The sequence below is a fragment of the Apostichopus japonicus genome, chromosome 4 (assembly GCF_037975245.1).
Source record: "Apostichopus japonicus isolate 1M-3 chromosome 4, ASM3797524v1, whole genome shotgun sequence".
Taxonomy (NCBI): domain Eukaryota; kingdom Metazoa; phylum Echinodermata; class Holothuroidea; order Aspidochirotida; family Stichopodidae; genus Apostichopus; species Apostichopus japonicus.
The window spans coordinates 27,775,939-27,877,623 of NC_092564.1; the positions used below are offsets into that span (position 1 = coordinate 27,775,939).

Here is a 101,685-nt window from a genome sequence, read left to right on the forward strand (position 1 = left end):
TGTAAAGTCTTGTCGGGGCAAGGATCCATCCAGCCTTTCACGTAGATTCATGATTGTGCTGCGTGTTGATCAGGAAGGAATTTCTAGTGTCTGACTTCTGAATACACATAAAATGATGATGACTAGGGGTCAAAGATCATTTGAGGTCAACAGAGGTCAAAGTTTCAAAAGTGGTATCTGCAAAAGTAAGCTTTGAGCGAACTTTACACTGGACATGTTGACCCACGTTATAAAGTACAAAAACTTTCTTTTTTGTTGAGGTCAAGGTCAATTTAGATCACCAGAATTGATGTTTGGAAGCCTTGTTAATAGAGGTTTAAGTCTGAATAAAAATGATAAACTTGAGAGGTATTGCTTGGATGAACTTAACCTTGCCCCCTTCGCCCGCCCTAACACACACACCACAATGAGAGCTGGCTACACGCCTGCACCCCATCATCAAACTTTCCAATCTCTGTGACCGTTTCTAGCTAACGAGTTTTATGTTAATTAAAACGAACATATTTTTTTGGCGTACAATAAATGAAATGCACTGTTGCAATATTTCTTCTTCTGTTGAAGGGGGGTAGTGAAATATTGTGTTTGTGGATTATGGTTACATCATTAACAGAACAATATAGTAGGCCTATAGTGCATTGTTTCAAGACAAAATGCAATTATATGCAAGTTGAACTCCTCTAACCCCACTGTACTTGCCTATCTCAACCCTCTTCTATTCAACCTCCCCACCCCCTCCCCCTCCCCCTCCCCCTCCCCCTTCGGAATGGTAGACAGAATATTACAAAATTCATAGTGTATATAACATAAATATGTCACATGTATACATGCGGTACAACTTAAACAGTTTCGCAAAGTTGCAAGCTGGCTGTGCTAATGCGTTTGAATGAATATGTTTGACTAACGTACAAAATCCAGTGTATATTCATAACGGCTAATTGATGGCTTCAACGCCCATTGAGAGCGCAACATCCCGTTGGTTTTCGAAACAGTTGCACTACAATGGCATACATGCAGCATTGACCGTTAGCAGCGCATCGTGTATACAAAAAGTCACAGTAACCACCAATTTTGTAGCATACTCAAAAACAAACGATTCGGTGTCGGCCTCGGCCTCGGGTACAAGGATGTAGTGGTCTTGACCTAAAATGGTGAAAAGGAAAAGATTTGCTAAGCGATCAACCTCACCCACCAGAATATCCCTTTAACACAAGAGGAACTGCGAACAAAGGGGGCCGGGGGGGTGGGGAGGGGGAGGTACACGAGTAGTTAGTGAGCACTACAACATTGCAAGTATAACACTGTTGTCTCAACTTGGACTCGGACCAAGTAAGGAATCCATCTTGGTCTCGAATCTCAAATTGGTTTCAGACTCAGGCCCGGATGTAATGGACTTGACTACAACACTGCTGAATACCACATCTATTACAAACACCACACTCATATGTAGTAATTATTCTACGTCAATCGCTACATATTTTGGGGGAACAAATACCTTGTTATGTTGTTTTCTTTTGGGCGTGATTTTACCTAGAACGTTCACAGTCCAATGATATGCATTGTTGGACTATTCGTAGTCACTACACGATCGAAAGCCCAAATATAATTCGTGAACCTTTTGAACAAAGCTACTCACTGAAGCAATAAATACACAGAACTATAAAGGTTAACTAAAATCGGGTTTGTTTGGTGCTGCTGTGTGAGTAATTGTTAGGCCGTTATATGATATTCCTATATAGGAATCCACACACAAAGTAAAATACCATAGACCTATACCAAGCCTCATAGTTTATATCAGAACGTATTAATGACTATTTCACGCCTGTTGTATAGGACTTAAAGGATCTGCGTGTTATTGGATTCACTCGTAACCGATATCATATCGGTTTATGAAACTACTTTTATGAACAAATCTTGGATATAATATACCACCTTCAAAGATGTCATTATTACCACTGATTTCCGTCCTTTCTATATTTCTATGGTTTCAATGTAAGTATTATAGACTTTCTACTATCTTCTTCAATTTTCATGATTTTGTAACCAAATCAACTCAATTTAGCTCTAGCCTATAGAGTGAAGAGAGAAGAACTTGAGGGGACGCGCAAGCGAATAATTAGGAGTTGCGTAGTGATAATTAACTTCAAATCAGATGTTCATTTAAAGTTATAATCAGATTTTTAATCATTTGACTACCATGTTATGATAAGTGTATGTAAAACACACCTATATCGATACATGTCCATGCACTGATGTTGATGATTCTACATACTACTTTAGTTTAGTACTGGGGAACCATTAAGTGATCAATCATGAGCAATTACGTTTCTTATTTAGGCCGCTATATTTGAATGGCAGTCTGCATGTCAGAAACGAAACCAAAATAAGGCACATGTGTATAATCTATATATCAGTGTTTCGTAGTAGTATTGTTAAAGATCATCAGTATTGGCTCCAAATTTCAGGATGAGAAGACTTGTTGGAAGTTTTCCAAAGTTCTTTCCTAGATCTATAGGCTCTGATCCTTGAAATTATTGCCAGCTATTGAGGAGTATTTACATCGACAAGTAAATATCTCCGTGCGCATATACCTACTTTTTAGAGGAGCAGTAAAAATGATTTCCATATGTGGAGCATAACCGGTGACTATAAATGAACCTTTAAGCATATCTGGGGGTGGGGGGGGGGGGGGTGCAGATAATCTGCATATTAAATGTAATGGTATAATTGAATCAATAACTAGTACGGTATCAAACTTTGTGTTTAAGAGCCGAATGCTACTTCTATTTCGGTGCACATATATATATATCATATATTTCATGCTGGTATATATATATATATATATATATATATTAAACACATTGAAATTTTCTCATTCCTTCAGACATATTTGGTTTGTTTACCTGAGACAGACCATGAGACCAATGTTTACAACATTTCAATTGCAGGGTTCACGTGTATCTATTAAGACTAAATGCTCATTTGTGAAAACGGCTGAAAATTTTCCTGATGGAAATACACAAATTGTTATACTCCTGCCTGCGTATTCATTTTGATACATCCTATGACGATAATTTACTTTGCGATCCTTCAAGCATAGCCCATTATCCCTTAACTACGGTGGCTTTGAAAGGACAGAGAACAGACATACTGTGTTATTATAACACTTCAAAAGTACGATATTTGACGCGTTTTCAAGTTACATGCAAACGACGTAAAACTTCAGTTTCAAATTATGTGCCAAGATATAATATTTCCGCCACTTGTACTTGTCAACTCGACGAGATTCATATGTCTGGCTGTGTTGTAAAGGTACGTGCAACTCCATGGAGCTATAAACAGATTTATAGCTCCATGGTGCAACGCAGCAGCTCGACAATTTTCGTCGAGGTATAAACGTTTAGCGTAACTCGCCAGTTCGACAAACTCATACAAAGAGGTACTGCGTTTAATTAACACGCTATAGGTCTGAAGAATCATCGGTGGCCTTAAGACCTTTCCGTACTGTACTTACGTCCACCGTCAAGCTCTCCGAACATTTGATTGACTTAAAAAATAAAACAAATTAGAAAACTTGGACTGACAGCCAAGAAAGAGTTATATACTCATGCAATCCACATTTATAATCTCCTGTTTCGTTGCACAAAACATTCTACGCCAGGAACATTATAGAGGTAAATAATTTTGCTTGTAACAACAACTTTTTTATTTCCATCCTTTTTACCTAACAGATGCAGCTGGCCAATGTCCAACTGGCTGGGTAGAATTTAGTACTACTAAATGCCTGGTTGCTATGGAAACTCTCGTTGAATATGATGCAGCACAAATGCAATGTTTGAACTACGGAGGGAGATTATTAATTGCAGAGCCGTGGTCATCGTATTCGGTAGGTTAAAGCCGTTCAGAGGTTGTTGGTAAACACAGATTTATGTCAATTCATATTTAGGATACAAATAGCATATTATTTGGCCAATCACACTGTGTATTACAATGGCTTGATATTAGATATTGAAGAATGCTTAATATCAATTCATGAAGTATATCTACCCTAACTTGGTACAATACACAAGGGGGGAAATGAAGAGGCGCTTCCCCTCCCCCAATAAAAGACCACCCGCACACCGGCGGCAGAACCAGCAATATATAATAGTTAGGGAGTCCTCGATCCTCCTCCTAAGACAGATATACGATACTTATCAATACAACTATAGAGTTGTCACATATATAGATAACAATGATTTTTAACTCGATCTCATTTTGCATAATCCAAGAGGTCAGTTAGAAGGTACACAGAGAGTACAACAAGACACGAGTGTTGGTGTCAGAGCTAAGAACACTATTATTAATATGAGTGGACCGTCACTGACATGTAGGAACAACGTGAAAGAAAATTAAGGAATAGAAATGTTATGATGTGTAGGTTTTGTAGAATTTACAATCCTTTATAGTTTAATTCTCACACGATCGTAACTTATTTAGGCGTAATGAGAATATTGGAATAAAATTTGTACACAATCGTGTGATCATAAAAGCCAGATCTGATGTGGACGCTTTGGAAGTTAGGGTGGCCCTACTGCCCTGGGACTTCCGCCATTGCCCGACCCCACTCCAATATTTTTTATTATATATATATATATATATATATATATATATATTTATATATATATATATATATATATATATATATATATATATATATATATATGTATGTATGTATATATATATATATATATATATATATAAATATAAATTAAGAAGCCTGTTATATTTAAGAACTCAGCAACTTATGCAAATAAATACTCTCCAGATTTGTATCAGGTGGAAATGGTGGTTGGCCCGCTGGGGCGCCTTCCCCCAACCCCCCAACCCCCCCCCCTTTGCAACCACCACTAATTTCAGTAAATAATTCGGTTAATATCCAAAATGCCAAAAAATTCCGAATTGGAATATAACTTGCCGTCAACTTTACTAGGAAAACCGGAAAATCAACCAGGATGTTTAATTGTGACTATAACCATGCTCACTCAAAGTTCAGTAATTTGATTGACGTATTTCCATTTGCCGTGTGTTTCTGATTGGTTGAAAGTGTAGTCTGTGTGCTCATTTTTCCACTGACGCGGTTGCGTCTGTGATCGTATATATGTTACTCAATCTTGAAAAAGTAGATAGCACTAGACTATATCTATAGTGTTACCAGGGAGCTGTGTAAACCAACCATATATGTTAACTCTTGTCACAGGTAGGCCAAGCTAGTTAAGTACAAATGCACCGTAACAATTAACAAAATATTTCATTTTAGTCCATCGATGTCAAAACTCAATCCTCTAGTCTGGGTTAAAATTTAAAATAATTGTAGCAAAGGTACTGTTGTCGTTGAAGACTAACTTCCTAAGCATTGGCCCATTCGTATTACTGCTAGGCCTAGCCTAGGCCACCTACATGTTACACTTACCGACGCAAAGACGCGCTGAGTGACATTGCGTACGTTCGGATCGGCCTCGGGATACATACAGTATTTATCTGGAATTAAACCAGACCAACATTTTTGTATATTTCTAGTACAGTTTCGCTTAATAGTATTACCATTAGTTTCAAAGGAAAGTGCGAGTTTCAAGATGAGTAAATCAAAAATTAGTCCACCTGTAAATTGCTGTAGTCATATTCTGTCGTACTCATATTCATAGGCTTACTCATACTTCATACTAGGTTAGGCCTCGGCTTAGGCTACTAAGTACTAATACTTTTATGTATAGCCTTGCACAAGGTACGCAGGACTAGCCAGCAACTAAAACGCTCATTGCAGAGACCCAGGTGAGATATCTAAAAATAAAATATGGGTATACTGTGTACAAAACTGCAATACATCTGTAAGCGGCTGATCACAGAAACGTAGAGTTCGGAAGGATACAAAAATATACTTGTACAACACTAGGAACTGTGCATAACATATATTTAATCAAAGTTCTTCCTTGTAACACCTCTTGGCCAACAAACAAGGGATGTACTTTGTACAGCACTAGGTACCGTGCGTAACATATATTTATTCAAAGTTCTTCCTTGTAACACCTCATGGCCAACAAACAAGCTATGTACTATGTACATTTCTTTCAACGCACGGCCTAGCCAACAACTAAAACGTGCATTGCAGAGACCCAGGGGGAGATGGGTCATTGTGTTGGACTAACAGTTAGGCTAGGCTATTAGTACAGCAAACTTTAGTATAAGTAATAGTTGTAAATTAGACTAGTCTCAACGATTATCATAAAAGACTATCAATCAAAGTCAGAATTGGTGGTTTGACATTTTGACTGTGGATGCATCCTTGGTGCATGTTCATGGCGATGGCAGCTACACTGCAGTGAACCTTCCCCATGTATGCTCATTTTCTGTGATTTAGCATGTTGTTTGCTGACAAATCAATCCAACTATGTAGCCGAGAAGTAAAGAAATCTTACCAAAGGATAAGCTACTGTCAAACTGATAGTGATATGAAAAGGAAATGAAGGAAGTTTATTCAGTTAATAAGTTCTGAAAGAATTAAGTTTAGGTCTGGGCATGTTGCCTGCATAGCCTACAGTAAGTCTTTGTCATGGGAACTGCTATTGTTGAATATGAAATATCCAGGCATTATTGAACAAGACATCTCAAACAAATGGACAATTTCATGATATACATGTTCCAAGATGAAAGTATACATGTTGTACGATCTCAGTTATAGTTGTCTTGTAAATAATTAGATAAATATCAACTAGATTGTTTTAATTAACTTTGAATTTCAGAATATTTTTGATAAAGTTTTGGTTCATAGTGTTCAGGGAATAATTTAATGATAAAAATTTATGTAGCAGATTTGAAGGGTCAGTATTTTTGTCTCATTATTAAATAATATGGATATATATATATATATACTGTGTACAAAACTGCTATACTGTACATGTTTGTACTTGGATAGCAATTTGCAATTGACCATTTACTAGCATTCTGTGATGCCAAACTGGGTAAATTATTCCAAGTAGTCTGTTCAAGGTTTTTCTACTCATTCATTAAAGAAAGATATTTCTTTCAACACACACAATGTGCTCTTTAACAATAAATTGAGAAACTGGAATGTTCCATTGCACTTTTTTTCCAACCTCCATGGTGCGTTGGCACCTGATACACATTATGCTTGTCAACGGATTCAAATCACAGTTAGGGAAAGAAGGCGAAACCTTTGTTGTCTTTCTTTCCTTAGAATGTCTTTATATGTTCATGACTATCACTGTAAGACTTCAGGAAGCCCTTTAACACTTCCTGCATTCCTATGAGGTGACAAATCAATACTTGAAAATTATGCTTTATTTCCTTTGCAGAGTGCAGTCACCAACCTTCTTCCTCCAGACAAGTTTACATTTTACTACATTGGTCTAACCCGAATTGTTCCATCAAGTTTTGAATGGAACGATGGAACCGTTCCAGTGGAAACGTAAGTGTGCCATTTTGGTTTTCTATTTCATGGGAAGCCATAAAAATACTTCATGATAATGAAATGATCAGTCTGTCAATGTTTCTGTGAAATCTCTTATTCTTTCATGTCACCCTTAGGATGTTTTCGTTATTATGCAAACTGCCAAAGTATCGGATTTCAATATTGCATATCCTTTTTAATTAAGTCGAATGGAAACAATGGTTTTGTAAAGAAGTACATATAATAGCCAACACTAAGAAGTTCACTAAGGCAAATAAGAAAGCGCTAGTACCAGTATATTTTAGTTTTGGTTCTGTGTTAGGGTATTGCCTAACTACCATGCACCCTAGAATTTGTTACTTGTATAAATGCAGTTTGTAGTTGTTTTATGCATTGCTCATCATGATGGTGACTACCTAATGAAGGGTCCACATGTCTGTTTATGGAAGACTTGTGAACCAGCCTGTCATATCAGCTCATATAGTTCCCTAAGACTTGACAATCAAGCTGCTCTGGTTTCTGACTGCAGATAACTGTGTTGTGAGTTGAACAATAATGTTCGTAATGATTGTAGAAGGAGATCTGTAAAACATATAATTCAACGTTTCAAGTCTAAATTGTTTTAATCACCTTTAAGTTTTTATATATATTTTTTGAGAAGGCACTTTCTCAAACAGCACAAGTGGAACCTTGAACTAGCCAATCACCAAGTTCATCCGGCATGTCAGGGTGTTTGTGATCAACTTGCTTGTGATCCTGTATTAAAGTCATACTTCAAACTCGGCGATTTATCAGTCTGTCTAATGGTACATATACATGTACTGTAATGATCAAATTGACTTAAATGTGGAATTGCTCGTTTGAAGTTCCATACTTAGCATTTTGTATTTTCGTAGTTATCTTTATAATGCACCATATCATTATTTTGCTCTGACAGCAATTGGGCTCCTGCTCAACCAACGGCAACTTCTTTTACAGAACTGTGTGTTGCTGTTGAAGCTGATACTGGTCTTGAATGGTACGATAGGCCTTGTAATGTTCAGTCAGGATTCATATGTGAACGACCTGGTGAGTCTTATTTAGTTCTGTAGCGCTTACAAGTTTTGCTATAATATATTTTAGGAATGCAATGGGATATCTGGTCCAGCAGAATATGTGTCTGGCTGCAAATATTAGTTTAACCTGTACAAGTACTGTAAGGTAGAGGTATAGTTTACCCATGCATGGTAGCAGTTTGTGCAACAATCTGAAAAGGTTGGAGCTATTTCGTTAGAATTAATCAACTTAATCCACCAAATGTAAGACAACTATATTGTAATAAAAAGGAATATTTTGATCTCAATATGCACATATAAACCTTTGTCCTGAGATATTGTCTACGTGATGGGCAATCTGACCCTGGGGTTAACTCTCAGCACATCCATCGTGATCGTTTGATGTGATATTTTCTCATAGGTAAAATGCAGGTCTTTGCCAGGTGAAGTTATTTATTTTGATTGGACTTCAAAAGTTGATGCTGAGACAAAGTGTTGGGTCTTTTGAATGTTTTTGCTGTACATTTTCATATGCACAGGGTGTCCAGCTGTGTAAAGTGTCGTTCCACAGCATAAAATACTTGCTGTGGTATATGTAGATGGAAACATGTATACTTTATGAAATATCCATTAAAGAATGTAAATGTGTAAATCAATAGTTTTAATAAGGTTGTTAAACTGACCCCCATTGTCATCCCCCCATCCCCTTTTTGGTTTTAATGATTGGTCCTTTCATAATGGTAATGCTTGACACCTTTGGAATACATCTTTATATATTTAACCTGGTAGAAACCAAGTTGTAACTTTTTGTCAACAGAGGTATACTAAAAGAGAAGTGTCAATACCCATGCAGGAAGTATAGTAACTTTCAATGTTCAGAGTATAAATTGTTAAAGGCCACAAGATCAATGAAGTTATAACTTCGGTTCAAAAAGGTGTTCCGGACATATCAATTCCTTAGCGCCATTCCTTGTGCGGCACGCGAACTGAGTTCGACCGCCGCAGTTTTAGGCCATTGACTTTACCATATAGACCATTTTCCTACAGCCATAGCGTGAAAAGTTAATACCGAAAAAACTTTGTTCAAACGGCACTAAACAGAGAAATGTGTTGTCTCTAAAGTTCTGTTATTTTCTTAACAATACAGTTCAAAATTCCACCGGACTTCGGTGATTTACGATGCAAGGTTAATAAATATCGAACTCAAAACCCTCATTGAAAACACACAGTAAATACTGAAGAAAATCACCATTTGATAGCCGTACTTTGTTTGCGTAACCATCCTCTTGAATATTCATTAACAAATTTAGTTCAAACGGTTTTGGAAAGGATTTTTTCTTAACTTTACATTGATGTTAAATTCAGTTTCATTGGTCACTATCTTCAATCGGACCAAGTACAATCCAATCGAATGTCTTCTAAGAAAAATACAAGTTTCGCTTTCTTCGGTGGGTACGCCGTTACGTAATATGTGTATCCTGTACTCTGCAATAGGGTACAGCTACGCAATGCACAGTGTTCACCTACATCGCCACAGCCGAGTTTCGCTTTCAAAACGTCATATTTTATTGAACTTAATATTATTTCAAAGAAAATGACCGTGGAATATGCATCATAAATATTGAAGCAAGTAAGTGTCAATTAATTTATCTAATGCAATCCTATAATTATAGAAACACCGTTTAAGACCCCCCTGATGAATGGAATAGCCCAAACAACTTGTCCGCACAGAGCCACAGGATTTTCGGTCAAGGTGATGAGTCATACGCGTTGGTCAGTAAGAGGGCTATTTTGAAGAATGTTTAGTGTGCATTTTAGAAAGAAAGGAATTGATATGTTGGTAATGTACTTAAAACACTTGGTGGGTATATGACGTTGTGCAGTGGAGTGATGATAACATATAAGTATAGCCATAATTAACCTAATTTTGGGATGAGATGTGCAACTTCATGTGTTTTCTCTTTGTCACAGTATTTATTGCCTCACTGTACCTCTTCTTGTCTAGTCAATCACTTCTGCTCTGGCAGTGGTACATCCTGCCAGAATGGTGGGATCTGTGCAGAGGGTCTAACGGCAGCACAGTGTGACTGCCCAGGTGGTTGGACTGGTAGCACATGCGATGTGGGTATGTATCAAAATAAAATTGTTCCACTGTTAGTAATTTACGCTATTTGACACTTCACCAATTTATACTGAAAAAAAACTTAAACCTGTGTCTATGTCTCTGTGAAATTCCACTAATTACTCGTCTTCTGTAACAATAAGACTTTATCGTTTGTATTTTTTGTAGCAGTTTTTGAAGTATATACATCTGGATTTTGTCTCTGATAAACCTATGGTTCCTGTTTAATAAAAGAAAAAAAAACGGCCATGTCCTTTGTGTTGTGTAGTGACTTGACCAGTTAACATCGCTGTTTTGCGACACAGTACTTTATAAATTATTCCCTTTCGATTGAGGAACAAGTTTGAGGATTGAATGGTTGGAATGTTATAAAGTTTCACACTTCTGAGATGTACTTGTATATAGTCTCACACGGGAATCTTTAAGCCCCATTATGCATTCATCCTCGATTATCGGTAAGGAATCTTTTCTGCTATTTTTTTTCCCATAATCACACAATCATGATGATGTACTTGTTTTTGCCAATCGTTTTGGCTCATTGATCAAACGCATTATGTGCGTGCATGATGTATTTACCTTCCCATTCATAGCTGTGCATCTACGTATGTACGTATAAGGCACCAGACTCTCTCTTTACTCGTTAAATTTCACTCTTTTAATGTATAAATACTTTCAGTTATAATTTTGAATTTTTTTGTAAGCCTTAATTATATATGTTAATGGTTATTACTGTCAGTAATGTTAATTCATGTGTATTAACAATGTACACATGTGCCTCTATTAGTACATCATTGTACCTCATTGTACATCCTATGTACCTCTATTAGTCTTCATTGATAGCAGAATTTACTATTGTGTAGGATGGAAAACCAAAGAGCACTTCAAGTACTTGACTTAAATTATTCATACATTGTTACTTTTAATAAATACAGATTTTTCTTAATTTGTTCATAAGACGGTACATGAAACCAAATAATAGGAAAGACAAATGCATTTTGTTCATGTCAGTAAGAGGTGTAGTTTGTTACTCTGATCAATCAGTTTCAAAGCCGAGTGAAGAAGTTTACTGGGTAACTGCATGTGGGTGTATAGTACCTTATTAAACTGGTACTGGTACGTACCCAACTGACATGGTTCCTCTGTGGTATTTATCTTGGCAAACTATATGTGAATTAATTGAATTGTGAAATCTCTTCTCAAATTGATCAAAAACAAAGAAATAAAGGAATAAACCTTCACTCAAGTTCTTGTTGTGTATAGTGTGTTGCATAATTTGTAATTTGCCCTGGTGTGACTCATTATAGGGCAGAGGGAATGACAAGATTTAGTAATGTTGGATTATTCATCCTCATCTGCCACATCCCTGAAAGTTAAATAAGCCAAGTAGATCCAAATTTTTGGGGTCCAAAAAAAAATGCATGATTACTGTGTAATTTCTCAATTTATTGCAAAGGTAAAAATTGGTGTTCATTACCAGTTGTCAATTCAACAATGTTGAGACATGACATCAGTGAGCAAATTAAAGGTTTGCAGAAAATTGCTGATATAGTTGAAATGAAGGTCATAAATATTTTGAAGGTGCCTTAACATTTCCATATTTATATATAGATATAGATATGTATATATATTTTTCATCTCTTTCATTAGACATTAATGAATGCTCTGCTGGGACTGATAACTGTATGACCACTATCTCAATGTGTGTCAATACCATGGGATCCTTCACCTGCCAGTGTTTGAATGGATACAGTGGTTCTCCATGTACTGGTAAGAAATCTCCATTGACTTTTTCTTTATTTGTCAAAGACTAGTTAAAAGGTAACATTTGACTACCAAGAAGTTATGGGGACTTACATGCCTTTAATTGATTTCATTGAAACGTACACTTATAAGGATACATGCTATTGGATTAAAAAACATATTAATGTTGAGTAAGTAAAGATATTGATAATAGTAATAATACACTTTAGATTTTTTTGGTCATATCTCTCATTGTTAACCATCTAACTGTTCCCTCTGTCTGGTTAATTTATACTCTCTTCCTTGCAAAGATATCAAGGCTAGTTGTAAATACTGTAGTTGTAAACAGGCACTTCAGTTCTGCAAAGCTTCAATCGTAGTTGTGTCAACTTTAACGCCAATATATCCAGTAATTTCCCCAACCCTACCTTCATATTGTCAAGTGAATGCAGCACTGTTTGCATTTCACGTTCATTTTCCTAGTTTGTCCAGCTATGTTGGAGAAATCCAAAAACTGTGACAAAGAATTAAAATATTACTGATCTCATTACATTAATGTTTCAAGGGGGAGCATGTTACTATCATAGGTCAAAATCAAGGTAAAATACATATTTGTTGCCAATAGCTTTTGAAGTCCCCAAATTTCTGGAATTTTGTTTTTCTTCGTCAGAAAAAAACTTGGTATTCCACGTAATTTTTACCGATGCCGATTATGTTCCGATTATGCAATAATCAGCCCGATTCCGATTCCGTTTATCGTTTGAACACTAGTTTTTCGGTGTCAACCTAAGCAAAAAGGCACCAGCTCACATGCAGCTAAATCACCTTGGTGAAAATAAAATGAAACTAAGCTTTGTCCTTTTCATTGCAGTGTCATAAAAATGAATTTCAGAGTGATTGCAAAGGTTTCAGTATTATTCACTTTTTTATTACAATTTAGATAATAGAACAATGATTGATATTGACTTGTTGTTTTCTGTCTTCCATAGATGTGAATGAATGCAGTAGTGAAGTAGACAATTGTGATGCTAATGCAGCATGTACTAACACAGAGGGTAGCTTTATGTGTACCTGTAATGATGGTTACCAAGGAAATGGTGTGTCCTGCCAAGGTATGTTAAATTATCTTAGAACTGTTCAATTGTCATCATTTTCTGATGTCAATGAATGTGGCATAACTAATACCTGCTCACGGTTTGCGGTCTGCACGAATACTGACGGAAACTTCATCTGCGAGTGTATGACCAGTTACAGGGGGACTTGTGTGACCTGATTCAGGTATATGTAAATTTCCTGTACATGTACGCATGCTTCACCCATGCAGTTTCAATCAACCTTAACAATTTACTATTCTGAGTGTGTACATACAGCACACATTTCAGTGTGAAAGTAACCACAGGGTTTGACTTGTATTTAGACAAAAGAAATCGCCACAATATCTCCACACAACAGTAACCAGATCATAGCTGACTGAACACAGTAATCAAAAAAATGATGACTGCATTTTTCAGATATAGTTGATGTTCCTGGTGGGTCTATGTGGTATTAATTGAGAATGGTTAATAGACATGACCAAGTTTGAAGGAAATGGAAAGAACAAAGAAACAGACGCAAAACTGTGGCCCTAATTTTTGGTCCCTTCTACATTTCCCAGACTAGGGAAACTTCAGGCTAATAGCTTCATCACCTGTTTGTGTTCATGAGTATTAAAATTGAAAATGTGTGGGAAGGAAACTGATCGTTTTCCACTCACTGGATCAGAGGGTTGGCTTCATGAAGAAACATCAAGTTAATATTAAATGAGTTCATGATCAGAATTCCCCCCCCCCCCCTCACCAAGTAATTTGCTGAAATAACAAGATGACACCATTAGGTACATTGTCCATTTTCCTCCAAATTTTACTTTCTCCATTCTAAATTGCTATGAGAGAACTTAATAAATCTATACTTCAACTTCTGGTTCCTTAATTCATTGAACTGAGGATCTCTGTGCCAAAGAAAAATATCAGATAAAATCATCCTAGTGACTTGTACATTTTGTGTATGCGTGTGTTTGAAAATGTCTATGGGAGAGCAGGATATACTTGACAATGCTGTTGTTTCTGGGAGCTCCAGGGTGCCCTTGATGTCCCCCTACATCATCAGCCATTAACAATATATATTTTTTAAGTTGCAGTATACTCAGCACACACACACAAATTCCTCTCTCTAACCACTCTCCCTCAACATCCCCTTGCTCCCCCACCTAACTCCCTAACTATTTGAAACTTTGGTCTGCCAGTTACTGTAACTCCTCTGTTCTGGATGGTATTTTAAAATGTTCTCATCATCTCAGATTCTGATTGTACAAAATTATTGATCCATCCAGTACTGTATAAAAAATAATACCATATTTTGATCCAACTAGTAATGTATGAGATGAGACCAGTTATTGATCCATCTAGTACTGTATAAGATGATACCAGGTATTGATCATCTAGTACTGTATGAGATGAGACCAGTTATTGATCCATCTAGTACTGTATAAGATGATACCAGGTATTGATGCAACTAGTACCGTATAAAAAGATAGGAGGTATAAATACATTTAGTAGATAATACCAGGTATTGATCCATCTAGTACTGTATGAGATGACACCAGGTATTGATCCATCTAGTACTTTATGAGATGACACCAGGTATTGATCCATCTAGTACTGTATGAGATGAGACCAGTTATTGATCCATCTAGTACTGTATAAGATGATACCAGGTATTGATGCAACTAGTACCGTATAAAAAGATAGGAGGTATAAATACATTTAGTAGATAATACCAGGTATTGATCCATCTAGTACTGTATGAGATGACACCAGGTATTGATCCATCTAGTACTTTATGAGATGACACCAGGTATTGATCCATCTAGTACTTTATGAGATGATACCAGGTATTGATCCATCTAGTACTGTTTGAAGTGATACCAAGTATTGATCCATCTAGTACTGTAGTAGATAATACCAGGTATTAATTCATCTGGTACAATATGAGATGATACTAGGTATTGATGCAACTAGTACTGTATAAGATGACACCAGGTATTGCTCCATATAGTACTGTATGAGATGCTACCAGGTATTGATCCATCTAGTACTGCATGAGATGATACCAGGTATTGATCCATCTAGTACCGTAGTAGATGATACCAGGTATTGATCATCTAGTACTGCATGAGATGATACCAGGTATTGATGCAACTAGTACTGTATAAAAAGATACAAGGTATAAATACATTTAGTAGATAATACCAGGTATTGATCCATCTAGTACTGTATGAGATGACACCAGGTATTGATCCATCTAGTACTTTATGAGATGACACCAGGTATTGATCCATCTAGTACTTTATGGGATGATACCAGGTATTGATCCATCTAGTACTGTTTGAAGTGATACCAAGTATTGATCCATCTAGTACTGTAGTAGATAATACCAGGTATTAATTCATCTGGTACAATATGAGATGATACTAGGTATTGATGCAACTAGTACTTTATGAGATGATACCAGGTATTGATCCATCTAGTACTGTATAAGATGACACCACATATTGATCCATCTAGTACTGTAGTAGATGACACCAGGTATTAATCCATCTAGTCCTGTGTGAGATGACACCAGGTTTTGATCCATCTAGTACTTTATGAGATGATACCAGGTATTGATCCATCTAGTGCTGTAGTAGATGATACCATGTATTGATCCATCTAGTACCGTAGTAGATGATACCAGGTATTGATCCATCAAGTACTGTTTGAGATGATACCAAATATTGATCCATCTAGTACTGTATGAGATGATACCATGTATTGATCCATCTAGTGCTGTAGTAGATGATTCCAGGTATTGATCCATTTAGTGCTGTAGTAGATGATTCCAGGTATTGATCCATTTAGTACTGTAGTAGATGTTACCAGGAATTGATCATTGCACAGTGGTAGCTTATGACATGGTAACATGTATCAATCTGTGCATGGTACTGTATCATGTGATACTAAGTATCGATCTGTATATATACTATTTGAATATGTACCGATTATGAGACAATATACATTCATTTGTTCAGCCTGAAATAATCTGCTTAATTAAATGATTCAACTTTCATGTATTCTTCATTATCAGATATTAATGAGTGTTCTTCTACACCAAACATATGCCCTGCTGGTCAAGAATGTCAAAATGAGATGGGGACTTTCTCCTGTCAATGTGGCTCAGGTTACACTCAGGATGGCGACAATTGCTTTGGTAATCAATACAGCAACTTGTTCCCTTTATGTTCATTTAATTAATATTATGATTATTATTACGCCGTTATTTATATAGCGAATAATCCACAAGTTCTATGCGCTTTACAATTAACCCTGGTCATTGGTAACTTGTCACACCTTCACACCAAAGTGTGCACAATTCAAACAATCTCTCCTGGGGCACAACAGTGCACCACAGCCACGTGTCCCTGGGGGACTTCCCATAGGGTGCAGCCACAAACCGGCGCATGCAACTATATTTACAAGTCACCTCACAAGTCCCCATATATACACCTGGGTGAAGAGAGGCAATGGAGATAAAGTGCATTGCCCAAGGACATAACACAATGATCTGGCCAGGGCTCGAACCTGTAATCCTTAGATCACAAGTCCACTGCCTTTACCACTTGACCACAACGCCCACACACTCTTCCTTGTTTTCTACAGGAATGCTTGGATAAATTCAAACATGCAGCCTCTAAAAGTAAATCATACTGCACTGTAACATTTCTAAGATACTATGATTTATCCTTCATTAAGTAGTTAGCCAAACCAGCCATCCAGGTTATCAATCTTATCAATCGTATTTCTTAGAACATCAGTTGATAATTTCACCTTCCAAATGTTTTTGAATAATGATATTTTCACCTTCCATATGTTATTGAATAATCGGTATGACTAGCTGGTATTCCACCCAATTTTTACCGATTCCTATTATGTTCCGATTATGCAATAATCGGCCCGATTCCGATTATTGTTTGAACACTAGTATTTTGGTGTCAACCTAAGCAAATAGGCACCAGCTCACATGCAGCGAAATCACCTTGGTGAGAATAAAATGAAACTAAGCTTTGTCCTCTTCATTGCAGTGTCATAAAAGTGAATTTCATAGTGATTGCAAAGGTTTCAGTATTATTCACTTTTTTATTACAATTTAGATAATAGAACAAAGATTGATATTGACTTGTTGTTTTCTGTCTTCCATAGATGTAAATGAATGCAGTAGTGCAGGACTCAACAATTGTGATGCTAATGCAGCATGTACTAACACAGAGGGTAGCTTTATGTGTATGTGTAATGGTGGTTACCAAGGAAATGGTGTGTCCTGCCAAGGTACGTTAAATAATTTAAGTGCTGTTCAATTGTAATCAATTTCTGATAAATAAATACCAAGTAAATACCACTCAATTCATTCTGGATTACTAAGGAACAGGTTTGCCAGTTCTTTAATAATATTAACAGTATTAATATTTTAAGAGATAGCTTAATCTTTCATAATTTCATTGCAACAATGTTGATAAAAAAATTATGGTGCTAATATGGATAGTTTTGATACACATAAAGCCACTTTATGTAGGAAATATATAGTAATAATTTTGTTATTTGTTTTAAAATCCAGTACAACTGTACTTTAACCGACGAATACATTTTTAAAATTTCATCGCTATTCTCATATCAGGCTGTATGTCAGGGTAAGTAGAAATGGTTGTAAGTGAATTCATGAATAGATATATTGTTTTTATTATGATCATTGGAGATACTTAGGTCTCTGTCAGTGGCTCTTAAAACAAAGGAAATCCATTTGAAAGTCCATCTTTAATTATTTTTATGATGCGAATATTTTTGAGGAGAGTCCTGAGAGTGCAGAAGTTGGCAGCTCACATGCAGAGAAGCATAAAAAAGTACATTTGTGAATTAAACACAAGGAATTAAGAAACTAGCTTTTAGTAATGTAACAGAATGATGAAGAATGCTTTGTAGAAACATTTGTGTTGATAAGTTTCATGAACGTTAAAGATGTGAGTATTTAGTAGTGTTCAAACGATTATACTTAACAGAAAGTACCAATTATTTTTTCATAATCGGACCGATTCCTATTATTGGAAAAAGAGAAAATATCCCGTTTGTACAAAATCGGTAATAAAGTATGTGATAGAAACAATTATTGTTGTGATTTTCCTCTGTTTCCTTTTGCTTTCACTGAAAGAAAAAGGCTCTTATGTATCCTTATGTATGTACCAAATCTCCTCTGGAGTTTTTGCGGAAAGATAAAAAAGATTTTTTTACAAATTTCCAAAATATGAAAATATGACATCCTACCGGGTAAGCACTGTGCTAAGCGAATGTCCTAACCACCTCTACGTGTATGTCACCTGTGAATGGCTTGAAATGCGCTAAGAATAGTTACTCAAAATATCCATCTCAAACGTAACTCAGACAAACCATCCATCTTCAATCTTTATCAAAGTGTAATTTTTAATTACATATTTCTTACATTCCATTTATGAACAAATAGAAATGGTACGAACTTGAAGCTAAACATCCTTATTCGTTACCTATTTAACTCCATTCAAGTTCAATTAGAAAATGTAAGCTTAGGTCAATCAAACTGAACAGCAAATGGTACCATCTTAACTTAACTAATCATAACAACTAGAAACTACTCCAATATTGTTTTTTCACATGAAAAATTTGCATTTACTTGTGCATAATTGATTTGAGCAAAATTGAAGACCATTTCTGAGACCTGTTTACAATGTAACAACCTAGTGTTAGGCCTAATGCGACCGCTATGGATTCGCGGCATATCAGCATTTCTGCCGAAATTAAATGATTTTTTGAGGGCATTGTGGCAAACATAGAAAGGTTGAAAAAAATGGAGATAAGAGGGTCGGCGGTATAAGGGAGGTGATGCGCATGGAAGGATGGCCCTTTGCAATTGTGAAAAAAAGAAACATCAAATTACAAATTAGTGCATCAAATACTGCACTACGGAGCATTTCATGCCTAAACATAACCTATACTCAGCTAATCAACATAGGCCTTATATATACAGCACATTCGTTAATTTGCAAAATTGGTATTGTTACCATACCTACTGTGCAACATTGAAGTCACTAACCTTGAGGGAAGCAAAATCGGCAACTCTGGCAGCCTAATTTGATGAAATTACAGTGTGAAAGACGTACAGAGGGTGTCTTTATTTTAATGTTTCGTAGAAAAAGAACTAAATAGAACATCAGTTGATAATTTCACCTTCCAAATGTTTTTGAATAATGATATTTTCACCTTCCATAGGTTATTGAATAATTGGTATGACTAGCTGGTATTCCACGCAATTTTTACCGATTCCTATTATGTTCCGATTATGCAATAATCGGCTCGATTCCGATTATTGTTTGAACACTAGTATTTTGGTGTCAACCTAAGCAAATAGGCACCAGCTCACATGCAGCGAAATCACCTTGGTGAGAATAAAATGAAACTAAGCTTTGTCCTCTTCTTTGCAGTGTCATAAAAGTGAATTTCATAGTGATTGCAAAGGTTTCAGTCATTTTCACTTTTATATTACAATTAAGATAATAAAACAATGATTGATATTGACTTGTTGTTTTCTGTCTTCCATAGATGTAAATGAATGCAGTAGTACAGGACTCAACAATTGTGATGTTAATGCAGCATGTACTAACACAGAGGGTAGCTTTATGTGTATGTGTAATGATGGTTACCAAGGAAATGGTGTGTCCTGCCCAGGTACGTTAAATAATTTAAGTGCTGTTCAATTGTAATCATTTTCTGATAAATAAATACCACTAAATTTCATTATGGATAAATATAAGGAACTGCTTTGCCAATACATTAGAACAACATTAGTGCTAAGTATTAATATTTCCGAGTTAGCTTAATCTTTCATAATTTCATTGCAACAATGTTGATAAAAGACTGTGGTGCTCATATGGATAGTTTTGATACACAGAAAGCCAGTTTATTTAGGAAATATATAGTGACAATTTCGTTACTCGTTTTAAATTCCAGTACAACTGTACTTTTACCGATGAATACATTATGAAAATTTCATCTTTTTCATCTTTTTTGCTTCTCTGGTTAACTGTCTTCCAATTTGATCGTAACTCATGGAAAATCACCACATTTGGTCAAAGTTTAGATCTAGATTGCATCTTCACTTTTGGCAAATTTCAGGCCAAAATTTCAGTCAAATGTAGTAAGCCCAGAACATTTCTCAGCTTTTTTAGCTAACTTAAAAATGTTGGTATTCATGTGTGCAAAATTGCAGTAATGAATGTAAAGCGGAAATGTCAAATAATAATTGACAATATTATTCAATGTCTGGACAAATAACTGTTTTTTTTTCACAGTGATGGCAAGCTTTGTTCATGTTTGTGTTAGCAACAATTGAATGAAACCAACACATTGTTTGGATTACATTGCATGCATTCAGAGAAAAGGAATGTTTATTAATTTGCATATTTTATGTTTTAGATATCAATGAGTGTATTCTAAACACACATAACTGTCAAGGAGAGTCTACATGTGAAAATACAATGGGAAGTTTTCGGTGTAATTGCAATCCTGGATTTGAAGCAGATGTCAATGGTGTATGTCAGGGTAAGTAGAAATGGTTGTAAGTGAATTCATGAACAATTATATTGTTTTATTATGATCATTGGAGATATTTAGGTCTCTGTCAGTGGCTCTTCAAATAAAGGAAATCCATTTGTATGTCCATCTTTAGTGAGATAAGAATGTCTAAGTAAAAACCTTTTGTGTTTATAAATTTCATGAACATTAAAGAACATTATTTAGGTGTCAACCTATTCAAATAGGCACCAGCTCACATGCAGCAAAATCACCTTGGTGAGAATAACATGAAACTAAGCTTTGTCCTTTTCATTGCAGTGTCATAAAAGTGAATTTCATAGTGATTGCAAAGGTTTCAGTATTATTCACTTTGTTATTACAATTTAGATAATAGAACAATGATTGATATTGACTTGTTGTTTTCTGTCTTCCATAGATGTGAATGAATGCAGTAGTACAGGACTCAACAATTGTGATGCTAATGCAGCATGTACTAACACAGAGGGTAGCTTTATGTGTACGTGTATTGGTGGTTACCAAGGAAATGGTGTGTCCTGCCCAGGTACGTTAAATAATTTAAGTGCTGTTCAATTGTAATCATTTTCTGATAAATAAATACCACTAAATTTCATTATGGATAAATATAAGGAACTGCTTTGCCAATACATTAGAACAACATTAGTGCTAAGTATTAATATTTCCGAGTTAGCTTAATCTTTCATAATTTCATTGCAACAATGTTGATAAAAGACTGTGGTGCTCATATGGATAGTTTTGATACACAGAAAGCCAGTTTATTTAGGAAATATATAGTGACAATTTCGTTACTTGTTTTAAATTCCAGTACAACTGTACTTTTACCGATGAATACATTATTAAAATTTCATCTCTGTTCTCATATCTAGAAAGAAGTTATACACTTTTTAAATTCCATGCAAAGGGCTTGATGTAATTTTGATATGGGTGGGGATGGGGGTGGGGGAGGAATGGGCATTGCATGTACACCATCAGTGGATAGTGTAAAGTGAAGATTGCTTTCAGGCCAAAATTTCAGTCAAATGTAGAAAGCCCAGAACATTTCTCAGCATTTTAGTTAACTTAAAATTGGTGATATTCATGTGTACAAAATGGCAGTAATGAATGTAAGTGAAAAAGGCAAATAATAATTGACAATATAAACTTAATGTCTTGGCAATTGCAGCAGCTAGTGAAATAATAATGGTTTTTCTGTTCACACTGATGATGCTTTGTTTATGTTTGTGTTAGCAACAATTGAATGAAACCCAAAAAATGTTTGGATTACATTGCATGCATTCAGAGGAAAGGAATGTTTATTAACTTTGCATATTTTATGTTTTAGATATCAATGAGTGTATTCAAAGCACAGACAACTGTCAAGGACAGTCAACATGTGAAAATACAATGGGAAGTTTTCGCTGTAATTGCAATCCTGGATTTTCAGCAGATGACAATGGTGTATGTCAGGGTAAGTAGAAATGGTTGTAAGTGAATTCTTGAATAAATATATTGTTTTATTATGATCATTGGAGATATGTAGGTCTCTGTCAGTGGCTCTTCAAATAAAGGAAATCTATTTGAATGTCCATCTTAAATGATGTGAATATTTTTTAGGGGAGCCCTGTGATGCAGGAGGCAGCTCACATGCAGAGATGCATGAAAAAGTACATTTGTGAATTAAACACAAGGAATTAAGAACATAGCTTTTAGCAAAGTAACAGAGAGAAGAATGTCTGAGTAGAAAAGTTTGTGTTGATAAATTTCATTAATGTTAAAGATGTAAGTATTTAGGTGTCAACCTAAGCAAATAGACACCAGCTCACATGCAGCGAAATCACCTTGGTGAGAATAAAATGAAACTAAGCTTTGTCGTTTTCATTGCAGTGTCATAAAAGTGAATTTCAAAGTGATTGCAAAGGTTTCAGTGTTATTTACTATTTTATTACAATTTAGATAATAGAACAATGATTGATATGGACTTGTTGTTTTCTGTCTTCCATAGATGTGAATGAATGTAGTAGTACAGGAATCAACAATTGTGATGTTAATGCAGCATGTACTAACACAGAGGGTAGCTTTATGTGTACGTGTAATGATGGTTACCAAGGAGGTGGTGTGTCCTGCCAAGGTAAGTTACGCTACCAGTTATTCTGCATTGAACATATCGTGTTCAGTTTTGATACCTAATTGCCTTAAGGAAGGAGTGTTAGCCATCCTGGTGTGATGATGTGTTTATTTGTATGTGCATGTGTATGTGTGTTACCTTGTTTTTTAAACAAGATAACTCATCAAGTATGTGGTTGTTGAACTCATGTCATGTTATGTCAGTAGAGGTCAAAGTTTGAAAAGAGTTGAGTTTGAATGAATATCATTAATGTGTAGGTCAACCTTAGCAAGTACATGAATGCTACATTCTTCAGTAGTGAATGAAGGGCTCTACAGTTTAACCAGAGGTGATCCTTGAGGTGAAAAGGTCAATCGAAATAAATATCCTTTTTTTTTGTTTTCTTATTGCAAACAGTTTCTTATTTTGCTCTTAATTGTCTTCTTTACATAGCTATATGGATGAATGCGGTAGTGTGGTATTTTAACAATTGTGGTGCTAGTGCAGCATGAACTAACACAGACGGTATAGCTTTATGTGTATGAGAATAAAACCAAACTAAGCGTTCCCCTATTCATTGCAATGTCAAAAACGTGAATTTCAGAGTGATTGCAAAGGTGTCAGTACTATTCATTTTTCTGTTGCAATTTAGATAATAGAACAAAGATTGATATTGACTTGTTGTTTTCTGTCTTACATAGATGTGAATGAATGCAGTATTGCAGGACTCAACAATTGTGATGCTAATGCAGCATGTACTAACACAGAGGGTAGCTTTATGTGTACGTGTAATGCTGGTTACCAAGGAAATGGTGTGTCCTGCCAAGGTAAGTTTGATTTTCAAGTGTTCTGTTATATCATATTTATTCTGGTAATTTTGATGTGAAGCACTTCACTGAAATATGGTATCAACGAACTAATTTTGATATAAGTAATGAAGTGTCTTAAGTATCCAATGACAGTGTCTTAAGTATCCAATGATAGTGTCTTTAGTATCCAATGATAGTGTCTTAAGTATCAAATGATAGTGTCTTAAGTATCCAATGATAGTGTCTTAAGTATCCAATGACAGTGTCTTAAGTATCCAATGACAGTGTCTTAAGTATCCAATGATAGTGTCTTTAGTATCCAATGACAGTATCTTAAGTATCAAATGATAGTGTCTTAAGTATCCAATGATAGTGTCTTTAGTATCTTATGACAGTGTCTTAAGTATCAAATGATAGTGTCTTAAGTATCCAATGACAGTGTCTTAAGTATCCAATGACAGTGTCTTAAGTATCCAATGATAGTGTCTTAAGTATCCAATGACAGTGTCTTTAGTATCCAATGACAGTGTCTTAAGTATCAAATGATAGTGTCTTAAGTATCCAATGACAGTGTCTTAAGTATCCAATGACAGTGTCTTAAGTATCCAATGATAGTGTCTTAAGTATCCAATGATAGTATGTTTAGTATCCAATGACAGTGTCTTTAGTATCCAATGATAGTATGTTTAGTATCCAATGACAGTGTCTTTAGTATCCAATGACAGTGTCTTAAGCATCCAATGATAGTGTCTTAAGTATCCAATGACAGTGTCTTAAGTATCCAATGATAGTGTCTTAAGTATCCAATGACAGTGTCTTTAGTATCCAATGACAGTGTCTTAAGTATCAAATGATAGTGTCTTAAGTATCCAATGATAGTGTCTTAAGTATCCAATGACAGTGTCTTAAGTATCCAATGACAGTGTCTTAAGTATCCAATGACAGTGTCTTAAGTATCCAATGATAGTGTCTTAAGTATCCATTGATAGTATGTTTAGTATCCAATGACAGTGTCTTTAGTATCCAATGATAGTATGTTTAGTATCCAATGACAGTGTCTTTAGTATCCAATGACAGTGTCTTTAGTATCCAATGACAGTGTCTTAAGTATCCAATGACAGTGTCTTAAGTATCCAATGATAGTGTCCTAAGTATCCAATGACAGTGTCTTTAGTATCCAATGACAGTGTCTTAAGTATCAAATGATAGTGTCTTAAGTATCCAATGTAAGTGTCTTAAGTATCCAATGACAGTGTCTTAAGTATCCAATGATAGTGTCTTAAGTATCCAATGATAGTATGTTTAGTATCCAATGATAGTGTCTTAAGTATCCAATGATAGTATGTTTAGTATCCAATGACAGTGTCTTTAGTATCCAATGACAGTGTCTTAAGTATCCAATGATAGTGTCTTTAGTATCCAATGATAGTGTCTTTAGTATCCAATGATAGTGTCTTAAGTATCAAATGATAGTGTCTTAAGTATCCAATGATAGTGTCTTAAGTATCCAATGACAGTGTCTTAAGTATCCAATGACAGTGTCTTAAGTATCCAATGATAGTGTCTTTAGTATCCAATGACAGTATCTTAAGTTTCAAATGATAGTGTCTTAAGTATCCAATGATAGTGTCTTTAGTATCTTATGACAGTGTCTTAAGTATCAAATGATAGTGTCTTAAGTATCCAATGACAGTGTCTTAAGTATCCAATGACAGTGTCTTAAGTATCCAATGATAGTGTCTTAAGTATCCAATGACAGTGTCTTAAGTATCAAATGATAGTGTCTTAAGTATCCAATGACAGTGTCTTTAGTATCCAATGACAGTGTCTTAAGTATCCAATGACAGTGTCTTTAGTATCCAATGACAGTGTCTTAAGTATCCAATGATAGTGTCTTTAGTATCCAATGACAGTGTCTTAAGTATCAAATGATAGTGTCTCAAGTATCCAATGATAGTGTCTTTAGTATCCAATGACAGTGTCTTAAGTATCCAATGATAGTGTCTTAAGTATCCAATGACAGTGTCTTTAGTATCCAATGACAGTGTCTTAAGTATCAAATGATAGTGTCTTAAGTATCCAATGACAGTGTCTTAAGTATCCAATGACAGTGTCTTAAGTATCCAATGGTAGTGTCTTAAGTATCCAATGATAGTATGTTTAGTATCCAATGACAGTGTCTTTAGTATCCAATGATAGTATGTTTAGTATCCAATGACAGTGTCTTTAGTATCCAATGACAGTGTCTTAAGCATCCAATGATAGTGTCTTAAGTATCCAATGACAGTGTCTTAAGTATCCAATGATAGTGTCTTAAGTATCCAATGACAGTGTCTTTAGTATCCAATGACAGTGTCTTAAGTATCAAATGATAGTGTCTTAAGTATCCAATGATAGTGTCTTAAGTATCCAATGACAGTGTCTTAAGTATCCAATGACAGTGTCTTAAGTATCCAATGACAGTGTCTTAAGTATCCAATGATAGTGTCTTAAGTATCCAATGACAGTGTCTTTAGTATCCAATGACAGTGTCTTAAGTATCAAATGATAGTGTCTTAAGTATCCAATGACAGTGTTTTAAGTATCCAATGACAGTGTCTTAAGTATCCAATGATAGTATGTTTAGTATCCAATGATAGTGTCTTAAGTATCCAATGATAGTGTCTTTAGTATCCAATGACAGTGTCTTAAGTATCCAATGATAGTGTCTTTAGTATCCAATGACAGTGTCTTAAGTATCCAATGACAGTGTCTTAAGTATCCAATGATAGTGTCTTAAGTATCCAATGATAGTATGTTTAGTATCCAATGACAGTGTCTTTAGTATCCAATGATAGTATGTTTAGTATCCAATGACAGTGTCTTTAGTATCCAATGACAGTGTCTTAAGCATCCAATGATAGTGTCTTAAGTATCCAATGACAGTGTCTTAAGTATCCAATGATAGTGTCTTAAGTATCCAATGACAGTGTCTTTAGTATCCAATGACAGTGTCTTAAGTATCAAATGATAGTGTCTTAAGTATCCAATGATAGTGTCTTAAGTATCCAATGACAGTGTCTTAAGTATCCAATGACAGTGTCTTAAGTATCCAATGACAGTGTCTTAAGTATCCAATGATAGTGTCTTAAGTATCCATTGATAGTATGTTTAGTATCCAATGACAGTGTCTTTAGTATCCAATGATAGTATGTTTAGTATCCAATGACAGTGTCTTTAGTATCCAATGACAGTGTCTTAAGTATCCAATGACAGTGTCTTAAGTATCCAATGACAGTGTCTTAAGTATCCAATGATAGTGTCCTAAGTATCCAATGACAGTGTCTTTAGTATCCAATGACAGTGTCTTAAGTATCAAATGATAGTGTCTTAAGTATCCAATGACAGTGTCTTAAGTATCCAATGACAGTGTCTTAAGTATCCAATGATAGTGTCTTAAGTATCCAATGATAGTATGTTTAGTATCCAATGATAGTGTCTTAAGTATCCAATGATAGTATGTTTAGTATCCAATGACAGTGTCTTTAGTATCCAATGACAGTGTCTTAAGTATCCAATGATAGTGTCTTTAGTATCCAATGACAGTGTCTTAAGTATCCAATGATAGTGTCTTTAGTATCCAATGACAGTGTCTTAAGTATCAAATGATAGTGTCTTAAGTATCCAATGATAGTGTCTTAAGTATCCAATGACAGTGTCTTAAGTATCCAATGACAGTGTCTTAAGTATCCAATGATAGTGTCTTAAGTATCCAATGACAGTATCTTAAGTATCAAATGATAGTGTCTTAAGTATCCAATGATAGTGTCTTTAGTATCTTATGACAGTGTCTTAAGTATCAAATGATAGTGTCTTAAGTATCCAATGACAGTGTCTTAAGTATCCAATGACAGTGTCTTAAGTATCCAATGATAGTGTCTTAAGTATCCAATGACAGTGTCTTAAGTATCAAATGATAGTGTCTTAAGTATCCAATGACAGTGTCTTTAGTATCCAATGACAGTGTCTTAAGTATCCAATGACAGTGTCTTTAGTATCCAATGACAGTGTCTTAAGTATCCAATGATAGTGTCTTTAGTATCCAATGACAGTGTCTTAAGTATCAAATGATAGTGTCTCAAGTATCCAATGATAGTGTCTTAAGTATCCAATGACAGTGTCTTAAGTATCCAATGATAGTGTCTTAAGTATCCAATGACAGTGTCTTTAGTATCCAATGACAGTGTCTTAAGTATCAAATGATAGTGTCTTAAGTATCCAATGACAGTGTCTTAAGTATCCAATGACAGTGTCTTAAGTATCCAATGATAGTGTCTTAAGTATCCAATGATATTATGTTTAGTATCCAATGACAGTGTCTTTAGTATCCAATGATAGTATGTTTAGTATCCAATGACAGTGTCTTTAGTATCCAATGACAGTGTCTTAAGCATCCAATGATAGTGTCTTAAGTATCCAATGACAGTGTCTTAAGTATCCAATGATAGTGTCTTAAGTATCCAATGACAGTGTCTTTAGTATCCAATGACAGTGTCTTAAGTATCAAATGATAGTGTCTTAAGTATCCAATGATAGTGTCTTAAGTATCCAATGACAGTGTCTTAAGTATCCAATGACAGTGTCTTAAGTATCCAATGACAGTGTCTTAAGTATCCAATGATAGTGTCTTAAGTATCCAATGATAGTATGTTTAGTATCCAATGACAGTGTCTTTAGTATCCAATGATAGTATGTTTAGTATCCAATGACAGTGTCTTTAGTATCCAATGACAGTGTCTTAAGTATCCAATGACAGTGTCTTAAGTATCCAATGACAGTGTCTTAAGTATCCAATGATAGTGTCTTAAGTATCCAATGACAGTGTCTTTAGTATCCAATGACAGTGTCTTAAGTATCAAATGATAGTGTCTTAAGTATCCAATGACAGTGTCTTAAGTATCCAATGACAGTGTCTTAAGTATCCAATGATAGTGTCTTAAGTATCCAATGATAGTATGTTTAGTATCCAATGATAGTGTCTTAAGTATCCAATGATAGTATGTTTAGTATCCAATGACAGTGTCTTTAGTATCCAATGACAGTGGCTTAAGTATCCAATGATAGTGTCTTTAGTATCCAATGACAGTGTCTTAAGTATCCAATGATAGTGTCTTTAGTATCCAATGACAGTGTCTTAAGTATCAAATGATAGTGTCTTAAGTATCCAATGACAGTGTCTTTAGTATCCAATGACAGTGTCTTAAGTATCCAATGACAGTGTCTTTAGTATCCAATGACAGTGTCTTAAGTATCCAATGATAGTGTCTTTAGTATCCAATGACAGTGTCTTAAGTATCAAATGATAGTGTCTCAAGTATCCAATGATAGTGTCTTTAGTATCCAATGACAGTGTCTTAAGTATCCAATGATAGTGTCTTTAGTATCCAATGATAGTGTCTTAAGTATTAAGTTATTGTCTTAAGTATCCAATGATGGTGTCTTAAGTTGCCAATGACTTAAAGGCATTGAAGACTTGCCTCAAACCGTGTGCCGCCCTCTGAACAAAGTTAACTTTCCGTTTCTTGCACGTGAAGATTTCTTCTTGTCGCTACATAATGCAGCCAGTTATGAAACGTCAAGGCCTTTAATATCAACTACTATATAGAGTCCATATAATCCAAAGCTCTGATTTATAGCACACATACACACACCTTGATTTTGGGGTCATCTTTTCAAACATTGGATTCTTTTAGATGGATGACCTACACTGAATGCTCTGGCATGTAGATTAACACATTGATATAACTTTATAAGTTAAACCATTTGTATTGTGGTTTAGGTGAACAAGAAGAAAATTGTTGCAGATTTGGTTTCTATATTTGTGCATATATTATATACACCCATTTAATGTGTCAGGTATTTTGGCAAGTTCAAAGTTTTCCATGGATTAGTCCGTCATACATGTGGGTTTGTGGTTCACGGTAATTGTGTATGTCAGAAAAGTAAGCATGCCTGCAGTTCTCTGCAGCTGTCTATGTACTTTTTGCTAGATTCAATGCTGGAGGCCCCAACAAAACTCATGCACCTCTATTCTTTAGTCCATGCAGTAGGCTTTTAAAGGTATTCAGTTTAGGTCCCAAATAATAGCATGCTATATTTGCTAGAAGGTTTAAAAAAGTATTTTCCTGGAGGTATTTACTCTCCAAATTGTTCTCAGACATTTTTAAGGAACACACAAGATGAGTGAATGTCCCAGTGAGGAAAATTTCCTCGAAGGTTGTAATAAAAACAGTTTAAGAATTTTGACCAAAGGTGACCATATTTGAAATATCTAGCATATTTGAGACCAAGAACGCATACCTTTAAAGTGAAGGGCCCCAAATCCAGCAATTGCACTCACCACGTGTGGCTCGTTTCAGTTTGTATGCACTTGCGATAGAATTTCATCATTGGCTGAGATTGAGAGTTTGGAGAAATGCTTAGGGAAATTATCAAACTACCTTCAATTTCCTTTATCGCAGATCAAGATGAATGCTCAAATACAGCGATTTGTTCAGGCAACGGTCTGTGTGTCAACAATCCTGGCAGTTACACTTGCTCATGTAATCAGGGTTATGAATTTGATGGGACAACATGTGCAGGTGAGCAATGTTTTGTGGTATACGAACTCATTTGAATTTTGCATCAACAAGAACAAAATGAAGGGAACAAAAGCCCAAGCAGCATCTTAAACTTATATATGATAGGGATTTTAATATTATGAAGAATAAGTACCCAAGATGGCAAAGACAAACCTTACTCTGTTTGGTAGATGCTGTGGTTTAAATGTCTTGTCTGGGAACAGCCTCTTTACATTCTCTTTAAAATTTCTTTTCATATTTTCAAAAGATGCTTCTGGAACCAATGATGGCTGAGATTTGATTATCTAATTCAGTTCTTTCTAGAACTAGGAATGTTGCCATGGGAATTATTTAGTCACCATGGTGACTGGTGCATTCGCATGGAAAATAATGAACTAAGACTAGAGTGCAAATATAAGAGATAAGCTCAACATTGATGATTGTTCTAATGCAGCCTACATTTCAGCAATACAAAGGGAACCTGTTTTTATATATGTACTATAGTGTATTAGCAACAGAATGTTTATTTTTTTATTTTTTATCTAAAACTCACAATCTCATAGTCCTAGAGTTTGGCCCTAATTAATATTATCAACATCATAAAAGCATTCTAAACTGTAACCTGTTTGCGTCATATTTGTTTATGTTACGTTTACGTTTTACATTTATGATTACGTTATATGATTACGTTGCATATGTTTACAGCATATTATTTCTATGTGCATGTGTTCATATATTTTTTCTTTTCTTTTCTTTCTTCAGGGAGTCTTCCACACTGTTAAGCTTTTAAGCTTTATGGAAGACTTCCCTCCACTTTGTATTTTTGTGGAAATACAAATAAATAAATAAATAAATGAATATGTGTTTTTGTTATAGATATTGATGAATGTGGCCAAGGTATAGATAATTGCCCGGGAACATCGATGTGTAATAATATACCAGGAGGATTTGAATGTACCTGTTTGCCTGGATATGAATCAGATGGGAATATGGGATGCCAAGGTTAATGTTCACATTTGTCTTTTAACTTTCAACCACCATTGACTATGGCTTTAGTTTGATATATATTTCTTATGACTCTTTTTTGAAACAGTCTAGTCTGAGTGATCTTGAATAAAATGGGTATCCGAACAGGCGGGTATGTTACACGCCTCTGACCTCGCATTTGAAATGTAAATAGAAGTTACTCAACTTCATTTATGCTCACAGCAATGGCAGGTGCACACAACATACTCTGGGTTATGATGTTCTCTTCAGTTAGCAATGTTAGTCACACTGATCGCTCTCAAACAATTAGAGTCTGGATTTATAGACTATCAGTCCGTGATAGGCAGAAATTGTTTGGAGGGAGGAATTGGATGGTGGTGGTGAATTGTTGGGAACAACCTGAATAGAAACTTTACATGGTAGTTGATCAGTTTTGTTATTATGTTTCAATGTGAAATAGAGTAACCATCTCTGCCTCTTTTCTTTCTCCATTCGTTCATAGACAGATCCATATTATCTGGTCTGTAAAATGCTTTGATTTGTTCTGCTTTACTTCACCCCCAAAAAATGATAATAATAATTAATAAATTTACCATCTGTTTAACTTGTAAATATCTTTCTTGACAGATATTGATGAGTGTACAGTTTTAGGAATTTGTGGTGCCAGTGCTGAATGTTCCAACAACATGGGTAGTTACGACTGTTCTTGCTCTCAGGGGTATCAGATGGACGGGGGAGTGTGTGTAGGTAAGCAGCTATAGATCTGTCTGTGTGTGCACATTTGTTGCTATCACCAGAGAGTACTGCAGGCTTCTTGGTATCTGAGTTCGTTAGTACAGTTATGCCATTGACTCTTTATATATTATGTTTTATAGATTGCACTCGCTCAGGAGCTAACCGCTTCTACATGCACCATCGATCCTTTGATCCAGAGATCAGCAAACAGATTACATGGAAGTGGTATCCTTTGATCCAGAGATCAGCAAACAGTACAGATTACATGCAATATGGGACTGCTATGACAGGATCCTCTGTAGTCTGCACTTTGTTCAAATTGTTAACTTGCAGTGGTTTCATTAAGTCTCACGGTTGTTCAGAGTTCAGATGCAGCCTCCACTGAAAACATTTCACAGGCACAAGATTCATATCAATATAAATTGATAAGATACAAAAGTAGAGGGAGTCACTCTTTAATCTCTTCTTGGCTTTTCTCATGAGTTGTGAAACTGGGAATATTTCCAAAATATAGGAACAAGTGCCATAGAACAAAATCTTTCATTTCAAACTGCAAGATGACTTAATGTCCTATTGTTATGCATATTTGTTTCTGTACAGTCTTGGACATAATAAATGCAGAGTTTACTACAACAAGCTCTATGATTTATAACCCCTATATCAATGCTCACAGGTTTTGCCATCTTCCCTTTTATGCTCATTTAATCCTCCAGTTTAATGTCTTTGCATAGGCCATTTTGGGCATGCTTAATATACACCTATGTAACTATGTAAGTATTTTCTTAGTCATTTTTATGTGTGTTTGAAGTTGTTGACTAATCTGTAGATGTTCTAAAGCTTGGTATTTTATTCAGTTCTGCCTCTTCCTTGCTTTGCCAGATACTGATGAATGTATGGACACCAATACACCAATACCTTGCTCACCCAATGCTGGATGTGTAAACACGGCTGGCAGCTTTAGTTGTACCTGTAATCCGGGTTATACAGGAAATGGTGTTGTTTGTAATGGTAGGTCTACTATTTTATAATCAATATAGTCAAGGTGATTCATTCAAGACTTTGCAAGATCTCCAATCCTCCGTGCCTCTCACATGGATTAAATCTGAAATCTAATGGAAGCAAGGCCAGCTTACAGGACTATCGTAGCATCGGCTAGCATTTCTGCATCACAATGAATACTTAAGGCTGCCATCTCTTGAACATTTGTGGCAATACATCAACCTCAACTGCTATACTGTAAGCTCTGTGACATGCTGATAAACAGTTATTAATATAACATAAAACCAAAACTAGTTGGAACATTCATGTTCCAAGTTTAGTGACCTTTGAAAGTGTATAAGAATTGTGATAGGCCAACAACTCAAGAACAGCCGGACTACGCCGCACCACAGCCGCTCTAAGCTACTTAAGTTGCATCTACATTATGTCAACTCTATTTTTATTTTCTAAATTACTGTAATGGCTTGGCCCATCTAATTAAGCTTAATTTGAAAGAACCCTGCAGTTTCTGTTACTTTTGGTTAATGTACATCCTCTGAACCACCTTTACTTCTCTAAATTATTCTAACCTGATTATGAATTTAATTTTAAGCAAATGCCTAAGAATCTAAAACAAATGGCGCAGTACAGAAAATAAAACTGAAGGAAGCCGTGTGGATGAATGAGGTGCCAAAATGGTTTTTGCTTGTTTTCTGGTTTTACTAGACAGCATAATCAATTCCATAGATCTGTCCAGCAGATGAAATAAAATAACAAAATCGTAAGTCAGGAGCAGAGATGAGGTATTTATCAGAATAAATTGCAAAGTACAAATTGTTCAACGTGATAACATTTTGGGATGGTTCAGATTTATCTGAGAGTCCCAAACAGTTACAATGGATGATGTCATTGGTTACTACTCTTATCATTACGATTTGTACACAACCATATGGCAGCCTATTGTTCAAACATTGCGCTTGTTATACACTGGAAACAAAGTTGAAGCACAAAGTTTGTGTACAGTGAGTTGGGAAGGTGCCAGAGTGTACGTGTGAAAGAAATTGATGGCATGTAACAGCCAATCAAATCATCAGATACAACCTGTGTAGGCAGTGAATGCATTGGTCAACGCTTGGCGCAAACAGATGTAGTCTTATGTACCTTGATTCTCATACACTCTGGATAGGACTTGATCAGCAGTGGTCAACACTGTCTGGAGCAAACAGCTGTAGTCTTATGTACCTTGATTCTCATACACTCTGGAAAGGACTTGATCAGCATTGGTCAATACTCTCTGGAGCAAACAGATGTAGTCTTATGTACCTTGATTCTCAGACACTCTGGATAGGACTCCATCAGCATTGGTCAACTGGAGCCAACAGATGTAGTCTTAAGTACCTTGATTCTCATACACTCTGGATAGGACTCGATCAGCTTTGGTCAACTGGAGCAAACAGCTGTAGTCTTATGTACCTTGATTCTCATACACTCTGGATAGGACTTGATCAGCAGTGGTCAACACTGTCTGGAGCAAACAGCTGTAGTCTTATGTACCTTGATTCTCATACACTCTGGAAAGGACTTGATCAGCATTGGTCAATACTCTCTGGAGCAAACAGATGTAGTCTTATGTACCTTGATTCTCAGACACTCTGGATAGGACTCCATCAGCATTGGTCAACTGGAGCCAACAGATGTAGTCTTAAGTACCTTGATTCTCATACACTCTGGATAGGACTCGATCAGCTTTGGTCAACTGGAGCAAACAGCTGTAGTCTTATGTACCTTGATTCTCATACACTCTGGATAGGACTCCATCAGCATTGGTCAACTGGAGCAAACAGATGTAGTCTTATGTACCTTGGTTCTCATACACTCTGGATAGGACTCCATCAGCATTGGTCAACTGGAGCCAACAGATGTAGTCTTATGTACCTTGATTCTCATACACTCTGGATAGGACTCAATCAGCATTGGTCAATACTCTCTGGAGCAAACAGATGTAGTCTCATGTACCTTGATTCTCATACACTCTGGATAGGACTTGATCAGCATTGGTCAATACTCTCTGGAGCAAACAGATGTAGTCTTATGTACCTTGATTCTCATACACTCTGGATAGGACTCAATCAGCTTTGGTCAACTGGAGCAAACAGCTGTAGTCTTATGTACCTTGATTCTCATACACTCTGGATAGGACTCCATCAGCATTGGTCAACTGGAGCAAACAGATGTAGTCTTCTGTACCTTGATTCTCATACTCTGGATAGGACTTGAACTCTCAATGGCTGAAGACTTCCTTTAGCCATCAATAAGTTTAGAGATATCTCCTCTAGTTGATCAAGACACATTACATAGTGCTTCACATTGTCTGCCAAATGCATACCACATCATAGTGAAGTGATAACAATGTCAGCTTCACATTCCTTGGAATATTGTATTTAGTTAGAATATCTGTTGTTTATTTGTAGAATCGTATAGTGGTAATAGTATCTAGAAATCTTTAAATGATTCTGTCAAAATGGTGGAAAACATGTTCACAGTACATGCCAATTGCAATTGTATAGAGAATAATTCTTCAACCTGTTACAACTTTCTGCTTGCATAATAATGTCCCTTTTTTGAGAACTTGTTTTCTTTGTTGGTGCGGTTTGATGCTGTCAAACTTTCATTCATTTCCTTGTTTTTTCCTTCTGTTTCATTCTCCAGACATCGATGAATGTGTAAATCCACAGCAGTGTAATCCGCCTGCATTTTGCTCTAATTTAGACGGAACGTTTACTTGTTCTTGCCCTGGTGGATTTATGGAAGTCGCTGGGGATTGTGTCGGTAAGAGCAGAACTACCCGCATTAAAGATGACAATAATAAAAAAAAGAAGAAGAATATAAATTTATGCAAGGAATTATAATACTGTTTACTGTCTTATTTAAGAAACCTTACCCAGGGGTAGGAGATGAGAGACACCATCAAATGATTTGAACCAAGGAATCATCAATAGGTATATTAGATAGGGTAGAATATAAAAAATAATTACTCATTGCAATATTCAAGGTGTCATCTCAAGTAATGCAGCTCATATGTGTCACAGAGAACAACTGTCCACAAACAGCAAAGATAGCAGAAGGAAAGAATCGTATCTGAGAGTTGACATTTTGTAAATCTGTATGTTATGTCATTGTGTAAATCTGTATGTGGCGTCATTTTGTTAATCTGTATGTGATGTCGTTGTGTAAATCTGTATGTGATGTCATTGTGTAAATCTGTATGTGATGTCATTTTGTTAATCTGTATGTGATGTCATTGTGTAAATCTGTACGTGATGTCATTGTGTAAATCTGTATGTGATGTCATCATGTAAATCTGTATGTGATGTCGTCGTGTGGCTCTGTATGTGATGTCGTCGTGTAGATCTGTATGTGATGTCGTGTAAATCTGTATGTGATGTCATTTTGTTAATCTGTATGTGATGTCATTTTGTTTATCTGTATGTGATGTCTTCGTGTAAATCTGTATGTGATGTCGTCGTGTAAATCTGTATGTGATGTCGTCGTGTAAATCTGTATGTGGCATCATTTTGTTAATCTGTATGTGATGTCATCGTGTAAATCGTGTATGCGATGTCATTGTGTAAATCTGTGTGTGATGTCATTCTGTTAATCTGTATGTGATGTCTTTGTGTCAATCTGTGTGTGATGTCATTCTGTTAATCTGTATGTGGCATCATTTTGTTAATCTGTATGTGATGTCATCATGTAAATCTGTATGTGATGTCATTGTGTAAATCTGTATGTGATGTCATTGTGTAAATCTGTATGTGATGTCATTGTGTAAATCTGTATGTGATGTCATTGTGTAAATCTGTATGTGATGTCGTCGTGTAAATCTGTATGTGATGTCGTCGTGTAAATCTGTATGTGGCATCATTTTGTTAATCTGTATGTGATGTCATCGTGTAAATCGTGTATGCGATGTCATTGTGTAAATCTGTGTGTGATGTCATTCTGTTAATCTGTATGTGATGTCTTTGTGTCAATCTGTGTGTGATGTCATTCTGTTAATCTGTATGTGGCATCATTTTGTTAATCTGTATGTGATGTCATCATGTAAATCTGTATGTGATGTCATTGTGTAAATCTGTATGTGATGTCATTGTGTAAATCTGTATGTGATGTCATTGTGTAAATCTGTATGTGATGTCATTGTGTAAATCTGTATGTGGCGTCATTTTGTTAATCTGTATGTGATGTCATTGTGTAAATCTGTATGTGATGTCATTGTGTAAATCTGTATGTGGCGTCATTTTGTTAATCTGTATGTGGCGTCATTTTGTTAATCTGTATGTGATGTCATTGTGTAAATCTGTATGTGATGTCATTGTGTAAATCTGTATGTGATGTCATTGTGTAAATCTGTATGTGATGTCATTGTGTAAATCTGTATGTGATGTCATTGTGTAAATCTGTATGTGATGTCATTGTGTAAATCTGTATGTGATGTCATTGTGTAAATCTGTATGTGATGTCATTGTGTAAATCTGTATGTGATGTCATTGTGTAAATCTGTATGTGATGTCATTGTGTAAATCTGTATGTGATGTCATTGTGTAAATCTGTATGTGATGTCATTGTGTAAATCTGTATGTGATGTCATTGTGTAAATCTGTATGTGATGTCATGATTGTGCCTTTGAAACTTTCTTCCTCTTGTTTTTCACTTGTTTCATCTTGTTAACTGTTAACTGTGTTAAGCTTGAGCTTCGATATTTTAGATTCAGCCTAAGGCCTGTTTACTCGCAAGATAACTGCACAAGGCCCGTTCAGTCGCGGGAATACTGCCTAAGGCCTGCTCACTCGCAAGATGACTGCATTTATTGTATATTACTTGATTTGTATGTTATGTTTTGTCAAGAAATTGATGATTGTCAAGATGTAACCTGCGGACAATTTGAAGAATGCCTGAATGGAGTTTGCAGCTGTGAAGCTGGATATCAGAGGAGTATAAATAGATTATGCCGAGGTAATCATCCAGTTATTTTCAGACTTTCCTTTTGCACCTGAAATAGTACAGAAGAATGTATGAAACAGTTTTAACAATCCTCACATCAATTTACATAGTGCTTGATACACAAATTACAGTCACAAACACTGTAAATTTGTTGCACTATCATGCTAATTTAAGTCAAGATATCTTTGAGTTACGATTTATATAGGTCCTTAACTTGATAACAATGTCACATTGTCAAGCGTGGTCAACAAAATGGAAGTTTTATTCTTAGAAACTGTTACTGGTGTGAAGTGTATTCCCTATAGGGGACATTGCTTCACACAGGGCAACTAACAGTATAAATCTATGATGTCATTTGAACAAGTTATAAAAGTATTGAATGTAATTTCTATCACGGTATATAAAGTTTCCTTAACCTGCTCTCGTACAAATGAAGTAATAGATTGTACTATACAGGCCCTTGAGTACATATAGAGCTGTGTGACTTGGTTTCTTAGCAACCAGCCCTGTCGGATAAGAAGATTGCTCCTTAGCATGCCAACCCTGTAGGATGTATCAGGCTGTATACTACCTGCTTATAAGGGTAGAATTTGTCCATAGCAGTGTGGAAATGAAAACCAATCATAATGAGTGTTCTCTTCAATTCAATTTGTATATTTACAAGTAAATAACCTTCTCCACTGTTTCATCATCCATGTGTTTTCTATTCCTTCAATCCCTTGAATCACTTTTCAATTTGTAGATCAGGATGAGTGTTCAGACCCATCCATCTGTGCCGGCTCTCAAAACCAGATGTGTGTCAATAACGACGGAAGCTTTACCTGCGATTGTATCACAGGATATACAAGGAATGGGGCAGGTCTTTGCGTTGGTTAGAAAAAATTCTGTTGTATTTGTGCCATATTCCTCTATACTGATATCTTTCTGTTTATCTATTTATCATGTTTATCTGTTCATTATATATATATGTATATATATATATATATATATATATATATATATATATATATATATATATATATATATATATATATATATATATATATATATATATATATATATATATATATATATATATATATATATGGAAGTTTGAATGAAATTCTCTACTGAGTAATGAAGTATTTGTATGTATGTATGTATTTTAGATCCAGAAACTCGCGAAGAAGCCTCATTGGCTTATCAAAGCCACAAGCTGACCAAAGTCAGTCTCTTATTTAAGATCGACACTTAGTAAAAGGAAAGATAATTGGGAACAGAGGTTGTTCAGAAAGATGATGAGGCAGGTGCCAGAAGTTGATAGTTCCTTTTTTTCAATGGGAGGAGGGGGGAGTTGTTTTGGTGGAGAATGGCCTTTGTGATGTAGTACAGCGAAGAATGTTGATAAAAACTGGGTTTCTTGGGGGGGGGGGGGGTTCTTTGAGGACATTGCTGCAAAATTTTGCTGCTGATAATAATGGAGAGCTATGGAGGTGGTAGTTAGGGGTGAAGTTCACAATGTCTAGGTTTGAGCACTGCAACATAAAAAAAAATTGACAAACTACTTATGTACTACAAAAAGCCTGTGCAGGTATAAATATATGTGACTGAATGAAAAGAGTCATAGGACAACCCTTGGAGAATAGAGAACTGGGTTCCATGCAATGTGTGAGTGTCATATGTGATAAGCATCACATGATATACCACATGAAGAACCTGCTGGAGAAACCGTCAGACGAGACCTTTCAGTTAAATTGTATGAAAGATATGATCTGCCCATCTCCTCGACAAAATGTTATTTATCTTTATAGATATGAATGAATGTGATACTAACCCCTGTGGGATTAATGAAGACTGCTCTAACACTATTGGGTCATTTACTTGTGATTGCATGGCAGGCTTCACGAGACAGGGTTCCAATTGCGTTGGTAAGTATCTACAATTTTTATCCGAGTAAAATTGCTTGAAATTACGGAATTATAATAATGTCTGCTATAATGATCCGATAAGATCACAAGAAGTTGAAGCTATTTAATGTAGCTGAAATGTGAAATTTGATTTATCGAAAGTCAAAATACAAGAGAGAACGGTCTGGGGAGAGCTGGGAAACATCTGCTTGACTTAAGTTTATGATAGCAATTTCGTTGAGGATGAAATGATTACATTATCTCAAATTATTATTTAATATATATATATATATATATATATATAAAATAAACTAAACCTGTTAGAAAAGTGCTTATCCACTAAAGAGCCTGTGTAAGAGAATGTGTAAAAGTAAGTTGGCCTGATGTTTCGATCCTAGCAGGATCTTCTTCAGAGGCTAAATGACAAGTAACAGTAACAGAAGGGACAAAAACACGCACAGAATACAGACAGGTTAATGAACATGGTGAACACAAAGAGATAGATGTAAGGGGATTAGTAGACAAGGGATGGAGAGAAAAAAAGAAACCAACAGGGGAAGAGGAGAGGTAGGAGATAAACAGTGGAGGGACAAAGAAAGGATTAAGGGAGGGGGGTAGGGAAAAAACTGGAGAAGGACATAGACAGAAAGGTGTGGAGAAAAAAAGAGTGGAAGAGAGCTATGAGAAGAGGAGTGATGGGGGTGGGGGAAACAAGGGGAGATGGAGGGGGGCGACAGAAGAAAAGTTAGTCGTCCTTCCTGGCGTTGCATCCACAGCCAGCTATTTCTGCTGATTCGTACTAGGTTGGGGCGGCTACCCAAGGAATCAATCCCCTGTAGAGACATGTCCTTAATGGTATGGTTGGGTAGGTTAAAGTGTTTTTCAACTGGGGTCTCAGTCTTCATGGTGTTGACTGTGGATCTGTGACCATAGAATCGCTTCTTGAGGGTGGTTTTGGTTTCCCCAACATACTGGATGCCGCAAACTCTACAAGAGATCAGATTGTTGACATTAGTGGTTGTGCAAGTGATTTGACCCTTAGTCTGTGTGTTAGTTGCATGCTGTGGCTGGTGATGGAATTGGATTCAACAATGTGGTGGCTGCAGATGATGCATCTTGAAGTACGATCACATTTGAAAGTACTATACTGAATGGGTGTAGGGTTAGAAGTTAGAGGTGGAACAACAACATGCACAAGAAGGTCTACTAGGTTGAGTGGAAGTCTGTAAAAAATGATGGTGGGTTTTTCAGGAATGGCTCGTTGGAGTCTATCTGAAGCGAGGAGAATGTTGTGGTTGTTAGAGGTGATTTGCTGAAGAGGAGGAAGATTTGGGTGGAAAGTAACAACCAGGGGAGCTTGTAGTCGCAATCTCGTCCCTCTTTGTCCTTCACTGCCAAAGTATATGATCTGGATAGGGAGCGGACTCTCTGAATGGCTTCACGCACCCTTCTGGCACTATGGCCCCTGGCAGTAAGGTGTTTTTCCAAAGCATCTGTATGGCGAATGAAAGAGGAATTGTTAGAGCAAATGCGACGAAGATGAAGTGCTTGACTGTAGGCAATTCCAGACTTGCAGTGACAAGGATGGCAGCTTGAAGAATGGAGATACTGTTGTGTGTCTGTAGGCTTGGTGTTTAAGTCTGTAGAGAGAGAACCGTGTTCCTTGCGAACAGTCACTTCGAGAGAGTTGACCTGTTGGTGAGAGTAATATATATGTAATAAATATTGTAGTGAAGTGAAATTTTGTTGTGTACACCCGTTCAGTATTTGCATGTATTACGTAATAGTTCGTAATAGCCAGTTTGTAGCGTTAGTTGTATACACGTGTTTCTTCAGTTCTGTACACGGTGTTGTATGGCGAACATCGTCCCTGCAGATCTCCGGGGCTCGCCTCGTAAACCCCTTACTGTTTTGGTCATATTTAATTAATCTTGGGTCGTCAATAGCCCAGATTTACATATATCCTTATTATCTGGAGTCCGTGAGGAGATGTCACCCTTCTCAGAGGCAGGATGCCTCAGGTTTTTGGTTGGTTTGACTTCTGGCTCGAAGTCGCTGGTTACCAAGATGGCGGACCTACTATAGTATATAGCGAGCTGGCGAGAGATGGAGTTTCTTGATGTCCGCGAGCGTGGAGAATTCTTGTTATCCGCGAGCGAGCTGACCCCAGTATAGTAAGAGTTTAAGTCATACATATTGTTATTATTTAAAGTGCCGTACGTACCCTTATTATTATTTAAATTGAATCGAAGTTGTAATTGTTGCCCCTCTGGCTAGGTTGTACTTCACTGTACAAAGTACGTATGATAGGTTGTGTTTTGGACCTTGGTCCTATGGGTATATAGCATGGGCGGCGATCATGGGGGGGACGGGGGGGACATGTCCCCCCCAATATTTTAGGTGGGGGGGATATAGTATCTAATATCCCCCCCAATATTTGGTGGCATAGTTTTTTTTAAGCATATGTTTTGTATTTTTTTATGATATCGCTAGTAATTTCAAAATAGAAAATGCTAAGATGCAACTAACAAGGCCTGGAAAGTGCCATTTCCAGCGATCTGGGAGGCATTTTTGGCGAAAATTTTCTTTTGCGCTTCGCTACAACTTATGGTGGCGCTACAATTAGAAAGTCTGGATACAAGCTTTGCCCCTCCCTTGGCAAATTCCTCGCAAGGCGCCTGTCTAACCGTGTCACAATTTGTTACTATATATGACCGAAAGTAGTTTTTACTTTTTTTCTCGAAATGAATAGCTAGACGGACTGCATCCGTAATGAAATTTGGTTTGCATCTTGTGTATGAGTGTAAGTACGCAATCATATATATGATCCACATCGATATGGGTTCACTGGGTTTCCATTTGGCCTGTTTCCTACAAGATTTCTAACCGCAGGTGCGTAGCCAAGGGAGGGGGGGGGGTGAATGGTGGAGACCGCCCTCCCCCTCGAGCATACTTTTTTGGTATTTTTTATGATATCGAAGTTTTATAGTAGCCGTTATAAGAGGTTTTAATATTTGTACACCAATAATTTAACTGTGTCTGAATTTTCGAAAATTCCTTGACCAACATTCTTCATCATATTTCCCTCTACTCGTGCAATTTTGACCGGTCTATTAGGGGTTGAGGGGGGTTTTTCTATATTGGTTGTCAATAGATGAAATTTTGTGCAACATTATGGGTATGTTTTGAAGTGAATTTATTATTCAAATTCTGAACAAATAATGGGCTTAAAACCTTGAAAAGTGGGGCTGACGGGTATTGTGTAGCGTTACGTAGAATTACCTACAAAAGCAATGATCCACAGGAGATGCAATGAGGTCGAACATGATGTGTGACTGGTGACAATCTTGAAAAAAGTTTATGAATGAAAAAAAAACTATTAGGAAAAACTTGGTTCTCAGGCAAAAGTGTACATCTGGTTGGTCATTTTCAAGCCCGAGAAGTGCCATTTCCGGTGATCTGGGGGGCTATCAAAACCAGAAATTTTCTTGTACGCTGCGCGCCAACCAATGGTGGCGCTCCGCTTTGATAGTAATTGGCCTGTATCCAAGCAAATGTCCCCCCCAATATTTGAAACAGATCGCCGCCCCTGGTATATAGCGTGCGTTGTGTACACTGTGTAGATCAGTGGTTGTGTATCGTTAAGCACATGGGTGCTAGTAGTATTGTGTACCTTTATACTGTAGACTGACAGTACCGGAGTTTAGTATACTACAGAGTGACAGTATCGGTTAGGTTGAGTTTATATCAAGAAAGTGTATTGTACTGTATTGACAGTTGAGTTGTATTATTATTTTGTTGTACCTGTATTTCAGTATTGTACTGCTCGCAGTGTAAAGAGTGTACGTATTTGTATTTTTTATCTTGAACATATTGTTTACTGTTGTCACTACAGAGTTGTCTCAAGAGCTTGTCCTTCTAATCTTAGCCTTTATGGATAGCTATGGAGTGCCAAGTCTCTTGAGGTTGTGGATTCAGGAGGAAAAAATTCGCAACGTTTTATATTATTTATGCAGATTATATCATAATGTTCATTTTACATTATTCTTTATACACTTTATACATTTTTATACTGTATTGTACGAGTGCAATGTCGTATTGCAGGGTAATAATATTGAGTATAGGTTTTTCCCCGAATTAAGAGAGTTTAAATAAGAGTAAAGAGACCCTTAAGCCATTTATTATATCAAGCCATTTTATATTGTCATGTGTCATGACTTATTGTTCATTTGTATATTTTCATTATCATTTTCATAGAGTTTGTAATAAAAAGTCAGTCGTTGTTTCAACGCAAGAACACTCTTGCCTCCTCATTGATAACTTATGAGTTCGAAGCGTAGGACCCTAAATCCGGTAATTTCCCCCGCCATCCGCGGTTCGCTTCAATATTGAAAGACATAATTTGGAGGAAGGTCTGTTCTTGTCTGTAAAGAAAACAAAAATGTGATTATTTTCTATCTATTGCAGCTTTAACCACTTGTGCAACAACGACATGCGATGTCATGTCACAGATGTGCGTCGAGGTCCCTACTGTCGGTGCGCAGTGTGTTTGTTTGGATGGATTTGTGTCTTCATCGTCAATAAACGGTTGTCAAGGTAAATGCTTGTTTGTTTCTGTACCCTGTGTTATAGTCACCTGATATTGGATTTACATAAACCACATGCATGTTACTGTGGTAATTGAATCTGTCCTTACGATCCCTACATCAACCTTCATGATTTGTGACTAAGCAATGAAATTGATATATGTGGTCCTTGCACTGTTTGTGTGAAGCTGAAATGATGCATATGATGGACTCGATGACAGCAGTCAGAATTTTTTTTTGCGAATTAGTTCGGGCAGCTAATCTGAATGTACGGTGTTAGTATGTCCATCTGTAGCTTACAAACGTTTCAAAAATGATACCTTATCAAGTGTCAGGGTTGTGTCTCTGTGAGAAATTTTATTAAGTACTGCTAAAGTCTAAAAAAAAAAATCCCAATGCAGCCAGATTATATATATCATATATATTTAGTATCCCTAAAAGTGCCCCCTTTAAAACACAATCTCACTTTCAAAAACAGTGTGCAAACTGTGACAGCTGAGTAAACAGTTCTTTTTTAACTCCAAGTATACTGGCCATGCATCCTTTGATTCCAGCCTATATTTACAGCTGAAAACCGTAATTTATGGGTTTAAAGTATTGCCTGGAAGAGATAAGTTTCATTGAAATGTTTTATTCTGCTCAAAATGTAGTTTAAAAAAGAAAGAAAGAAAAAAAAGCTGTCAAAGTTTTCACCAGTTGAAAAGACGTGTCGAACGTACCTCTCAAACGATGAATTTAGGAGCCTGCGTTGACGATAAGTTAAAGTTTACTAATGATAACACAAAGATGTCAGCAAAAGTGTATTATACTGTTTCGACATTAGCATACAGTTTCCCTTTAAGTTTTTCAGTAAGAAAATAGAAAGAGTGCTTGCTACGTCTATCTTGACCACCTGAGTATACCTAGTTCCAGTTTTGTATAATTCTGTACAAGTTAAAGATAAGAATTGAATAGGAAGTTCCTTACACTTTGTTCAAACATTTTCAGGATTATAATTATGGGAATCTTGTGCATAAGGTCAATGAATCTGCTAGGAATGATCTGGTAAGGATTGCCAAAAATAGACAAGCAACTCTTAAGGGACATCCTCTACAGTCCAAGCTGAATTTTTCTGTGCAATAAAAACAAATTATGATTAAGGAAATCCAATATCACTCCATGTTTTAGAATAATACTTTTTAAGAACTCCTTTTTTTTCTTCTTTAAGATCCTTTTTTGTAGCTTTTTGATAACTATTGTAGCAAAGTTTAAGGTTTCTTGTTTTCTTAATCTCTTAAACCTTTATAAGTCTTAACCTGTATTCTTGATGTTCTTTTATTATGATGATTTTTTTTTATTCTATTTATAAATTTTCTGTAAATTTATGCTGGAATAAAGATGAATGCATCATTGCTCTCTGCAAGGATTTGTTCATATTCAAATCTTAGTGTCACCAGGGTTGTGAAAGCGAACAGTTGGTATGTCATCTCTATAGAAGTCACCAGGGGTGTCAAAGTGAACAGTTGGTATGCCATCTCTATAGAAGTCACCAGGGTTGTGAAAGTGAACAGTTGGTGTGTCATCTCTATAGAAGTCACCAGGGTGGTGAAAGTGAACAGTTGGTATGTCTTCTCTATAGAAGTCACCAGGGTTGTGAAAGTGAACAGTTGATATGTCATCTCTATAGAAGTCACCAGGGTTGTGAAAGTGAACAGTTGGTATGTCATCTCTATAGAAGTCACCAGGGTTGTGAAAGTGAACAGTTGGTATGTCATCTCTATAGAAGTCACCAGGGTTGTGAAAGTGAACAGTTGATATGTCTTCTCTATAGAAGTCACCAGGGTTGTGAAAGCGAACAGTTGGTATGTCATCTCTATAGAAGTAACCAGGGTTGTGAAAGTGAACAGTTGGTATGCCATCTCTGTAGAAGTCACCAGGGTGGTGAAAGTGAACAGTTGATATGTCTTCTCTATAGAAGTCACCAGGGTTGTGAAAGTGAACAGTTGGTATGTCATCTCTATAGAAGTAACCAGGGTTGTGAAAGTGAACAGTTGGTATGTCATCTCTATAGAAGTCTACAGGGTTGTGGAAGTGAACAGTTGGTATGTCATCTCTATAGAAGTCACCAGGGTTGTGAAAGTGAACAGTTGATATGTCTTCTCTATAGAAGTCACCAGGGTTGTGAAAGCGAACAGTTGGTATGCCATCTCTATAGAAGTCACCAGGGTGGTGAAAGTGAACAGTTGATATGTCTTCTCTATAGAAGTAACCAGGGTGGTGAAAGTGAACAGTTGGTATGCCATCTCTGTAGAAGTCACCAGGGTTGTGAAAGTGAACAGTTGATATGTCATCTCTATAGAAGTAACCAGGGTGGTGAAAGTGAACAGTTGGTATGTCATCTCTATAGAAGTAACCAGGGTTGTGAAAGTGAACAGTTGGTATGCCATCTCTATAGAAGTAACCAGGGTTGTGAAAGTGAACAGTTGGTATGCCATCTCTGTAGAAGTCACCAGGGTGGTGAAAGTGAACAGTTGATATGTCTTCTCTATAGAAGTCACCAGGGTGGTGAAAGTGAACAGTTGATATGTCATCTCTATAGAAGTCACCAGGGTTGTGAAAGCGAACAGTTGGTATGTCATCTCTATAGAAGTAACCAGGGTTGTGAAAGTGAACAGTTGGTATGCCATCTCTGTAGAAGTCACCAGGGTTGTGAAAGTGAACAGTTGGTATGTCATCTCTATAGAAGTCACCAGGGTGGTGGAAGTGAACAGTTGATATGTCTTCTCTATAGAAGTCACCAGGGTTGTGAAAGTGAACAGTTGGTATGTCATCTCTATAGAAGTCACCAGGGTTGTGAAAGCGAACAGTTGGTATGTCATCTCTATAGAAGTGAAAATTGCTACCCTTAATTGTTTTTTTTCTTTTTGTTTTTGTAGATATCGATGAGTGCCAGACACTCCCTTGCATCAGTGCAAACACTGTTTGCCAAAATACTGTTGGCAGTTTTGAGTGTGTCTGTCAAGTTGGATATCAACTAAACCCTTCTACTAACGTTTGTCAAGGTACTGTGTGTTTCCAGTACACTAATATGAACTTTTGTGTGCTTTGTCGTTATCACTGCTGTCCTGTACACCCACAGCTAGGTATATAACAATATTCCACACTGAATAAAGATGGAATGCAAGGTAAATCAATGGCACAGTTGATATTACTTTCTTCTCGTTTTAGTGTTTACCAGTCGTCATTATATTTCAGCAATATGTTCAGGCCAACAGCCCAATTAAGGTCATAATTAGCCAAGGGGGTTATGTAGTGTGTTTAGAGGTACCATACAAGGGAAGCACGTTTCCCAACAAAGTTGTCCACTGGTGCTATCTGTAACAAAAATTAAGAAAGAGTTATAGGGCCATATAGAAGAGATGAACTAAGTCAAGTTATTAGACAACTATTAAATTAGTTGGAGAATGAAACAAGTAATTTAATGGAAAACCTCTCTCTCTCTCCTCTGTGACATCTGTCTCTGTCCTCTGTTTTGAGAGCACGGTGGCCAATTGGCCAAGGCGTAGGACTTGTGAGCAAAGGGGAATGCTGGTTCGATTCTTGCCTAGTTCATTACCTTGTGTCCTTGGGCAAGATGCTTTATCTCAATTGCCTCTCTCCACCCTACAGGGGTTAAATGAGGACCTGTGAATTAACTTTTCATTGGGCGCAGTATATCACTCCAGCCGACTGGAGGGATTGTCTCTGGGACAGGTTATCATTGACCAGGGGCAATGTATTTGTCTTTGAAACCTATCGCTGGTATAAAGCACTATATAAATTGAACCTTATTATTATTATTACATACACAAAATATGGCTGCATGTGCCCCCAATGAGATGACATCTACAGCGAAAGGTTATTGCCAGGCTTGTGAGTTGCATGGAAAGTGATGGATATTAACTATGAATGGCAGTATTGTTCGGGAAAACTAGCCAACCGCAAGCAAAAGAAACCTGCTGTGGGGATTACCCGTTAAAGATGAGCATCACACCAAAGGCACCCATCTACATCAGTGATTATCTCAAATTATCAGAAATCTTGGTCAATTTCCTCTCGTCCACGCTTCAAGCCCAAGGAAAAATAGAATGTTTGGTAGTAAGTAATTTTCAACTTAATTTAATAGAGCTATTTTTGCTTTCCATTGCAGACATCAACGAATGTGCTAGCCAAGGTATTGGAGAGGTAGAGTGTAGTAACTTGGGACGTGAGTGTCAGAACACAGCAGGGTCTTTCTTGTGTAATTGCGGAAATGGAATGGCTCTAAACAACCAAGGTGTCTGCGCAGGTCAGAGTGCAACTATCTTACTTTTCTTGTGTTTGTTTATGTGTGTTCTTAATTAAATAATTTATGGGTTTAAAGTATTGCCTGGAAGAGATAAGTTTCATTGAATTTTTTTGTTCTACTCAAAATGTAGTTTAAAAAAAGAAAGAAAGAAAGAAAAAACAAAGCTGTCAAAGTTTTCACCAGATATCTTCAAGATCGAATAAACGCTGATCCGATGTCTCCAGGACCTTATGGCCCGGTCCCGATGAGCTGGTCCATGAAACAAAAGTATAATCAAAAGGCATATAGTTTAAAGTGCACTGATAAAGCATGTGGAAATTGTGGCTTCTATTCTTGATATTAGAGGTGCAGTAGGTACATGCTGACTGTTGACGACAAAGAATGAATCTACAGGCTGCAGTTATCTGCTGCTGCTGATAGTGATATTCATAGTGAACATCTATCCACACATGAGAAGGGGAATACCAATTCAAATAACTGAAATCCTTGTACTGCTGCTAGTGTGTTTATAGGTCGTCTGTATATCGGCACCATGCTTTAGCATGTTAAAAAATCGCTAGAAACCTTTTTGGAAACTAACTACCTGGAGGTCGTGATGTTCCTCTACTTGCTCTGCAGCAGACATTCAGGAGTGATAAAATAGACGACTAAATCTGTCTCATCGTGGTTAATCACTCATAGGAGTGGCAGTAATGCTTTGTCAGTTGAACTGTGAACGTGATGACTGAATCCTAGATACATCTAGATTCATATGTGCTTCAAAATCAAAACAGATCAGTTATTTCCTTACACGAGATGCTGTCACAAATTCAGAACTTTCACCACTTGTCCTCTGATATAATTGTAGCTAATTGTAACTCCCAGATGTCGCCTTGTTTGATCATGACATGAAACTAAGGTTTTTTGATCCCATCAGGGATACCCTGGACACAGGAAGGGATCCATTCCTTCTTGAGTTTTTATGAAAAGAGAAACTTTCCATTCCATTTACAGATATCGATGAATGCTTGCAGGGCTTGGATGGCTGCCCGTCCAACGCGCTCTGTGAGAATACAATGGGAAGCTTTACGTGTAATTGTGAGACAGGATTTGTGCTGGCTGAATCACAAATGATCTGCCTTGGTAAGGATTTAAATATTATGTAAACAGTTATTCTGTTTCACTAAAAGATTGTCTCTAGATACTAACCTGAGTTTATTTATGTATTTGTCAAGGTATGATCATTGCATTAGCTTATAAAATTATGTCAATTTTCTTGTGATGCACGTAATTTGTAATTAGGTTTTCCATATTTTACAAATTCCAAAGTGGTGTGCTCTCCTCTATGGGATACATTCAAGCAAAAGCATCAACGACAAATTGTCATTGGAGACCCTTCCTCTTGCCCTTTGGGCCTCTTGAAGTTCCTCGTTACTGACGGGCAAGAAACACCCTGCCACTCTCTAATAGAGCTGCCGTAGGTGCCCGCGTAATGACTAAGATCATGCAATTTCAGTTTCAAGCTACATAAGGCTCAAAAATTGACCCCCAATAACCATTGGCTTCTGTGGCAGAAGACAGCTATTAACAAGATTTTCTGGTGACAAATAATGTGATACTTACGAGAAAAAAAATTCCACACTGCTAGTTGAAACCCCCATTTCCAATTATATCTTGCCCCTAAATTGAGATATTGGTGATTGAATGTAACCTACTTTGACTGCATGCTATAGACTTTCAACTAGTACTCTAAGAAGTTGGAATCACAGTGGGAGTTTTGGTACATGTATGACTTCATTGGGGCAAATTCATTTTAAAAACGTTACATTGTACATCAAAATCTTCTTGTTAGTGTTTCCTTAATAAAAAACCTGATTTATTTTGGAATGTTTGATGCTCTGTACTTAGAATTTTATTAAATATATCTTCTTTTTTGCTTGGTAGAATTATTCTTTTCCTCAGTGGATCAATAATGGATAAATTATCAACCACAAAAAAAGGAAAAAAAAAGACATTTTCAGCTGAATTACCAAGATGACATCATCCATTCTGCTGTTGCCATGCAGATGCATTTGACAATATTTTCTCAAAATTTGATAAATGCCATGAGGATGTGGTTTTCAGCTAAAGATTTCCAGTAAATTTGTTAAATAATAGTAAAAAAATTCATTTCATCAGAAGATCCTCCCCCCCCCCCGACTCACAAGCAGAAGATCAATGATAGGGTTTTCTGTTTACCCTTCCTTAAATTCCCTGTATATAATGGACATGCGAAATTCCTAAAATACACACAGAGCGCTAGGTTGAAGTTACAATGCTTGAAGTGAAAAGGGTCCTAGGCGGCACTGGTAATATTTTTGGGGGATGAGTGGCCCAAACGCTTACAAAGACATAAAGTTTATGTAGGATAACAGGCAGATGTTAGACACTGGTCTATGATCTACCTCCGACAAGACATTAATCGTCCATATTTCTTTCAGTTTTTATTAAGGAAGTTTGAATTGAACTGAAAATGTTTACAATCGATTCAACACATTTCGGCACAGATTCTTTCTTCAAGAACAACACAAATGGTTTATCACCCCTGAGGCATTGTCTGACTGTTAGTTTAACCATAATGAAGCAAAGCACAAACCTCAAACAGTGCAGTTGCACAAACTGGTATTTGTGGTTCAAGTCACTGAAACAAATTTGTGTTTTCCATATGGAGATCAAATTTGACACATGTCTGAAAAATATTGTTATTTGTATGTTCCTTCTAACTTCCCCATTGAATTTTTAAGGTTGAAAGAGCAAAGATAATATACATGTTTCTAACAACTTATTAGCTAAGTTGGTAGAGTGCTATGGGCTTTTGACACAGAGGCCACCGGGTTAGAATCCCATCCTAGCCATAAACTCTCTTTATTCTTTTCCATTGTTCATTGTCCATTGTCTGCAATTTCCAAGTCAGTTTTCCTTTTGTTCTTTTAACTTGAATTTTGATAGTAACATGTATTGTTTTGTTTCACATTTGCTCAACTGAGTGGATCAACATTTTTCTCCTCACAATGTGTTTTTCAGATATTGATGAGTGTGCGATGCAGCCCTGTACGCAGCTCAATATGAGATGTGCAAACACATTGGGTAGTTACCAGTGTGTTTGTATAGATGGATATACTAACAATAACGATCCTACGAGGTGTGTCGGTAAGGATCCAATTTTCATTTCAATTTTTGGAAATTAGCCACAACCCAAATTGTGGGAGAATTATTGTAAGGCAGCTAGTTGCTGTCGTTTTGTCTGCTGCCACACAAAGTTACTTCGGTGACAGATTCAGGATGCTATAGAAAAGGAAGGTGTGGGAGGGGAGGTTGGTGAGGGGGTGTTCTCCCAAGGAAAACTGTGAATTTTGGATATAAATCAGTCTCTTTAATGATGACAACACTCAAGGTTGTGCTAATCCATCTCACATTCAGTATATTTCTTTAACTTTTTATCATCTCCATTCACTCGTATAACTCGTCAAGTGGAACATTGATTTGGCACCTTGAATATTACATTTCTAAAATTGCGGATTAAAAGTCCGACAATTGGGGTGCTCAAGTTGATTGTGGACGCTCTGGGGCACTCTAGAGTTGATAACAACCAAACTCGCTGCAGCACAATCATTGTCTGTGTCAATCGGCTTATAAACTCTATTCATCTGTTAATCATCTTATATACAACCACAGCTTAGTCTTGTTTGTCTTTTAAATAATTCTCTCCCCGGAAAGTTCTTTATACCGGAAGTATCTCCAAGCGAAAACCGATAAAGCTAAAATTTCTTATGTAAATTACAAGAATAGGCTTACTAATGTTCTTCGTGAGGCAAAAAAAAAAAGTATTTGATGAAAGTTTGTAAATAATAAACCAAACATGAAAAATACTTGGAGGATAATCAATCAAGTCATTAATAAAAATCACCAAAGGCACCATCAACCAACAGAAATTGAACACAACAACAACAAAAGTATTTCGAATGTGATGAAATTGCTGGAATATACAATAATTTCTATGTAAATGTTGGAAATGACCTTGCATCTCAAATTCCACATGTTGTAAGTTTTCATGAGTTTCTAGGTCACCAATGGTAATAATTGACTTTTCATGTTTCCAACTGACAAAGTGGAAGTATTAGAAATTGTTAGTAAACTAATTAAAAGTAACAAAAGTGCTGGCTTTGATGATGTAAATGTAAATGTTTTTCACAAAGTCATTGATAGCATACTTGATCCATTTACTTATATTTTCAATTTATCATTAGCCTCAAGATTGCAAAAGTCATTCCAATATTTAAGTCCGGCAGCCTATTGTCTGTTGAGAACCATAGGCCTATTCTGTCTTACCTCTGTTTTCTAAGATAATTGAACGTCTTGTTTTTAATCTGATTGTTTAACTTTTTTTATCGTTATCTATAGACTAAAATCCCTTTTCCATCGACACATTCGTCTAACTTTAGTTTTGCCTTATTTAGATTACTGTACTATTGTTTGGGGTAGCACTAATTACTCTTAAATTGTTAATATCCTTTTCATTATTCAAAAACGTGCTGCAAGGTTTATTGTGAATGCAGACTACTGACTATATGATACACGAAGTAAAGGGAAATTCTACCGTAACATTGTTAAGTCCTCTGCAAGTCAATGAACTGTCAGATTAAAATGGTCCTAAGTTTTGGAATAATTTAGATGCTACAATTCGCTTGTCAACTAGCATTCATTCCTTCAAAACAGCCCTTTTTAATAGAATATTTATTAGATCATTGAACCATATCCTTTCCCTGTTTGCTATTTGTGCTATTCTACCACTGTAGTTTTTAGAGGTTGGAGTGTGGGTGAGGCATTGAGTTCGGCAGAAGTGGGAGGGAGGGTATGCAGGTTGTGTGGAGTTATTAGTTGGTTTATTGGGGTAAGGGGAGTACCGGGGAGTTACAACTTTTCTTTCTTCTATTTTTTGTCAGGTTTTATTTCTTTCTCAAGGTTGCCTTGTCTCGATAAGCTTTTCCTTCTGTCAGGTCTCCTCCATTGCATTTATACAGTTGACTCTTCACCTTACATACATGAATTATTTATGTTTTTCTGATCATATTATTTATGCTGTACATATGTTAAAATATGTATTTCTCAGTTGTTCATGTGCAGTGAAAATAAATAAACTTTTTAAATGTTCACCTTCTCTGCCTCCCACCCCAACCCCCACCCCCTTCTGTACCTCCTTCTGTTCCTGTACTGGAACACAATACTTAAAGTGTCTCTTGCTCTTCGGCTGCATCACGTAAACCTAACCCACTTTCTAAAATGATGTTATTTTGTGGGCCATAACCTGAATCCAAGAGATAGCGCTATCTGGTATTAATAGGATTAAACCTGTAGTGTTCTTCCATTACAGACTTGGATGAATGTAACGGTCAGTCTCCATGTGTACGAACAGGAGAAACATGCCAGAATACTGAAGGCAGTTTTGAATGTGTTTGCAGAGATGGTTTCAACATGGTAGGAGAAGCTTGTGCAGGTACGAACTAACAACAGAGGCTCTTGTTTTTGTTGTTGTTGTTTTTATTAAACGTTACACTTCACTTAATAGCATTAATTCATCCTTGACAAATTTTGAAACCAATTTTGTTTGGATAATCTTCAGATGCAACGGTGTCTGGGCCTTCTGGATTTGTTTGTTTTTTCTTTTTCGTTTTCCTTTTCTCATTTTTATCTTAAAGAAATCAGGGGAAATTAGCTATATAGAAGAATGTCTTTGTCGCTGAAATATGTTTGCAGTATAGAAATCAACTTGAGATTGTAATGTTTAGCTTCTCTCTGGGATAAACTGTCAGAAAACTCTGTTAGTTTGAATATACATAATTTTGACATTGCATTGTTCTCCTCTCTGCCTTTCTCCTGTAGATATTCTTGAGTGCAATAACCCAGGTACGTGCCCTGGTGCTAATCGGCAGTGTACCGAGCTGATAGGATCCTTTCGCTGTGATTGCGTCGACGGTTACGCAGAATTCAATGGGGAATGCCAGGGTGAGCACTTCATGTAGCTATATGGGTTGCCTTGTATCGTTAAATGTGTAGCTTCTCTCGTGCGCCTGTTCTATACCCATACAAGTATAACATTGCTTTCTTGAGCAGCATGTCCTTTTGTAGCACACAAATCACTGAAGAGTATGTAAGAGCCTGTTCCATGGGCTACCTATGAACTGAAGTATATCATTGCTTTCTTGAGTAGCATGTCCATGTGTAGCACACACATCAATGAAGACTATGTAAGAGCCTGTTCCATGGGCTACCTATGAACTGAAGTATATCATTGCTTTCTTGAGCAGCATGTCCATGTGTAGCACACACATCAATGAAGACTATGTAAGAGCCTGTTCCATGGGCTACCTATGAACTGAAGTATATCATTGCTTTCTTGAGCAGCATGTCCATGTGTAGCACACACATCACTGAAGAGTATGTAAGAGCCTGTTCCATGGGCTACCTATGAACTGAAGTATATCATTGCTTTCTTGAGTAGCATGTCCATGTGTAGCACACACATCACTGAAGAGTATGTAAGAGCCTGTTCCATGGGCTACCTATGAACTGACAATTGAGTAGTTAGGAATTTATGTAGTTGCCATTGTATACAGTGAATATTCAAGCAAGTCTGGTGCATGTCTTTTAGGTATATCGTATATATGGCTGTGCTACCATGGCAGACACATCATGAAAGCTTGTCACAAATATCGAGTGCGTGTGATCGAATAGAACAACACGTACAGGTGGTCGAATAGAACAACACATAGAGGACCATATGTCTTGTACATATGTGCGGCATGAAACCGCAGTCTAGCTGATTCTTGTCATATTTGACAGTGATGCCAATATCAAAATCAGCTTGCATGCACTTTTAACACCCTCCTTTCTATGATATTTGATATTTCCTCCTACTCAGATGTTAATGAATGCAACGATGTAAACATTTGTAACCATGATCCAGCTTCAAGTTGTGTCAACTCAGTAGGATCGTACAGCTGTGACTGTGTCCAAGGCTACGCCAAGAATGCTGTCGATATTTGCATTGGTAAGTGTTGAGAATGGTGAGAAGATCTCGGCTCCTGTTTACCTGGAGCATGCAGAGAGGGAGTTCTCTTATCATGGAATGTAGCCAGCACAGGCTGAGTGCTGATAACCACTTTTCGTTTGTCCTGGCTATCAGTTTTTTATCTTTGAAATTGAGAATTTTCTTATCAATGCAATATAAATAGGTCGATGGTATATACAAAATATGAGGCAGTGGAGCAGGAGGACCAAAGGAGCAGCTGCTTTAAAGAGTAGTAGTCTTCCTTACAAAACAAAATAGCAAGAAAGAATTAGAAAATTAAAAAAAAGGAAGTTGAGGGAGGGAGGGGGGAAGAGGGTAATACAAATGAAATAGCTATTGATAATAATCCTAAGGGTAAATGAATAAGGAAAATAGGTAGATAATATCATTTTCAGAACATGGCATTGAAATATTTATAACTTGTCGCAAACTTGCACAGAAGGTAGTTAGAAGGCAATCCTCTGTGTCACATTGACAATTAACAGTCGATATCATAAGTATCGTTGTACATAGCACGCAAAAGATAATTGGGACCCAAGGGGTAGTACTTTGGTGCTTTTCTTGCAAGCTCTGGTTATCAAGCTCAGGTGTTGAAATAGTACAAACAAATGCATCTGTGTCATTTAGTACTCATATTCAGATGCTCAAGTACTCATGCTTGTACTCCAAACATAAATAGGCCTACTTGGTACTCGCTCAGGAAAAGCACTTACAAGTACTCTTAAAAAAATGAAACTGATGGTACTACACACTTGAGATAAAATCAAAAAGCTGTACTCGGAAACTGAAGGTACTCGGCACTCGAGATAAAATCAAAAAGCTGTTCTTGGAAACGAGTATGAATAAACATAAAAAGCTTTGTTGAGTGTGTGAGGTTCACCATTCTAACAGGCATAGTTTGTAAACACTGCCCTCATAGAAAGATATAGCAAACATTTTGTGGAATAGTTTGCTTCTAGTTGATCTCGTTTTGGTATTTAGTAAAATATAAAAATCTCACTGCTTTAGGCTTTGCAACTATAATTGCTCTTAGTTCTTGGTTACTTGCTGAAGATAAACTAAATTCAGAGTTTTAGCCTATGGGAAGGTCTGTATCAGTTGTTTTTTTTTCTTTATCATTTCAGATATTGATGAATGCCAGTCAGGTCAAAACCCATGTGATTTATCAAAACAAGAAACTTGTGATAATACAGTGGGTTCATTCACATGTATTTGCCTTGAAGGTCATTTCCGTGAGGATCCTAGTGATGCTTGTATAGGTATGCTATGTATGTGTTCTTTCTGTCCAGGAAAAATATTGGGGGGTGGGGGCAGGGTGGGGCTGGGGGTTGCTGGGATGACAACTTTATTTACTGATTCCTTGTCAGAAGCAAGAGGAATGTATGTGATAGGATGTAGTTGTATGTCTCTCAATGTTGCATCTGCAGATGTGATATGTGTCAAAACCTCTGTCCCACAAGACTGCTTGGCAGATATTTGGCAATCGTGCCCTTTCACATGGGAACTGGTATACCTCCCAGACTTTTTGGAACAAAAGGTCAAAGGTCAAATGTCTAATTAAGAGAAAGGTGCTTTTTTTTATAATTCTAAAACATTAAAATTACTTTGATATCTTAGCAGGTTTAACGAGTATGCCAATCAACTATTACAGTAATATATATAATATATGTAATATGTAATATATATGTAATTGACGTCAAAGCTCATGAGGTTCGAGGGCAAATATAATTTTCATGCAACTGTTTTGTCAAAAATTACTCCTAAATGGCCCAGCCAATCTTCTTCAAACTTCGTAGGAAGGTGCCCACGATGTGAACTTAATGCATCTCACAAACTTTCAGAATGCCGAAAGGTCAGAGATTAAAGGTCAAATTAAGCAGATTCTGAGTTTTTGCTATAATATCAATGGGAAGCATGGAAATGACTTGTAACCTTTATAGTATAACGGGTAATGTCAAGTACTATCAAAATAAGTGGTTGAAACAAGTTTAAATTAGAAAAAAAAACATTGAAAATATTGATAGCATTGAAATAGTATTATACCATTTTCAGGTATCAACGAGTGTATGAGCTCTCCATGTACAAGCCAATTACAAGTGTGTGTGGATGGTGACAGTGGCTTCACCTGCGTTTGTAGAGAAGGATACATCATTATAAATGGAATATGTCAAAGTAAGTCATTCTTTTATCCAAGCTCCTCCTTCTCCCCCACCCCATGCTCCTCCACCCCCCACCCACCCTCTTTCCACCATTCTACTTGCTACTTACCTACAGTAGTACAGTGTTGGTAAATACGTACTGTCAACATATGTAGGCTTATTGAGCGACAAAGTTAAAACTACTAAGGCTAAAGCTATACGGTTGTTTAACTTTTAAATGTTAACAGTATAATCCCTTAAGCCGCCAATCGCCCAGCATTTTGAGCAATTGGAGGAGATTAACAGCTACACATGTGTAATCTAATTGGACTTGCTACACATAAATTAGGCATATAAACATTACTGAGTACTGAATGGCCACATTGGTTGTCAATAGAAACAAAATTTTGTAACACATTAATTCCTATTCTGTTATTGAGTACAATGGCATGTTCTGTGTACACTGTGCAATTTGAATGAAATGACTACTGTGTACGGCTTCATATGATGTTAGAAGACAGCTCAGAGCCGGAAATCTTTCCAAAATCATGATTGGACGGTTTCAAATTTGTTCAGCGAAATGCTGGAAAGTTACAGATTATTCTGATTCGAAATGAGAACTTCATGTAGAAAATGCCTTAGTTTGGTCATGGTGAAGACCTTTTGTTTACTGCATATGGAATAATTAACATGTCGGTAAAGTTTGAAATTTATTACAACAGGTTTATCCATCATATGACTGGTATATGCTGTGACAGCTGAACCTAACTACATTGGCAACTTCTTTCATAGAGCTTTCGGTGTCGTGGCGTAAAATATGTATTGACACAAGCACAGATGTGTTCATCCCATTGCCTGCTAATACACATAACGTTTTAACCAAATGTGTAATTATAAACTTTGAATGTTGCTGTCACAAATGCTTATAACATTAGGTTGGGTGTTTCTGTGGTAGGTCACCAAAAGTAGGCCCGTATTATCACATTTTTATACATTAAGAGGCCTTCAGCCACGTATTCCAAAATGTCAAAGCACAGCGGGTGGTTTCTTAGTCACCCAAAGGCAAGTCTGACCCATTTATGCAGAGTTTGGGGTGTGTGTTTGGTCTACTACTAATTATATGCAGGGATAGAGTTACCATTAACAAATACAGATACCGATAATATAGACTGATATAGCTACTAGCAACTAATACGGATAATGTGCAGCATTAATATGTGCAGCAGTAATTACCTTTGTAACGTTAGATTAACCTCTCTTATTACTACAGATGAAAATGAATGTATAAACACGGTGTTTCCTTGTGATTCTGTAACCGAGGACTGTCGAGACATCGAAGGAACGTTTGCCTGCGACTGTAAGGATGGCTACACGAGGAACAGTAACAATGTTTGTGATAGTGAGTTCATTCAAGTCAGTAATGGAATAGCTACATCTTCCACCTTGACTAACTTTTAGAACTGCTTTGCTATTTAAATGTCCATCTTGACTAGTACTTTAGAACTGCTTTGCTATTTAAATGTCCATCTTGACTAGTACTTTAGAACTGCTTTGCTATTTAGATGTCCATCTTGACTAGTACTTTAGAACTGCTTTGCTATTTAGATGTCCATCTTGACTAGTACTTTAGAACTGCTTTGCTATTTAGATGTCCATCTTGACTAGTACTTTAGAACTGCTTTGCTATATAGATGTCCATCTTGACTAGTACTTTAGAACTGCTTTGCTATTTAAATGTCCATCTTGACTAGTACTTTAGAACTGCTTTGCTATTTAAATGTCCATCTTGACTAGTACTTTAGAACTGCTTTGCTATTTAGATGTCCATCTTGACTAGTACTTTAGAACTGCTTTGCTATTTAGATGTCCATCTTGACTAGTACTTTAGAACTGCTTTGCTATTTAGATGTCCATCTTGACTAGTACTTTAGAACTGCTTTGCTATATAGATGTCCATCTTGACTAGTACTTTAGAACTGCTTTGCTATTTAAATGTCCATCTTGACTAGTACTTTAGAACTGCTTTGCTATTTAAATGTCCATCTTGACTAGTACTTTAGAACTGCTTTGCTATTTAAATGTCCATCTTGACTAGTACTTTAGAACTGCTTTGCTATTTAGATGTCCATCTTGACTAGTACTTTAGAACTGCTTTGCTATTTAGATGTCCATCTTGACTAGTACTTTAGAACTGCTTTGCTATTTAAATGTCCATCTTGACTAGTACTCTAGAACTGCTTTGCTATTTAAATGTCCATCTTGACTAGTACTCTAGAACTGCTTTGCTATTTAAATGTCCATCTTGACTAGTACTCTAGAACTGCTTTGCTATTTAAATGTCCATCTTGACTAGTACTTTAGAACTGCTTTGCTATTTAAATGTCCATCTTGACTAGTACTTTAGAACTGCTTTGCTATTTAAATGTCCATCTTGACTAGTACTTTAGAACTGCTTTGCTATTTAGATGTCCATCTTGACTAGTACTTTAGAACTGCTTTGCTATTTAAATGTCCATCTTGACTAGTACTTTAGAACTGCTTTGCTATTTAAATGTCCATCTTGACTAGTACTTTAGAACTGCTTTGCTCTTTAACTGTATTGTATTCTCTTGGTTGTCTAAGTCAATTAAATTTGATGTCGTTGATGGCGAAGATGACGAAACAATCCTCCATTCACCACAAATTTAGTCATAATTTTAGTCAAATTTAGTCAAATTAGTAAATTTGGTCAAAAATTTTCATAATTTTGTAATATTTTCTTTCACTTAGCTGTTTATCTTTGTTATTTCAAATCTGTTGGAGACAGCACTGTCTCCCACTTCCAGGAACTGTCTAACTAAAAGGTTTTGTCATACCTCCATTCATGCAGCTGTCTATTGCTAATTTGTTTCCTAGCTTAGTTTAATTAGTCTACAGCTATAGTGGTAAAAATAACTGCTAAAGGTACAGCTCCTCTTCATCTGCCCTAATTTCATTCATCTCTCCTCCCTTGCCCTCAAAGTTTGAAAAACCTGGCATCTCTGGAACAAGTCTTTATGAAATATTCAATGAGAGATTCAACCTGTGATAAATAGTCAAGAGATTTGTGTTATTAGTATTATTGCTTTGTGTCCTTTACATGACGCTACCAGTTAAATAACCCTAAAAATGTAGTACAGGCATCTAATTAAAGAGGGTACTGGACATTACTATGCGTTTGGCACTACGGTATGGACGTTACTATGCGTTTGGTACTACGGTATTGATGTTACTATGTGTTTGATACTACAGTATGGATGTTACTATGTGTTTGTACTACGGTATGGACGTTCCTATGTGTTTTGTTAAAAGTCATAGAGATGACACTGCATGATGGTGGTCTCTGTGGATGCATACATCTTTAAATGCTACTGTTCTGGTCGTGTATTATTAAGTATATGAAGTATTGATAGGGTTAAAGAAAGAAGAAAGTGCCAAACTAGAGATCTTTGTCCTGCATTGACAAGTCAACTTTTCTATTAGATCCTAGACTTATGAAAAGCGCATGATAGACGTATAATGGTACACACTCGCTTGAGCTTCTGATTCTGTCCGTATATTTAAATCTGCTTCAATAGCTTCCTGTAACCTCCAAAAGAGCTACAAAAAGAGGATACAATGCATAATTATTCGATTAATTTAGGTTAAACTGATTTTGTGGGGTTTTGCTTTTGGCAGACATTAACGAGTGTGAACAAGACAGTCTCCTTTGTTCCGGTGGAAATGAATTTTGCGTCGATACGCAAGGTTCCTACAGATGTGACTGCATCCAAGATCACGTCCGTTCAGCAGCAGGAACGTGCAATCGTAAGTTAAAGCAACCTATATATAAACTTTACATAAGATTAATGTATTTGGTGTTTTGTATATGTATGCAACTCTCTGCACACCCATATGGTATATACTCCAGTACATTTGTAAAATGATGTAGGAACATCATGCTAAGAACACCCAATTTCAAATTCAGTGGAGAACAGTGGCTATGCATTTTGTACAATTGACCCTCGTTTATGGAATTCTATGCCACATGAACACAGACATTGCCACTCACTGAACAGTTAATTCAAGAAACAGCTTAACCTTTTCTCTTCCAAAGCGCTTTGGTGTTCCACGATATCAGGGCTACATAAATACTGATTGATGATGATGATGATGGTTTCATTGCTTTGTCATCTGTGCAACCACATGTGCAAATCATGTGCAAACCATGTGCATAATGTCGCCATTTGACTAACATGACAGAATCAGTATAAATTTCAATAAACATCTCAATTGAGATTAACTAATTCACTAAATGATGAGATGTTTAATTTGTTTTATGTTGCTTTAATATCCGATTAAAGGACATGTTTTGTTTTAACAAATATTATAACTACACAATGACATGCCTATCTTGTTCCTTTCCTCACCCCTTTTAGCCTTTTTAGAAATCTTGCTCAGAATTATTGAATTGAACGGGGCCACAGCCACTTTTGAAGAAACACTGTCTCCGATGAGATCTACTGCAATAAATGGTACCGTGTGCAATGTGGTGAGTTATCTTTCATTTGAAGCAACTAAGTTTACAGTCAGGGCAAATTTAACCAGTTGTACTCCAATCATCCAAATTTCTGACTGGACGATCCAAAACCATCTTTGGAGTTTGTCTAGTGGAGCTCGACTGGTTCTTTACCTCAAATTCAGATTGCAGCCTAACTAGTTACCCCCAAGTAGGTCAAATGATAAATTAAGTGATTGCTTTCATTCACTTAGGAGATATTGAAAATAAAGACAAAAATAGTGGTTAGGCTTTGGATCCACACAAAGGGGAGTTGGTGTCCTGTTCTACGATAACTACTCATTAATACAACAGTATAAGTTCTGGGTCACTATTTTTTTTTTTTTTGGGGGGGGGGGGAGGCTACAGGATTTGTTATAACCAAATCCCTTGATCAGACTGCCAAAAGTTGAGAAATTTGAAAATTATAAAAATCCTCACAATTAGCCCAGAACAGTCATGAGGAGTATTTATGAAGAGAGTGGTTTCTTTTTTTTTCTTACTTTTTTTTCTCTCAAAAGGGTTGTTTCTTCATTCCAAAAGTAATGAGTCCTTTTGACCATGTATGGATGGTGTCATTGAAAGGTTACTTCTACACACAATGTGGCTAATTCTTTGACAATTTAGAACATCATACATTAGACATGTAAGATAAGGTAGTTTAATCTCTCTAAATACTCTGCATCAGCCGGGGACATTCTCTTCAATAATAAATGTAGGCGTAGTAGACTTAAATTTGCCTGGCAGTATCTGACAGGGTAATAGCACAATAAGGACTGCTGTGCTTTACACTGACCAGTACAATTGATGGCCATGCACCTATATGTAGGGCTAGACTACTAGGTCAACTCACAGTATCATGTAACATTAATATCTGCAAATAATATTCATAGTTTACTTTCCCGACCTGCTAAAACAATTGATTGTACTAACATTTGATTGGTTATCTGGCGCCGTGTGAAGCTTATATTTTAAGAAGTATTATCTGTTATCTGGCCATTCTGTATATACGTTCATACTAGTATGTTCAGTTGTGGCTCTTTCGGCCTTCCATATTCAAGGTTATACTCTAACATTTCCTTTCCTATTTCATAGATGTTTTCGATAGTGAGTACTAGATTTCCCTCTGCGATAGGATGTAATGTTGCCAAATTTCAAAGGGGTTCACTGATTGCCCATGTTACAATACTCCTCGATGACTTGGGGCTATCACAGAATGAAGTACGTACCTACCTGTACTCACAGTTAAATGACGGCAGATATGTATCGGGCGACGCCTTGGATTCTCTCGTTGTCGATAATTCTACTACAGCAGGTGCTCATTTGTTTTCCTTCATATTTTCTGTGTTAGGAATAGATTGCAGGACAACTGTCAGGGTTAAATTCTACTTCATAAGACATCGTTATAACTACTTATTATGTTGTTCTTTTCATATTTTTGTGTGTTTGTGCTGGTGGCAAAGAATTAAAATGGATAAAAAGAAGGAGTGTATTTTACACTTTTCTCTAAAAACAGGTCCAAAATGAAAGCCACTTAGATTTCTCATGTCAGATCTTTAGATCTTATACAAAGTATATAAAAAAAGACTACGTTGATGATGCAGTCATTTAGAAATAAAATGGTATGGAATAATTATCTATGTTACAATTCATTCTGTACCTTTGGAGAATTTGATAATTGATCGTGTTTATTTATGATTTGCCAGGATTAAACTCATCTTTTAATTGTTTGTTTACCTTATCTCCTTCCAGTGACCACCGTCCGTGAGTCTTGCACAACACTTAGCTGTGCAAATGGTGGAGTGTGTGACACTGTACCAGAGCTACTTTCTGTGGCCTGCACGTTAGTATTATGTTTGTACCCGTTGCTTTTAATATATACTTATTGGAGGGATTAACAAATGTAAAGGATAACTTTAGTAGTCATAAAAGTAAATTTGATATATTATAGATCATTATAATAAAAAAATTATAAAAAAAGTTCTATCAGGGCAGGTACCTTGTATAATTTCTGTAACACTGTTAATTATTGCAAAATATGACCCTTTAAATTGCCACGGTTCCCTCCAAATGTGACTGGACTATATGTAGACTATATAGTCTATATGTAGACTATATGTAGAATACGTATATAGACTATGTAGAATACGTATGTAGAATACGTATGTAGACTATATGTAGACTATATGTAGACTCATACACAGACCAGTATATAGGTGTGTTCCTCAGATGCAACACAACACACAATGGCCATACAAGACTGATGGTTGGAATTACTAAAGAATGAACAGCTTCCCCAGACAACTCAGAAAATCACACTAGATTTAATGGTCCTCTACAAACAATGCTTGATAAATCTGACATTTCAATGCCATCAATGTTAGCATTTTACCTTGAAAGTACAGATAGAAGTAAACCAGTACACTGCAGATCATAGTGGTTCCATGACATCACAGATTTACAAATTTCCAGCCCGCCCCCTCCTGAGCTCCTCCCTCCCCCAACCCCAGACAAGAGTTTTAGACTAAGGCATTTCCCAAAAGGAGCAAGAATTTTTCTTAGTCTGCTTTTAGGGGAGCTGTTCATCACAAATGTCAAATAAAGCTGGGTTGGTCTCCCCTTTTTAGTACTAAGATGATCTACAATTAAAGTAGTCATCAAAAGCAAAGCATAGAGTATAGAATAGGCCTTTACTGTTCAGGGATTTATGTAAGCAAAAGGGGGGGAGGGGTTGAGGGGATGATTAAAAGGTAGTATCATATTGTCAATCATTTGCAACACGAAATGTATCAAAACTTGGATTTCATGTGCCCTAGTTCAGAGGCGGTGGCATTTGAAGCAATGAGGCTTAGCACTCGGGAGGTTCTGGGTTCGATCCCTGGTCAGGTCATAGGTGGGTTTTGCATACAATGAAATGACTTTCTAAACTTGAAAAAATTCCAAATTTGAGTTAAAATGTTGAATTGGAAGCCACCCGAAGTGAAAGTTGTAATTCATGAACCCTTGCGGGCTTCTCCCACATTTGGGGTCCTTAAGCATTGTAAAAATAACTGCTGATTATTATTGTACAGTAAATATTGCATATCCAATATTTATCCAAGTTTTTTTTTTACCTTTTGCAATGCATCTTTGATTGCAGGTGTGGACCTACTTTTGAGGGGATTAGATGTCAAACACCAATCATAACTCCGCAACTCCCTAGTGAAGGTAATCATTGTAACCAATAGGGTCCATCTTCCAAGTATTATCTGGAAAATATGTACATATATATAATTCTTCACAATGCATAGGCTCGACAGAGTCTTAATAATATCATCAAGAATTGAAATATAAGCTTGACCCAAATCACTCAACAGTCTCATAGTATTTGATTAAAATGGGGTGAACATTATTTTACACGTGGCTACTTTGTGATACAAAAAGCAGACTTACAGTTACCTAACAGTTCTTTATTTTTTTTTTAGGGGGGGGGGGGAGTGGGGGCAGGCACTGGATTGTTATCTGAAATAAAATACTTTATTCTGGTTTCTGGTTGAGGTGTTCTATAGTTAACCATCACCTTTTAAACATGGAGGGAATCACCATCAATATCATACCCACTGATTTCCTTAAAGAAAGTTGGCCACCTCGTCAAACAAAGAAATGTACCGTCTGAGAACCAAGTAATTTACCAAGTAATTATAAACTTGGGACTGGATAGATGCAGGTGATGTCAATTCTAGACAAGTCCAACTGGAGAACTGGAAGGAACTGGTAGATACAAGCCAAGTTACTGGAGTATACATTAACACTAATCACTAGTTAAAAAGATCAAAGTAATCTCTCATCTTAAGGAGAGTATATAGCTGGGGTGACCTGACATTATTCACATTCTTGACCTGAATGATGCATGTAGAACACCATATTCTGCTGACTCTTGATAATACCTGAATTTTGTTGTTTATTTCCTTCTCTAGCTGAACCTTTAGATACGATAGTCATTGTTCTGATAGCAGCAGGAGGCTTCGTGTTCTTGTTCCTGATTATATGCTGCATTCTGTGCATCGTGGTGTGTACAAGGAGGCAGAGTCCAGACCTTCACCCAGGGAACCCCTGGGTTGATCCAATCAAATCTAGGCCCGGATTTGATGAAGTACAAATGGAACCATTCAGTCACAATGTAAGTGTTACAAGTTCGTGGATGCCATGGTTATAGGCATGGTGCCAATATGCACGTTGTGGGGAGGAAGCTTGCATTAGTGATATGAACCTGTATGGATGGAGCTTTTGTTACGTTCCCTAGCTTCCACCTCCGGCCTCTGTGGATAGCCTCTGGCTGCAAGAATGACCCTTCACTGCAGTGTTCCCCCAGAGATATCCCTTCTCTCCCAGGCAAATCCAAGGGACCAGGTTCCCTTGGAGATGCATGTTGCTATGCATTAGTCTAAGAGCACAGACGCCTGATTGCTTTGTCCCAATCATGGTCAGAATATTGCATCGTCAATGGGAAAAAAAAAAAAAACACTTTGCACAATCTTAAATGTGGTGAACATGTATTTCTTCTCTCAGCTTCTTTCATGATAGCTTATTTGACATTTATATAGTACTTTTTGCCACAATTTCCTTAATTTAACTCAAATTACAACAAGTGACAAACTATAAACACATAAACACTTGTCAAGGTGCACACAACTATTCAAAATAATCATGAGAAATTAGACAAGCATGCCTAATAACTTGTTTGAAAGTACACTCAATTAAATTTAAACTTATGTTTTATGTATCCACACCCACTTTCATTGAATAGTTAATTGAACACTTTGCATAGAAACTATTAAAAAAAAAACTATGATAGCTCTGTCATGTTAATGATATTAATTTAAAAAAGAAAGAAAGTAGTCTACCCTTCAAGACAGTCCAATGATCGTTAACTGAATAGAATGGGAGTTCAGCAAGTGAGTGGCCTGCGTGTGTGGAAAGGTCGTCAAGCGAGACTGGCACTTTGAATCTGGAAAAGGTGATATAAACAACAAAGGGTTGAGGTTTGTTTACTCTGGGCAAAGTCTATTTTCTTTGTCACTGTTCATGAACCTCTCCCCCTTAATGGTGTTATGACAGGGCTGGGGGACAGTGGTCGTTTTTTCTAAGTTACGCTAATATTTTATCACCTTTGTTTTAGGATCCATTCGACCGCGACTACGAGCAAGAGTCGGGAAGGCGTACTCCAAATCTCTACGGATCAAGAAACAACGGCTATATTGCTGACGAAGACGACATAGACTGGAGTCCTTCCTTCCAGCCTCAAGTGCAACCTGCACCTCGTACCAGAATATTTGATTCGAGAGGAATCCCAAATCAGTTCAGCAGTAGAGATTATCCAGAACTTTACTGATCACTTTTGGAAGTTAACTAATCACTTTTGGAAGTTAACTGATCATTTTGAGTACTCTGCTTACTAATGTTTTTCATCATTGTGTTAATCCTGACTGATCTATTGCTGGCGGTAGCTGTTCAGTTGCATCCAAGTTACATTCCTGCACTATTCGCAAAGCCCACCCATCATTCCAGGCTGTGCTGCATGTTGATTAGTGTAGGCCTTCATTTATCTTGTGATAGGATATGATTTGCTGTCAAGTTAATGCAGAGTGCTGGTGGTCTGCTTATGCAATTTGAACAGGAATTTATTTTTTGGGGGGTGGAAAAATGCTGAAAAGTTCAGTTTGGATATATTCAAGTCTTTTTTATGAAATTATCTAGTATAATATTAACCAAACCATATTTGTAAACATTCTGCAAATATGCTGGAAATCTTTTCAGTCCATTATTGAAGAAATGTATATTTAACTATACATGTGTAATTATAAACAAATTGTAAAGAAAATAGTATAATAGCCTGTTTTAAGAAAAGATTGTTTCTGAACTGTTGTATTTTGATCTGTTCATTCCGCCCCCCGCCCCTCCCCACCCCTTTAAATGTGTATACATATTGTAACTCCTTCAGATGTGTTCTTTGGCAAGAACAAATTCCAATGGATTGTTTCTCTTATCTGTGTATATTCTGTGACTTGTGCGACAAATCAAATTTCTTTCTTTTCTATATATATAACCAGGGGGGGGGACTGGCCATATGAGCATTTAGGCAATGCCCAGTGGGCCGGTGTGCCCGCTGGTTGGGTATGAAAATGGGCCTCTAGCTTGGTAAACAACTTACAGCCAATTTAATGAATCATGGCTGCCGACCTAGCCTATATGTGAAGGATGCCCTGGCTGGTTTTAAGACTTCTCCTCTCTAAACATAAATTAATAATGTGTATATATCATGCAAGTGTCCTACCCTGGTATGTCTTTCACAATGGATATATTAAATGTCATGTGTATAGTAAATGTAAGTTCCAAGTTCTTCATTACAAACCAAGATACATTTGATATTGTTTAACTGCTTCTGCAAACTTGCTTGTGTCTCTGACACTTTATACATCATTGTAGTCCAATCATAAATTGCATTTATTAACCTAACGTATGTATAAGTTTAAATGTAATTAACTAAAACAATGAAGCCATGTGAAATGTGTCAAACTCTACAACTGTCACACTTACCGTCTGGCCTCTGTTTCATTTGATACATTTATGAGAGCTGTAGTAGCCACTTGCCAACAATATATCATGATGTATTTAAAACACAAAACAAAATCAAGTTAGGGGAATTTTTTATTTTTATTTTTCCTATCCAATTCAATTCAATTGCTTAAGAAAGGACAATAAAACTAAGGAACTAGGCTCTCATTGGCCATTAAAATTTAAAAGGATGTTAAGATAAGTACAATCAATATGAACAATTTTTAGTAACATATTTGTTTCTTTTTATTGCTTTAATGATACTGAGTGATGGCTTTTTTCTTCTTCTTTTAACTGCCATATTCTGATGCATTTCATCTTAAGTAATATTGCTTGAGCAGAAAGTAATGGTTTGATCATTTGGTTACAATCAGCACGACTGAAAATACCAAATGAAAGTGGTAAATGTCTTGCATTACATACCTGACTTCCACTGCTAAAGCCTTGTTCACATTTGAGAATGCAAGGAGCATCAGAACTATGCTCTCTCCCCACCCCCCCTACACCCCCCGGAGATCTTAAAGCTAAAAGCGGACACGTCCACATTTGAGAAAACAAGGTGTGATCAACGAGGAACAGAGAACATTGTGCAGTCACGATGAAAAGTCGCAATGATTTTTTACAAATCACTGTGAGTGTTTTGTCCTGTATGTTTGTATAATACTTCTGTGACAGTTTATGTGAAAATCAAGACACGATGTATAGTAACAGGAGATCTAGGGTTGCATGAATCCACCAAGTGTCCACGCTACAATCTTCAAGTTTACCACCCCTTGTGAAGGTGTGGAGAGGGTGGGGAGAGGGTGGGGGTGGTCAGTACCCTCCCCAAAAGGAATATCTTGGTTGCCGTGTCTGATCCTGAGTATGCGACCATCCACACTACAATCCAATTGATCGCCCTTGCATGGGCTAGATCATCCTCTCGTTCTCAAAAAAAGTGAGTTAAAAGAAAGCTTGTGATCCGTAAATTTAAAAGTATCCTGTGATTTGTACACAGTGGTAGTGTCATAAGTGTGTGTTATTAAGGTTGTGCTATTCATATACTTCTTGTTCTGTGGTGCTCAAGGCAAGTAGTGCTCTATTGAAAATTTGCACACACGAAAAAGACATGAATAGATTAAATTACATTAAATTCTTGCTCATTAACCATTAACATAGTATATAATAACACTGGTATTTTTATATGTACAACTTTTGTGTAGAATTCCTACAACCAGGTTAAGGAAGGAGCAACCATTTTTAAAAGTAATAATAAAGTACTATTTGTGATCTTGGGTAATGAAGGGAGGGTTATAACTGACTTGGAGGAAACATATGTTGTCAGAAATTAGTATGGCTTATGAGGATAGTCAAATATCCTAGATTGGACTCCATGTATATTAACTCACCCAGAGTGTATATAACCACCCTTCGTTACATATGGTTGCTGTACTTTAAAGATAACAAAAGTAATTATTTAGTCATGGACAATTAATATCACTTGGTTATAGTTCATGTATCTTTTAAGATTAAGTTCATAGTTTTACTGAAAAGTAATTAATATATTAGAGAGCAAAATATTCAGTCTTGTTGTCTTTAATATTTATCATATTTTTTCTATATAGTGAACAAACTAGTTCTCACTGGTGATGCCGGTCCAAAATGTACGTCATCTTAAAAGTACCATAAAATGAATATCAAACTATCCCTAATAGGTTCACATTTCTAAGAAAACTGTTGGAATGCATGGCTAGATGCAAAAAAATGGATTTCACCAATTTTCAGAATTTGCAAGTTTGCAAGTTTGCAAATTTGCAAGTTTTTGCAAGTTTGCAAGTTTGCAAAGTTTGAATTTGCAAGTTTGCAAAGAAGTCAGCAATTTTAATAAATGTGCAGAAAAAGAGAATTGAATGATGAGATGTAACTGATGGAATTGACAAGACAAGACAACTACAAATTCATCATTTTTTCTGCTCTTTGACAAGATATGTTTCTTTGTTCTCTTCCATAATTGTCTAAACTTTCTCTAGTCAGTTTTCCATTATTCATGTACTTCTTATATAAAGATACTATCTTGTAATCTGAACAGCTACCTCAAAAATGTGAACTTATTTGGGTAAAGATATTTTCTACAGATTGGTCTTCGTTAAAAGGGCAGCCACCTTTCACTATCACCACTGCCCATGACAATCAGTACAACCTTATACACACCTATTAAAGGAGCATATGCACAAGAAAAACAAGAGAGAGTGGTCAGCAGACATGTCATCTTGGAACTAGTAAAATTACAGAAACACAAAAAAACTTACAAATATAGTCTAAACCGCAGAAGGAAAACTGCTTCTGATAATGCAAAAAAAAGTAAAACATTATTAAGATCTTGAAGGGCGCCACCGTTATTTCACGGTTTAGTACAACTTACTACAAGATGCTGATTGCAGTTTGCACAGATAATTTTATCAACTGACAAATCGGTGTAGAGACAAGATTTTTATATTCAAACTTTTTTAAGAGTATTTGAACAACCAATAAGAGACAGAAGGATTAAGCCTTTAAAAATCTGTTGATTTCACAACGATATACAACAACAGGAATTAACGCAAATATCAGGATATTTGTCGTTTTGTGTACTAAAGAAAATTACTACACTTTTACCTGCATGTGTATAGTCATTAATTTACTAAGAAAGCCCAGATTAGGTTTAGTGATTCCTTGTTACGTTATCTATATAGTTTTTGGAGCATGGGCGGACTTTTAACTAATCAGAGATGTCAGCTTCGTACCAATTAGAATTGTTCAAACAAAACGACTGGTAACCACAGTCTATGCTCTGTGTTTGTTGTTGCCTGGTCACGCAATTTCGTCATTCACGATCCACAAACTGATCTTGCCGTCTGCCCCTGTGTGTGTGATGTTGTGCCGTTGACAAGTACAGCTGTGGCAGTGCTAGCAACCAGAAGTGGGCCTGGCCAATTCCTGCAGGAACTGAAATAATCAATATTTCCTTTGTCAGAGGCAACGGGATGTTTATAATTACAGCGAGAACAAACCTGCATTGCCTACATGCCTTTCATTAACAGAAACGGTCCCATGCCGTACAGGCTGACAGTGAAGACGATTGTGAAACCCGACCCAAGGAAAATTTCAAACACATTGGAGATGGATCCAGAAGAACCGATTCAGCCAGGGTTTAAAAGAGTGCTGACTTCGTTGGGTAGATTAGAGGATACACTGAAACAACTGGAAGTTAACAGCCGTTCTTCCGACACTGAGGTCTGGCATAAACCAAGGGAGGGTGGTAAGAAGGTACGGTATCACTGTCAATCAGCGTAAACTTTCAACAGATCCACAATAACTTTAACCATTTACTCAATAATGAGCCCAGGCTAGGATAGTGGTCCCTATCTTCTTACAGCTTGTTCACCGACGCACGGTGACGGTATGGTACGTTACAGAGCCTAAGCTTAGTAACATCTGAAGTAGGTAGACTCCGAGACTCACTGCATGAAAATAGCCTATCCTAGACCATTGCTGAGAAGGATCAGTAATGTCAAAATGTAGGCACATTCAAACTGCTAGCCTAGGCCTAGCCTTAGCCTGTTTTTGCTTAAAGATAATGTGATTCTTTCAGAGATGGACATCTAAGGTCCAGCTAAAGATAATAATTAAGGTATCATGTTTCATTAAGTACTGTCTGCATTTTGTAGTGACACAAACAAAATGTCACTTGCAGGCAACGGAAAGTTAACTTTTTCAGAGCGTGGCACGCGGTTTGGGGCGAGTCTTCAATGCCTTTAACAATAGCTAGTTTCCTCCATAGAAAATGGTGCTTTCTGTCAAGGTTGAAACAGTTTTCATTGCCCGGAAAGTTATGTCAGAAATTATGTCCCCGGCTCTATGAATAGCCAAACATTTGGAAATGTTACCATTTATTTATGAAAAAGAGAACCACCAGTCTTGCATAATTTCTTTCAGTTGTTCATGCAGGGTTGTAAACCAGCAAGAAAAGCAGAGCTATATAATTCACAAGCTGTAATTCACATGCTTCCAGCTGTGTCAAAAAAGTTTATAACACTTTCTTAGAAAATTAATTATTAATTAAGATATTTACAGCAATGTGCTTCTTTGTTTTCACCTAAGCATTTATCCTTATTAGCCAATTTACCTTGAATTACCTGTATCTGCTCTCCAGGCATTGTGATGAAGTGGATCCACTTCAAGAAAGAATGATCTCACTACCAGGATTATATGGTATTCTCATAAATAATATAAATCCTTTTTTTTTAAATATTTTCTTTATTTCCAGGTCTACTGTAGAGTCAGGTGCAATGTAATTACTGTTGGAGAAATTGACACCGTCAAACAAGAATTTGAGGCTGAAATATATCTCAGTCTTCGATGGAAAGAGGAACACTTTAAAGGCAAGACGAGAGAGGTAGGTTCATGGAAAAATTGAGTATTCCAATTTTGTGTAGCAATTTTGAAGGCTGTGAATTTTGTCACTTTTAAAATACTATGGTTCCCAGCAAAACTGCTATAAATCATTGCACTTGTATAGCAATTTGGACATTTTGCATTGTATTTTGCAGTGTGATTCTTGATAAATTCCTGAGGCTAATTCAGGTTGGTGATTCAAATATAGTCTATACATATTATTCATTCATTCATTCATTCATTCATTCATTCATTCATTCATTCATTCATTCATTCATTCATTCATTCATTCATTCATTCCATTCATTTATTTGTTTTTTCACATAAATATTACAATGTGAATTGAAGTCTTCTGAAAAGCCTATGCTGGCTTAACAAAACAGAAGACTCCCATTATAAATTAAGTAAAAGTTTGCGGCTAGCTACTCAGCTATGTGCAATGTTGTATGTGCCGACACATATACGCAAACATAAAACATGATACCAATTTCATCCCACACCCTAGCCAACCCCCTCCATAATCTACTCTCCTTAAAGGCATTGTGTGCCCCGCTCTGAAAAAGTTAACTTTCCGTTGCTTGCAAGGGAAGATTTCTGCTTGTCGCTGCAAAATGCAGACAGTAATGAAACGTGATACCTTTTTATCTTTAGCTGGACCTGAGATGTCCATCGCTGTACTGTTTGTACACTGTGCTGTGGGTATTGACTAGTGTCTAATTACCGAAAGTAGCAAGCTGTGTGCGTATTTTCTGGGATTGATGGTGGTGTCTAACACTTCTGTTACACCTCATTAGAAACTAGGTCAGAATGCCGGCATTAGACGTTTCTTTTTGCGCGAGTCTTCACACCCTTTAACCCCTCAGAGGAAAAAAAGTTCAAATTTAACATAATTGCAAATTAAGAGGAATCTGTGAATAGATTTTTGAATCTTTGCCGAAGGTTCATGGAATCAATGCGATGGTGATTGTGGGTGTGCGCGTGTGTGTATGTGACGCCCTTGGCTTGTAGACACGATAACTCAACAATGGCAAGTTGGATTGAAGTCATACTTGGTACATAGATGTGCCATACTGAGTAGAAAGCCCTATTGATTTTGGTGCTCATCTCATGTATAAAAATGAGGTCACAGGTCAAACGTAAAAATATGCAAATGCTAATAACTCCCCAACCAACAGTCAGAATTTATTTATACTCGGTATTAATATGTTGGTAGATAGCAGTTACATGGTGAAATATGTTCAAGTTGATATTATGCATATTTATTAGGGGGCGGGGCTTAAGTTGATTTTCACTAAAATAGCTTGTAAACACGGTAACTGAACAACAAGAAGTTGGATTGAAGTCATACTTGGTATATAGATGCACCATAGTGAGTAGATGAACCTCATTGATTTTGGTGCTCATCTCATGAATAATAATGAGGTCACGGGGTCAAACCTGAAAATCTCCAAATACTAATAACTCTGCAACCGAAAGTAAGAATTTATTCAAATTTGGTATTAATGTGTTGGTACATAGTGGGTACATGGTTACATATATTCAAAATGATGTTATGCCTATTTAGTAGGGGGCGGGGCTTAAGTTTATTTTCACTAAAATAGGTGGAAAAAAAAACGGTAACTGAACAACGAGAAGTTGGATAGAAATCATACTTGCTACATATATGTGCCATAGTTAGTAGATGAACCCTATTGATTTTGGTGCTCATCTCATGAATAAAAGTGAGGTCACAGGGTCAACCGTGAAAATCTTTACATGCTAATAACTCTGCAAACAAATGTCAGAATTTATTTATACTTCATATTAATATGTTAGTAGAAAGCAGGTACTTGGTGATATATGTTCAAGTTGATATTATGCATTTTTGTTAGGGGGCGAGGCTTAAGTTGATTTTCCTAAAATAGCTTGTAAACATGGTAACTGAAGTAACTAGCTGGATTGAAGTCATACTTGGTACATAGATGCGCCATAGTGAGTAGATGAACCCTAATGGTTTTGGTGCTCATCTCATGAATAAAAGTGAGGTCACAGGGTCAAATGTTAACATTTTCAGAATTGAATCATACTTTGTGTGAAGGTGTTGATAGATAGCGGGTATATGATCGTGTATGTTCAATGTGCTATTAAAGCTTGGAATTATAATCTCAATTGGCAAGGAATCACAATAAGCCCACTGGCTTTCTGTGTTTATTTATATATCTATATCTATATGTCTATAAGATATATCCATATGAATATATATTTTTTAAATATATAAACTTTCATGGTTGTGTTTTGCATAAGCTGCTAAACAAGGTGATAAAAAATCAGCTGTTTGTTTTGTTTTTTCTTGTGTTGTTTTTTGTTGGAAAATTTCTTTTAATAAAAGAAGTAAAAGCAAATGCAGAAGTTGGGTTTGAACCAGGGACCCTGTGATGCAAAATCTTCTGCTCTACCACTAGACCATTGAGGAGACTCTGACACATTTTGCTTTTTAAATATTTAAAGATCCACTTGTTTGGACTTAGACATTTTATAAAACATTTTCTCCACTGATCCTTGTCTGGGATGGGGAGGCCGCTTGGGAACCTTGTCAGGGGGGAGGGGGTACCGGCGAACTCACCTGGCTGCTTTGGAACTTACCCTTTCTCGCCTCACCCCCTCTCTTCCTCGCCTCACCTACCCTTGTTGCCTCCCCCACCCTCTCCCCTGCTCGCCACCCCTTCTCGCCTCACCCTCCTTTTCTTGCCACTCTCTCCCCTTCTCGCCACATCCTCTCTTGCCCCTCTCCTTTTACTCACCCTTTCTCACCTCAACCTGGTCTTGAACCCAGGAAATCAGGAAAATCAAACAGCTTGTTGGCAGAACTACCAATCACACCATTTTGGTTCCTAATGGGAAAACTTCGTTTCTTACCTTTATACTTCCGCCTTTTCCAAAGAACAGAAAAGTAAAAGGCTCTGGCTGGAGTTCGAACTCAGGACATGGAGCTTGTCTGACTCTCTCAGTCACAGAGAACTACCAACTTGGCCACTGCAACTGTTGAGAAATAATGCTCGTTTCTAATATTTCAACTTCAGAATCCACAATGGAATTAGGAAAAGAACAGAAAAGTAAAAGGCTCTGGCTGGAGTTCGAACTCAGGACATGGAGCTTGTCTGACTCTCTCAGTCACAGAGAACTACCAACTTGGCCACTGCAACTGTTGAGAAATAATGTTCGTTTCTAATATTTCAACTTCAGAATCCACAATGGAAGGAGGAAAAGAGAAGAAAAGTAAAAGGCTCTGGCTGGAGTTCGAACTCAGGACATGGAGCTTGTCTGACTCTCTCAGTCACAGAGAACTACCAACTTGGCCACTGCAACTGTTGAGAAATAATGTTTGTTTCTAATATTTCAACTTCAGAATCCACAATGGAAGGAGGAAAAGAGCAGAAAATAAAAATGCTCTCATGTGGATTTGAACTCAGGACATGGAGCTTGTCTGAATCTCTCAGTCACAGAGAACTACCAACTTGGCCACTGCAACTGTTGAGAAATAATGTTTGTTTCTAATATTTCAACTTCAGAATCCACAATGGAAGGAGGAAAAGAGAAGAAAATAAAAATGCTCTCATGTGGATTTGAACTCAGGACATGGAGCTTGTCTGACTCTCTCAGTCACAGAGAACTACCAACTTGGCCACTGCAACTGATGAGAAACAATTGCACATTTCTAATATTTCAACTCCAGAATGGAGGAAAAGAGCAGAAAATAAAAATGCACTCATGTGGAGTTGAACTCAGGACATGGAGCTTGTCTGACTCTCTCAGTCACAGAGAACTACCAACTTGGCCACTGCAACTGATGAGAAATAATTGCTCATTTCTAATATTTCAACTCCAGAATGGAAGGAGGAAAAGAGCAGAAAATAAAAATGCTCTCATGTGGATTTGAACTCAGGACATGGAGCTTGTCTGACTCTCTCAGTCACAGAGAACTACCAACTTGGCCACTGCAACTGATGAGAAATAAATGCTCATTTCTAATATTTCAACTCCAGAATGGAAGGAGGAAAAGAGCAGAAAATAAAAATGCTCTCATGTGGATTTGAACTCAGGACATGGAGCTTGTCTGACTCTCTCAATTACATAGCACTACCAACTTGGCGACAGCAACTGTTGAGAAATGATTATCATTTCTAAGATTTCAACTTTAGAATTCAGAATGGAATGGTTAATTCTGAAAAATTTTTCCTTGAATGTAACAGCCCCCCCCCCCCCTCCACTCAATTAGGTTCAATTTAGGTGAGAGAGGCCTAGGAGTGAGAGCAAAAGGACAAATTAAACATTTTTGGTTTCAATGAATATCATAACCTTTGTAATCAGCTTGTATACACGATATCTCAAGAAGGGAATGTTGGACCAAGTTCATGTTTGGTGTGTAGATGTACCACATTGTGTTGAGTTCAAAGGTCATTTGGGGTCACCAGGGGTCAAAATGTGGAAACCTTGTAAACACAATATCTCAAGAAAAGAAACTTAGGCAGACCTCATGTTTAGTTTGTAGATGCGCCACATTGAGTACAGGCAGCCTTCCGTTTTGGGTGGAGGTCAAAGGTCATTTAGGGTCACCGGGGGTCAAATTTTTGAAAACATTGTAAACACGATATTTCAAGAAGGGAAGCTTGGGCAGACCTAACTTTTAATGTGAAGATGTACCACATTGAGTACAAGAAGCCTATAGTTCATGGTGGAGGTCAAAGGTCATTTGTGGTCACCAGGGGTCAAGTTGTGAAAACATTGTAAACCCGATATCTCAAGAAGGAAAGTATGAGCAGACCTCATATTTAGTGTTTAGACGTACCCCATTGAGTACAACAAGCCTATTGTTTTTGGTGGAGGTCAAAAGTCTTTTGGGATCACCAGAGGTAAAATTTCGAAAACCTTGTAAACACGATATCTCAAGAAGGGAAGGTCTGACCAATTCTTTTTCAGTGTGTAGACGTACCACATTGAGTACTGGAAGCCTTATGTTTTTGGTGTAGTTCAAAGGTCATTTAGGGACAACAGGTCAAATCGTGACAACCTTGTAAACATGATATTGCAAGAAAGGACTTATCTCATTTGGTTTGTAGATGTACCATATTAAATTTAAGGTGCCTATTATTGCTTTTGGTGGAGGTTAAAGGTCATTTGAAGTCAACAAATGCCAAACATTTAGGTCACTCCCCTCTTACCTTTTTCTCCGCACTAACACTTCATCCTAAACATAATATTCCAAGGGAAGCTTGGACAGATCGCATATTTGGTATGTCATTGTACCACATTGAGTACAAGAAGCCTAATGTTGTGGGCGGAGGTCAATGGTCGTTTGAGTTCACCAGGGGTCAGGTTGTGAAACCATGTTTTAAACAATATTTCAATAAAGACTGATGTCATATTTAGTATGTTGATCTATCTATCACATTTAGTACAAGAATTTTGTTGTTGCGGTCAATGGTCATTTCAGGACAGCCTGTGTCATTGTGAATTTATTGTTTGTCACATCACACTGCTTTTCACTGTATTACTAATATCAAGTATGTTGTACACCCTCACTATACATTACGTCAGATTCTTGCAGAAAATAGCTCATGTTACATCATCGAAACCACTATGCATTTTAGCATTCTGGTTCAAGGAGGCCAACAAAATGCTACTAATAGACAGAAGAGAGGAAGGTGTGAACGTGGTGTAGCCAGAGAGGGCAGGAGAAGGAATTTAGAGGGCAGTATTGATCTCCTTCCTGGACATTTTTTAAATTCAAGATCATGCGGTCAGACACTTCCAACCGCATTGCATCCAGTCTCCTTAGCTAATTTGCAGCCTTTTTTTCCATCATTCTAGGACATTGACTGGAATGAATGTTGGGATCCCCGAGTGTACTTCTTCAATGCCGTCAACATCGATAAACTGGAGTGCAAACATAACATCGTCCCTAACGATGACGACTCGGTCGATGGGATTCCCGATGCTCAACTCTCAATCCGGATGAAAGCAACCTTCAAGACTGCAATGCAGCTGCACAGCTTTCCATATGACCATCAGGTGAGTATTATATTAATAAATAATAATCAATAAAACCTGGTGCTTCATATAGCACCTTTATCACAATGATTAGTAATATCAAAGCGCTTTACACAAACCAAATATATATAAAAACAATATAAGAAAACATTAATACCAGCTCTTCTGCCTTGTTTCAATTTATTCATGTAATACTGGTTCAAGCTCCATTCCTTATTATCACATGCATATAGGCTTAATTGTGAGTTATATATCCTGTACAAAGTGCATTTTTATGAACAAAGGAAGACACATCCTATGGCTATATCCCTCACAGAGAAACACATTTCCTATGGATGTATTCTAGAGGGGATGAGGATCATAAATTGGGTAAAGCTCACCAATTTTTTCTGCTTTTTTGTTGCAATAGTTAGTATTCAGATGCATACTGAATGATATTAAGGGACAAAGCCTAATGTATAATACTGTACTTCATTTGCTTACAATGGTACTCTAACCAAGATCAGGGGGCTTTGGAAAGAGATATTAGCTGCCGTGAAACAAATTCATAATTCATGTAAATATTAGTGCACTATCAAATATGTTACCATTATTTACAGTACAATGTTGAAATGGTGTTCCAGCACTGGAGAGGGTAACCTAGGGAATAGATCAGCTTACATTGTGAGATGTATTATATATTGTATGAAATGACTGATCATGGTTCTAATTTTTTGGTAAAATTGCAATTTTGCCAGTGTTGATTCCAGAGATTACTTGAAGAATTAAGTTGACTTGTGGTATAAAGTTGTGCTTGCTCTATGTATCTAGTTTCCTTTAGTCATATAAGATATCCATCTCTCAAAGAATTATTATTACCAAACTGACATGAACTTTCCATCTTGGCTCTTTAGAAATTAACGATAAAGTTGATGTCAGATTGGCCGCTGGATGTGGTAGAGTTTGTGAAAGATATGAGCATCAAGGACAGCATCAGAATTGATACCTTCACAGGTGAGAAATGACATTAAATATAAGCTGAACCTCTAAGAGCTCCTTTTGAAAAGCATTACCAACTTTTTTGGTTATAAGGTCCAAGGTACTTTCCTTTTTACTTGGTATTATTTTACAGAGCTTTTAAAATGAAGTAGAGAAATGCAATTTTATTTTTTTAAGAGAAAAATAGAATGTTCCAGATTTGGGATAATTTTACGTGTAAAATTAATATCCATTTATGTAAAATTAGAGAACCCAGAAGATCACTTCTTGATTTGTTGAAATTATTAACTTCCTGTTTGTATTTAAAAAATTTAAGAACTTTTAGTATCTTTAAATAATTTCCTATTGAGAACTAAATTTGTCATAATTTTTTAATTATGTTACCTCCCGACTACCGTGTCACATGTGTTAGGGAGAGCAAGACATTCAGTATATATCATCAATACAAATTGATTTGAGTTTCATGTGTGCCCATAATATCAGTCAATGAAATCCCAATTATTAATCTACCAGATGCCTCATTTTTATCATAGATGCTGTTCATCCTAGATCTAACGTATCGCAACGCTTAAAGTAAATATTGATAATTGATATAAATGTTGATGATGATGGTGGTGATGATGATGGTGATGGTGGTGGTAGTGGTGGTGGTGATTCAAATTTTATATATGGAATATTTCTTTTTGACAAAATTAACACTCTGTTGTTATTGTAACGATGCAGCTGGTGCATTATCATTACATTTTAACTCCCATTCTTTTTAGTATCAGTGATCGTTGCTTTGAGAGTTTTGGTTTTTTGAGTACTAAATGTTGAATTGTGGTATTTTTCAGGACACCACGAGTGGACCCTTCACAAACATGTGCTGGCTCATGCGGTGGAGGAGGATCGAGCCAAGACTGGATCTCATCGACAGTATCCCATCTACCATATATCAACTCACGTACAGAGGCAGTCCATGTATTACTTATGGAACATAGCTCTGGTCATTGTAAGTAACCTCAACTCAAACTCCATCTTTGTTCTGTCATTTCCATTGTTAGGGAAATAATAAACCTTACAGATGGGGAAACAATAACCTATTGTCTGACCGGGAATAATTTATTCCAGTATCGCTTCGCAAACTGTTTTGCGAGATGGTCGAATCGCTATACAATGTCCAAAGGTATATTATTGTTTTCTTTTAAAGACTGGTACCGTATAGAATTTGATGAGAGACACATTTCAGAACCTTCAATACTGCTACACAATGTTTGAACTCTTACATTATTCCCTGACAACTGCAGTTGGGCAAGAAAGAAGGTTTATTTTATTGGATAGGACCTGTGTCATGATCTCTTTAAGTTTATAGTCGTACCGCATACTGGCATTTTTCACTCCCACTTCATACATTAAGGCCATTCATTGGTTTCTGCTGGGTATCTTGCTTGATTCTGTTTGATTATTTCCTCTGATTTTCATACTAGGTCTTACTGTACACTAGTACAGTTACTTAACTCCACACTTGTTGACTACTTTAACATGATAGATATTTATAATAATAACTGTACAGCTATGACTTGTTATACTTACTATACTGCAAGTATATTATGTCCACTAAAACTCAAAATTTGTCTTTAGTCGTTGTCAACTATTTCCAGCTAACACCTGTTACACTGCCAACTGTTTGCAGTTCACCAGTGCCAACGATATTGAAATCGTCTGAGAACGAAGCTTTTCCTGCAAATCATTATTGTGAAACTTCTGTTACCTTTGAAGGAAATTGAATAACGAATGTACAGGATGTGTAGATTAACCAGTAAATGTACATATTAACATCCCTAATAATTCTCTTTTTAAGCCTTTAAATTATGAGTCATAACTTTTTCATCACATTATCCTTCAATTAAGTAAAACTATGTAATCGTTGGCAAGGTAACTAAAACTTAAAGCATTTCTTAGCATCCAGCTTTGCTAAAGAGCAATGCTGGATGATAAAATTGCTACAGAAAGTCCCAACATTATGACATTTACTTTGGTTCCTTTGAACGTGAGCTTTAAATTTAATTTTTTTGGTGGGGGGGGGGGAGCTTAATTCCCTTGGCGACATGGCTCTACTGCAAATCATGTCACAAGGATGAATCTATTGGGAAGAGCTCATTAAGGAGACTTCAAGGTATTAAAGAAATGCCTTCAATGGACAGATTGTAGAGTCTGAAATATGACAGCCACAAGGAAAGATGACTAGGTTAAATGAGTTCAAAGCATTGCCCGCAAAATGTGTGATAGCAGAACCACAGTATTAATAAGTAGACTCATTCGATAAATGATGTCTATTACTGTAGATGCAAAGTATTTGGAAAGAATAAGTTGAAAGCAGTTTCACTTTGGACAGAAGGTGGGGTACTTGTGTAATATGAAAGGTTGTCAAATGAAAAGACTTTCATTATTTTGATCTTGTGAGTGCAGATAAGTACCAGATTTCAGTGCAAATGTCCAGTTTTGATGAGCCCTCTAAGAGAAAGGGCTTATAAATCCATCATATGATCATCTTGTGACATTTCTGCATAGATTTTAATTTTAATGACATCTTAATCTAAAGATTAAGTGTAAATAGTATTCATGATAAATTCTCTCCCTCTCTTTCTTTGCACATGATGGATTGACTAACTGTTAGCATTCTTCTATATTTCTTTTGACAGTTCCTTATTCTTGGGTTGAGTTTTACGTCTTTCTCGGTGGAAGCCTCAGCTCCAGCCGACAGGCTCAGTGTTACAGTGACGTTACTCCTCACAGCGGTTGCCTTCAAGTTTGTGGTCTCATCAAACTTGCCAACCATTTCGTACTTGACTCTTTTGGTAAGTATGTTCTGTCGTATAGGGGCAATGATCTCGTAAATTATTTGAAGGATTTTCCCTCAGCTACCGTGTGACACCATGCCGTAGGAAGAGATGTTTTACTCTTGATTTGTTAGGGTTTTCAGGTTTGAGAAGAAGAATGGTAATGTTGTCACTAAGGTGCCAAATCAGGAATAAACAGACACAGAAGGTGTATAATTTAGAGTTGTTAATTAGTCCAATTTTTCACAATAACCATTGAACCCAGCAATACCATTTTTGAGTCACCATATCCCACCAAGAGTGACAAGATTATGGTGTGTGCTTTTAATATGTGATCTGATCTTGTATTACTTCTTGTATGATATGATATAGCATGTAAGCGGTGTCAGAAATATGATTTAGAAATGTTGAAATTGGAAGCCACATGATGTGAAAGTTGTAATCAATAAGCCCTTGCAGTCTTCTCCAACATTCCTGGTTGCTCAACATCAGAGAAATGCCTGCCTGACTATTTTTATTATCATTGGTATTATTTTATGCAACCCTGTGTGGGACTGAACATGAAGGAATGGTTGAAAGCAAATTTCTTTTGGAGATCTTAACAACTTTTAGCTACTTTTTCTCTTAACTTGATAGGCCATTAAAACCAACTGTCATAAATGCCCAAATTGCTGTTGTTTTGGTCGGACCATTCATTTTCTTTAGGCCAATGAAATTTGAAACAAAAACAAAGAAGCCATTTTAAAATGCCAAACTGTGAAGGAGTATGATAGATAACGCAATGTTTATATGTAGGTATTAATGTACATGGTGTGCATGTATAATTGCTGTGTATAGCCGTGTGTCGCCCTTTTAGGATTAGATTGTTAAGGTTTCAACAATTCTATCTGATGTTTCCTTACCAAATCTTTTAAGTCTTCAAGAAATCACATTTGATTACAACTTGTTTCTCTGTTTTCTTATTTCACTCAGGATAAGTATGTGTTATGGAGTTTGGTCTTCCAGTGTTTGATGGTGGTACAGAACGCTGTGGCGGTCGTGTTCTACAAACATGACATGTCCGACATCTTTGACTACATTTGCATGGGTGGTTTGGGTGGTTTCGTCTTAATTGGAAATGCTGCATTCATCATTGCTGGAATTGTTAAAGTAAGGTGTTTTAATTTGCTCTGTTTTCTTTTAATATTTGATTTGGTAACTTGTATACAAAAGTTTACCAGTATTTTCAGACATTTTCTCCTCCAATATGCTGTCATTATAAATATTCACCCAAAATAAAAAATTAAAGGAGTGATCAGACCCAAAGCTCGCCCCAAAACTTCAAAGTCTAACCGAGCAGAAGTGGACGCTTGTTTACTAGTTGTTAAACTCTACCTCAACTGGTAAAATTAGAAATTACCCAGCTTTACTATAACACTAGAGACTTAGATAATACATGATAAACATAATGTGGTGATTGTGTAAGCTAAGGAATGTGGAGATGAAGGTGATATGCTGATTTGTTTTTTTGGCTTTGTTTTGTTTTCAAACTCATTTTTGACTTTTTGTCTTCTTCAGAATTCTAGTGCCAAGGATAAACTGGACAAACTAACTAGGCAGTATTTGGTATGTATATATGAACTTTTGGGCATTTGATGTACACTTAACAAATATAATATGGGAGGGTGATTTGTTTTAACAAAGCAGTGACCATTGATAAATTGATAAAGAACCAGTGCAAGTTTATAAAATTGCCATAAAATGAACTGACTTTTTAAGGAAAATTTCAATTCAAATTGCAGTTTCAAGAGTACTGTTTCATATTTTGGTAATAGGGCTTTACTTTTGTAATAACTCATTTTCTAAGTTTAATTCACCTCTTTCATTGGTGCTGTTCAAGAGTAATAATTCACCTATTGATGATTGCTTTACTCAATGAATCCCTCATTTCATGGGTTAACTTTCTTATCGTTGCTATTAAAGAGTAGTGAACATAGCAACTGAGGATAGCTTTACTCCACAAAAGCCTCATCTAAGTTTTAATGAACGTCTTTATCTTTCCTTTTCAAGAGTAGTTTATTCACATATTATTATGGTTACGTTACTTGAAGAATGCCTCATTTCATGGTTACACTACTTCATTAGTTCTGTTCAAGAACCATGCCTCTTCCCCTTTTTATGAACTTTTCCATCGGTGCTGTGCATTAGAAGGGTATATTCATGACAGTTTTCTTGACAAAATAATATCTTTAAACATTGAAGGATAGAGATACTAGTCATACTACTAACTTCTTCATGCAGGATTTGTGTGATGATATCAACCAGAGATGGCAGACTAGACAACAGAGGAAAAGAGACAGAGATATTGCCAAAGAAAACCAATCTCAGATGCCTGCCTCTGAAAAACCATCACAGCCAAACCCATCTCCTACTCCTGCAACAAAAAAGAATCAGGTCGCTCCTACTAGTGATGAGAATGGAATCGAGGTGAAGAAGATGGTAATTAGTGACAATAACAAATTTCCATTTCAATGGCTCTATGTAGGATCTGTGAATATTGCACATTTTCCTAAATTATCCTTTCAAGTTGTTTGATATTTTTACTTCCATCTAAGGCTTCAGCCTTCACTTTTATGTTAATCGATACTAGTCAGAATTAGTTGTACCTGTTGTTTTTCATTTTTTATGGCTACTTGGGAACATGATTGGAAACTAATAAAATAAGTTAAGAATGCTTTTTCTGATGACATTTTGTAACTGGCAATCAAACTAACAATGTTTAGAAGGAAGGCAGGCAGGAGTCTGATCTGATAATGAAATTGCTGTCTCTGTGAAAGTCATTGCAGTAAAAAATACTGGGATGACCCACAATATCCATCTCCCGACCCCCCCCCCCCTCCCGCCTCTCCATGTGGCAATGAGAAATCTGATAATGTATTATCCAAGTTGATTTTGTGTAGCCCATTGGTAGATAATGTGTAATACATTATCCTCCCTTACAATAAATATATCCCCTTCCTTTCCAGTGTACACACCAAACACATTCAGTAATGCTACACTCACTGTGGTCTCTCAGATCTGACATCCTTTCTTTACCTTCCTGTGTTTCAGGCGGATCCAGCAATATTCACCAGTGAGACAGAAACATCAGCTGACATGCATATGGCTTAGCTTGTCACACCTAGTAATAGGATTGATACACCTCCAAGCTTCCCGATTCAATACAGCGAAGATCCTAATGACATCTCTGTATGTACATATATATAGTTATATATCTTGGAACCCATAGGAGGTCAGTAAGTTGATAAAAAGTAGACACTAAGTGGATGAAATTAGTTTTTCAGGTTAATACACATAATAATTTACTTTTGTCTTCTATGATCCTATGCAAGTTATCTGTTACAATACAGTGCACACTTAAAATGGGTTATAGCATTGGAACTGATTATATTAACATGCTGTGTATGTACTAGCTACAAGAGAAGCATGGTTTACAAGGCTTATAACATATAAATATGTTAGATAAAGAAACTGTGTGCTAAGTCATTGACAAGAGCTTAACATTGGTTTAAGGAGAACCCCCCCCCCCACCTTTAAGAGTCAGAGACTTTAAGTTTAATACTTATATTGATGCGACTTCTTTTGTTGACACGATATGAGCTCTGCCCTCTGTTACGAATTTGAATTTCAGGGAGGGGTGCAGGAAGTGGCACAAAATTATGTGGACATACATTCTGGGGGAGGGTCTCCCTGTGCTAAGGAGGCTTTGATGCCAAATGGTGCTATCATTTCCATCATTTTAACTACATTTGTGTAGATTGACTTTAAATGTTGCCTTTGTATATGACTTGTGCATGTTCTGTAATATCAGACATTTGGGAGAAATTTTCAGAAGTGGTGAGGTGAGGAAGCACATGCCCCTTGTGGCTACGGCCCTGTAGGCCCTATATATTAACGATATCAAACATGTACAAAATTTATACACAATAGTATTAATAATAAAAGTATTGCTGTGGCAATATTGATTTATCTATTTTAGTCTGTTGGGTCTATAATAAATTAAGTTTCAATAAATCAATCATATTTAACAACCAGAATCTAGGTCACACTAAAATTTAACAAATTATTTGCATTAGAGGTACTGGTCTGTGCAAAACATTAATGAAATGTCAATTCAAACTAGTTTTCTAAGCCAAATATTCAAAAAGCCATGATGGCTTAATAATGCTATAACCAGCATATCTGGAGTAAGAGCAACCATATTCATGTCTTCAGTAGCAGTAATTTTAACTTTTTCATACCTCTATATGCAATTGTTTATATATTTCCCAGGTGCTTAGTCAATCCAGGTCTTCTTTCTTTAGATTTTTTAGTATAGATACTGTTCCTTTCTTCAATGTAGAAAGATATAGAGTATCAAATTCATCAAGTGCAATCATTTTTTAGTTAAGAGAATTCAAGAGTTGCTTCCTCGGATCGAATGAATAGTTATAACAAAACGTATATCGTGCTTTCTCTTAAATGCTCAGCTTTTTACAGCTTTATCACGAATGTTTATACTTTCATAGATTTTAGAAAATACATTTAGCATGCCACTCTTAATGTTTGTTTGTCAACCTCCTCTTTTTTTTTTTTTTTTGGTGGTATTTTCAAACCCTTTCTGGAACTTACATGCTTATACATACAATGCCATAGCAGTGTAATGTAAACCTCACCTGAAAGTTATGGCTATTGAGTACTGTTCAATCACTGTCCAAGTTCAGTGTCAATACTTAGCTCATAAATGGAGACAATGGTCAGTTGAGGTCAAATGGGATGGTTCTCCTACCTGAGATTGAACCTGGTCCTATTAACAATTTCTGACAATAATTAACTGTAAGGGGCACTCACTTTTAACATAATTAATAGATTGAAATGTTAGATCAGTTTATAATGGGTTGAATTAAATTTGAAACTCTTTCTAGCTGTATTTGACCAGACTCTGTATTAAATTAATCTTGTTTTTAATGTTAGACTACAGCTACAACGTTGAATTTTTAAGTTTGTAATTCTTCATTCGGTTTAAATCACAGTTGAAAGTCATGCAAGTGCAGTTCCGTGAACGAAAGAGCACGATTCCCATATGTATATATGTCCTTCACAAAGAAGAACATTTCTTAGCAAGGAAGTGGATAATTATGTACAACTTGCCTTAGACATTTTCATGGATATTTATTAATGTTAATTTGGTCATGAAAATATTCATCAGAGCAATTGTTGACATCACAGCTGATACATGAATATTCACGAGTGGAAAATTTCTACTTTCTGTATATTTTGTATATGTTGTATATAGCTTGGTCAGTGCTACAAGCAGAGCACATAGTTTGATGCTAACACTAGACTGCCACAGAGCACTGAAACGTTTGTTATTTTACTATACTGGCACAAGTCAAATATTTTACTCGTCTTTTCGGCCAGGAAGGAAAAGAACCTAAGTCTAGTCATAATAAGTTACTTGCTTGTGGGCCTACCCGCAGGAATGTTAACTGGACTTTGGCTATCAAAATGAACATCAAGACACCACACCACAAGAAACAGCTTGAGAGGAAGCCAAATTTCGTTCATAAAATATTGGGTGATCATTCAAATGGAAAAAGTTTGACAATTCCTGGGAAAAGAAAGAGATTATAAGACCAAAATAACCAGTTACGACTCTTTGGGCAATGAGGATTGAATCATAACGACACATAAAATCAGTAGCATTGCAAAAGATATACTAGAGATTCAAAGGCAACATGTATCCTTATATTGAGGATCAGATTAATAGATAAGTAGTATCTTAAGTGCTCTGGGTGGGCAGTCTCTTCTTGATTTTTGTTGTAAATGTTTTGATATTTGGAAACATTTTAAAATTGCTGATACAGGATATCAGGGTCCCTCAATGGTAGTAATAGACTCGAAATGACCCAATGCAATGATTTCAGTAAAACAAAGAAGGAAAACGAAAGTCAAATGGATTTTCTGTCTCTTTGTTAAATCGATGTGCATTACAAAGTATCTTTACCCATCATCAACAAAGGAGATTGATTACTTGAATTAAACAATGCAATGAATGGCAGATTAAACTATCCCAGCAGATCAAATAATCAGACATAACTAATTACACCTATGTAAAATGCATTACATTATTACACCTATGTAAAATGCATTACATTATTACACCTATGTAAAATGCATTACATTATTACACCTATGTAAAATGCATTACATTGTTACACCTATGTAAAATGCATTACATAATGACACCTATGTAAAATGTATTTACATAATGACACCTATGTAAAATGCATTACATTATTACACCTATGTAAAATGCATTACATTGTTACACCTATGTAAAATGCATTACATAATGACACCTATGTAAAATGCATTACATTATTACACCTATGTAAAATGCATTACATTATTACACCTATTTAAAATGCATTACATTATTACACCTATGTAAAATGCATTACATAATGACACCTATGTAAAATGCATTACATTATTACACCTATGTAAAATGCATTACATTGTTACACCTATGTAAAATGCATTACATAATTACACCTATGTAAAATGCATTACATAATGACACCTATGTAAAATGTATTTACATAATGACACCTATTTAAAATGCATTACATTATTACACCTATGTAAAATGCATTACATAATGACACCTATGTAAAATGCATTACATTATTACACCTATGTAAAATGCATTACATTGTTACACCTATGTAAAATGCATTACATTATTACACCTATGTAAAATGCATTACATCATGACACCTATGTAAAATATATTTACATAATTACACCTATGTAAAATGTATTTACATAATTACTCCTATCTAAAATGCATTAAATAATTACACCTATGTAAAATGATTCACTTGCAAAATGTTGGCACAAGGCACAATTGGGAATACAATTGGAAATACTAAGCAAAAACTTACTCCTAATGAAACATCACAATGACTCGGGATGTCAGTCCAAGCAATTAGGACACGCAGAATTTGAATTCTCTACATGAAGTCATGAAAACCCTAAATCCAGGCCAAAAAAAAAAATCGGATGACTAAGTTAAATGATCACCAGCATTCACACTTCAAAAAACCAAACAATATCATTTTAAAGTATATCATTGAAATGTCCTTAACCCCCTCCCACCCCCTATCCCCCTCGCCCAACTGACGGATGGTGATTTAATAACAGCAGGAGCAATAATTTTGGGGAACGTATAACTTATCATGCTTTAATAACAGCAGGAGCAATAATTTTGGGGAATGTATAATTTATCATGCTTTTATAACAGTAGGAACAATCATTTTTTGGAATGAATAATTTATCATGCTTTAATTACAGCAGGAGCAATCATTTTTGGGAATGAATAATACGCACAAGAGGCAGGAGGAGTGATGGGCATTACTTCTGTAGAGATGTTTTCTTTCTTAAAGCCAGCTTCCATTAATTGGACAACCTGGGTCTCCTAGTCAAAAAGGAAAAGAAGAAAGAATCATAAAAAGCAACATAGCTCCTAATCCATATCATATAAAGTCGATGGTCAGACCCAAATTGCAGTCTGCATGATTTAAGAACCGCAGGTGGTATCTAACATTCTTTTCTATCATGTGGGCTGCTCAACTATGACTGTCAACTCACAAGTGAGCTGCTGAAACCTGAATTATAGTCTGGGTGATATAAAGAACTACAGGCGCTATACCACCTGAAGATTCTCTTTAAAAACTACCGATTGGGCTCTCAAGTGGGCAACTATCAATTAACAAGTGGGCTGTTGCAGTCTGAATGATTTGAAGAAATACAGGTGATATCCAAAATGGCAACCCCGTAAAGATTTGCAATAGTGTTTTGACGCCTGGCAGAATATTCAACTCCTTGACAACACAATTCAAGAGGAATCGGAATACCCATATACCTCTACATGCTTATCAAACATTGTTCACCTCTTACAGCTATGTGTTTTTAAGAAATTTTTCATTCTATTCAAAATATGTTTCACTTTTCATAAGTTATCATTCAATTGATAATCACGGTCCCCTGCACTCTTTTAAAACAAATGAATTTCCAGACTTTACCAAGACCAAACCATGTCTTACAGCTTACTATGAAGCAAACCTACACACCAATAATGACCTAATGTAAAGCTACCTTTGGTAAAGCCTAACAATTCTTGCAATATTTATGCCAACCCCTGTCAATGATATTTTTTTGGTGAGGAGGAATTTCAAAGAGCCATGAACCCCAATGATGTCATGCTGTAGCCAAAGTTAAACAATACACTTGACTTTTTCTGGCACTTCTTAACAACTTTGCTCGCAAAGGTCATATCATAGAGGAAGAAGTGTTCAAATGAGAGGTTTTCATGACTTCACTTAAAAATTCAAGACCGAGAAACATGGTCTTTCCACTTCCCTACCTTTTCCTGTAACCATCATGCAACCACTATGCGCCATATGTTCTGCACAACATGCTATCCATCTAATACACATATCTCTGTTTAAAATAAATGAATGCTGTTCAGCTGCTGTTACATTATACCTGTAAATATTCAAATTTGAGTATTACTTTTAATTACATTTCCCTCATCTTTTCTGTTTTTTAATTAAATAGTCTCTATTGGATATACTAGTTACCAGTACATTGTGGCTAGTAAATTGATATCACATGGACAACATAACGTCAATGAACCGATTTACTCTTAGCAGAATGCAGCTTACCATACACAGATCTGGCAATTTCGTTGCACCAATATAAAACAAAAGATAAATTTACTCACGTTGAGTAATAGAAACTTGTTTATAGAATGTTTAAAGATGGCAAAGAGTGATCAATATGCCAGACAGCAAATTGTCTTATACTACAAACATATATGGATCTCAATTCTTACCTGAAACATTGTCTCAATGTTATCATATTTCTCTTTGAGAAGTTCTCCCCAAGAGGTAAGGTTGCAGTAGGATAAGATGCCACCTGGTTTCAGGAGTCTGAAGGCATGCTTACTGATAAATTCAAACTGGTGTGTGTGCCATGTCTTCTCAGAGAGTGGATATGTGTCATACAGGATTCCTAGGAAATGACATTCATATAGAGATGTACAATATGTATGTTAAGGAAGCTGTTTTGCTAAGAGTTGTTCATGCTATGCATTCACAATAGGCAACACTGATATAACACAAGCTTGCGGTATATAAACACTCTTCATAACTTTTACATTTATTTCCCACTTATTCACGTTTCGGATGAAATTGCTAGTGTGGAAACAGGATGTCTTTGGTGTGTCTTATATCAGGGCAATCTTTGTGTTTTTGCCGGTTGCCCATTGGATGACCAGCTTGTCCCAATTTTGGTTGTACAAAGAGCAAATTTGGTTTTCCATAGAAATGTAGCCAGATCACAAAGCTTGATCAATGTATTCACTGTAGGAGAGATGTGTAAGATTCGGCAAACAGCAAAAAACAGCTATGGTCATCTAATAAAGCTACCACTCGGACAGGTGGTTCATAGGCCTACGGTACCACTATTTTTTGGCTTGATTTATCAGTATATCTCCAAAGTGATGTAGGGGTGATGCCAATTGATCAGTTTACCCATTTGAGGGTATTTAGTTAATGCAATATACATTCATGTGAACAACTAGTTGTCTGCCAGGAAAGGTGACTTTTCTTCTTGAGTGACCATAAAAGTTCTTGCAGAAATAATTAGAAATAAAAAATAAAAAAATGATAATGAATGATTATTTCCCAATATTGCCACTTTTGGTATTTCTCACCGGGTACTTCCAGTCCATGCAGTATTCCTGCCCAACCCTGTAAAATATAGACCTCTTAATTACCATCAAATGATTCATCTTCCAGATTAGGAGCAACATCCTCCCAGAGGCCTTTCAGTGGAGTGACCTTATGAGGTTGTTCTCTTGCCCAATCTTGCAGCCTATCGAAGACTCCACTGTTGCACTCAATGATGACATGTTCTTGTATGCCCTCACATGCCTGAATCTTTCCACTGGCTATACCAAGGCCAAAGCCTACCTCTAAAACACGGCCACCTATTGAGAGAAAAAACAACATCTTTGTTATATCATTTATTCATTAGAAATGTCATTGAGACACAACTAAGGTTAAAGGTCAGCAGTGTTGCCCCCAAGATATGCTAGAAAGTTAAATAATGGTCACTGAGAGTTTTAATTGTGTAACTGAACATTCGTCAATGTCTGGGAATATCTTGGAAGGTCAGATCCTCCCAGAATTACCTTTTTCTTTCTTAATCTCCATTTAGCGTGCTCAAATTTCTGTCCAATACTGATGACATCATCAGTGACATAGGCACACAACAGACAGACATAACTAGGACATGTGTGTCTTTTGCAGTTCAATTGACATGGCAAAGTGACAGTAATTGTGCATACCGCCCTCTCACGGGTCACACAATTCTAGTGATGACCATTTCATGTTTGTAGTACTGTCAGCAACAGAAACATTAGCCCCTTCTGGGTGACTGTTGGTGTTCAGAGTATATATATCCAAAGATTTTGGTTTGGACCAGCTCTGCTGTGAAGGGAATTAAAACCTTGGCTTCATTTCTCGCAAACAAGTCACACAAAAAAATATCCATTTGAAGAAATATCTTCTGCTAGAATTTAACATCATGGAATGAACTACAAATGTTTTTAGCTAATAAAGATTTCACTTTAACATACAAAAGAATGAAACTAGTTGAACACTGTTTGGATACAAATTCTTTGAAAAGCAATCTCTTAAATGCAAACCAATTGAAGTCTGGTCTACTCTTATCATGGAACCAAAAGAAAGAAAAACTTGTGAGCTAGTATAATGTTTCCATAACTATTCCAATTTTCATGATATGAGTTTTGCTAAGTCTCTGGAATTCTTTTTGTCATATTCTTGAGGCCATGATATACTTGATCACAATTGGAAATTATATAACCTGTATAACCTAAAAGGGATGGTCCCTACCTTACATTCAGATGCTGCACATACAGTAAGGCATTGTACAGTGTCTCCAATCATCTCTCCATGAGTGGTTTTCAAAGCACTCTAGATGTGATTTTATCTTTGTTATAATTATCTGATAAAAGCCACCTCCTATACACTCTTCCCCTTTTTGGAGACTCAACCCTGTCTTCAGGAATCATCTCTCAATATTCCATCTGTTTTATAGCTTTCCCATGCCAGCCTCAGTATAAAGTCACTAGCTAAACAGTATAAAGCTCCAAGCACACTTTGTTATTAAACTCACACGCACTCTCTACATACTGAACAGAAGAGGAAAACAGAGCAATGCAAAGTTACAACAGACTCAAATCAAAGAGTCGGACACTTGCTTGTCTGTTGACATTCATCAAGGAAGACTACTACAGGAAGGAATGTCCTCTCACCCTACCTTTAGATGCTGCAATGCTGGCTAATTTGTGCATGTAAGGTGTCTCCCACCTCTCCATGACTGGTTTCCCTAGAATCTCCAGGTGGGTGTCTTCTTTGTTATAGTCGGCGGAAGCTACCTCCCATCCGCTCTTACAGTCTTCCCCTTCCTGGAAGATTTTATCTTCTGTCATCTCAGTCATCGTACTGTAGCAGAAGGATCCTGTATATCCGACAGCTTGTCAGCCAAAGCCGTTTCTATTCCATATGTGAGATATGAATGTATAATTAGTCAACACAAATCCATCATCACAATGACATACCAGCAACTGTGAGTACACACTGTTTTCATTTAATTCTCTGCAATACCAAGGTCCTTTGCTTTATATGACTAGCTCAAAAAAAGCATCCAAGTTGCACATTTAATGCATCACAACTATCTGATCAAGATACGAGATATTCTAGACACAATATGGGGACCATTATTGAAGTTCTGGCTTTTTTGGGGTTTTAGTTTAACTGAAGGTCTTGAGACCTTCAGATGTGTAGGGAGATATCCCTACAAATACAACCAAGCAAAAAAAAACCTTGCTGCAGCAAGTAGGACTGAGTGGTAGGTTATTTGTACTATTGTTTTTACGAAGGCCAAACAAGTCAACATTGAGATTTTTGACGGATTTCTTATTTTATTTTGGCTGTTATCAAAATGCTAGATATGTAGACTACTTTAAACAGTTAGTATTTACAAAGTAGGGTGAAGAGTACTATTATTTAGAGACCAATTGAGTGCTACAATGGCTTTAAAGGCATTGAAGACTCGCCCCAAACCGCGCTCTGAAAAAGTTAACTTTCCGTTGCTTGCAAATGACGTTTTCTTCTTGTTGCTACAAAATGCAGACAGTAATGAAATGTGGTACCTTGTCATCTTTTATCTAGACCCGAGATGTCCACGCTGCTATGTACACTGTGTTGTGGGTATTGGCCAGAGCTGTATGTATTGACTGTCCACTAGTGTCTAATTACCAACGGTAGCAAGCTGTGTGTGTATTTTTTGGGATGGATGGTGTTGTCTAACACTTCTGTTACACCTCATTCGAAACTAGGTCAGATTACCAGCATGAGACGTTTCTTTGTGCGCAAGTCTTCACACCCTTTAATGCACCTGTGATGTTTTTGTTTTCCTCTGGACAGAGTTCTCCAAATTTCGGGAAATGTACTGAAGCCTATATAGCTGAATACAGTAGGACTAGCGAATCAAAAATTGACATTGTCAAGTAAGATTACTTTTTGGGTATGCTACTACTACAACTTGGCTAAATTTCTAAAACTGGTAGAGCATTTATGTTTATTTTTATGCAACCGCTGGTGTATAATGGCATATTTGATCATCTCGGGCCCATGTTTGCATAGACTCTAGAGTGCCTTTATATTATTCCATGTTAACAAGGTCACAAAGACACCTTCTTTTATGACTTTTTAATGTTAACTTCCATTCATTTTTATGGATGTAAGATTCGATGTCATAAATCAATTTAATCACAGGAAAGAGTCGCACAGTTAATAGTTTACACTTAACACTGACATTTTTGTGAATTGATTTTGTCTACAGTAGATGTTTGGGATACCACTACTCTCCAGACACGGTACTTTCAAAAGACAAAAAAATGGTGCTATTTGCACGTACACTAAGTTTGTCGTGGAAAACAACTTTTTCGTCAGCAGAACTTGAAATACACGTTTTTTTTGGGGGGGGGGGGAGCAGAAAGGCTTACCGAACTACTTAGGCACATTGAAATGATTGAGGAGGATGGAATTTGGCTCTGAGACTTGATTCTCAGGAAAGATTAGGTTTGGAAGAGGAATGATGATTTAGTACAAGTGGGGATGATAAAAATGTTTAATTAAACAGCGTCACCTTATTTGGCTGCAGTTATCATATGACGTGTAAAAGGCAAAATCTAGCTGTGGCATGGAACAATTTGGTCTCACTAAGTTTCATCGTTATTACACAGACTGCATTTTAATACTTTACATATTCCATGATTACGAAGGTCTCCTTTTGCCTGTTACAGTACGTCGACTGCATTGTATTTCTTTACGTAATACCTAAATTTGACTTCAGTAAATTTTAAGCAGCTAAAAATTTCCCTGACAATGACATTTACTCAGTCTAACCATCCTTTTTCGACTTTCCCATGTTATTTTCATCATCCTGTATTTGGTATCCTAACTTTGAAGTAAAACATTCTTCATGTAGGCCTATGTTGAAAAAAAAAAAAAAAAATTGTTTTCCACATAAGAAATTTCTCAGCGGAAAGTCATCAACAGGAAGTACTGTGTGCGGAGAATAACTGTCCCAGCAAACACAAAAACCTTTTTAAAACGTCATTAAAACGTTTCGTCTTTTGTTTTGACAACGTTATTTGTGGTGTAATAAATATGTCACGAAAACGTTTTCAGGATATTATTTCAAAACATTTTTTTCATAAAAAACATTAATATTACATTAATATAACATTAATATCTCATAAAAACGTTCTGCCGAAGATTTTATAACACCACATTTAACGTTATAAAAACATATTTTAGAGGCTCTTTTAAAAATGTTATGATAACGTTTTGTGTTTGCTGGGGTGGTTATAAGGCCTAAATTGCTTTCCTTAGGCTTTGGATGAAATCAGGTATCATTTATTTAATTTTTTGTTAATGATTAGTACATGTCTTCCTGATTTACTGAGTTTCTTACAAAAGGAAATTGACGATTCGTGTAATTGTGCTCTTGCAATTTGCATTAAGTACCTACCTTGCTACTGTAGTATAGGCATGGACTAACTTAGTCACAACGTTAGGCTAGGCCTGCCTAACCCTGCTTTGGTAAGCGTTAAGTAAGTTGACAACGTTACCTTTAAAACTTAGGCTATTCTCACTTTCTTCATACTAGTTACCAAAAATATGAAATCAATGTGACACTTTCATGGTAGATGAAAAAGCGAGCCATTCGGCTTTACTATTAGTAAAACTCCGTGGTTACCTTTCCTTTTTACGCAGTGACCGCACGAGCTTCAATTTCACAGCATGTACACGCCGATGATGAAAAGCGATATATGCGACGATGCGTCAAGTACAAATGTTCATATCACGAAGAAAAATACCTGTGGTTCCATTCCTATGCATGTGTGGTTCACTTATGTTCCTAATCAATTTCTATTGATTCCCTATACCGAAAATGGCGTCGAGATTATGGAACGCCAAAATAATTAGTAAAGAACAATACGTGATGATGCTGTGAAGCGTATTCTAGTTACTGTTATTGTGAAGCGTATTCTAGTTATTGTTGTTATGACGTCACCCATGGCTCGCGCATTGGTGTTTTGCGCTGTGGTGTGGCAGGATATAAATCACGCGCTATTAGAAGCGTATCTTTTGTTTTAAATGATTCGGGGTTGGAAGACAGCCAAACTGGTTCAAATTGGTTGAGTGCCCATTTGCATATGCTCATCTGCATATCAGGTTGGCACTCAACCAATCAAGAGTTTGGTAAGGGGTGAGTTAAAAGTTTACACCAATCGGGTTCAAGGGCAGAGCGTGTGCCCTGTGCAACACGTCTTAATTTGTTATTTTGGAATCAGGGGTTTAAGTGTTTCATAAAGACATATCGAGGAGTTGAAGTTTATCATCCGAAGTCTACTGACGTAGAACAGTAGGCTCTGTAATTTATATTTACGTCTGTAGTCTTCGGGCTCTTTACACTTTAATTATCCAAAGTTACAGTTTTACTCAGAATCAATAAAAGAAGACATGTATTATATCCAGTACCCGCTTTTCCTGTTTATTTCACGTTTCATGCTCAGTTCGACGTTACCAGTGTAAGGCCCGGCTTACCGTTCCCGAGCTACCTAAAATAAGCCTTACAATGCTAAAGATGTCGCACCAACTTTTCCATTGACTTGTACACACTAAATGCGTCACTTTTCAAGACCTGCCAAAGCATAAATTTCAACTGGAATATACGCACCACATGGTCTAGCTGAGATCTTGGCCTACCATGGCACTTGTAAATTTCCATATCATAACCGTTTAGATTTGAGCTACAAGAGGAGCAGGTTTGGCCTTCTGAACCCCAAGCCTTCCATCTGCTCGCCCAGAGTAATATCTACATTTAACCAATAGCTTTTCTGGATTATATCACCTTCAATCCTCCCTATTTTCACACTATCTGTACTTAATATTTCCTCTTTCACATAAAGGCAAAAGGAAACAATGACTGTAACTGATAATATGCTTTAACCTGCATTACATTAGGTCGTTTAATTCTCTTTTTCGGACAATGGTTAACTTTTCGAGAAGATATATGATTATCACTACTCTAATCGTGGTGTGGTACCTATTAAAGCGGTGACAGTCGCAGGATTTAAAACGTGGTGAAATAAGGAGAAGAAAGCTACATTTCCCCGCTGATTTAGATAGAGGCATTAACCTTTGTGAAGAACCAAAAAGCGAATGAGGGCTTCTATTAAGGACGCGTGGAGCCCCTAGGGTCGTTGAAGAGGACAAGTTCGATCTATATATAATTAACGCAATTAATAATTAAATAATCTATCATTATTAATCTATAAATTATTTCCTTATATCATGGACGTCAATCCTTGGGGGTCACGCCCCCCCCCACATTTCGATGGGTGTAGGACACACTATCAACACCCTCCCCCCACCCCCGACACACACACACACATTTGGAAAAAGAGTAAAGTCACACAGTCGTGTCATCTCAGGATTCATATCACCGAATATTAGAAGTTCACTTCTATGAAAAGTGACCGAGATTTTTCACATCGGTAGAAATTGCAACTTTGTCTGTTTGTCGCGACGAGCGAAACTTGAGATTGAAACCACAAGCTGTTTGCGGATAACGGTGCGGCCTGACCCTACAACTAGTTGCCCTACAAACTAGTTCAAGAAGTCTGCCCTCTATTCGAAGAAGCGCGAAAATAGAACTTCCGAGTGTTGCAACCTGTATATGACCGTGTGCCCACGTTAGTACGAACACAGAATAGAATGTTAGAAAGGTAGGTAGTTTCTAACCACTATCTGCTGATATCTGTAATATTCTTGTAAATAGGCCTTGAATTCTTAGGCGCTTTTGTGGGGACTGAATATGTATTGTTCTATTCGACGCGACTGTAACAACAAACATGGTATAGCATGAAACAGTGAGATACGGTATGTCTGATCGGTCTTCTTACAGTATATCTCTGTATTTTCTGGGATCGATGGTTGTGTCTAACGCTTCTGTTATACCCCAATCGAAAGTAGGTCAGATTACCGGCATGAGACGTTTTTGTGCGCCAGTCTTCACCCGGGCACTGCAACATTTTCGTTTAAATGTAAGACACACGGCGCGCCATACTTCTCCGGCCGCATGTATTTGCGATAAAATCAAAACTTCGACCAAACACAACCGTAAAATGAAATTCGACACTCATAAAAAGGAAGGGGAAACACTTCGAATGCGAAATATGTGGAAACAGGTTGGCAACAGGTTTATCAGGAATAAACGTAATGTCAATGCTTCTGTCTTTGGGAGATGGTTATTTTCCCGTTTGTATTAAGTCGGATGGTTTGGTGCACTTGATTTAATTCCATATTACCGTTGGTAGCATTTGTGCGAAACAGCCTACAGTAGCTGATACTGACATTTGCCAAGTATTTAGTATAAGTTAGGTTTAGTTGGCTCGCAAAGTATGTAACACAATATGTTTGGACACTTGGAGAGAAACTGCAGGAATAAAGGTGTCTGAAGAAAGCATCCTGGTGCATGCTTTATTCAATTTCTCCATGACCTTAAACTAAAACCAGGTCTGCTGTATACTAAGACCCCAACTATAGCAAGCTATCATGGAAAAGTTTCTTGAGATTATGAAATCGACCTGCTTTGGTCATAAAATGACCTCCTTTTACCAGTTAGTCTGCATTGCCTGCCACATGTTTTTGCTTGTATGAGGGTCTTTGTGTGAACGCTGTATGATTAACTTCACTGTAGACATAAACATATTTCCACACAGTGTTTACACAAAGAAAAGAGCCTAGTGGTGCAGGCTAATTGTAAAGCCTGAGGTCGATATACCACCGTGGCAGGTCGATTATGTAATCACAAAACTTTCCTAGCTATAGCGTGATATAATGTGAGCCAATAAAGCAGATTTTTAATAGCCTATTCTGTTCACCTTAGCGTGAACTTTATGATTTCTATGACCGGTATAATATGCTGCGGCTACTTGGGTTTCACACAGGGGAGCCCCATTATGTCTCAAAATTCATTCCTTATCAATTTTCAAGTTGTATAGGTTCAAGGTAGGTACAATTTATGGTTGCCACTATGTGGCGTATGTTATAAGCTTTGAGACTATCTGCTTGGGGACCTCCTTCCATCCCCTCTCCCCCAACCCCCCCCCCCCCCCCCCTACAAATTAAGGATGTTAAGCTTGGTGAAGTAAATGAAATATTATCCAGAGTTGCCAGCTTTTACTCTTGGCCAAGCAAACGTCTTCTTGCCCATTTTTCTGAATTATCATTTCAATATCATAGTCAGTGTTTAGTGATTGGATGCTCACAGATGTGTTGAGTTTTTAGACAAAATGTTTCAAT

The 101,685-nt window shown here is 36.7% G+C and overlaps 3 protein-coding genes across 24 annotated transcripts; 2 read left to right on the plus strand and 1 right to left on the minus strand.

Annotated features, from left to right (window-relative positions):
• The first annotated feature begins 1,701 nt into the window (after positions 1 to 1,701).
• LOC139967040 (uncharacterized) lies at positions 1,702 to 70,955 on the plus strand. 13 transcript variants are annotated; one of them, XM_071970661.1, is made up of 41 exons: positions 1,702 to 1,989; positions 3,729 to 3,883; positions 7,350 to 7,462; positions 8,382 to 8,512; positions 10,484 to 10,603; positions 12,248 to 12,367; positions 13,330 to 13,452; positions 16,502 to 16,624; positions 17,614 to 17,739; positions 20,035 to 20,160; positions 20,908 to 21,033; positions 21,443 to 21,568; positions 22,367 to 22,492; positions 23,027 to 23,152; positions 23,830 to 23,955; positions 30,438 to 30,557; positions 31,413 to 31,538; positions 32,151 to 32,270; positions 33,138 to 33,266; positions 35,946 to 36,065; positions 38,145 to 38,252; positions 38,983 to 39,111; positions 40,031 to 40,147; positions 44,594 to 44,722; positions 47,628 to 47,753; positions 48,881 to 49,018; positions 50,012 to 50,140; positions 52,061 to 52,186; positions 54,408 to 54,530; positions 54,917 to 55,039; positions 55,956 to 56,084; positions 57,230 to 57,364; positions 58,158 to 58,277; positions 59,514 to 59,642; positions 61,940 to 62,068; positions 62,680 to 62,792; positions 63,894 to 64,113; positions 64,551 to 64,641; positions 65,938 to 66,005; positions 66,755 to 66,957; positions 67,957 to 70,955. In XM_071970661.1, exons 1-41 carry the CDS (start codon positions 1,938 to 1,940, stop codon positions 68,167 to 68,169), a joined length of 5,232 nt encoding a protein of 1,743 aa, XP_071826762.1. In that variant the 5' UTR covers positions 1,702 to 1,937; the 3' UTR covers positions 68,170 to 70,955. The 13 variants fall into 13 exon arrangements, with proteins under 13 accessions (XP_071826762.1, XP_071826766.1, XP_071826763.1 ...); XM_071970665.1 differs by lacking the exon at positions 23,027 to 23,152; XM_071970662.1 differs by lacking the exon at positions 16,502 to 16,624.
• A 1,303-nt stretch (positions 70,956 to 72,258) lies between these two features.
• LOC139967043 (gamma-aminobutyric acid receptor subunit beta-like) lies at positions 72,259 to 88,210 on the plus strand. The gene is made up of 10 exons (XM_071970675.1): positions 72,259 to 72,677; positions 73,678 to 73,806; positions 79,653 to 79,853; positions 80,726 to 80,825; positions 81,644 to 81,801; positions 83,492 to 83,647; positions 84,602 to 84,778; positions 85,187 to 85,234; positions 85,910 to 86,107; positions 86,720 to 88,210. Exons 1-10 carry the CDS (start codon positions 72,435 to 72,437, stop codon positions 86,777 to 86,779), a joined length of 1,470 nt encoding a protein of 489 aa, XP_071826776.1. The 5' UTR covers positions 72,259 to 72,434; the 3' UTR covers positions 86,780 to 88,210.
• Positions 88,211 to 89,603: 1,393 nt separating this feature from the next.
• LOC139967044 (guanidinoacetate N-methyltransferase-like) lies at positions 89,604 to 98,326 on the minus strand. Of its 10 annotated transcripts, XM_071970684.1 has the most exons (8): positions 98,072 to 98,326; positions 95,063 to 95,298; positions 93,495 to 93,707; positions 92,550 to 92,728; positions 90,517 to 91,130; positions 89,982 to 90,121; positions 89,869 to 89,896; positions 89,604 to 89,812 (listed from the first exon to the last, which is right to left on the minus strand). In XM_071970684.1, exons 2-5 carry the CDS (start codon positions 95,241 to 95,243, stop codon positions 90,990 to 90,992), a joined length of 714 nt encoding a protein of 237 aa, XP_071826785.1. In that variant the 5' UTR covers positions 95,244 to 95,298; positions 98,072 to 98,326; the 3' UTR covers positions 89,604 to 89,812; positions 89,869 to 89,896; positions 89,982 to 90,121; positions 90,517 to 90,989. The 10 variants fall into 10 exon arrangements, with proteins under 10 accessions (XP_071826785.1, XP_071826781.1, XP_071826783.1 ...); XM_071970680.1 differs by having other exon boundaries at positions 89,604 to 90,009; positions 90,094 to 90,121; XM_071970682.1 differs by having other exon boundaries at positions 89,604 to 89,896.
• Positions 98,327 to 101,685: the final 3,359 nt, after the last annotated feature.

Coding starts and splice junctions, on each gene's coding strand:
- LOC139967040 (XM_071970661.1), top strand. CDS start 1,938: ATGTCATTATTACCACTGATTTCCGTCCTTTCTATATTTCTATGGTTT. Junction 23,153..23,829: donor AGGTGGTGTGTCCTGCCAAG/GTAAGTTACGCT, acceptor TGTCTTACATAG/ATGTGAATGAATGCAGTATT. Junction 64,114..64,550: donor CGATAATTCTACTACAGCAG/GTGCTCATTTGT, acceptor ATCTCCTTCCAG/TGACCACCGTCCGTGAGTCT.
- LOC139967043 (XM_071970675.1), top strand. CDS start 72,435: ATGCCTTTCATTAACAGAAACGGTCCCATGCCGTACAGGCTGACAGTG. Junction 80,826..81,643: donor CAGAATTGATACCTTCACAG/GTGAGAAATGAC, acceptor GGTATTTTTCAG/GACACCACGAGTGGACCCTT. Junction 81,802..83,491: donor GGAACATAGCTCTGGTCATT/GTAAGTAACCTC, acceptor TTCTTTTGACAG/TTCCTTATTCTTGGGTTGAG.
- LOC139967044 (XM_071970680.1), bottom strand. CDS start 95,243: ATGACTGAGATGACAGAAGATAAAATCTTCCAGGAAGGGGAAGACTGT. Junction 93,708..95,062: donor CAGCATTGCAGCATCTAAAG/GTAGGGTGAGAG, acceptor TTCTCTCAATAG/GTGGCCGTGTTTTAGAGGTA. Junction 91,131..92,549: donor ACATTGAGACAATGTTTCAG/GTAAGAATTGAG, acceptor CTTTTTGACTAG/GAGACCCAGGTTGTCCAATT.